The 144179-nt window shown below is 49.3% G+C and overlaps 1 protein-coding gene across 1 annotated transcript; it reads left to right on the plus strand.

Annotated features, from left to right (window-relative positions):
• Positions 1-15734: 15734 nt before the first annotated feature.
• FZR1 (fizzy and cell division cycle 20 related 1) lies at positions 15735-118712 on the plus strand. Its single transcript, XM_075352454.1, has 14 exons — positions 15735-15850; positions 24306-24468; positions 59004-59129; positions 59459-59522; positions 59727-59854; positions 61032-61114; positions 62046-62229; positions 104234-104299; positions 113823-113925; positions 114022-114206; positions 114897-115130; positions 115987-116091; positions 116777-116869; positions 117535-118712. Exons 2-14 carry the CDS (start codon positions 24400-24402, stop codon positions 117574-117576), a joined length of 1482 nt encoding a protein of 493 aa, XP_075208569.1. The 5' UTR covers positions 15735-15850; positions 24306-24399; the 3' UTR covers positions 117577-118712.
• The last annotated feature ends 25467 nt before the right edge of the window (positions 118713-144179 follow it).

Below are 144179 nucleotides of genomic sequence, written 5' to 3' on the forward strand. Positions count from 1 at the left end.
GTGCCAATTAGCACAATAGCGGCCAAAAAAGGGAGTCAAATCCCTATGCCCAGACTAGTCGTGGAGCCGAAGAGGGGTTAAGAGGTAATAGAAATGAAAAACCAGTTACTACCTGGAGGAGTGGAGGGAGGTGGCGGCAGGAGGACGATCCCAACAGCTGTTTCGCCTGAACGCTTTTACGAGGGAAGTGAGAAGTGAAGTGAGGCTGACCGCTATATAAAGGGACAGCACATGTGTTTTCAATCAGATGGGGACGGTGTCCAAGAATGCGCATGCGCCGGAAGTCGAGGCCAGCGGGCGGAGCGGGCCGAGACCGCCGGGGGTAGTGCGCATGCGTGGGAGAACGGACGTCTCCATGACTCCCGCGCATGCGCACAAGGCGGACACGGCCAAGCAACGCCACGCCAGCAGTCGGCAAACCGGCAGATGCGCGAGGACACCGGATGTAAATGAGACAGTGAGGAGAATATAGAACAATTGTGATGGCACATAGAATACATAAGTCAATAAGGCACATTGGGGGGTGAGTTTTATAACAACTGGATAGCACAGATACATTGGGACATGAGACACAGACAAATGTGCAAAATAATGAATACAAGTTTCCAATATATTTCGATCCAGGCATTCTGCACTATCCAAGTTGTCCACCAATAGGAGGAAGATGAAGAAGAAATAAGGAAGATACGAATCCACAGCGACCTAAAACCTATATGGAAAAAACCCAAACACAAAAATAATAGAAAAAAAGAAAAAATGAATAAAAACACAAACCAAATAGAGATTAAAAACAATATAAAAACAAAAAAATTGTGTTCATATGGAATTATGCCCCCTAGAAGTCCAGCGGCGTGGACTGATGCACAAAAAAGGGGTCCATGTCACAACATGTACCAATAAAGGGACGAAGGGGACCGTCAAGAGGAGGTCCAAATGCACCACACGGAAGTGTGGAGGTGAAAATAGCGTGATCTCTACAAAAATGGGGAGTAGCTGACTGTCTCGTTGAGACCATGGGGGACCAAAGTGTCGAGGGAGACAATCCACCTGGACTCCCGCTGCGCGAGAGTCTTGCGCAGATTGCCTCCCCGGACACCCGCGTGAATTATATCTATGCCACGTACACTCAAGGACCTCGCATCACAGCCGTGAAATTTACGGAAATGACTGTGCTATCCAGTTGTTATAAAACTCACCCCCCAATGTGCCTTATTGACTTATGTATTCTATGTGCCATCACAATTGTTCTATATTCTCCTCACTGTCTCATTTACATCCGGTGTCCTCGCGCATCTGCCGGTTTGCCGACTGCTGGCGTGGCGTTGCTTGGCCGTGTCCGCCTTGTGCGCATGCGCGGGAGTCATGGAGACGTCCGTTCTCCCGCGCATGCGCACTACCCCCGGCGGTCTCGGCCCGCTCCGCCCGCTGGCCTCGACTTCCGGCGCATGCGCATTCTTGGACACCGTCCCCATCTGATTGAAAACACATGTGCTGTCCCTTTATATAGCGATCAGCCTCACTTCACTTCTCACTTCCCTCGTAAAAGCGTTCAGGCGAAACAGCTGTTGGGATCGTCCTCCTGCCGCCACCTCCCTCCACTCCTCCAGGTAGTAACTGGTTTTTCATTTCTATTACCTCTTAACCCCTCTTCGGCTCCACGACTAGTCTGGGCATAGGGATTTGACTCCCTTTTTTGGCCGCTATTGTGCTAATTGGCACCTCTCGGCTTTACGACTACATTGTTCATTATATTTACCATTCCAGTCTCCTCTCTTTGCCCCACGACTAGTCTTCTCTATATTAGGGACTACCTCGGGTACTTTTTCTCTACTGCCCGCTTATACCTCCCCATACAGGGGTTGGGCTGCATTTTGCTTTTAATTAACTGCTCACACTTGTCCTCTCTATATTATTATCCTCTGTTCTGGGATTACATTTCGGCATCCCTGCCTTTCTCTCCACCTCTCTTTGGCTCCACGACTAGTCTGGGCATAGGGACCTGATTTCTTTCTTTTACTAGCCGCTATTGTGCTAACTGGCACCTCTCGGCTCCACGACTATATTTGCTTATTATATTTACCATCTTAGCCTCCTCTCTTTGCCCTACGACTACTCCGTTCTATACTATTTTCTTGCACTTCTTTTAATGACTCCTGTCTACCTGTTTTTTGTTACCAATTCCTGACTACATTTAGTTGTGGAGGGAAACCCTGATTATTTACCATCTTGGGGTTTAGGGGCCCTTTCTTGGACCTACATATTTTGGTGATACACCATTCTTAAACACCATTCTCAACATCCTCCTTGGGCCCTCCCCCTCCAGGGTTCTTTTACAGCGGCGGGTAGGACTATACAATTTTATGCTTTTTGTGTTCTACATATACTTGCATCCATTATCCCTAGGTGACTCCATTTCCCTTTTCTCAATTTTTTGTCTTATTTGACACTGTATAACCAACTTTTATGATAAGCTGATTTCTTATACCTTTGTATACTGGTGTGAATAAAATTTAATACTTTTTGCATTACGTTCTTTTGCCATTTCTCTTCTTTTCTCTTTGTTTATAATGTTTATTGAAGTAGGCACCCTCCCTGTGGGAACCTCGGTCCTGTTTCCCTCAGTGATTATTTAATTTAGCCATGCATTTGTTGTTCATAATTTGCTTCTTTTCTGTGTTTTTCACAGTTTTCTTTACGGCTAGTATGAATTTTCGGGCACGCGACCAGGCGTGGCTCACCCATTTGAATGAGGTCACAAAAGGATGTGGTAGTATAGCCCCCAATTCCAATACTACTGATGGGGGACCTCCTGAGGACCAGTCCTTGCGGGCCCTGATGCACAAATATAAGGATCTCTACAAAAAAAGAACACGTATATGGTGGAACCGGGCCTTCTTAACAAAATATTTGGAGAGCGGTTGGATACCTCGCGGCTTGCGAGTTCAGGTTTTTCCTTCCTTCCCTGCACCGGAGGGTGATTTTAAGACCACTTGGAAGGGTCATTTACATAGATGCTCCGTGAATCTCTTGGAACTGCTGTCTAAACAGAATACATCCACGCTTGACCACATGGAGAGTGAGCTTGAGACACTGGAGGCCTCTATCCAGAATCTATGTACTCCTGAGGTTTTAGCCAAATTTTATGATGAGGTGGGCCTTGATGCCCAGAAATGGGAGAAGGAGGTTTGCGATTTTAAATCAAAAAAATTTCAACGTGACGCTAATGACTACCATTCAAACAATGTATATAAGTGGAGTCATCGCTTTTCAAGAGGCAGGAGTTTATCCAGGCAGAGTCGTCCCTCTAGGTCTCGATCCACCTCGCTTTTTTCAAGTTCCTCAGCTGATGAAATACCTCCGGCTCCATCTGACAAGACACATCACTTGCCATATAATGGCGGCGTAACGACCCGTAGTCGAGTAAGGGAGCCACGAGTACCACAGAAATCGGTGACCGAGGCTAACACTTCCAAACATAAATTGCAGGTAATTAATTTATCTATACGTGTCTTCTCAGATGTTGAGCTCGAGGTATTATCTATGGGTCTTAACTTCTGCCCTACGAATTATTTTAATTTATTTTCAGCCTTGAAGGATACTAACTTGTTTGCCAGGAAAATCCTTTTTAAAAGGTTGTATTCCCGGAAACAATCACCCAGTGAGTTGGATCCGACCGAGAAGAATGCCCTACAGGATCTTCAAGACCTCTTGGATGAGCAGAATCCTAATACTGGTAGGTCTCCTGATTTTCTCAAACCCAGGTCTGTGAGGTTCCCCCCCTTGTCCCTCTGCCCGGCAATTGACATCTTCACTAGGCTTGTAACCGAAGATTTTAAACAACTTTCTACTGTACGCCGTTATGATAATCTTACTCACCATCAAAGATTGGCTATTAAACGGTTGCAGCTGTGTGATGATGTCGTTGTCAAGGCGGCGGACAAGGGGGGCAACATCGTAATCTGGCCTGTTGACAAATATGAGAAGGAGGCCCATCGACAACTCCGTGATAAGTCCACTTATGTACGTCTTTCATGTAGTCCACTGACTTCCTTCTCCCTGGAGCTTAGGAAAATACTTTCTAAGGCCCATGATCGGGGAACTATTGACGAGAGGATGTTTGAGGGCCTGCTCACTGGCTGTCCTCGCGTCCCCACTTTTTACCTTTTACCCAAAATCCACAAAGATGCCCTTAATCCCCCGGGACGCCCTATAGTGTCAGGCATAGGAGGGGTTTGTGAACCCATTTGTAAGTTTATTGATTTTTATTTAAAACCTTTGGTAGAGTGTCTCCCCTCCTATGTCAAAGACACTACGGACGTCCTGCGGCACCTTGATGGCATCTTTGTGGATGATAACATGCTTCTGGTCAGTGCCGACGTGGAGTCTCTCTACACCTGCATCGGACATAAGGACGGTCTGGAGGCTGCCCGCTTCTACCTCACAACCTCCGTTCTTGATGGCACCCTGGTGGATCTTTTACTCGAGTTGCTTGACTTTGCCCTGACCCACAATTTTTTTGTATTCAAGGATGTATTTTACCTGCAGCAGCGCGGCACTGCGATGGGTGCGGCCTGCGCGCCGGCCTACGCCAACCTCTTCCTGGGTTACTGGGAGAGGTTGGTGTTTGGTGACGGTTCTCCGCAGGCTAGCGCCCATGCGCAGTGCTGGCTGCGTTATATTGATGATATCTTTATTTTGTGGCAGGGCACCGTCGAGCAACTCGAGTCATTTATGTGTGGCCTCAATAGGAATTCCCTTAACATCAAATTAACCTATAGATATAGGCGGACAAACTTGGATTTTTTGGACATTGGAATTTCGGTGGATCCCCGGGGGGGCATTCAGACGGACGTTTTCCGTAAGGACACGTCCGTCAATGCCCTCCTATTGGCATCCTCAGGCCACACTCCTTCCACCATACGTGCCATCCCGACCGGACAGTTTCTGAGGATGAAGCGGGTTTGCTCCACAACTTCCAACTTTGAATCCCAGTCGTCCGATCTCCGATGCAGGTTTAGGGAGCGGGGGTACAGCAACAGATGTATAAAAAGAGGTTATCTTCGTGCCAAAAACACCCCGAGGGACCAGTTGCTTTGTTACCGACCACGTCGGCCGACCATGGACACCCATATCAGGTTCATTGGTACTTTTAACCATCAGTGGGACGCAATGAGGGGGATCCTCGACAGGCATTGGCCGGTCCTTCTTACGGACCCAATTTTGGCTGATGTCTTGCCGGCGAGACCCCTCATGACGGCCAGGAGGGCGAGGAACCTTGGAGATCTTCTCGTTAATAGTCACTACATCCCCCCCGCCTCAACCCATTTGGCTCCGGTGGCCCGATCCGTGGTTGCTATCCATGTGGCCATTGCGTGGCATGCCCTAATATCTTACGGACCTCCTCCTTTGTTTGTTCCAAGGGGAAGAGGACCTTCTCCATTGACCAACGTATCACGTGTGCTTCTACGCACGTGGTATATTATGCGACCTGTCCGTGCTCCCTGATTTACATCGGTCTCACTTCACGCGAGTTGCGCGTACGAGTCAGGGAGCACGTCAGGGACATAACTGCCGCTGCGTCCGTGGAGGATGCTTCTCTTCTTAAAACCCTTCCCCGTCATTTCCGTAAATTTCACGGCTGTGATGCGAGGTCCTTGAGTGTACGTGGCATAGATATAATTCACGCGGGTGTCCGGGGAGGCAATCTGCGCAAGACTCTCGTGCAGCGGGAGTCCAGGTGGATTGTCTCCCTCGACACTTTGGTCCCCCATGGTCTCAACGAGACAGTCAGCTACTCCCCATTTTTGTAGAGATCACGCTATTTTCACCTCCACACTTCCGTGTGGTGCATTTGGACCTCCTCTTGACGGTCCCCTTCGTCCCTTTATTGGTACATGTTGTGACATGGACCCCTTTTTTGTGCATCAGTCCACGCCGCTGGACTTCTAGGGGGCATAATTCCATATGAACACAATTTGTTTGTTTTTATATTGTTTTTAATCTCTATTTGGTTTGTGTTTTTATTCATTTTTTCTTTTTTTCTATTATTTTTGTGTTTGGGTTTTTTCCATATAGGTTTTAGGTCGCTGTGGATTCGTATCTTCCTTATTTCTTCTTCATCTTCCTCCTATTGGTGGACAACTTGGATAGTGCAGAATGCCTGGATCGAAATATATTGGAAACTTGTATTCATTATTTTGCACATTTGTCTGTGTCTCATGTCCCAATGTATCTGTGCTATCCAGTTGTTATAAAACTCACCCCCCAATGTGCCTTATTGACTTATGTATTCTATGTGCCATCACAATTGTTCTATATTCTCCTCACTGTCTCATTTACATCCGGTGTCCTCGCGCATCTGCCGGTTTGCCGACTGCTGGCGTGGCGTTGCTTGGCCGTGTCCGCCTTGTGCGCATGCGCGGGAGTCATGGAGACGTCCGTTCTCCCGCGCATGCGCACTACCCCCGGCGGTCTCGGCCCGCTCCGCCCGCTGGCCTCGACTTCCGGCGCATGCGCATTCTTGGACACCGTCCCCATCTGATTGAAAACACATGTGCTGTCCCTTTATATAGCGGTCAGCCTCACTTCACTTCTCACTTCCCTCGTAAAAGCGTTCAGGCGAAACAGCTGTTGGGATCGTCCTCCTGCCGCCACCTCCCTCCACTCCTCCAGGTAGTAACTGGTTTTTCATTTCTATTACCTCTTAACCCCTCTTCGGCTCCACGACTAGTCTGGGCATAGGGATTTGACTCCCTTTTTTGGCCGCTATTGTGCTAATTGGCACCTCTCGGCTTTACGACTACATTGTTCATTATATTTACCATTCCAGTCTCCTCTCTTTGCCCCACGACTAGTCTTCTCTATATTAGGGACTACCTCGGGTACTTTTTCTCTACTGCCCGCTTATACCTCCCCATACAGGGGTCGGGCTGCATTTTGCTTTTAATTAACTGCTCACACTTGTCCTCTCTATATTATTATCCTCTGTTCTGGGATTACATTTCGGCATCCCTGCCTTTCTCTCCACCTCTCTTTGGCTCCACGACTAGTCTGGGCATAGGGACCTGATTTCTTTCTTTTACTAGCCGCTATTGTGCTAACTGGCACCTCTCGGCTCCACGACTATATTTGCTTATTATATTTACCATCTTAGCCTCCTCTCTTTGCCCTACGACTACTCCGTTCTATACTATTTTCTTGCACTTCTTTTAATGACTCCTGTCTACCTGTTTTTTGTTACCAATTCCTGACTACATTTAGTTGTGGAGGGAAACCCTGATTATTTACCATCTTGGGGTTTAGGGGCCCTTTCTTGGACCTACATATTTTGGTGATACACCATTCTTAAACACCATTCTCAACATCCTCCTTGGGCCCTCCCCCTCCAGGGTTCTTTTACAGCGGCGGGTAGGACTATACAATTTTATGCTTTTTGTGTTCTACATATACTTGCATCCATTATCCCTAGGTGACTCCATTTCCTTTTTCTCAATTTTTTGTCTTATTTGACACTGTATAACCAACTTTTATGATAAGCTGATTTCTTATACCTTTGTATACTGGTGTGAATAAAATTTAATACTTTTTGCATTACGTTCTTGTGCCATTTCTCTTCTTTTCTCTTTGTTTATAATGTTTATTGAAGTAGGCACCCTCCCTGTGGGAACCTCGGTCCTGTTTCCCTCAGTGATTATTTAATTTAGCCATGCATTTGTTGTTCATTTTTTGTGCTACATCTAGAAGAAAGTGAAAAATGTCGGGCTAAAGAAACATTTTCGTGAAATAAATACATTTTTCAACATGACGACCTAATGTTATCAAATTCTGTGTAGTACCTGTGGGTTCAACATGCTCCCCATACCCCTGGATAATATCCACGAAGGGTGCAGTTCAGTTTCCAAAATGGGGTCACTTATGGCAGTTTTCTGCTGTTTAGGCATCTTACAGGCCCTGCAAATGCAACTTGGTGCCTGTAATCTATTTTAGCCAAATTTGTGTTGCAAAATTCAAATATTGCGCCTTCCGTTCCGGGTCCTCCCATTTGTCCAAACAGAGGTTTCTGACAACATGTGGGGTATCATTACTCAGAAGAAAGTGGGTAACAAACTGTGTGGTCCCTTTTCATTAGCTATTTCTGCATAAAGTTGAAAAACTTAGGGCAAAAGCAGTTTTAGAGAAAAAAAATTAAAAAAAAAATGTTTTTCATGCCACTTTTAGCAACCTAAAGGGTTAAAAAAAAACCTGACAGTTAACTTTCCCTCTGGTTTCCTCCTATTTTTTTTCTTATACTACTATAGATAGATATCTATTGACTTTAGAATGCTTACACAACTGATCACTCTTTCTAAGTCCCCTGCGCGGGGATTATAAATGTTAATATTTTGCATATGGTGCTTCTGTTACAAGTTATTCATAATAAAACCTTGTTCAAACTACAAAATTTCCTGACAGTAGTTTTGAAGTATTTGAGAGTTGCGGTGTTTAAAGGGGTTGTCCATTACTTTTACATTGATGGCGTATCCTAAAGGGTGCTCTACATGCTGCGACATCGCTAACGATATATCGTCGGGGTCACGGTGTTTGTGACGCACATCCGGCGTCGTTAGCGACATCGCAGAGTGTGACACGTATGAGCGACCTTAAACGATCGTAAAAGAGGCAAAAATAGTTGGTCTGTGACATGTCGTTCATTTACCAAAAATTGTCTGGTCAGTAGCAAGGTTGTTTGCCGTTCCTGCGGTGTCACACACCGCTATGTGTGACACCGCAGGATTGACGAACATCTCCTTACCTGCATCCACCGGAAAGGAGGAAGGAAGGAGGTGGGCAGCATGTCCGGCCACTCATCTCCGCCCCTCCTCTGCTATTGGGTGGCCGCTTAGTGACGCCGCAGTGACGTCGCTATGACGCCGAACGCACCTCCCTCTTGAAGGAGGTGCAAATATGGCAGGCAGGAGAGTAGTCAAAGAGCAGGCCGGGGTCAAAGCAGGAATCAATAATCAGAGCAGGGGGGAACAAGAGTCTAGCAGGAATACAATCTATATCTGGCAATGGCCAACAGACAGAAGAGGGAATAAAAAGGGTGTGATGTCTTCCCATTGGCTGAAGCTGAATTGTGGCAACCTCTGCTGGAAGACACATGCCACCTACACTCAGCCAGTGGTACTGCAGGCACCAGGAAAACCCAGCCTAGTGGATGAGCGGAGCCTGTGCCCACCAGAGCCACTGGCACGACTCCTCCCCCATCACCAGTACAGTCCACTGCGAGAATACGGCGGCGCATGGTGACTGAAGCAGAGGTCGCATGAGCGGGCTCTGGTGAGGATGTGACAGCTGCTCCGTCTTCTGATAGTGGCCGCAGTCGGGTACTGCACATTCACCTCCCATTCAGATTAATAGGAAGCGGATATGCAGTACTCGGCAACGGACAGTATCAGAAGATGGAGCAGCTCTGGAATTGAGCATTTCCGGCTGCCTGCTACCGCCGATTGATAGGCCATCAATGTAAAAGTAGGGGAAAACCTCTTTAAAATGGTATTACTTTTGGTGAGTTTCCAATATATATCCCTCAAAGTTCATTTAAATCTGAATAGGTCCCTAAAGAAACAGGTTTTGTAAATCTCTTGAAAAAAATGAAATATTGCTGCTAAATTTTTAACCCTTCTAACATCGTAACAAAATAAAATGATGTTTAAAAAATGATGCAGATATAAGTAGACATATGAGAAATGTTATTTATTAATTATTTTGTACAATATGACTAACTGGTTTAAGGTTACAAAATTGAAAATTGAGAATTTTTCAACATTTTCGCCAAAATTCCGATATTTTCACAAATAAAAGCAAAACAAATCGACCTACCGTAAATTTAAATTTACTACTAACAACAAAGTAAAATGTTTCATGAATAAAACAGTCTCAGAATCGCTGGAATCCGTGGAAACGTTCCAGAGTTATTACTGCATAAAGTGACACTGATTGGATTTTAAAAACTTGGTCTCGTCATTAGGGTCAAAACTGAAACGCGTTGTGCTGGTCATGTCATTCTTTGTGTCTGCATGATAAAATAAAGACGTGATTTTCTTGCCTGAAGAGCTGGACATCCTCATCTTTTGCGTGATTTTTTGAGCTTGCTATAATCTATCCACCCTGGTAGTTTATTTTCTATCTATTTGAAATCCCATGCAAGCTGTATGATTGATATCTGGATCTCCACTAGTGAGGTTTTTCTTTGTTAGCCTTGTAAATTGTCTATATGTTTCCACACACACACTGTTGTGGTGTTCATTTTATATCTTGAATAAAAAGCTCTTTAAAAAACTCCATTGTGTTTTTTCTACATTTTTTGGTCTAATATTTAGGAGTTTATCTTATAATGGTAAAAGATTGGGGGTGTTTTGTACTGTATTGGAGCATTGTTCCTGAAATATGTGTTATTACAATCCCCCTTTTTTCATGAAAACTGTTCAAATAATAAAAAATTAATGTATTGTGTACTATCACAACCCTAGAAGTGTAATACGGATGATAAACACGCCCCAAAAAAAAACCCTAAGTGCCAGAATTGCATTTTTTGGGTGGTCACTGCACGTCTGAAAAAATCCAAAACGCAATAAAAAGTAGTAAAAACATCTTACGTATCCCAAAATGGTATCAATACAAAATGTCAAGCTCTTAATGAATGGTAGAATTGTAGGTTGTTTGGGGGTGAGGGGTCGAGGTAATCAGGATTATCTTGCAAGGCTTCCGATAACCCAAACTCGTTCATCAGATAAAGTGATCTTTTGCTCAGGGAAAACAAGACTAGCACTACCTATAACTATGGCAGCCTATGTGCACTAGTATAGATCGGGCAGTGTGAATGGTTTACTTTGGCCTGCTGTTGTAAACAGGCTATTAATCGACTGTCGATCGGTAGAAGTTTAACAAGTGGGGGCCGTATCGTGCTGTTCGGTCTTTGTAAATTGACTCTTTAGCTGATCAAACTACCTTGGTCCACTGCAGCGTCTTCCACCACCAGCTCTAAACATTATGTCGTAAGAGCCACCATGTGTCATAAGTGGAGCGCGGCTTTGAAATACTTCCCTGAAAATCTTCATATCTAAAACGCACACCATGGCTCGTGGGTAGGACGTGTATGAGCTGTCACATTGGTTGGCCCATACTCATTAAATTTAAAGTGTAACCGCACTTTCAGGTGACTTTTTAACCTCTCCATGATCACTGAACAGGTCGCAAGGATCCCTACTTGTTTACTAAGAATGAGAAAGCACTACCATGCTCGGGTACTAATAACAAGCAGTTATGCTCGGACGGATGCAACTCGAGTACCCGAGTATAATGGAAGTCAATGGGGGACTCAAGCATTTTTCCGGAAGCTTTCCCTGAAAAATGCTCAAGTTCCCTATTGACTTCTATTATACTTGGTACACGAATTGAGCCCGTTCGAGAATCCAATTGCTCGTCGTTACAAGAACCGAGCATGGTAGTGCTCGCTCATCACTGCTCGTTATGAGTACCTGAGCATGGTAGGGCTCGCTCATCACTACTCATTACGAGTACCTGAGTATGGTAGTGCTTGTTCATCACTGCTCGTTACGAGTACCTGAGAATGGTAGTGCTCTCTCATCACTGCTCGTTACGAGTACCTGAGCATGGTAGTGCTCTCTCATGACTGCTCGTTACGAGTACTTGAGCATGGTAGGGCTCACTCATTACTTCGCGTTACGAGTTCCTGAGCATGGTAGTGCTCGTTCATCACTGCTCGTTACGAGTACCTGAGCATGGTAGGGCTCGCTCATCACTGCTTGTTACAAGTACCTGAGCATAGTAGGGCTCGCTCATTACTGCTTGTTACGAGTACCTGAGCATGGTATGGCTCGCTCATCACTGCTCGTTATGAGTACCTGAGCATGGTAGGGCTTGCTCATTACTGCTCATTACGAGTACCTGAGCATGGTAGGGCTCACTCATCACTGCTCATTACAAGTACCTGAGCATGGTAGGGCTCGCTCATTATTGCTCGTTACGAGTACCTGAGTATGGTAGTACTCGTTCATCACTGCTCGTTACGAGTACCTGAGCATGGTAGTGCTCGCTTATCACTGCTCTTTACAAGTACCTGAGCATGGTAGGGCTCGCTCGTTACTGCTCGTTACGAATTCTTCAGTATGGTAGTGCTCATTCATCACTGCTCGTTACGAGTACCTGAGCATGGTAGGGCTTGCTCATTACTGCTCGTTACGAGTACCTGAGCATGGTAGGGCTCGCTCATTACTGCTCGTTACAAGTACCTGAGCATGGTAGGGTTCCCTCATTACTGCTCGTTACGAGTTCCTCAGTATGGTAGTGCTCGTTCATCACTGCTCGTTACTAGTACTGAGCACCTGAGCATGGTAGGGCTTGCTCATTACTGCTCGTTACGAGTACCTGCGCATGGTTGTGCTCGCTCATCACTGCTCGTTACTAGTACTGAGCACCTGAGTATGGTAGGGCTCGCTCATCACTGCTCGTTACAAGTACCTGAGCATGGTAGTGCTCGCTTATCACTGCTCGTTACTAGTACTGAGCACCTGAGCATGGTAGTGCTCGATCATCACTGCTCGTAACAAGTACCAAGAATGGTAGTGCTCGCTCATAATTACTCGTTATGAGTACTGTGCATGGTAGTGCTCACTCATTACTAGTTGTTATGAGTACTAAGCACCAAAACACGCTTGCTTATCACTATTGTTTACCCTTTCACCACTCTACATAGATCTGGCCTTTCCTGGAGGGGCCCTACATTGTGACTGCTGACCAATGGAAAGAAGTGGGTGAAAGTGTGTATAAAGCAGTTAAGGACCAGAGAATTGTGTGTACATAGGGAGAGACCTGTGTGTCACTCACAGAGGGGCTGGGAACGGCTGGACTACTCTCGTTTCTGCCTATCGTCCCTGGCTGAATGTAAAAAGTATATTTTCTCTGAAATACGGGAACATTTCAGTGAAAAATCTACCTGGCTTCATTCATGCATCCATGTTGCTATTCATGCTACTCAAAGTTTAGGCAACATGAATTGCTGGCCAAATTTCCTTCACAGGGGTATTCTCAAGATAAGAGATAAGTACCTGATCCCCGGAGGGTCAGACCCAAGGAACCCCACCAATCTCGACAACTAGGTCCTGAAGAGCGTTGTGAGTACAGAGTGGTGATCGCTCCATTCATTATTATGAGAGTGCAGACCAGCCAAGCACAGCGCTCAGCAATCTCTGGCCTTGGACAGACGATTGTATGTTAGCTCATCCGAGAAAATCAGCCCCTTATGCGAAAGACACTCTGAGCAATCGAATGTACAATTTTTTCCACAGATCCATTGACTTGGTTGAGTGCGATCCAATTTACGGAGGCAACTGGGACACGTTGCGATTACTTCCTAGGATTGAGTCTGTGCAAGGAAAGAATCGGCGTTCTGCATGGCCTCATAGAATAAAAGGGGCTTTACACGCAGCGATATCACTAGCACCCGCCCCCGTCATGTCTGCGTCATGGGTACATCTCTGCCCGTGGTGCACAATATCGTTAGGAGCCGTCACACGGACTTACCTACCTAGCGACGTCGCTGTGGTCGGCAAACCACCTCCTTTCTAAGGGGGCGGTTCGTGCGGCGTCACAGCGGCATCACTAAGCGGCTGCCCAATAGAAGCGGAGGGGCGGAGATGAGCGGCTGTAACATCCCGCCCACCTCCTTCCTTCCTCATTGCCGGCGGCCGCAGGTAAGCTGTAGTTCGTCGTGCCTGAGCTCTCACACATAGCGATGTGTGCTGGCTCGGGAACAACAAACAACCTGCGTCCTCAACAATCAACATTTTTTTGAAAATGAACGATGTGTCAACGATGGACGATTTGGTATTTTCCATCGTTAACGGTCATTCGTGCGTGTCACACGCAACGACGTCGCTAACGATACCGGATGTGTGTCACGGAATCCGTGACCCCGGCGATATATCGTTAGATATGTCGTAGCGTGTAACGGGTCCTTATCACTGGTTTGAGTGCAATCATCTGGCCCTAAGAGTGAATGGCGCACGTCGGCCACCTCTCCATCCATGCCGGGCTCTTACGGACCTTGTTCTCGACCACCTCTCCATCCACGCCGGGCACTTACGGACCTTGTTCTTGGCCACCTCTCAATCCATGCCGGGCTCTTACGGACCTTGTTCTCGGCCACTTCTCCATCCATGCCGGGCTCTTACAGACCTTGTTCTCGGCCACTTCTCCATCCACGCCGGGCACTTATGGACCTTGTTCTCGGCCACCTCTCCATCCATGCTGGGCTCTTACGGACATTGTTCTTGGCCATTTCTCCATCCATGCCGGGCAATTACAGACCTTGTTCTCGGCCAGCTCTGCATCCACGCCAGGCTCTTACGGACCTCGTTCCTGGCCACCTCTCCATCCATGCCGGGCTCTTACGGACCTCGTTCTCGGCCACCTCTATATCCACGCCGGACTCTTACGGACCTCGTTCTCGGCCACCTCTCCATCCACACCAGGCTCTTACGGACTTCGTTCTCGGCCACCTCTCCATCCACGCCGTGCTCTTACGGACCTTGTTCTCGAGATCAGTGGTGGCCTACGATCGGACCCTCCGGGGACTTGGAAGTCTAAGCCTACAGAAGGATATTCGCCCACTTACAAGAAGGCTGCCTGATAAATCTGCCACATCTTAGGGTCTTTTCCATGTTTTATGCAGCCTCCTGGGTAGCTTTTATCACAAAAGCCTGTGTCCTCTGTAAACTTGGCACATGACTACAGTCTATGGCCCCCTTTACACGTCTGTGAAAATCACGCACGTTTTTCACGGACGTGTCAAAGGTGTGTATTGCCCTCCGTGTGCCGTGTTTATGGCACACATATGTCTTTGTGTGCTATCCGTGATAACACACGGACAACAGGAACTTTATGCACACCTGTCCAGGTCGTTGCTGTCTGCGGTGCTGATCTTCGGTCTCCTGCCCTGCCGACACCCCGCTGCTGCCGCTTCCGGCCCGCAGTGGAGTGAATATACAATAAGCATAATGAGCAGGGGTCGGAAGCAAGTGACAGCAGCGGCAGAGACAGCAGGGCTGGAGAAGGTGAGTATAGAAATTCTTTTTATTTCACAGGCACATGTATTTTCTCCGATGCGTGTCACACGGATCACATTCCTGCGGTCCGTGTGACACCCTTGATGACAGAGAAAAACAGACATGTCAATGTGTGGAGCACACGGTCACACGTACGCTCCACATAGACACACGGTCCATGGCAGAACACGCACATGAGCGCAGACCCATTGATTTTAATGGGTCTACGTGTGCCTGTGTCTCCGGCACGTGAGGAAACAGACCAAACACGTACCGGGGGCACGGACGTGTGAAGGGGGCTTATGTACGAGGCCCAAAGGGGCGAGCGTGGCTCAAATCTCGTTTGGCACAAACATATTAAATATGGTTAATCTAAAACGGCCAGCAAGTCTGGAGCACAACATGGGGAGCTATCTGGCGGCCATAGACTGTCACACCCCAGACCTCACTCCTCCATCGCACAGAACCGTCCACTCCCCACCCTCACTGTCCCCAAAGTAAGCGCCCGTGTATCTCCGGCTGTAATAGAAATGGCCGCACAGATACTTTATGCGCATGTCCGGTTTCCATGGAGACGCGTGTGCCAGCCTTTCCTGTATTGATTCGAAAACAGTGACGTTGACTGCGTTTCCCGACGTGCAATGCGGGAACCAAATCTGAAAGGGGGAGGGGAGAACGAGATACAGCAGCGCCGCCATATTGGCACCGTGAACTAAACGGAAAGCTGGGATACCGGGGATCAGGCAAGTGGGGGCGCGAGGCTGGGGGAGGGGGTGACCTCCCGGTGGGTACACCCGTATGGGGACGCTTAGCCGGTGTAAGTGGTGGATGTGCCGCCTCTCCAGGCTGGTAGAAAGCACAGTCTACACATTCCGATTGGCTGATAGTCCGGTAATAAGCGGACACTCCGCCATGATGTCCCCTGATAGCGTTACTGTCACCAGTTCCCGTGCGCGCTCGTACGATCAGATCGGATTGTACGCCATCTGATGTGATCGTTCACACTCGGTATCAGATGTGTTATATCGGTCCCATGTAAAGTACACGTCCTATCACCCTGCACCGTGTATAGTGATCACCGGGCAGAGCGCAGCTGCCAACACTCGGCTGGAAACCAGCATTCTCCTCTATAGACATCCTTATTACATGGCCCAGTCCAATGAGCTGTCACCCCTGGGGGTACTGCTGACCCTACACAGGCTGTCACCTCTGGGGGTACTGCTGACCCTACACAGGCTGTCACCTCTGGGGGTACTGCTGACCCTACACAGGCTGTCACCCCTGGGGGTACTGCTGACCCTACACAGGCTGTCACCTCTGGGGGTACTGCTGACCCTACACAGGCTGTCACCTCTGGGGGTACTGCTGACCCTACACAGGCTGTCACCTCTGGGGGTACTGCTGACCCTACACAGGCTGTCACCTCTGGGGGTACTGCTGACCCTACACAGGCTGTCACCTCTGGGGGTACTGCTGACCCCTACACAGGCTGTCACCCCTGGGGGTACTGCTGACCCTACACAGGCTGTCACCTCTGGGGGTACTGCTGACCCTACACAGGCTGTCACCCCTGGGGGTACTGCTGACCCTACACAGGCTGTCACCTCTGGGGGTACTGCTGACCCTACACAGGCTGTCACCTCTGGGGGTACTGCTGACCCTACACAGGCTGTCACCTCTGGGGGTACTGCTGACCCTACACAGGCTGTCACCTCTGGGGGTACTGCTGACCCTACACAGGCTGTCACCTCTGGGGGTACTGCTGACCCTACACAGGCTGTCACCTCTGGGGGTACTGCTGACCCTACACAGGCTGTCACCTCTGGGGGTACTGCTGACCCTACACAGGCTGTCACCTCTGGGGGTACTGCTGACCCTACACAGGCTGTCACCTCTGGGGGTACTGCTGACCCTACACAGGCTGTCACCCCTGGGGGTACTGCTGACCCTACACAGGCTGTCACCTCTGGGGGTACTGCTGACCCTACACAGGCTGTCACCCCTGGGGGTACTGCTGACCCTACACAGGCTGTCACCCCTGGGGGTACTGCTGACCCTACACAGGCTGTCACCCCTGGGGGTACTGCTGACCCTACACAGGCTGTCACCTCTGGGGGTACTGCTGACCCTACACAGGCTGTCACCTCTGGGGGTACTGCTGACCCTACACAGGCTGTCACCTCTGGGGGTACTGCTGACCCTACACAGGCTGTCACCTCTGGGGGTACTGCTGACCCTACACAGGCTGTCACCTCTGGGGGTACTGCTGACCCTACACAGGCTGTCACCTCTGGGGGTACTGCTGACCCTACACAGGCTGTCACCTCTGGGGGTACTGCTGACCCTACACAGGCTGTCACCTCTGGGGGTACTGCTGACCCTACACAGGCTGTCACCTCTGGGGTTACTGCTGACCCTACACAGGCTGTCACCTCTGGGGGTACTGCTGACCCTACACAGGCTGTCACCTCTGGGGGTACTGCTGACCCTACACAGGCTGTCACCTCTGGGGGTACTGCTGACCCTACACAGGCTGTCACCTCTGGGGGTACTGCTGACCCTACACAGGCTGTCACCTCTGGGGTTACTGCTGACCCTACACAGGCTGTCACCTCTGGGGGTACTGCTGACCTTACACAGGCTGTCACCTCTGGGGTTACTGCTGACCCTACACAGGCTGTCACCTCTGGGGTTACTGCTGACCCTACACAGGCTGTCACCTCTGGGGTTACTGCTGACCCTACACAGGCTGTCACCTCTGGGGGTACTGCTGACCCTACACAGGCTGTCACCTCTAGGGGTACTGCTGACCCTACACAGGCTGTCACCTCTGGGGGTACTGCTGACCCTACACAGGCTGTCACCTCTGGGGGTACTGCTGACCCTACACAGGCTGTCACCTCTGGGGGTACTGCTGACCCTACACAGGCTGTCACCTCTGGGGGTACTGCTGACCCTACACAGGCTGTCACCTCTGGGGGTACTGCTGACCCTACACAGGCTGTCACCTCTGGGGGTACTGCTGACCCTACACAGGCTGTCACCTCTGGGGGTACTGCTGACCCTACACAGGCTGTCACCTCTGGGGGTACTGCTGACCCTACACAGGCTGTCACCTCTGGGGGTACTGCTGACCCTACACAGGCTGTCACTTCTGGGGGTACTGCTGACCCTACACAGGCTGTCACCTCTGGGGGTACTGCTGACCCTACACAGGCTGTCACCTCTGGGGGTACTGCTGACCCTACACAGGCTGTCACCTCTGGGGGTACTGCTGACCCTACACAGGCTGTCACCTCTGGGGGTACTGCTGACCCTACACAGGCTGTCACCTCTGGGGGTACTGCTGACCCTACACAGGCTGTCACCTCTGGGGGTACTGCTGACCCTACACAGGCTGTCACCTCTGGGGCTACTGCTGACCCTACACAGGCTGTCACCTCTGGGGCTACTGCTGACCCTACACAGGCTGTCACCTCTGGGGCTACTGCTGACCCTACACAGGCTGTCACCTCTGGGGGTACTGCTGACCCTACACAGGCTGTCACCTCTAGGGGTACTGCTGACCCTACACAGGCTGTCACCTCTGGGGGTACTGCTGACCCTACACAGGCTGTCACCTCTGGGGCTACTGCTGACCCTACACAGGCTGTCACCTCTGGGGCTACTGCTGACCCTACACAGGCTGTCACCTCTGGGGGTACTGCTGACCCTACACAGGCTGTCACCTCTGGGGGTACTGCTGACCCTACACAGGCTGTCACCTCTGGGGGTACTGCTGACCCTACACAGGCTGTCACCTCTGGGGGTACTGCTGACCCTACACAGGCTGTCACTTCTGGGGGTACTGCTGACCCTACACAGGCTGTCACCTCTGGGGGTACTGCTGACCCTACACAGGCTGTCACCTCTGGGGGTACTGCTGACCCTACACAGGCTGTCACCTCTGGGGGTACTGCTGACCCTACACAGGCTGTCACCTCTGGGGGTACTGCTGACCCTACACAGGCTGTCACCTCTGGGGGTACTGCTGACCCTACACAGGCTGTCACCTCTGGGGCTACTGCTGACCCTACACAGGCTGTCACCTCTGGGGCTACTGCTGACCCTACACAGGCTGTCACCTCTGGGGCTACTGCTGACCCTACACAGGCTGTCACCTCTGGGGCTACTGCTGACCCTACACAGGCTGTCACCTCTGGGGCTACTGCTGACCCTACACAGGCTGTCACCTCTGGGGCTACTGCTGACCCTACACAGGCTGTCACCTCTGGGGCTACTGCTGACCCTACACAGGCTGTCACCTCTGGGGCTACTGCTGACCCTACACAGGCTGTCACCTCTGGGGCTACTGCTGACCCTACACAGGCTGTCACCTCTGGGGCTACTGCTGACCCTACACAGGCTGTCACCTCTGGGGCTACTGCTGACCCTACACAGGCTGTCACCTCTGGGGCTACTGCTGACCCTACACAGGCTGTCACCTCTGGGGGTACTGCTGACCCTACACAGGCTGTCACCTCTGGGGGTACTGCTGACCCTACACAGGCTGTCACCTCTGGGGGTACTGCTGACCCTACACAGGCTGTCACCTCTGGGGGTACTGCTGACCCTACACAGGCTGTCACCTCTGGGGGTACTGCTGACCCTACACAGGCTGTCACCTCTGGGGGTACTGCTGACCCTACACAGGCTGTCACCTCTGGGGCTACTGCTGACCCTACACAGGCTGTCACCTCTGGGGCTACTGCTGACCCTACACAGGCTGTCACCTCTGGGGCTACTGCTGACCCTACACAGGCTGTCACCTCTGGGGCTACTGCTGACCCTACACAGGCTGTCACCTCTGGGGCTACTGCTGACCCTACACAGGCTGTCACCTCTGGGGCTACTGCTGACCCTACACAGGCTGTCACCTCTGGGGCTACTGCTGACCCTACACAGGCTGTCACCTCTGGGGCTACTGCTGACCCTACACAGGCTGTCACCTCTGGGGCTACTGCTGACCCTACACAGGCTGTCACCTCTGGGGCTACTGCTGACCCTACACAGGCTGTCACCTCTGGGGTTACTGCTGACCCTACACAGGCTGTCACCTCTGGGGGCACTGCTGACCCTACACTGTACGGGGCTGTCGCCTCTGGGGGCTCTGCTGACCCTACACTGTACGGGGCTGTCGCCTCTGGGGGCTCTGCTGACCCTACACTGTACGGGGCTGTCGCCTCTGGGGGCACTGCTGACCCTACACTGTACGGGGCTGTCACAAGTTTGAGGTACTGCTAATCCTTCATTCTGCGGGACGGTCACCAATAAAATCTGTCATAACAGCGAGATACAAACTTTCCCCGTATTGGTTAAATGCTTTAAGAAGAATATAAATGACACACTGATAACGTCACCCCTCAGACGCCCCCTGGTCAGGCGCATATTGGGGCTCAGCGTGTTGGGCCTCTTGGATGGACGGGTGGTCATAGTGCGGACACTCCCTGTGATCCCATGCTGCACTGTGCTGTATTCTTGCCCACACATGATCTGTTATCGTTACCTGCCGTTAGTGTCGCTGCTGTATACTCTCTGCATCGTTGGATGGCCCGTTCTTTTCTTACCTTTTTCGTCAGTACTTTAATTTACATTTTTTTCCATAATGTTCAAGAAAAAATGGCTTTTTTCTAATATGGGGATTGTTGTGTCACTCTTATGACTTTGCACTTCAGGTGAAATGACATTGTTGGCGTGTGGTCACCAATACTTACATGTGGCTTCTTTAGATGGAGTTCTTTTGGATTGGTTTTTAATTGATATTTACTTCTATGGCGTACTGCTAACCCTACAGTCCATTATGTTACCTCTGCGGGGTACTGCTAACCCTACAGTCCATTATGTCACCTCTGCGGGGTACTGCTAACCCTACAGTTCATTATGTTACTTATGCGGGGTACTGCTAACCCTACAGTTCATTATGTCACCTCTGCGGGGTACTGCTAACCCTACAGTCCATTATGTCACCTCTGCGGGGTACTGCTAACCCTACAGTCCATTATGTCACCTCTGCGGGGTACTGCTAACCCTACAGTCCATTATGTTACCTCTGCGGGGTACTGCTAACCCTACAGTTCATTATGTTACCTATGCGGGGTACTGCTAACCCTACAGTTCATTATGTCACCTCTGCGGGGTACTGCTAACCCTACAGTCCATTATGTCACCTCTGCGGGGTACTGCTAACCCTACAGTCCATTATGTCACCTCTGCGGGGTACTGCTAACCCTACAGTCCATTATGTCACCTCTGCGGGGTACTGCTAACCCTACAGTCCATTATGTCACCTCTGCGGGGTACTGCTAACCCTACAGTCCATTATGTCACCTCTGCGGGGTACTGCTAACCCTACAGTCCATTATGTCACCTCTGCGGGGTACTGCTAACCCTACAGTCCATTATGTCACCTCTGCGGGGTACTGCTAACCCTACAGTCCATTATGTCACCTCTGCGGGGTACTGCTAACCCTACAGTCCATTATGTCACCTCTGCGGGGTACTGCTAACCCTACAGTCCATTATGTCACCTCTGCGGGGTACTGCTAACCCTACAGTCCATTATGTCACCTCTGCGGGGTACTGCTAACCCTACAGTCCATTATGTCACCTCTGCGGGGTACTGCTAACCCTACAGTCCATTATGTCACCTCTGCGGGGTACTGCTAACCCTACAGTCCATTATGTCACCTCTGCGGGGTACTGCTAACCCTACAGTCCATTATGTCACCTCTGCGGGGTACTGCTAACCCTACAGTCCATTATGTCACCTCTGCGGGGTACTGCTAACCCTACAGTCCATTATGCCACCTCTGCGGGGTACCGCTAACCCTACAGTCCATTATGTCACCTCTGCGGGGTACCGCTAACCCTACAGTCCATTATGTCACCTCTGCGGGGTACTGCTAACCCTACAGTTCATTATGTCACCTCTGCGGGGTACTGCTAACCCTACAGTTCATTATGTCACCTCTGCGGGGTACTGCTAACCCTACAGTTCATTATGTCACCTCTGCGGGGTACTGCTAACCCTACAGTTCATTATGTCACCTCTGCGGGGTACTGCTAACCCTACAGTTCATTATGTCACCTCTGCGGGGTACTGCTAACCCTACAGTTCATTATGTCACCTCTGCGGGGTACTGCTAACCCTACAGTTCATTATGTCACCTCTGCGGGGTACTGCTAACCCTACAGTTCATTATGTCACCTCTGCGGGGTACTTTTAACCCTACAGTTCATTATGTCACCTCTGCGGGGTACTGCTAACCCTACAGTTCATTATGTCACCTCTGCGGGGTACTGCTAACCCTACAGTTGGCCAGTCTGTCACCTCTGCGGGGTACTGCTAACCCTACAGTTGGCAAATCTGTCACCTCTGCGAGGTACTGCTAACCCTACAGTCCATTATGTCACCTCTGCGGGGTACTGCTAACCCTACAGTTGGCCAGTCTGTCACCTCTGTGGGGTACTGCTAACCCTACAGTCCATTATGTCACCTCTGCGGGGTACTGCTAACCCTACAGTTTGCCAGTCTGTCATTTATGTGGTGTACTAGTTCCCCACAGTCTGCTGGGCTATAACTTTTGTGGGGTCCTAAGTGGGAACACTCAAAGCCATTAAAGGGTATATCTGGGACTTTTTTTTTTTTTAAAGGGAATCTGTCACCAGGTTTTTGCTATCCCATCTGAGAGCAACATAATATAGAGACAGAGATCCTGATTCCAGCGATGTCACTTACTGAACTGTTTGCTGTCATTTTGCTAAAATCACTGTTTTCTCTGCTGCAGATCTAGCAGTTAGGGCTCTTGTCCACTTGCGTACCACTTCCGATATGCGAGAGCATCGGAAGCGATATGCTACTGACCCTCTGCTGCGAGCGTGAGCCGATGGTCATGCGACTGTGGTGCGATCTGATCACAGCCTCAGAGAAGAGGGAGGGAAAACTTTCTCCCATCTCCTCCGCTGTCTGTCTCGCTGTGCACCGCACTGCAATTGCATAACATGTGAGTGCAGTGCGATGTTTCACACGCTCCCATAGGCTTGCATGGGGGTGTGTGAGCCGAGACTCACTGCAAAACGCAGCATGCTGTGATTGCACCGAGAGCACGATTTGTTTCGAGAAATAAAAGGAAAGAGTACACTGCCTCATTGATTAACACTGGTGAGCGTGCAATCTGATGTTTTATCGTATCGCACTCGCACATAGAAATAGCAAGTGGAAAAGAGCCCTTATACAGAGCTCATGAATATGCTGGACTACCTGCAGCACACTAAGTAGTCCTCTAATGATAATCTACTGCTGAATAATCAGTGATTTTAACAAAAGTACACTAAGCAGCCCAGTAATGACACATTGCTGGAATAAGGATCTCTGCCCCTACATTATGCTGCTCTCAGATCAGGTGGCAAAAACCTGGTGACAGTCCCTTTAAGTGTGCCTAAGCACTAACAAGCAGGTACTATCTACTGTACCTACCTGCCTGTTGTGCCGAGCACCATTATTCTCCAGCACAGAGCAGTCACAGACCACTCCTGCCGGCGATTCTGCAGCTGCCACTGACATCGCAACAACAGGTGGCTTGTTACCTGCTCTGCTCTATAGCCAGGCGTCCCTGCCATTATCACGCTGATTGACAGCTGGCTCCCCCTCCCCCGTTAGAGGCGGCTGTCAATCTGCATGAATTCGATTGTCCTACCTTATCTGCAGAGCATAAAGAAGCCTCCGCTCTGTTGACAACGCTACTGTATCAGGAGTGGCCTGTGTTCGCATAAAACTCATCAAAAAAACGCTGCAAAAATGCAACAATTTTTTTTCTGACCTTCACAGAGGAAAATAAGTGACTTTTTTTGAAGCAGATTCCTAGTGATGTCCAATCCAAACCAGTGAAAAGTCAGCAATAGAAGGACCACCTTGTATGTTCACCCTATAACGCCAAGTTTGCTGACGTGCCATTCCAGTCGCCTGACCACTGCAGCCAATCACAGGCTCTGCAGTCATGTGACAGAAGACTGGTGATGTCCTAACTCCTCATCTGGTGAAGGCCACTTGAGCGTGTGCACTGACATGTTAACCCTTGTGTGGAGCCTAGCTCATAGTGAGATCAGACTTGTGATGCACATCTTTTCTATGGCTGTATACTAATGTTATTTGTGCTTTAGCTCTTTGCCTAGGCATTAGGTGGACACTACCCACCAGAGCTGCACCTCGTGGTCAACTCTTTTCCCAGTTCCGATTCTACACTTTGCTGCCATTATGGACCAAGATTATGAAAGGCGCCTTCTGCGGCAAATCAACCTCCAGAATGAGAACACTATGCCTTGCGTAAGTTGCATCATGTTTCAGCTTTCTACTATCACTCTTCCTGATTTCCATAGCACAGCTCCTGGGTATTTTCGTCAATCAGATAGACATTGAATGTTCGGCCACCGCTCCATACAAACTCGTTTTCTCGGTGGTCTTGAAGTAAGGAGCGGTGATTTAGGACCCCTCTTCTGATAGATGACGGGCCATTGTGATTCAGTAGATGATGAAAAATGGAAATTGTGAGAAAACCACTTCCCTTGAAGAAGCACTCCTATTATTTTATTTTTTGCTTAAACCTATGTAATTAGTTGTGAAAATGTTAATATACTCGCCGATCTCCGTCTTCTCTGGTTTCTGCACAAACACAGGGAGGCCATACAAACTCCTTACTCCATGTAAGGCAGTACAATGGTGTGATTTGTCCTGGGGACAATTGTATGGGTTACGGGAAAGGTTTTTTCATAAGAATTTCAGAACACTTGTTGGATCTGGGCTAACGTATGCACACTATTACACTCTTATGCTGGGTTCACACTAAGCGACGCAGCAGCGATCACGACGGGCAACCTGACCTTATCAGGATCGCTGCTGCGTCGTTACTTGGTCGCTGGTGAGCTGTAAAACAGACAGATCTCACCAGCGACAAGTGACCAGCCCCCAGCCAGCAGCGACGGGTGGAAGCGATGCTACGCTTGGTAACTAAGGTAAATATCGGGTAACCAAGGGCTTGGTTTCCCGATATTTACATTGGTTACCAGCGCACACCGCTTAGCGTTGGCTCCCTGCACGCCAGAGTACACATCGGGTTAATATGCAAACCCTTGCTTATTTACCCGCTGTGTACTCTGGCTTGCAGGGAGCCGGCACTGGCAGCGTGAGAGCGGCGGACGCTGGTAACGAAGGTAAATATCGGGTAACCAAGGAAAGGGCTTCCCTTGGTTACCCGATGTTTACCGTGGTTACAGCTTACCGCAGCTGCCAGACGCCGGCTCCCTGCTACCTTCAGTTCGTCGCTCTCTCGCTGTCACACACAGCAATGTGTGCTTCACAGCAGGAGAGCAGGTCCAAAAAAGGAAGCAGGACATTCAGCAATGACTGGCGACCTCACAGCAGGGGCCAGCTCGTTGCTGGATGTCACACACAGCGACGGGACGTCGCTGCTACGTTACAGAAAATGGTGACGTAGCAGCGACGTCGTTGTCGCTGTGTGTGACACCACCTTTAGGCCCCTTTTACATTGCATTTTGTTTTCCATTCACTAGTCCCATTGGGGTTTATGTCCGAACCCCCCACAAAACGGGATTCAGAAATATACACCTATGAGGCCATTTACTACAATGGTGCAGATGGAGTCACCGTGCGCTCTGTTGTTGTGACCATTTTCGGACATATATGCCTACTGCTGGCAGACACCTAGACACAGTCTACTACATCTGGGTGTCCGCCTAGAGTAGATGTATACGGCCGAAAATGAGACTCCGCCTGCATCACTATAGTCATTGGCCCCATTGGCGTTTACGCTCAAATCCTATTTTGCAGGGGTTCAGACATAATCCCTGACGGGACCACTGAATGGAGGACAAACCGCAGTGTTATAGGGGTCTCGTGGGTGATATGTGCCTCTGGACTGCAGCTGCAGGGACTGTCTTTACTGTATACATCCAAACTTTCTGGAAACATATTTTTTTCCTTGCCTTATTGGTATATGGGGTTCTCTACAGTTAGAAAAATCTAGGACAGTGTCTCACCTTACCACACCTTGAGTCGTTTTCTCCTGCATCCATAGCCCCCACAAACCCTCCTCCCGTTCAGATTCAGGCCAGGGTGGTTTTTTTACTAATGGTATATCAGCCCCTGGACTGAACATGGAGGCCATTTGCTGTCTGTGATTCTCACACACCCATACACTTGTATGGGAAATTTGGATCTGTGACTCAAATCGAAAAGGAACATATTTCTATTCCTGGTCTCCCAAAAAAAACCCCACAGGGACATATGAACAGCCCTATAGCAAATAATGGGTGCGTGCTCAATCCGTGCAAAAGCCACAGAACTCCTACTTGTTTCATAGATGTCTGAATGAGACCGTCGACAGATCTATAAGGGTATGTTCACACAGGTTTTTATGTAGATCTGAAGAGGATCTGCTTCGAGTCCTCTGCGAGTACACCTCCTGTGCATTTCAATGGGATATTTTAATGTCTGCTCATACAGTTAATTTATTCTACGTTTTTATGTCCTGATAAGGTTTTGAGAGCTTTTTCAAGGAAAAATTGAAGCCACATAAAAAGGACCCATCACCATCAGCCATAACTAGTGATGGGTGAGCGTGCTCGCCGCTATTCGTTACTCCATCAAGCATTGGGTTGCCCTGACTCGAGTACAGAGTATAATGGAAGTCAATGGGAAACTATCATTTTCAAACTCGCCATCACTAGCCAGAATACATAAGGGAGAAGCCATCTTGAGTCTTCTGTATCACATCCCCGTCATGTTTGTGTGCTCCAGGCTTGTATGCACTGCAGTCCACCATCTCCTATCAGAATCTGTTGCCAGGGTAACAGTCTTATTATTGCAGCACCTATGTACCTAATATCAGTCATTCAGACTTAAGGCCCCCTTACACGCGTCGATTTATTGTGCGATTGCATTTGCGATCAAACCCGCCCCCATCGTTTGTGCGTCACAGGCAATTTGTTGCCCGTGTCGCACAAAGTCGGTAACCCCCGTCACACGAACTTACCTCCCACACGCCCTCGCTGTGGGCGGCGAACATTCTCTTCCTGAAGGGTGAGGTGCGTTCGGCGTCACAGCGACGTCACACAGCGGCCGGCCAATAGAAGCGGAGGGGCGGACATGAGCGGGACATAACATCCCGCCCACCTCCTTCCTTCCTCATAGCCGGTGGGACGCAGGTACGGTGCTGTTCGTCGCTCCTGCGGTGTCACATGGAGCGATGTGTGCTGCCTCAGGAACGACGATCAACCTGCATCCAGGAATGTGACCGATATTTTAAAAATGAATGACGTGTCAACGAGCAACAATAAGGTAAGTATTTTTGCTTGATACCAGTCGCTCGTAGCTGTCACGCTACGATATGTCAAACGATGCCGGATGTGCGTCACCGAATCTGTGACCCCGACGACCTATCTCCCGATATATCGTAGCGTGTAACGGGGTTTTTAGATATACTGCATTCTATGATGTGTGAGGCCATGCTGCTTTGCCAGTGCATCTAAGCCCTTAGTGATGCTATGCTGTCTAGCTAGTGTGCACATTGGCCATGAGTGCTGCTGAGTCAGTGTATCTAAGGCTATGATAATTTGTGGTACTGGCCACTACATCTAATCCTATCGTGTGATACCTTTCCACTTAATACATACGGGTCTGATTTATCAGGACTGGCATTCAGTCTGTATGAGGGGTCCTCTGATGTGGATTCTCTCATGCTTCTGCGTCCATTTTTTTTTTTTTTTCGTTTTACTGTATAGGAAAAGCATGGTGGGCTGTAAATTGCTTATCAGTGGGAGACTATCCTTTTTTTCTGTCTTTTATAATAGGATTTTGAGCCAATGTACCCTGCATTGCATGTCTATAAAGCGTATATGTTAGAGAAAACAAGCGAGGTGTGAGCAGACTCTAATCCTATTATGTGTAGTGTGCTTAGTCAGATTATCTAGGCCTACGATGGCTGTAAACCGGTCAGGTGCATTGTCTTAAGGCCCAGTCACACACAACGACTTACCAGCGATCCTGAAAACGATGCGACCTGATAGGGATCGCAGGTAAGTCGCTGGGAGGTCGCAGGTGAGATATCACACAGTCAGATCTTACCAGCGATGCAGAAACAATACAGGTTGCAGTAGCGACCTGTATAACGATCTCAGCGGTCATTGGGACCCTGTCACACAGTGTCAAACACAGCGATGTGTCCTGTCCAGCAGGACATCGCCTTTGAAGAAAATGACCTGGACCATTCTGCAACGACTAAAGATCTCACAGCAGGGGCCTGATCGCTGGTAGATGTCACACATAACAAGATCGCTAACGGGATCGCTACTGCGTCACAGAAACCGTGACTCCGCTGTGATCTCGCTAGCGATCTCGTTATGTGTGACGGTACCTTAACACTAACCTGTCCCCTAGCTGCCTTCTCCAGGGGCTGCTATTGCAATGTGGCATGGCTATAACCACAAGATCAGTCAGCGAGGGGCTGTAATGGCGCACGTCATGCCTTACAAATTTGGTATGGATTTTTGTCTGCATCACAAATCCATGTAGGTTTTGGAGACTTAACCTTGCACCTTGTTACAACAAAGCAATGCTAAACCTGCCGCGGATTATAAAAAAATCAACAAAAGCCATTTTCTATATTGATTTTGCAAAAAAAATGTGCAGCATGTGGATGAGAGTAAGTTAAGACGACTCTATTTTGCTGGTATTGTAAAATAAAACCTGCACCAAATACACCACATTGGAACGATATATGTATGTTATAGGGACTGTCGGCACAGAGTGACTGCCCAAACCAAGCACAGGCACGCATGCATCATGGCAGGACCAAACATTTATGGGCACGCTCCCACCTTACCCTTTTCTGGTTCTTTGAAGTCAGAGCCATTAATCAATGAAGCGGCAGAGGTGGAGATAAAGGGAAGGTGCACTTAAAGGTTAGGCCCCGCCATGATGCACAGAGAGCCTGTGCTTGGTTTGAGCAGTCTGTGCTGACACTCTTATGTCACATTCACACATCTGACTATGGACCGTGATTCACAAATTACCAGTCAATCTCCCAACCCGTACTTGACAGCCTCCTATATAGTTATGAGCCCAAAGGCAAGGATCACACTAGCATTTACAGGTTCTTTTTACGGTTTGGCTATCAAAACGCATCTATTAATGGATGTAGTTAGCACCATATGGACCCATTCACTATAACTGGTACGTTTTTATTTTCCCATTCAAGAAGCTGTCATTTTAACAGGCAGAGATGGCAGCCGTTATGACGGAGCCTTTCACAGGGTGTATAAGTCCTACTAATAGTCTAAGATCGGTCTCTTCAGTGTGGCTTTTCTCATTGTATCACCAATATATCATGTTGGGGTCACACGCCTTTCCTGGTTCAGGATGGGGTGACATCCCAGTCCGCTGTACCGGAGCTAGGCTGTGCTTTCTCTGGATTAGTCCATTTTCTAATGGGTGCTCCACTACTGATTCTGGACGTTTTTCAGTTTCTTCTTCTTCCCTTACAATGATAGTTGATTTTACCTGCCATATATGTTCGTACCCTGCTTGTTCAGTCCTAAATGGCAGGCTGTGCATAATTAAAGACAACCCATCCTCACGATTTTACACGGTAAAGTAACGGCATGGCCATAATGACGCAGTTATATAGATTAAATAGATTCCTTTAGTGAAGAAATCTACATTCTAGCTCTTTCTTAATCCTCCTCTGAAGTTTGGGTGTAATAAGCTTTTCGGTGAATAGGGGCAGGACTGTGGGTAGGGATTATTCAGCTTCTGCCTGACCCCTCCACCTGCCTCTGTTGTCTGTATCTTCCTTCTATTATAATGTTCGTATCAGTGCCGTCCGAGCCATAGGGACGCTTATACAGATTGGTCTCCTGGTGGGCTGCTGGAGTCATTGAGCAGAGATCTAAATCCGTCCATTTTCCCAAATCTTGCCAGGAGGGGAAGATAGTTCTGCACAAGCGCTGCTCGCCACTAGGACACCACCGGTGCGGACTAATAGGGAGATTTTTATATTAGATTTCATTATGGCCAATTAGTGCTATCGAAAATCCGCCACAGAAGCCCAAAGTTCTGTAGGGCATAGGTGCCAGGTAGACACAGGTTTGTACATGCATTTAATTCCATGGCATAGAGTGTACATATATTCACCTGTTGGTTTCTGGGGACAGGACAAAACTAGATGGCTGCTGTAAAATCAACCTGGGTCCACTTTCTGGTACTTTTCAGCAGCTGAACTTGTGTGCGTACACTGAGCGATACCGGGTTGGTCTGTTGAGATCTGATGGTAGTGATCTTCTGTGCTGCTACGACCAATGTGAGAAATGGTGATAATGCTGAGGAGCATTTAAAGTCTGATCCAGCCTACTTAGAAAATGTGACCCTTAGTTATGGCATGGGCTGTTGTAATGCTCTGCACTTTTCATTGGAACAGGCTTCTAAAGAGCACACTATAGGATTGGCCAGATCTGGTTGGTCTTCACTCAAGCCCTTTTCAGTCCACACTCCCAAAACAGCATCTGTTGTCCTCGTTATTGAGATCCCATCCCCCAATTCCCTCCATTCCCAACTGTCTCCCTCCATCAACCCTTCCAGCTGCCAGGCTTCTTTATATTTGGAAACCACCCTCATTTGTTTTTTTTGGGTAGAAGTGAAGAACCTTACCCATAGCCTCTCAGTGTAGAGTTGTACATGCTGGCACCCTTAGAGGATCCCTGACCTACAGTGAGGAGGCGCTTGGTGACGATCCGAACCGTAAACTATTGGTAATTATTGTGGGCTCATGCTGTACTGGTCCTTGTGTGTTTGTAGCATTACATATTCATTGTTTCGGGCTATTTTTACAAAGCTTTTCTAGTACTAGTGCATCAATTGAATACTTTTATAGTTTTATGTCCTTTTTTGGGAGAGTCAGGAGGACCCAAGACACATGATGACACCAATGACAATCATTTCTCTTTGGGAACCCCCCAAAAGTCTCTGACAGGGCATGTCTTGAAGGAAAGCCTCAACTTTTTTTTTTTTTTTTTTTTTAGACATATGCCACAACCCAAGCTGTTTGGCATTGAGAACATAGTCATATGAAAAAGTTTGGGCACCCCTATTAATGTTAACCTTTTTTCTTTATACAAATTTGGGTTTTTGCAGCAGCTATTCAGTTTCATATATCTAATAACTGATGGACTGAGTAATATTTCTGGATTGAAATGAGGTTTATTGTACTAACAGAAAATGTGCAATCCGCATTTAAACAAAATTTGACCGGAGCAAAAGTATGGGCACCCTTATCAATTTCTTGATTTGAACACTCCTAACTACTTTTTACTGACTTACTAAAGCACTAAATTGGATTTGTAATCTCATTGCGCTTTGAACTTTATAGGCAGGTGTATCCAATCATGAGAAAAGGTATTTAAGGTGGCCACTTGCAAGTTGTTCTCCTATTTGAATCTCCTATGAAGAGTGGCATCATGGGCTCCGGGGGGGAATCAAAATCCACTGCTGTGCTTACACTCCCCGCCTGTGGAATCAAAATCCACTGCTGTGCCTACACTCCCCACCGGGGGGAATCAAAATCCACTGCTGTGCCTACACTCCCCACTGGGGGGAATCAAAATCCACTGCTGTGCCTACACTCCCCACCGGGGGGAATCAAAATCCACTGCTGTGCCTACACTCCCCACTGGGGGGAATCAAAATCCACTGCTGTGCCTACACTCCCCACCGGGGGGAATCAAAATCCACTGCTGTGCCTACACTCCCCACCAGGGGAATCAAAATCCACTGCATTTTACATTTTCGGCATTGTGCATGAGAGTTTTGGAAGTAACACTTTTTAAAATGCTCTTACTGTTGAAGATATCCTTAGCTTAAATGCACTAACTATACTGAAAGCATACAAATATAAAGGGGTATTCTAGCTTGCTTGCAAAAATGTCATCTGCTCACTTTATAAGCAATAACTGTTAGATCAGTGTGGATCCCATCACTGTGACCCCCACTGATTATTAGAGTAGAGGAAGATCCTATTCCAATATGTAGTAGGTATAATTAGAAATGTAGTATAGTTCTCCTGATATAGCCAGGTCTCTTACCTCATGTGCAGGGCATTACAGCTTGGGTATCCATGGTTGCATCCATGAGTAACTATCGCTATACAAGTGCATGTAATCATGATACCTAAGCTGCAATGCCCTGCACATGAGGTAAGAGATGTGCCTATATCAGGAGAACTATAATACATTTCTAATTGGAGGTATTTGCTAATATTATTACACCTACTACATATTGGGATAGGATATTGGCGATGGGAATACCCCTTTAACTAAAGTCCAGCCAAATCCAAACTTTTGACCATTGAAAGAACAGTGGCTCTGAAGAGCCCCGTGTGAGTGGAGTGGTGAGTGTGAGTGGAGTGGTGGGAGATCATGTGCACAGTCACTCCATTCACTCTTAATGGGAGTGCCGGGAATGGAATGGAGTGGCACTGTGCATGATCAACCTTTGCTCTATTCACACAGGGCTTTTCAGAGCCCTTGGTCTTGGGATCCCTGAAGGGCCCCAGCAATCAGAAAACTATCCCCCATACCATGGATAGTGGATATCTTTCAAACCTAAGGATGCCCTCTATTAAGATCCATTCTCCCCTGACTGCAGAAGAGTGGCCATAAGGCATTTGACAATCCCGCATTTACACTGCTGCTCCATTCATTCTGAGGGATTTATGTTTTGTCAGTGCCATAAATGATGTAGTGGAATCTACACTGATCTAACATTTATCAGCTAACTCAGGAGCAGATGAATTGTTGTATGGCACTTGCAATCTGTTTTGTCCCTGGATGAACTTGCCAGGCTTGTAGAAGAGGACCTACACCATGGAGTTACAGAGCTAGTGTGTTGGACAGGAGTACAATTGCTGATGACCGTCCAAGTCTTCCTGTATATACTCAGAACTATTCCTTTAGGCCAGGGCACATTAACATAAATCATCAGATGCGATATACTAAGGACACTCTGCTCAAACTCTGTTCCAGGTGTGATCCGAGTGTCACTACCGGATCTGATGCCCTCACATGCGAGAATAAGAACACGGGTGAAGGCACAATGGACAGATCTCTCCATCTTCTCCATTGTCTGTCTCTGCGCATATCGGACTGTACATATGTCATCCGAGTGCAGTGCGATGCTTCACACACGCCCGTAGACTTGTATGGGTGCGAGTGATCCAAAATACGTTGACAATCACAGCATGCAGCGATTTTTATTTTTAGTTTTTCATTCATGCCAATTCAGCATGAGAAAAAATAGCAGATCTGCTCTGCTTCATCGAATAACATTGCTCAGTGCAGTGTGAGATTTTCTGGCATTGCACTCCTCCGTATCATACTCGCCCTCGGCTAGCTACAAGTGCATTTCAATAAATTAGAATATCATCAAAAGTTTATTTCTTCAGCGCTCTATTGGGAGACCCAGACGATTGGGGTATAGCTACTGCCCTCTGGAGGCCACACAAAGCACTACATTAAAAGTGCAAGGCCCCTCCCCCTCTGGCTATACCCCCCCCCGTGGTATCACGGGTTCTCCAGTTTTAGCTTTGTGTGCGAAGGAGGTCAGACATTCCATGCATAGCTCCACAGATTTTAGTCAGCAGTAGCTGCTGACTATTTCGGATGGAAGAAAAGAGGACACATATAGTGTCCCCAGCATGCTCCCTTCTCACCCCTGGATGGTGTTGTAAGGTTGAGGTACCTATTGCTGGTACAGGGCTGGAGCCTGACATGCTGTTTTCCTTCCACATCCCCTGGTAGGGCTCTGTGGAAGTGGGATCCTGCCGGCCTCTCAGCTCTGACGCCGGGCTCCATCCACAGACCCATTAGAACCTGATGGAGACGGAGCAGGAGTACGATCAGGGACAGGCCCTGCATCATACAGGTACTCTGTGTCCCCGGCAGGCACAGACACACTCCGGGCTGGCTGGGTGTTGTAGTGCGCCGGGGACCGCAACGTTGGAGTTAGTGTCCCTACAGATTACTGGGGGATTTTTTGTGTATGGGAACGCAGCGCCGACCCCCTCTGGACCGGGCGGCGCTGCTGTGACTTGTGGTGCGCCGGGGATCCGCCGTCCGCGCTTTTACGGCGGCGGCGGTTATAAATTGAGTCCCCGGCTTTTTGGGCCTGGGACGCCGGCAGCTCCGATTCGTTCCCGCCCCCACCCTGTCATTCAGGGTAGGGGAGAGACGCTGTTCGCTAGCAGCGACGAGGGCTGGAGCCTGATTTACATGCTCCAGCCCTCACACTAGGCACAGAGGGAAGCAGGCTTCCCGCTCTTAGCCAGGAACGCCCAGGGCCCGCCCCCCTTCTCTCTCAGGACGCCGGCAGCCATTACATGCAGTCTGGCTGGAGGAAGGACGCAAGGCTCTGGGAGACCTGGACTAGGGGCTATCTGGCGACCACACACCCGCTTTTTAAGCGGGCGGTAAGCGATTTTTCTGTGCTGGTCCCTCTAGTGCCTCACGGTGTATCGGTGTACTGTGTAGGATATAGAGATATTGTATTTCTTGCACTGTGAGGTCGCTTCTGGCTGCATCTCCCAGATCCCTCTGTGGAAGCAACAACATGCCATCCTCAAAACGCAAGGCTGCCAAGGCTAGGGCTGTGTATACTGCGTGTGCTGCATGTGGGGCTAATCTACCAGCAGGCTCCGATGACCCCCATTGTGTGCAATGCTCCGACCCGGTGCTGCTTCGCCAGCCGGAGTCAGGAGAGGTAGTGACCCAGGCTGAGACGCTTGTAAGTTCTGCCCCGGTGACAGGGACAGACTTTGCAGTTTTTGCTGATAATATGTCTGTGTCTATGGCAAAAATCCTTGAAACCTTGCAATCTATGCATGGGGCTCAGTCTTTGGGCACGGCGAGGCCTCTGTCCTCAGGTCCCCCTCACTTGGAATTAATCCAGCCCACAGGGGGGTCCCCGGCTTCACAGGCCGAGGATTATGACTCAGATGATAGCCCCAGCCACCCTAAGCGAGCTCGCTGGGAAAGACCCTCGACGTCATCACACTGCTCAGGGTCTCAGCGCAATCAGTCTCCCTGTGATGTGTCTGATGAGAGTGATCAGGAATCCATTCCTGGAACCCCTCTCAACCTGGATACCCCTGATGGGGATGCCATGGTAAACGACCTTATCTCAGCCATCAATAGGCTGTTGGATATTTCTCCCCCAGCCCCTTCAGCAGAAGAGGCGGCTGCGGAGCAGGAGAAGTTTCGTTTCCTTTATCCCAAGCGTAAATTGAGTGCTTTGTTGGATCACGCTGACTTCAGAGAATCAATCCAGAAGCACGACGCTCACCCAGAAAGGCGTTTCTCTAAACGATCTAAAGATACGCGTTTCCCTTTCCCCCCTGAGGTGGTCAAGCGCTGGACACAGTGTCCAAAGGTAGACCCCCCGATTTCCAAACTCTCAGCTAGGTCCATAGTTGCAGTGGAGGATGGCGCTTCACTTAAAGATGCCAATGACAGACAGATGGACCTTTGGTTAAAATCTGTCTATGAAGCTATCGGCGCGTCGTTTGCTCCGGCATTCGCAGCCGTATGGGCACTCCAGGCTATTTCAGCTGGCTTAGCAAAAGTGGATGCTATCATACATCCAGCAGTGCCGCAAGTGGCGCACCTTACCACGCAGATGTCGGCGTTTGCGTCTTACGCTATCAATGCGGTCCTAGAATCTACCAGTCGCACCTCAATGGCGTCCGCCAATTCGGTAGTTTTGCGCAGAGCCTTGTGGTTAAAGGACTGGAAAGCAGATGCTGGTTCCAAAAAATGTTTAACCAGTTTGCCTTTATCTAGAGATAGACTGTTTGGCGAGCCATTGGCTGATATCATTAAGCAGTCCAAGGGTAAAGACTCCTCTTTACCACAACCCAGAACAACCAAACCTCAGCAGAAAAAGTGGCAGCAGAGGTTTCAGTCCTTTCGAGGTTCGGGCAAGACACCATTTACCTCGTCCAAAGGGACTCAGAGGACGCAAAGAAACTCAGATTCGTGGCGGGCTCACACGCGCCCCAAGAAAGCAAATGGAGGTACCGCTTCCAAAGCGGCTACCTCATGACTTCCAGCCCCCTCCCTCCGCATCGCCGGTCGGGGGCAGGCTCTCCCGCTTTTCCGGCATTTGGATGTCACAGGTCAAAGACCGGTGGGTGACGGACATTTTGTCTCGCGGGTACAGAATCGAGTTCAATTCTCGTCCTCCAGCTCGGTTCTTCAGAACCTCCCCACATCCAGACCGAGCAGATGCTCTGCTGCAGGCGGTGGACTCCCTAAGAGCGGAAGGAGTGGTGATCCCAGTCCCTCCTCAGGAACAAGGGCAAGGGTTTTACTCCAATCTCTTTGTGGTTCCAAAAAAGGACGGCTCGTTCCGTCCTGTTCTGGACCTAAAACGGCTCAACAAACATGTGCACGCCAGGAAGTTCCGGATGGAAACCCTGCGTTCTGTCATTGCCTCAATGTCCAGAGGAGACTTCCTTGCCTCAATAGACATCAAAGATGCTTATCTCCACGTGCCAATTGCTACAGAACATCAACGTTTTCTACGTTTTGTGATAGGAGACGACCATTTTCAGTTCGTAGCTCTGCCATTTGGTCTGGCAACAGCCCCACGGGTCTTCACCAAGGTCATGGCGGCGGTGGTAGCAGTCTTGCACTCTCAGGGACACTCGGTGATCCCTTACCTAGACGATTTATTGGTCAAAGCTCCCTCTCAAGAGGCATGCCAACTCAGCCTGAATGCTACGCTGGAGACCTTACAGTCTTTCGGATGGATCATCAACTTTCCAAAGTCGATCCTATCACCGACTCAATCACTAACGTATCTTGGCATGGAGTTTCATACTCTAGCAGCGATAGTGAAGCTTCCGCTGAACAAGCAGCGGTCACTACAGACAGGGGTGCAATCTCTTCTGCAGGGCCAGTTGCATCCCTTGCGGCGCCTCATGCATTTCCTAGGGAAGATGGTGGCAGCCATGGAAGCAGTTCCCTTTGCGCAGTTTCATCTGCGCCCACTTCAATGGGACATTCTCCGCCAATGGGACGGGAAGTCAACGTCCCTGGACAGGAAAGTCTCGCTTTCCCAGACGGCCAAGGACTCCCTACAATGGTGGCTCCTTCCCACCTCATTGTCTCAGGGAAGATCCTTCCTGCCCCCATCCTGGGCAGTAGTCACGACAGATGCGAGTCTGTCAGGGTGGGGAGCAGTATTTCTCCACCACAGGGCTCAGGGGACGTGGACTCCGCAGGAGTCCACCCTTCAGATCAATGTTCTGGAGATCAGAGCAGTGTATCTTGCTCTACTGGCCTTCCAACAGTGGCTGGAAGGAAAGCAGATCCGAATCCAATCGGACAACTCCACAGCGGTGGCATACATCAACCACCAAGGAGGGACGCGCAGTCGGCAAGCCTTCCAAGAAGTCCGGCGCATTCTAATGTGGGTGGAGGACAGAGCATCCACCATATCCGCGGTTCACATCCCAGGCGTAGAAAACTGGGAAGCAGACTTCCTCAGTCGCCAGGGCATGGACGCAGGGGAATGGTCCCTTCACCCGGACGTGTTTCAGGAAATCTGTCGCCGCTGGGGAGTGCCGGACGTCGACCTAATGGCATCCCGGCACAACAACAAGGTCCCGGCATTCATGGCGAGGTCGCGCGATCAAAGAGCTCTGGCGGCAGACGCCTTGGTTCAAGATTGGTCGCAGTTTCAGCTCCCATACGTGTTTCCGCCTCTGGCGCTCTTGCCCAGAGTGCTACGCAAGATCAGATCCGAGTGCAGCCGCATCATACTCGTCGCTCCAGACTGGCCGAGGAGGTCGTGGTATCCGGATCTGTGGCATCTCACGATCGGTCGACCGTGGTCACTGCCAGACCGACCAGACTTACTGTCCCAAGGGCCGTTTTTCCATCAGAATTCTGCGGCCTTGAACCTGACTGTGTGGCCATTGAGTCCTGGATCCTAGCTTCTGCAGGATTATCTCAAGGAGTCGTTGCCACAATGAGACAAGCTAGAAAGTCGAATTCGGCTAAGATCTACCACAGAACGTGGAAGATTTTCTTATCCTGGTGCTCTGCTCAGGGAGTGTCTCCCTGGCCATTTGCATTGCCCAAGTTTCTTTCCTTCCTGCAATCGGGGTTAGAAAAGGGCTTGTCGCTCAGCTCCCTTAAAGGGCAAGTTTCGGCACTATCCGTGTTTTTTCAGAAGCGTCTAGCACGTCTTTCTAAGGTGCGCACGTTCCTGCAGGGGGTCTGTCATATTGTGCCCCCGTACAAGCGGCCGTTAGATCCATGGGATCTGAACAGGGTACTAGTTGCTCTCCAGAAGCCGCCCTTCGAGCCTCTGAAGGAAGTTTCCTTTTCTCGGCTGTCACAGAAAGTGGCGTTTCTTGTTGCGATCACATCGCTTCGGCGAGTGTCTGAGCTGGCAGCTCTGTCATCCAAGGCTCCCTTCCTGGTGTTCCACCAGGACAAGGTAGTGCTGCGCCCTATTCCGGAGTTTCTCCCTAAGGTCGTATCCTCTTTTCATCTTAATCAGGATATATCCTTGCCTTCTTTTTGTCCTCATCCGGTTCACCGGTATGAAAAGGACTTACGTTTGCTAGATCTGGTGAGAGCACTCAGAATCTACATTTCCCGCACGGCGCCCATGCGCCGTGCCGATGCACTTTTTGTCCTTGTCGCTGGTCCGCGCAAGGGGTTGCAGGCTTCTAAAGCCACCCTGGCTCGATGGATCAAAGAACCAATTCTAGAGGCCTACCGTTCTGCGGGGCTTCCGGTTCCTTCAGGGCTAAAAGCCCACTCAACCAGAGCCGTGGGTGCGTCCTGGGCATTACGTCACCAGGCTTCGGCTCAACAGGTGTGCCAGGCAGCTACCTGGTCCAGTCTGCACACTTTCACCAAGCATTATCAGGTGCATACCTATGCTTCGGCGGATGCCAGCTTAGGTAGAAGAGTCCTGCAGGCGGCAGTGACACCCCCGTAGGGGAGGGCTGTTTTGCAGCTCTAACATGAGGTATTTCTTTACCCACCCAGGGACAGCTTTTGGACGTCCCAATCGTCTGGGTCTCCCAATAGAGCGCTGAAGAAGAAGGGAATTTTGTTACTTACCGTAAATTCCTTTTCTTCTAGCTCTTATTGGGAGACCCAGCACCCGCCCTGTTGTCCTTCGGGATGTTTTTTTGTTGTTTGCGGGTACACATGTTGTTCATGTTGAACGGTTTTTCAGTTCTCCGATGTTATTCGGAGTTAATTTGTTTAAACCAGTTATTGGCTTCCTCCTTCTTGCTTTGGCACTAAAACTGGAGAACCCGTGATACCACGGGGGGGGGTATAGCCAGAGGGGGAGGGGCCTTGCACTTTTAATGTAGTGCTTTGTGTGGCCTCCAGAGGGCAGTAGCTATACCCCAATCGTCTGGGTCTCCCAATAAGAGCTAGAAGAAAAGGAATTTACGGTAAGTAACAAAATTCCCTTCTTCAGTAATTCAAAAAGACAAACCCATATATTATATAGTCATTACACACAGAGGGATCTATTCCTTTATATTATAAAGAGTCATTACACACAGAGGGATGTATTCCTATATATTATAAAGAGTCATTACACACAGCGGGATCTATTCCTATATATTATAAAGAGTCATTACACACAGCGGGATCTATTCCTATATATTATAAAGAGTCATTACACACAGCGGGATCTATTCCTATATATTATAAAGAGTCATTACACACAGAGGGATCTATTCCTATATATTATATAGAGTCATAACAGAGTGCTTAATTTCAAGTGTCTATTTCTTTTAATGTTATGGCTTACAGCCAATGAAAATCCAAAAGTCATTGTCCCAGAAAATTAGAATATTATTTAAGACCAACTGAAAAAATGTTAAACTCAGAAATGATGGCTTACTGGAAAGTCTGTACAGTATATGCACTCAATACTGGGTCAGGGCTCCTTTTACATGAATTACTCCATCAATGCGGCGTGACATGGAGGCGATCAGCCTGTGGCACTGCTGAAGTGTTATGGAAGCCCAGGTTGCTTTAATTGCAGCCTTCAGCCTGTCTGCATTGTTGATTCTGGTGTCTCTCATCTTCCTCTTGACAATACCACATAGATTCTCTATGGGGTTTAGGTCAGCCGAGTTTGCTGGCCAATCAAGCACAGTGATACTGTGGTTATTAAACCTAGTATTGGTACTTTTGGCAGTGTGGACAGGGGCCAGGTCCTGCTGGAAAATGAAATTTCTTCGGCGCTCTATTGGGAGACCCAGACGATTGGGTGTATAGCACTGCCTCCGGAGGCCACACAAAGCAATTACACTTAAAAGTGTAAGGCCCCTCCCCTTCTGGCTATACACCCCCAGTGGGATCACTGGCTCACCAGTTTTCGGCTTTGTGCGAAGGAGGTCAGACATCCACGCATAGCTCCACTGTTTAGTCAGCAGTAGCTGCTGACTATATCGGATGGAAGAAAAGAGGGCCCATATGGGGCCCCCAGCATGCTCCCTTCTCACCCCACCGGTGGTTTGTAAGGTTGAGGTACCTATTGCTGGTACGGCGGCTGGAGCCCACATGCTGTTTTCCTTCCCCATCCCCCTGAGGGGCTCTGAGGAAGTGGGATCTTACCGGCCCCAAAGCCCTGAGGCCGGGCTCCATCCACAGACCCATTGAACCTGCTGGATGTGGAGCGGGAGTGCCGTTCAGGGACATGGCCCTGCACCATTCAGGTACTCTGTGTCCCCGTACACACAGGCACAGCACACTCCAGACTTGCTGGGTGTGCTAGTGCGCCGGGGACAGTAAAGGGTTACAGTCACTGCAGCCTAGCTGAGTGACTTAATTTATTGGGAACTACCGCGCCGGACGCTCCGTGAGCGGCGGCGCGGCTGGGACTTGTAGTGCGCCGGGGACTTAGCGCCGACCGCGCTTTTACGGCGGCGGCGCTCATAAATCCAGTCCCCGGCTTTTGCGGCCTAACTCAGCTTCGTTCCCGCCCCCACCCTGTCAATCAGGGTAGGGGAGAGACGCTGTACAATCAGCAGCGCCGAGGGCTGGAGCCTTATTTACATGCTCCAGCCCTCTCACTAGACACTGTGGGACGCCAGGTTTCCCGCTCTGACTCGGGGCACGCCCACGGCCCGCCCCTACTCACACGAGCTGGGGAAGGACGCCGGCAGCCATTCCTGCAGCCCGAGCTGGGAGAACGGACTCTGGGCAACCAACAGGAATGGGGCGACCACACACCCGCTTATAGGCGGGCGGTAAGCGGCACCTGGGGTGCTGACACTAAATACCGCAGTTTTGTCTATTTGTATTTAAGTACACTGCATAGGTCGCTATTTCGGGCTATATGCCCTCTTAGATGGCGACACATCAGCAGCAGGAAAGCATGGGTGCTACGGCACAGGCTTTCTATGCTGCTTGTATTGCACGTACTGAAGTGTTCAGGTGTATTTATGCTTGTATGCTATACACTGCACTGTACGGTCACTAGTCTTGGCTATATTCGCCATAGAATGGCTAGACTACAGCAGCAGAAAAGCAAGGGTGCTGAGGCACAGGTTTTTTTCTATGCTGCTTGTATTGCAGGTGTTGCAGTGTTCATTTGTACTTATGCTTGTATGCTATACATTGCACTGTATGGTCGCTATTCTGGGCTCTATTCCCCTAGATGGCTAGTCTACAGCAGCAGAAAAGCAGGCTTTCTATGCTGCTTGTATTGCATGTGCTGCAGTGTTCATTTGTACTTTATGCTTGTATGATATACATTGCACTGTACGGTCGCCATTCTTGGCTCTATAAGTCGGCAGCAGCATATAAGCAACACAGGCTTTCGATGCTGTTTTTGCTGCATGTGATACTGTTCCACGGCACTGCTCCCCATTGGGTGCAATGCTCCCCTGTAGCACTTGGTCAGCCGGGGTCTCTACTTGACGTGGCCAAAAGAACCACCTCTCAACCCTGTCCAAGGACAGGGACGGAGTTGCAATGGGATAGAGACTTGCAGTCCGGACAGGCCATGGGCAATCTGGATCATTGCTCCCTGGCCACCCTCACTTGGATTAAAAATCGGTGCTCCGGGGGGGTCCCAGGAGGCTCTCTGTATGATGAGGTAGACGTAGCTCATCAGGACTTTGATCCTGACACCGCTCTCACTCCGGATACACCGGATGGTGACGCCATAAGGAATGATCCTATAGCGTCCATCAATGGAATGTTGGATCTTTTCTCCCTCAGCTCCCCCAGCGGAGGAGTCAGCTTCACAGCAGGAGAAGTCCCATTTCAAACTCAAACGTATATTGAGTAGTGTTCTGACCACGCTGACTTCAGAGAAGCAGTCCAGAAACACCACGCTTACCAGATAAGCGTTTTCTCCAAACGTATTAAGGATACACGTTATCACTTTCCCCCTGACGTGGTCAGGCGTTGGACCCAGGGTCCAAAGGTGGATTCTCCAATCTCCAGGCTTGCGGCTAGAGCCACAGTTGCAGTGGAGATGGGACTTCACTTACAGATGCCATTGACAGACAGATGGACTCTGGTTGAAATCTGTCTGTGAGGCTATCGGCGTGTCGGTTGCTCCGGCATTCACAGCCGTATGGGCACCCTAAGCTTTTCAGCTGTTCTTGTGCAGCTGGTCTTGAGCACAAGTACATCTGTGCCGCAGGGGCGTCCGTAACCTCGCAATGTCTGCATTGCGACTTACCCTATTAATGCTGTCCTGGAAGGACAGCCGAGGTTTCGGTCCTTCCCAGGCTCGGGCAGGTCCCAATTGTCCTCGTCCAAAAGGGCTGAAAAGCCTCAGAGGGGCTCAGCTGCCGGCCGGGCTCAATCACGCCCAAGGAAGGCAGCCGGAGGAACCGCTACCAAGGCGGTCTCCTCATGACTCTCAGCTCTCTCATCTTTCCGCATCCGCGGTTGATGGCAGACTCGCTCGCCTTTGGCGACATTTAGCTGCCACAGGTCACAGACCGGTGGGTGAGGGACAGTGTGCCCACGTGCACAGGACAGAGTTCTGTTCTCGTCCTCCGACTCGATTCTTCAGAACGTCCCCACATCCCCACCGAGCAGATGCTCTTCTGCAGGCAGGAGTGGTAATCCCGGTTCCTCTTCAGGAACAAGACACGGTTTTCCTCCAATCTGGTTGTGGTGCCAAACAAGGATGGCTCTTTCCGTTCCGTTCTGGACCTAAAACTGCTCAACAAGCACGTGGAGGCCAGGCGGTTCCGGATGATACCCTCCGCTCCGTCATTGCCTCAATGTCTCAAGGAAATTTCCTAGCATCAATAGACATCTAAGATGCTTATCTCCACGTGCCGATTGCTACAGAGCACCAATGTTTTTCTACATTTCATGATAGGAAACGACCAGCTTCAGTTCGTAGCTCTGCCATTCGGGCTGGCGACAGCCCCACGGGTGTTCGCCAAGGTCATGACGGCAGTGGTAGCAGTCTTGCACTCACAGGGACACTCTGTGATCCCTTACTTGGACGATATACTTGTCAAGGCACCCTCTCAACAGGCATGCCAACTCAGCCTGAATGTTGCGCTGGAGACTCTCCAGACATTCGGGTGGATCATCAACTTCTCAAAGTCAAACCTGTCACGACCCAATCACTAACGTATCTTGGCATGGAGTTTCATACCCTCTCAGCGGTAGTGAAGCTTCCGCTGGACAAGCAGCGGTCACTACAGACTGGGGTGCAGACTCTCCTTAAAGGTCAGTCGCACTTCTTAAGACGCCTCATGCACTTCCTCGGGAAGATAGTGGCGGCAATGGAGGCGGTTCCGTTTGCGCAGTTTCATCTGCGTTCACTTCAATGGGACATTCTCCGCCAATGAGACGGGAAGTCAACATCCCTGTACAGGAAAGTATCCCTTTCACAGACGGCAAGGACTCTCTGCAATGGTGGCTTCTTCCCACCTCATTATCACAGGGAAGATCCTTCCTACCACCGTCTTGGGCGGTGGTCACGACAGACGCGAGTCTGTCAGGGTGGGGAGCGTTTTTCTCCACCACAGGGCTCAGGGTCCGTGGACTCAGCAGGAGTCCACCCTTCAGATCAATGTTCTGGTAATCAGAGCAGTGTATCTTGCCCTACTAGCCTTCCAGCAGTGGCTGGAAAGAAAGCAGATCCGAATTCAATCGGACAACTCCACAGCGGTGGCATACATCAACCACCAAGGAGGGACACGCAGTCGGCAAGCCTTCCAGGAAGTCCGGCGGATTCTGATGTGGGTGGATGCCACGGCCTCCACCATATCCGCAGTTCACATCCCCGGCGTAGAAAACTGGGAGGCAGACTTCCTCAGTCGCCAGGGCATGGACGCAGGGGAATGGTCCCTTCACCCGGACGTGTTTCAGGAAATCTGTCGCCGCTGGGGAAGGCCGGACGTCGACCTAATGGCGCCCCGGCACAACAACAAGGTCCCAACCTTCATGGCACGGTCTCGCGATCAAAGAGCGCTGGCGGCAGACGCCCTAGCGCAAGATTGGTCGCAGTTCCGGCTCCCTTATGTGTTTCCACCTCTGGCACCCTTGCCCAGAGTGCTACGCAAGATCAGATCCGATTGCAGCCGCGTCATACTCGTCGCCCCAGACTGGCCGAGGAGGGCGTGGTATCCGGATCTGTGGCAGCTCACGGTCGGCCAACCGTGGGCACTACCAGACCGACCAGACTTGCTGTCCCAAGGGCCGTTTTTTCCATCGGAATTCCGCGGCCCTGAACCTGACTGTGTGGCCATTGAGTCCTGGATCCTAGCGTCTTCAGGATTATTCCACGGGGTCGTTGCCACCATGAGACAGGCTAGGAAGCCCACGTCCGCTAAGAACCACAGAACGTGGAGGATATTCTTATCCTGGTGCTCTGCTCAGGGAGTGTCTCCCTGGCCATTTGCATTGCCTACCTTTCTTTCTTTCCTGCTATCTGGGTTAGAAAAAGGTTTGGCGCTCGGCTCCCTTAAAGGTCAGGTATCGGCGCTATTCGTCTTTTTTCAGAGGCGTTTGGCACGCCTTCCTATGGTGCGCACGTTCCTACAGGGGGTTTGCCATATCGTTCCCCCGTGCAAGCGGCCGTTAGATCCATGGGATCTGAACAGGGTACTATGCCCTCCAGAAGCCGCCCTTCGAGCCTCTGAGGGAGGTTTCACTTTCTAGACTATCCCAGAACGTGGCTTTTCTGGTAGCGATCACATCTCTTCGGAGAGTGTCTGAGCTGGCAGCGCTGTCATCCAAGACTCCCTTCCTGGTCTTCCACCAGGACAAGGTAGTGCTGCGCCCCATTCAGGAGTTTCTCCCGAAGGTGGTATCCTCTTTTCATCTTAATCAGGATATCTCTTTGCCTTCGTTTTGTCCTCATGCAGTTCATCGGTATGAGAAGGATTTACATTTGTTAGATCTGGTGAGAGCACTCAGAATCTACATTTCCCGCACGGCGCCCTGGCGCCGTTCGGATGCACTCTTTGTCCTTGTCGCTGGTAAGCGCAAAGGGTCGCAGGCTTCTAAGGCCACCCTGGCTCGATGGATCAAGGAACCAATTCTTGAAGCCTACCGTTCTGCTGGGCTTCCGGTTCCATCAGGGCTGAAGGCCCATTCTACCAGAGCCGTGGGTGCATCCTGGGCATTACGACACCAGGCTACGGCTCAACAGGTGTGCCAGGCAGCTACCTGGTCGAGTCTGCACACTTTCACCAAACATTATCAGGTGCATACCTATGCTTCGGCGGACGCCAGCCTAGGTAGAAGAGTCCTGCAGGCGGCAGTTGCCTCCCCGTAGGGGAGGGCTGTCTTGCAGCTCTAACATGAGGTATTTCTTTACCCACCCAGGGACAGCTTTTGGACGTCCCAATCGTCTGGGTCTCCCAATAGAGCGCCGAAGAAGAAGGGAATTTTGTTACTTACCGTAAATTCCTTTTCTTCTAGCTCTTATTGGGAGACCCAGCACCCGCCCTGTTGTCCTTCGGGATTTTTGGTTTGTTTGCGGGTACACATGTTGTTCATGTTGAACGGTTTTCAGTTCTCCGATGTTACTCGGAGTGAATTTGTTTAAACCAGTTATTGGCTTTCCTCCTTCTTGCTTTTGCACTAAAACTGGTGAGCCAGTGATCCCACTGGGGGTGTATAGCCAGAAGGGGAGGGGCCTTACACTTTTAAGTGTAATTGCTTTGTGTGGCCTCCGGAGGCAGTGCTATACACCCAATCGTCTGGGTCTCCCAATAAGAGCTAGAAGAAAAGGAATTTACGGTAAGTAACAAAATTCCCTTCTTCCATCTCCAAAAAAGCTTGTCGGCAGAAGGAAGCATGAAATGCTCTACAAATTTTCTGGTAGACGGCAGCGCTGACTTTGGTCTTGAAAAAAACAGTGGACCTACACCAGCAGATGACATGGCTCCCCAAACCATCCCTTATTGTGGAAACTTCACACTAGACCTCAAGCAGCTTGGATTGTGGCCTCTCCACTCTTCCTCCAGACTCTGGGACCGCGATTTCCAAAGGAAGTGCAAAATTTACTTTAATCTGAGAGCAACAGTCCAGTTCTTTTTCTCTTTGGACCAGGTAAGACACTTATGGAGGTCCTTTGGTCATGAGTGGCTAAGGCTACTTTCACACATCCGGTTTGAGCACTGCGGCTCAATCCGGCTGTGAAAACTATGCAACGGATGCGGCGAAAACACCGCATCCTTTGCATAAGTTTTTACATGCGGCCCGTCCGGTTTTTTCCGGTTGCGGCATGCTACTGAGCATGCGCAGTGGAAAAAACCGCATGCGGCGGCCGGATGCGTTTTTTTCCGCATAGCGCCGCATCCGGCCTCCATAGGTATGCATTGAAAAATGCGCCGCAGCGGCCGGATGCGGCGCGATGCAGTGTTTTTTTGCCGGAGCAAAAAACGTTGCAGGGAACGTTCGATCCGGCCGCGGCATCGGCTAAATCTGCCGCATGCGGCCAAAACCGGACCGAACGCAAGCCCCTGCGGCACAATACAGCACTAATGTAAGTCTATGCAAAAAAACCCGCAACCGGCGTTACAAAAGCCGGTTGCGGTTTTTCTGCAGAACGCCGTATTGTGCCGCAGAGCAAAAATCCGGATGTGTGATAGTAGCCTAAACACAAGGAATGAGACACTTGTAGCCCATGTCCTGGGTACATCTGAGTGGTGGCTCTTAGAAGCACTGACTTCAGCAGCAGTCCACTTCTTGTGAATCTTCCCCCAACTTTTTTATTTTTTAATTGCCTTTTCTTAACAATCCTATCAAGGCTGTGATTATCCCGGTTGCTTATGCACCTTTTTCTACCACACTTTTTCCATCCACTCATCTTTCCATTAATATGCTTGGATACAGTACTCTGTGAACAGCCAGCTTCTCTAGCAATGACCTTTCGGGGCTTACCCTCCTTGTGGAGTGTGTCAATGACTGACTTCTGGACATCTGTCAAGTCAGCAGTCTTCCCCATGATTGTGTAGTCTACTGAACCAAACTAAGGGACCATTTCTTTGTCGCTCCATTGGGAGACCCAGACAATTGGATGTATAGCTTCTGCCTCCGGAGGCCACACAAAGTATTACACTTTAAAAAGTGTAACCCCTCCCCTCTGCCTATACACCCTCCCGTGGATCACGGGCTCCTCAGTTTTATGCTTTGTGTGGAAGGAGGCACACATCCACTCATGCATTCTCAACTTAGTTATGTCGGTTGGAAGAAAAGTGGGGCCCCCGGCATGTTCCCTTTTCACCCCACTACGTCGGCGGTGTTGTTAAGGTTGAAGTACCCATTGCGGGTACGGAGGCTGGAGCCACATGCCGTCTCCTTCACCATCCCTTAAGCGGCTCTGGGAGAAGTGGGATCCTAAGCGGTCATCCATTTACTGGGACCGTGCTCCATCCGCAGCCCCTGTGGGAACCTGCCGGACCGGAGCCTCTTCAACCTCAGGGACCGGGCCCTGCAACTCAAAGGTACTCTGTGTCCCCATAGGGGACTGTGCAGGGAGCGCACCTTCTTCCCAGAAGCCGCGGCGGCTGCTGAATTCAGGAGGCTGGTGGACTTCCGCGCCGACCGTGCCTGCTTGTTGGGCGAGGTCTCAAATTTAGTCCCCGGCTTCATCGCGGCCTAGTCGCAAAACTCCCGCCCCCGGGCCTGCCTGTCCGGGGTGAGGGCGGGATTACCGACCTGACGTCGGATGTGAGGGCTGGAGCATCCTGCATGTTTCCTCCCCCCTCACTGATCACTGTGGGGACCCCAGATTCCCGCACTTTGCTGGCGCCGCCCACGGCTCCACTCCTTCCCTGAGAGCTCCGGCAGCCATTTTTTGGCATTCTGCCGGTGGAGGATTCTCAGTGAACAGCTCTACAGCTCCGGGGAATCCAAGGCAGGGAATCTGGAGGACACACTCCGCTCGTTAGCGGTCGGTAAGCCACACCGGTCACCCGGTGCTGGTCCCCCTAAGGTGCCGGATTAGATACGTATATATCTATATCTATCTGTTCGGTGGGCTGTATACCCTTTCCCATATATCCTCAGTGTTCACTCTCCTAGGAGACAACAGCATGTCGTCCACAAGGAGCAAAGCTGCTAAGGCACAGGGTTTTTTTGCGGCCTGTACCTCTTGTGGGGCTATGTTACCTGCGGGTTCCACCCCCCCTCACTGTGAGCAATGCTCGACCCCTGTTTCGCTTGCTCAGCCGGAGCCTCGGACACTGGTGGGCCCCTCGGCTCATGTAGACCCCCCTGCTCCCCCTGACCAGGCTGCAGGGACAGAGTTCACCTTTTTTGCTGAGAAACTCTGAGTCACTTTCTCAATCCATTGCACAGTCTATGGACAAATGGTCTTCTAAGCTGCTAGAGGCTTTGCAGTCCAGACCGGACCCTTCACAGGCCCCAGCCCCTGTTGGCTCGTCGCCTCCAGGCCCCTCTCGGTCCGCGCCTCAGCGCGCTCATAGGTTGGCCCCTCGGTCTCAGGCGGAAGACTCCTGCCCGGACCGTAGTCCTAGACCGGCTAAGCGGCCTCGCTGGGACTCTTCCCCGACTTCCTCTCGCTGCTCGGGTTCCCAGCTTGAGGACTCTCTGGAGGACGAGGCGGACGTCGCAGCTCAGCGCTCTGACCCTGACGTCGCCCTTAACCTTGATACACCTGAGGGGGACGCCTTAGTAAATGATCTTATCTCGTCCATCAACCAGGTGTTAGATCTCTCTCCCCCGCCTCCTCCTGTAGAGGAGTCGGCGTCTCAGCAGGAGAAACACCAGTTTCGGTTCCCCAAACGTACACGGAAGTCGTTAAGGGTTGGGCTCACCTGTCCCAAGGTGGATCCTCCAGTCTCAAGATTGGCGGCTTGATCCGTGGTGTCGGTTTCAGATGGCTCATCGCTAAAAGATGCCACTGACAGACAGATTGAGCTCCTGGTGAAGTCCATCTATGAGGCCACGGGCGCGTCTTTTGCCCCGGCCTTTGCAGCCGTGTGGGCACTCCAAGCTATCTCGGCTTGTCTGACTGAGATTAATGCTGTCACACGTAATTCTGCTCCGCAAGTTGCATCTTTGATCCTCTGCTAGCCGTACAGCTGTAGCATCCGCTAACTCTGTGGCAGTCCGCAGGGCCATGTGGCTGCGCGAATGGAAGACAGATTCGGCTTCCAAGAGGTTCTTAACCGGTTTGCCGTTTTCTGGCGACCGTTTGTTTGGCGAACGATTGGATGAGATTATTAAGGAATCCAAAGGAAAGGATTCCTCCTTACCCCAGGCCAAACCTAAGAGACCCCAACAGAGAAAGGTTCAATCGAGATTTCGGTCCTTTCGTCCCTCCGCCAAGTCCCAATCCTCTTCGTCCAACAGGCCGGAGAAAGGCCAGAGGAACTCCTATGCGTGGCGATCCAAGTCTCGCCCACAAAAGGCCGCAGGAGGCACTGCCTCCAAGACGGCTTCCTCATGACTCTCGGCCTCCCCTGACCGCATCCTCGGTCGTTGGCAGGCTCTCCCGCTTTGGCGACTCCTGGTGGCCACATGTTCAAGACCGATGGGTGAGAGACATTCTGTCTCATGGTTACAGGATAGAGTGCAATCAACTTCCCGAAATCCAAGTTGACACTGACCCAATCACTGACGTACCTTGGGATGGAGTTTCATACCCAGCAAGCGTTAGTCAAGCTTCCGAGAGACAAACAGCTTTCTCTGCAGGCAGGGGTGCAATCCCTTCTTCGGAGTCAGTCACACCCCTTAAGGCGCCTCATGCACTTCCTGGGGAAGATGGTGGCAGCTATAGAGGCAGTCCCGTTCGCGCAATTCCATCTTCGGCCACTCCAATGGGACATTCTCCGCAAATGGGACAGGAGCTCGGCTTCCCTCGACAGGAACGTCTCTCTTTCCCTTGCAACCAAGACGTCACTTCAGTGGTGGCTCCTTCCCAACTCTCTGTCGCAAGGAAAATCCTTCCTACCCCCAACCTGGGCTGTGGTCACCACGGACGCGAGCCTGTCAGGGTGGGGAGCGGTTTTTCTCCACCACAGGGCTCAGGGAACCTGGACTCCGATAGTCATCCCTTCAGATCAATATTCTGGAGATAAGGGCAGTGTATCTAGCCCTATTGGCTTTTCAGCGGTGGCTGGAGGGCAGGCAGATCCGTATCCAGTCGGACAAGCTTCTAGCAGCTTCTGATAGTCATTGTACATCTATATAAACCACCCAGCACAAGCGAGGTGCTGAGCGAGCGAGGTGCTGAACTGAAGGAAAGTGCTGAATTTAAGATAAGTGCATAGTTTCAACACAATTACATAGTTTAACACAAGAACATAGTTTGAATTTATCCTTATACGTTTCCCATTGGGTTTTTTTCGTTTTGTTTTTTTTTTTTCTTTGTTTTTCTACTTTACTGTTTATCCCCATTTGATAGGTGCTCCATGGACAATGCTACCAGGTGTGTATCTTGTCAGATGTATGTATGCCTTGAGCAGCCGTTCGAGGGTGACTATGTCTGCACTCGATGCCAGCATGTTGCGTATTTGGAAGCCAAGGTAACTGATCTAAATAAGCAGCTTGCAACACTAAGGGGCATTGCAAACCTGGAGAGGAGTTTAGAGCTCACTGAGCTTTCTCTGGCTGGGGCCAGTGATATGGAGGAGGGTGGAAGTGGGGAAGATCAGGACCCAGAGGTAGGTAGCTGGGTAACAGTTAGAAGAAGAGGTAGGGGGAAAAGTGTCAGGGAGCCTAGTCCTGACCTGGCACAACCTAGTAAATATGCCTGTTTGGCTGATATTAGGAATGAAGGGCCTGGACTAGGGTCACTACAGAAGGATGTTGCTCCTAGCAACCAGGAAAACAAATGCTGTAGGAGGGAGGGAAATAGGAGTGCAGCAAAGCCCAGACAGATGTTGGTGGTAGGGGACTCTATAATTAGGCGGACAGACAAGGTCATCTGTCGCCGAGACCGTGAATGCCGAACAGTGTGTTGTCTGCCGGGTGCTCGGGTTCGGCATATTGTGGATCGGATAGACAGATTGCTGGGTGGGGCTGGGGAAAACCCAGCGGTCATGGTGCACATTGGTACTAATGACAAAGTTAGAGGCAGGTGGAAGGTCCTTAAAAATGATTACAGGGAACTAGGAGAGAAGCTGAAGTCCAGGACCTCCAAGGTGGTGTTTTCAGAAATACTACCGGTGCCACGAGCGTCACTAGAAAGACAGCAGGAGCTTAGGGAGATAAATATGTGGCTTAGAAATTGGTGCAGGAAGGAAGGGTTCGGGTTCATGGAGAACTGGGCCGACTTCTCAGTCGGCTACAGGCTCTACGGTAGGGACGGGCTGCACCTCAATGGGGAAGGTGCAGCTGTGCTGGGGGAGAAAATGGTCAGACGGATGGAGGAGCTTTTAAACTAGGATCGGGGGGAGGGAGGGTAGTGGAGAAAATAAGGGGATAGATAGAGCAGATAGAGACAGGGAGACTGTAGGGGTCAATGAAGGATTAGGGGGGGATGGGACATACAAGGAACGTAGGGAGGCTAGGAGTAATAAAGGTGTTAATAGGATTAAATGTCTACTGGCAAATGCAGGAAGTCTTGCAAACAAAATGAATGAATTGGAGACTCTTATGTCAACCATGGATTATGATGTGGTGGGCATTACGGAAACCTGGCTGGATGAAAGCCATGACTGGGTGACAAACATACAGGGTTATAGTATATTTAGGAAGGACAGGAAAGGCCAAAAAGGTGGTGGGGTGTGTATATTTATTAAATCTAACCTAAAACCTGTGTTGTATGATGACATTGAGGGGAACAGCAACAATGTAGAGTCAGTATGGGTAAATGTACATGGGGAGGGGAATAATGGAAAAATGCTAATTGGAGTTTGCTATAAGCCTCCTAACATACCTGAACAAATAGAGGGTGAAATGCTGGAACAAATTGAAAAGGCAGCTAATAATAATAATCGGGTTCTTATTATGGGGGATTTCAACTATCCAGACATACAGTGGGACATAGAATCTTCTGGTTCTGCTAAAAGCTGTAAGTTCTTATCTACTATTCAAGACCATTTCCTCTCTCAGATGTTAGATGAACCGACCAGGGGAGATAATTTGCTAGATCTGGTCCTGTCAAATAGACCGGATACAATTTCAGATCTACAGGTTCGGGAGCACTTGGGCACCAGCGATCATAATATGGTAAGCTTCAAAGTAATATTCAATAGAACATTTCAAAGGGGGAATGCTAAAACCTGGAATTTTAGGAAAGCTGATTTCAACAAATTAAGGGAAGAGCTTAAATGTGTAGATTGGGACAAAGTCATGGTAACTGGGGATACCGAACATAAATGGGGTAAGTTTAAGGATATACTACTAGAGTCCTGTAAAAAACGTATACCCTCTGGTAATAAAATGTCCAGGAATAAAAAGAAACCACTATGGATAAATAAGACTGTACAAAGTATAATAAAACAAAAACAAAGGGCATTTAAAATCTTAAAGGCTCAGAATACAGAAATAGCATTGCAGGAGTATAAAGATATCAATAGGAAATGTAAAAAAGAAATAAAAAAAGCAAAATTAGCTACTGAAACAAAAATCGCCAATGACATTAAAATAAATCCCAAAATATTTTATAAATACATTAATGCCAAAAGGAAAACAAAGGATAGTATTGGCCCCTTAAAATATAATAACAAGTTAGTTATAGAGGACAAACAAAAGACTGAGATATTAAATAGGCATTTCTCATCTGTATTCACCAAGGAACTGACTGTACCAGGGATCATTCAACAAGTGAAAAATCAAAGTCCACCACCCGATATAATTAATTTAACACAAGATAAAGTACGCCTACGTCTGAGTAAATTAAACATAGACAAATCCCCAGGGCCAGATGGCATTCATCCACGAATATTGAGGGAATTGAGCTCCGTAATCGACAGACCGCTGTATCTCATCTTTTTAGACTCACTTGTAACAGGGTTGGTGCCTCAGGATTGGAGGATTGCTGATGTGGTACCGATATTTAAGAAAGGTAAGAGGGTAGATACAGGCAACTACCGTCCAGTAAGCCTGACATCAGTAGTATGCAAAGTTTTTGAGGGCATTTTAAGGGATGACATGCAAAAATATATTGCAGAAAATAATATAACTGACAAACAGCATGGATTCATGAAAGATAAGTCGTGTCTAACCAACCTGTTGGGGTTCTATGAGGGGGTAAGTATAAACCTGGATATTGGTAATGCAGCTGATGTGATTTATTTGGACTTTGCAAAGGCATTTGATACTGTACCACATAATAGCCTTATACTAAAGCTCCAGAAGCAAGGACTAGGGGACACAATATGCAACTGGGTAAGGAATTGGCTAAAAGATAGGAAACAAAGAGTAGTCATAAATGGTACATTCTCTAAATGGGCTATAGTCAGCAGTGGGGTGCCACAGGGATCTGTGCTTGGACCGATTCTTTTTACTCTCTTTATTAATGACCTTGTGGATGGGATTGATAGTAAAGTGTCAGTCTTTGCCGATGACACCAAACTATGTAGGATATTAAAAACTGACCTGGATAGTACAATATTACAAAAAGATCTGGATAAGATGTCAGAATGGGCAGATACTTGGCAAATGAGATTTAATGTTGATAAATGTAAAGTAATGCACCTAGGACGGAGTAATCCTATAGCTGCGTATACATTAAATGGAAGTAAACTCGGGACTACAGAACAGGAGAAGGACTTGGGTATTCTCATTACAAATAAGCTGAGCAGCAGCACTCAATGTCAAGCAGCAGCTGCTAAAGCAAACAAGATTTTAGGGTGTATAAAAAGAGAGACTAGATCCCGTGATCCCAACGTATTGTTACCCCTCTATAAATCACTTGTAAGGCCACATCTGGAATACGGGATCCAGTTTTGGGCTCCACATTTTAAAAAGGACATTCAGAAGTTAGAGTCAGTTCAAAGGCGGGCAACTAGACTATTACAAGGAATGGAAGGCCTCCCATATGATGACAGGTTGAAAAAGTTAGATATGTTTAGCTTAGAAAAAAGACGTCTCAGAGGAGATCTCATTTATATGTATAAATACATGTGTGGTCAATATAAAGGACTGGCACATGACTTATTCCTTCCAAAGACAGTACTAAGGACTAGGGGGCACTCACTGCGAGTGGAAGAAAAGCGATTCCGACACCTAAATAAGAAAGGGTTCTTTACAGTTAGAGCGGTCAGACTGTGGAATACACTACCACAAGAGGTAGTAATGGCAGATACTATAACAGCTTTTAAAAAAGGGCTGGATGATTTCCTCAGTACACAAAACATTGTTGGTTATAAATGACTTAGTGACTAAATGTAGAACTGGTGGAGGAAGGTTGAACTAGATGGACCTAGGTCTTTTTTCAACCTAAGTAACTATGTAACGCCACTGCCGTCGCATACATCAACCACCAAGGCGGCACTCGCAGTCGTCAAGCCTTCCAGGAAGGCCGACGGATTCTGCAGTGGGTGGAAGCCACAGCTTCCACCATCTCCGCAGTTCACATCCCGGGCGTAGAAAACTGGGAAGCAGATTTTCTCAGTCGTCAAGGCATGGACGCGGGGGAATGGTCTCTGCACCCAGACGTGTTTCGAGAGATCTGTCGCCGCTGGGGAACGCCGGACGTCGATCTCATGGCGTCACGGCACAACAACAAAGTCCCGGCATTCATGGCACGGTGTCAGGATCACAGAGCTCTGGCGGCGGACGCGTTAGTCCAGGATTGGTCGCAGTTTCGACTGACTTATGTGTTTCCTCCTCTGACGATGCTGCCCAGAGTACTACGCAAGATCAGGTCCGACTGCCGTCGCGCCATTCTCGTCGCTCCAGACTGGCCGAGGCGGTCGTGGTACCCGGATCTGTGGCATCTCACGGTGGGTCAACCGTGGGCGCTTCCAGACCGCCCAGACTTGCTGTCACTAGGCCCATTTTTCCATCTGAATTCTGTGGCCCTCAACCTGACTGTGTGGCCATTGAGTCCTGGCTCCTAGCTTTTTCAGGGTTATCTCAGGATGTCATTGCCACCATGAGACAGGCCAGGAAACCTACGTCCGCCAAGATCTATTATAGGTCTTGGCAAATCTTCCTATCCTGGTGCGCTAATAACGGTTTTACTCCATGGCCGTTTGCCTTACCCACTTTTCTTCATTCCTTCAATCCAGAATGGACAAGGGTTTGTCACTTGGCTCTCTCAAGGGAAAAAAAACAAAACAAAAAGCCAGCACCAAATGTGCACTACAGCACTAAACATTCCAAACTGTACTTATTATAAAAAAATTTTTTTGAGATTTTTGGCAAAAAATTGCAATTTCTTGAGCTGCTTCGCCACGTCACGGCAAATCTCATTTGAAGCAGTCCTACACTAAAATATTTTTATAAAATGTGCCATACGGCCTCACATATGAATAGTAGAACTGCTCTTAGCAGCACTCACCTGGTCTATTTCAATCCCGTACCCATGACTGAGTCATGGCTGTGGGCGGGACAGGTCCAAGCAAATGCTGCATGAAGTAAATAGCCTGTGGACAAAGCCTGATGACTTAATGTGAACAGTCACCAACCGCCAAAATCCAGACAGATGGAATACATCCCAAATTGGGGTGCATAGCAAGGTGGAGGTCAACCACCGACCAATTCAATGAAGAAAAAACAAAAAGCCAGCACCAAATGTGCACTACAGCACTAAACATTCCAAACTGTACTTATTATAAAAAAAAATTTGAGATTTTTGGCAAAAAATTGCAATTTCTTGAGCTGCTTCGCCACGACTGGCCGAGGCGGTCGTGGTACCCGGATCTGTGGCATCTCACGGTGGGTCAACCGTGGGCGCTTCCAGACCGCCCAGACTTGCTGTCACTAGGCCCATTTTTCCATCTGAATTCTGTGGCCCTCAACCTGACTGTGTGGCCATTGAGTCCTGGCTCCTAGCTTTTTCAGGGTTATCTCAGGATGTCATTGCCACCATGAGACAGGCCAGGAAACCTACGTCCGCCAAGATCTATTATAGGTCTTGGCAAATCTTCCTATCCTGGTGCGCTAATAACGGTTTTACTCCATGGCCGTTTGCCTTACCCACTTTTCTTCATTCCTTCAATCCAGAATGGACAAGGGTTTGTCACTTGGCTCTCTCAAGGGAAAAGTATCGGCGCTCTCCGTGTTTTTTCAAAAGCGCCTAGCCAGGCTTCCACAGGTCCGCACGTTCCTGCAGGGAGTTTGCCACATAGTCCCACCTTACAAGCGTCCGCTGGAACCCTGGGATCTTAACAGGGTGCTAACGGCTCTTCAGAAACCACCTTTCGAGCCGCTGCGGGATGTCTCTTTATCACGTCTTTCGCAGAAGGTGGTCTTCCTAGTGGCAGTTACATCACTCCGAAGAGTGTCTGAGCTAGCAGCGCTGTCATGCAAAGCCCCCTTCCTGGTGTTTCACCAGGATAAGGTGGTTCTGCGTCCGGTCCCGGAATTTCTCCCTAAGGTGGTATCCCCCTTTTCATCTCAATCAGGATATCTCCTTGCCTTCATTTTGCCCTAATCCAATTCACCAGTGTGAAAAGGATTTGCACTCTTTGGATCTTGTGAGAGCACTCCGGCTCTACGTGTCTCGCACGGGGCCCCTGCGTCGTTCAGATGCGCTCTTTGTCCTTGTCGCTGGCCAGCGTAAGGGCTCGCAGGCTTCCAAGTCAACCTTGGCTCGGTGGATCAAGGAACCGATTCTCGAAGCCTACCGTTCTTCTGGGCTTCCGCTTCCTTCAGGGCTGAAAGCCCATTCTACCAGAGCCGTGGGTGCGTCCTGGGCATTGCGGCACCGGGCTCGGCTCAGGTGTGTCAGGCAGCTGCGTGGTCTAGTCTGCACACTTTCACGAAACACTATCAAGTGCATGCCTATGCTTCGGCAGACGCCAGTCTAGGTAGGCGAGTCCTTCAGGCGGCGGTTGCCCACCTGTAAGAGGGGGCCGTTTTTTCGGCTCTTTTTATTGAGGTATTCTTTTACCCACCCCCCAATTGTCTGGGTCTCCCAATGGAGCGACAAAGAAGAAGGGAATTTTGTTTACTTACCGTAAATTCCTTTTCTTCTAGCTCCTATTGGGAGACCCAGCACCCGCCCCTGTACCCTTCGGGCTGGTTGTTTTTTTGTGTACACATGTTGAATTGTTCTTTTGGTTCATGGTTCAGTTCTCCGAACATCCTTCGGATTGAATTTACCCTAGACCAATTTATAAGTTTTCTCCTTCCTGCTTTTGCACCAAAACTGAGGAGCCCGTGATGCACGGGAGGGTGTATAGGCAGAGGGGAGGGGTTACACTTTTTAAAGTGTAATACTTTGTGTGGCCTCCGGAGGCAGAAGCTATACACCCAATAGTCTGGGTCTCCCAATAGGAGCTTGAAGAAAAGGAATTTACGGTAAGTAAACAAAATTCCCTTCTTTAAACGCATAGGAAGCCTTTGCAGGTGTTTTGTGGTAATTATTCTAATTTTTAAAGATGATGACTTTTGGGTTTTCATTAGCTGTAAGCCATAATTATCAACATTAACTGAAATAAACACTTGAAATAGATCACTGTTTGTAATGACTCTATATATGTGTTTCCCTTTTTGTATTGAATTATTGAAATTAGCTTTTTGATGATGATCTAATTTGAGATGCACTTGTATATGCATGTACAGAACACACATACTGTAGATGAGCATTGCTAAGTAAAATGACTAATATCTTGTGTGACCTAAAAAATGTCTTGTTCTGCTCCTTCTTCTTTGATTGCATCTTCATCACAAGATTTTCTATTGCACTTTTATTGACCATATCATGCCTAATAATGTTCTTGCCAACCGAAATTCTCAGATTTAATTTAGAAATTCCACCACAGGTCGTTAGGAAATATTAATAATTGTCTTCTAATGCTCCTTTTCACTACTGAACATGGTGGTTATTCTAAACCCACCGTCCTAATAGCACATATGGAGTTAAGGGAATCTGTCAGCAGGTTTTTGCTATGTAAGCTGAAGGCAGCATGCTGCAAGGGTTAAAGCACAAAATTCATTGATGCCTATCTTGCAAAGGTCCATCTGTTGTTTATTTGCTATGTTTAAGCACACGCAGCAGTCCGGCACGCCCCCTTGCGCCACTCTGACTCTAAGTTGCTGAATTCAAACAGCTTTATCCCCTGCTGCAGAGGCAACGTTACCTCTGCTAGCAGCCTGGCAGAGAGCACAGTTGGGAAACGGTCATTATTTTTTTCTAACCTTAAGCTCTTTTCATTCTTCCTGATGCAGGTAACCGAAATGAGAAGGACATTGACCCCATCCAATTCTCCTATGTCTTCTCCCAGTAAGCATGGAGATAGGTTTATTCCATCAAGAGCCGGAGCAAACTGGAGTATTAACTTTCACCGAATAAACGTGAGTGACCTATTAATGCCAGTGCCTGCAGTATGTATAATGATGTTGGGCCTTGTTCAGACCTGAATGTACAATTTGCAGTCCTGGATTTTACATTCAGTGCAGTGATCTTCGCTTTTGGAGAACTTTAGAAAAAATATGGCCGAAATCAGCGTTTACCATTTTAGTAGATTCCGAAAGCGGTTATGGTTGCCAAACACACACCTACATTTATGACATAATTTTGGAGTCCATAGTTTTTTCTAAATATTCATTGCTATAAAAAAAGTCACTAAGATCTATATGTACGTATAATCCTTAAAGCTAGGTATTTCCTATTCTTTTTATAGGAAAACGAAAAATCTCCCAGTCAAAACAGAAAAGCCAAAGATGCCACTTCTGATAGCGGGAAAGGTGAGACATGACAAATGTTCTTTATACTCTTGAGGGTATTCTCTGGAAAATATTGATATGTCTAAATTAACAGCAATTGAAAATGGACAATCCCTTTAATTACACTGTTTATGGATATGGGTTACAAAAAGTATATTTGTATAAAGTTTTATACATCTCGTGATGATTTTAGATTGATCACTTGTCCTTGCACTATCTTTATAGATGGATTGGCGTACTCTGCTTTGTTGAAGAACGAATTGTTGGGGGCCGGAATTGAAAAGGTTCAGGACCCTCAAACTGAAGACCGCCGCCTTCAACCATCCACACCTGAAAAAAAGAGTCTTTTCACGGTATCTCACCTCCATCCTCAATGTTTCCTATAATATTGCTTAAAGGGAACCTGTCGCCTATAAGCTGCGGCCTCCACCACTGGGCTCTTATATACAGCATTCTAACATGTTGTATATAAGAGCCCAGGCCGCTGTGTAGAATGTAAAAAACACTTCATAACACTCGCCTAAAAGGGTCGGTGCGGTGGATGTGGGTCAGATGGGCGTCTCCGTTCTCCGGTGTCAGCACCTCCTATTTCGGATATCTTTGTCCTCCATCTTCTGAAGCCGCGGTGCAAGAAGCGTCCGACGACATACACACTCGCCGGTATTTAGGTCCGGAGCAAGGGAGATCAAAGTATTGTAGTACGCCTGCGCGGGACCGGCGAGTGTGTGTGCCGTAGACACGTCATGCACCCAGGCTTCAGAAGGAGGATGAAGATGGCCGAAAGAGGAGGCGCCGGCACCGCAGGACAAAGACGCCCATTTGAGCCACATCCACCGTAGTGACCGGTTTAGGTGAGTACTATAAAGTGATTTTTACATTCTACACAGTGGCCTGGGATCTTATATGCGGCATGTTACAATTCTGTATATAAGAGCCCACTGGTTGTGGCCGCAGCTTATAGGGAAAAAAATTGCTGACTGGTTCCCTTTAAGGCATTCAGTGGTATCCTCTTATATGAACTAAGGTAGACATAGTGAAAAAAGGGCTTAGGGGGAGAGATATACGGTTAGTGGAGATAACTATGGAATTTTGATATCAATTACCGTATCTTTTAAGACACATCGGATTATAAGATTCACCCCAAATTTAGAGGAAGAAAATAGGAAAAAAACTATTTTAACCTTAAAAATGAGGGTCCGTTTTATAATCCTTGAGTCCATTCTATAATTCGGATATAGCTCTCTGAGAACTAAATCTGCGCATGTGCTGCCTCTGCCGCCATTTTCTTGAAGCCCATCGTATTCACTGCCCGGAGATAAATGGCGCCCGCATCACACCTTCGATATCCCCTCTCCGCTCCAGCGTCAGGTTTACAGCTTTGTCCCACTTATGCCGCCGTTTTATAGTCCAAACATATGGTTTATTTAACTATAATTGCCAACTCAGGGGGGAAAACTAAAAGGACAATGTAGCTATTAGGAGGTCTTGCATAAAGTTCTATTTTTTAATTTATTTATTTTTTCTTTTCAGTATTCCTTGAGCTCAAAGCGATCAAGCCCTGATGATGGAAATGAAGTATCTCCATATTCCTTATCACCAGTGAGTAACAAAAGGTAAGGCTATTAGTTGCCATTTTAAAACTTTAAAGCATCACCACCACTTCTTTTTTTTATAATTTCCCCCCGGAGTGGTGCTTTAAATCCAAGTTCCCTGACCCCTGTAGTATGCTCAGCTGCTGCTATCTTCATCAGTTTCCTGTAATTTGTGACCTGCCGGCAGCTCCAGTATTTCATGGTGCGAGTCGTAGGTCACAACTCAGTGAAACTCTATGAGCGCCTCATTCTGGCCTCGTTCTGGCTCTCATAGAGTTGCATTGAGTGCTTGTGATGTAACTTCTGGACAGTCAGAAATTACGGCTACAAGATGGCGCCTTGGGACCAGAGTGGCACCAAAAAGGATGAAAACACCAGAGGGTAAGAATAAGACGGGGCAGGGGACTAAAGGGTACTTTACACGCTGCGATATCGGTACCGATATCGCTAGCGAGCGTACCCGCCCCCGTCGGTTGTGCGACACGGGCAAATCGACGTCACAAGGCAGCCGTCCAAGAGAAGCGGAGGGGCGGAGATGAGCGGCCGGAACATCCCGCCCACCTCCTTCCTTCCGCATTGCCGGTGGAGGCAGGTAATGAGATGTTCGTCGTTCCTGCGGTGTCACACATAGCGATGTGTACTGCCACAGGAACGACTAACAACATCGTACCGGCAGCAGCAACGATATTAAGAAAATGAACGACGTGTCAACGAGCAACGATTTTTCACGTTTTTGCGCTTGTTGATCGTCGCTCATTGGTGTCATGCGCTGCAATGTCGCTAACGGCGCTGGATGTGCGTCACTAATGACGTGACCCCGACGATATATCGGTAGCAATGTCACAGCGTGTAAAACACCCTTAAAGCACCACTCTAACACCGGAAAAAAAAAAGTTATCTTGTTAGGTAAAAACTACATTTCTTTTATTTTTTTTTTCCTTTTACTCCACAGTCAGAAACTTTTGCGCTCTCCCCGAAAACCCACACGGAAGATTTCTAAAATTCCATTTAAGGTACTTGATGCCCCAGAACTGCAAGATGACTTCTACCTTAATCTGGTGGACTGGTCATCCCTGAACGTGTTAAGCGTAGGATTGGGGACCTGTGTATATCTATGGAGCGCATGTACCAGCCAGGTGAGGCAGAGGAGCCGTCTGTGTAATTATATGTGTTGTATAGAAGTATGTGCCTACATCTGCCCTTGGAAGGGTTTTGGGCCACTTGTATGTTTTACATTTGGCATATTGAAGAATCAGTACTTCACCTTCATGCAATTTTTCATCTATATGAAATATTCTGTAAACCATGTATAAAAATCAATGTCTTAAAAAAAAATCCGACCCAAGCAAAGCCTGAGAAGTACACCCTCCAATTGTGACAAATGGCACATATCCTCGAAAATGGTGTGTATGGAGGATTACAAAGAACCAAAAAGCAAATCTGTCGGTACTGTGCCCTGTAGTGTGCCCCTAGAATATTATGCGTGCATTCTGATCCGAGCAGAGTGATGTATAGGTTTGTTGGAAAAGAATTAGTATCATTTGTATTTTACTTCTAGAAATCCCTGGGTTTTGTGTCCACATGAGTCCAGTGGGCGGTCCTGCTCAGTGATTGACAGTTGTCTGTGTGCACAGTCATACAGGAAAGATTGGGTAGGCCACTACCTTTTTTCTTTATTGATGACTTATCCTTTGGTTAGGCCATCGATATCTGATCAGGGGGTGCTACACTTGGCACCGCCACCAATCTTGTTTGGAAGTTTTTGGATGCTGCCAGAACACAAGCTCCGTTATTTATATTGTGGCTGCGGCTTAGTATTCCAGGTCTACCCTATATGTTTCATTTTAAATATTATTATTATTATTATTATTATTATTATTATTTATTATTCTCCTTCCTGTAGAAATTATTTTAATACACCAGAGATGTTTTGCTTTGGGGATGGGGTAGCAATAGCGATTTGGATTGTCAGTGGCTGCCTTTCTTTTGTGCTCTCACATATAAAGTCATGAAAAAATGCTGATCCCAAAAGACTTAACATTTAAGTCTATTTCATTTTTGAGGATTTCCCTTGTAACTGGGTCGGGCATATAACCCCAGTTACAGGGTGAGCTCTACCTCCGGCTTTAACTTCAAAGCTGATATGGGTCTGCTAAGATAATTCTTATACTGTATACAGAGCCAGCTGCACAATCCAATGCAGCTGTTTGCTTTTCAAAGCATTCTAAAACGTCATTGCAAAGTCATGTGTGCACCGCCTCAACGTTTAAAATTAAAGGGCAGTCAGGAAGCGGTTAAAAAGCATTAAGAGCAGCTCAGTGGTTAGCACTGCAGTCTTGTAGCGCTGGAGTCTTGGGTTCAAATCCCACCAAGGACAACTTCTGCAAGGCGTTTGTATGTCCTCCCCATCTTTGCGTGGCTTTCCTCCTCGTTCTCCAGTTTCCTCCCACACTTAGAAAATCATAATGATAGGGAATTAAGATTGTGAGCCCCGATGGGGACAGTGTTTCTGATTTATGTACAGTGCTGTGGAATTAATGGCGCTATATAAGTGAGTAAATATTTTTAATATTCTGCCTCTTACAGGGAACCTGTCCCCCCTATGCCCCCCAACCCAGCAGCATTTACATGTGTATGCCAAAATTCTCTGCCTAACCAGCCCTGTTTAATGCGATTTACTAAAATCGAGGGCATAAGGGACCTGACAGATTCCCTTTAATGAACAGCTAGGACTGGCATAAAAATTGACAGAAGTTGCAAAATTTTTGAGCAACCATTGATTCCTCCATCGCTTCATTGGGGACACAGGAAACCATGGGTGTATGCTGCTGATACTAGGATTCTGACACTATGCAAAAAAGTTCTCCTCAGTAAGGGCACACCCACCAACCATTCTGTTTCCCAGGCTTACAGACTGGTGTGTGCCTCTATGCTTCCAAGATGACGCCTCTGCTATCGGAAATTACCTCCAAGGAATCTGCGGCTGCTTCTGTTACGCGGACTTGCCATCCTATTCACCAGGAGGATCTTAGTCTTCCTTACCCAGATCACACAAGATTCAAGGATCTTCTCTTCAGCAAGTGGCGAAAGTCTACTAGAGCAAACTTCTCCTTCGGGGGAGATTTGAACAGTCCTTCTCTCTCCTCTTATCCTTGTGTTTTGAGCGATTTTTCACTTCTCCCAAGCGATTTCCTTAGTATAATAGATCCCTCCCCAGCCACTTAATCTTCCCCTGGGGGCACTGTTCTTCTGTATTTATTCGCAAGACTCCTTCCTTAAATGTTAGAAGTTTGTGATGATGACCTCCAGTCTCCTCAGTTGGAGACCTTTATTCCAGTCTACACTATTGAGGGTTGCTGATAAGATCAGTGAGACATCCCTCCCTTCTTCATCTGGAACTCAGAGCCATTTCATTGCCTATCCTTTTTTGGTAGGATCTTCTGTCAAGCCGCGCTCCACATCTAATCAGCATTGCCACGACACTCATTAGTCGCTAAGGTGGAATGCTATCTGGTTTGGTCACAGCTGAGTCTTCTGATCATTGTCTGAACAGGATGTGCCAGTCTTGCAGCAATTCACATTCCCGAAGCACGATCCAGCCTGACAACTTCTTTACCTCCGAAGGAACTTTGACAGGAGACTTAGTCACCTGTTCAGACTGTTCTCTTTCATATTCGTTACGATGCAGCACCCTTAACATCTGTATGATGGCTTCCAGTACTATACGATCCCTCAGTTTGTGTCCAGGTTCTGCGGCACGCTGCAGTTGTGTCCAATGCCGTGCTGGTTTCCTGAGTTGTCCATTTGCCACTTCCCTCCATCATTCTCTGGTTCCAGAAAGATCAGTGGATTTGGGTCTCCAAAGGAAGTCTACCACCCCATGGAGGTTGTCTACCTTCTTGCAGACAACTCATGGAAACTACCATATCTATTGCACTGTCCCCCCCCCCTTTTTTTTTTTTCTCCAGAACTACCGGTTTCTCCGATAAGCTCATTGTTCATTATCAAAGAAGGGAAACACTCCTCCTTTTGTACCTATCCTTGGTCATGTCGTTCCCTCCCTACCATTGTGTCGTTGAACGTTGAGTCAGTTCTCTTTAAGTCTATTCTCTGCCTTTTAAGCCTTTCAAAGGAACCTATATGGAGTGAAAGCTGCACACCAAATTCAGAGAAATATGCACAAGCATACCTGCTTTATAATACAGAAGGCATGAAAAATACAATTAGCCATATGAAAAATTGAAAATGTGACATTGCATGACTGCTGAGGATTATTTGAAAAAGAGATATTTAGCTAATGTATTGAAGTCAAATAATCCTCAGCAGTTATGCAATGTTACATTTTCATTTTTTTCAGTTTTTCATTCCTTATGTATTATAAAGCAGGTATGCTTGTCCATATTTCTCTGAATTTGGTGTGCAGCTTTCACTTCATATAGAGTGTGTATTTTTTGGCTAGAACACTGTTCACACTTACAATGGTGTTCCAGCAGACTTTTTCAAAGGCACCTAGCACACCATTCACAAATCAGATTTTCCCGTGAGGTGGGCCCACTTAGTTAATCTATATCAGCCTCCAGTTATCCTCTGGGACCTTGACTGGGGTTTACCGCTTTATAGCCTCCTCCTTTGGAATGCATCCTGTTATTTTTTTGCCTTGTTCTCAAAAAGGTTTTTCTGGCAACGATCCCTTCCAGTGGTGTAACTAGAGCCCCGATGCAAAGTTCAGACCTGGGCCACCCTCCACGTCCACCGACACTTGGGGTACGGGATTATAACGCTGACACTTGACTCTTACCCTCAGCACCCAAGTTTCCAATGATCTGAAGTCACTCTATCAGCACCCAGATTTCCTATGTTCTGATATCCATCTTGTCCTCGGCACCAACTTCCCCATGCTCTGCTATACATCTTTCCCTCAGTGCCCAGCTTTCCCATATCAGAGCATGGAAAAGCTAGGTGCTGAGAGAAGATGTATAGCAGAGCATGGGAAAGCTAGGTGCTGAGAGAAGATGTATAGCAGAGCATGGGAAAGCTGGGTGCTGAGAAAAGATGTATAGCAGAGCATGGGAAAGCTGGGTGCTGAGAGAAGATGTATAGCAGAGCATGGGAAAGCTGGGTGCTGAGAGAAAGCGCCTTTTTCCCTCAGCACAAAACCTTCTCATCCCATGCTTGTACCTTTTGTCCCCCCCTCGTATATAGTTCTCCAAATACTATAATGGCCCCCACATAGCCTTCCATATAGTATAAAGGGTCCCACATAACCCTTCATATATTAGAATGCACCCACATATTCCTCCATGTATTATGCATTTCCATAGTCCTCCATGTATAAAATAGCCCTCCAATTATTATAATGCAACTCCCATAGTCCTCCATGTATCATAATTCACCCTATAGTTCTCCATATTTAATAATGCACCCCATAGTATTCCATATATTCATATATTATACTGCACCACGTAGTCCTCCATGTTTTATAATGCACCCCCATAGTCCATGTATAAGGTAGCCTCCATAGTCCTCCATATATTATAATGCAGCTCCATAAACTTACATATTGTATTATGCAGGCCCATACACCATGTATAATGCGCACCCCTATAGTCCATGTATAAGGTGTCCTTCATGTTTTATGCAGCACCCCCAGGCCTCCATGTATAATGCAGCCCCCCCAGGCCTCTGGCCACCGTGTACTCACTGACTTAAAAAAGAAAAAAAGTACTCCCCTCTCCTCGTTCCACCGTTGATCTGTCATTACCTCTCTCCTCGTTCTACCGTTGCTCTGTCCTCACCTCTCTCCTCCGTTCCCCCGCAGCTCCAGTCAGCGTCCTCCCATCCTGCACTCTGCATGCCTCAGCACAGCAGTCACACAGGAGTGACGTCACCACGCAGGCACAGGGGGAGAATGATGGTGCATGCGCCGCTCAAATCTTTATCATTGCCATGTGCGATGACTGGGCAGGGAAGCCCTGTGTCAGTGGTGGCGGCACTGGGTCATATAGCGGCCACGTGGTCTGCGACAGAACAGCGCAGCTCCTCTTTCACCGAAAGGAGTTGGCTGCTAATCTGCAGGGTGTCCGCCGGGCCCCTAACCTGCCAGGGCCGGTCGCAATGGTGACTTCTGCGACCGCGGTTGTTACTCCCCTGATCCCTTCATGGTCATGGCTCTTAAAAACATCCCTATCTTGTCGTTCGTTTTTCCTGACAATCACCTAAATAGGGTGATCCTGCGTCCGGTTTGCCATAAGATAGCATTCTCTCGCTCTGTTCCTCTCCTTCTCATCCTATGACTAAAATATTTTGCACCTGGACAGAGTGCGTCTGAGCGCCTCTATCTGTCTAGAACAACCGAATTAAATGCTCAAATTCCTTGTTTGTGTCCTTGAGCGTTTTTATAATGGTCTTCCGGTTTAGATTCATGTTACCATTCTGGATGCCTGTTAGACAAGGGACAAGGCGTCCTCACTGTCGTTCCAGCTCTCATCACCTGTGTTAAGGACTTCCTACACCATTCATCTTTAGGTCTATTCGGCAGCTCTCTAGGCTGCTTCCTTGTTATCTGCACTTACCTTTTTCCAGGTTCTACTGAGTACACATCTTTCTTATCCTTCCCTGAGTGGTTCAGACCCAGGCAGAAAGGTTTTAGGTTCTCGGAGCATTCATTGGGGGCTACAGCACCCAACATTCTTAGATATCGTGTTGGGCCAGGTTTTTTTTGTTATTCACGTTGCTTCTCCTACTGCTTTCACACTAACTGACTAGCTCGGCCCCAGTTGGTGGGTGTAATCTACTGATGAGGAGCTGTTTTTTCATAGGGTCAGCAAACACCTATGGTTTTCTGTGCCCCCCCCCAATGTAGACTCTGAAAGATTTTACAGTTAGTACCTAAAATCCTCTCTTTGGGCCATGACGTCTACATCCTTGGCATAGAAATTAATATGTTCCTCTGCTGTTCTGCTTTGAAAATTGTAAGCAGTTTTACAACTGGGTGTTATTGCTCCTTTTATCAAAGAGGTGTGTTTTTACACTGCCTGACGCTACATTGAAAATATTTTCAGGACCCTCCAACACGCACCTGAATTGAGTACCTACAGAAAAACTGTGTTCTGGAGACCAGAATTGAATAAAAATATATTTTCTTTTTCGCTCCTAATTGGGAGACCCAGACAGTGGGTGTATAGCTACTGCCTCTGGAGGCCGCACAAAGAACTACACTTAAAAGTGTAAGGCCCCTCCCCTTCTGGCTATACACCCTCCCGTAGGAGTACTTCCTCAGTTTTAGCTTTGTGCGCAAGGAGGTCAGACACGCACGCATAGCTCCATTGTTTTTAGTCAGCAGCAGCTGCTGACTATGTCGGATGGAAGAAAAGAGGGTCTATACAGACTCCCAGCATGCTCCCTTCTCACCCCACTTATGTCGGAGGTGTTTGTAAGGTTGAGGTACCCATTGCGGGTACGGCGGCAGGAGCCCACATGCTGATTCCTTCCCCATCCCTTTTTACAGGGCTCTGGGTGAAGTGGGATTTACCGGTCTCCAGGCACTGAGACCGTGCTCCATCTACAGCCCCTGGAGAAGATGCTGGATGGAGCGGAGTACATCAGGGACATGGCCCTGCTTCCTTAAGGTACTCTGTGTCCCCGTGCATTTGGCGCTCACACCGCAGCATGCTGGGTGTTGTAGTGCGCCGGGGGACATCAGCGCTGCGGCGCCTGTGCCATGGCCTCATTCAGCTTAGCTGAAGCAGGCACACTTATGGGAATCGGCCGCGCCGGCCGCTGGGACTGCGGCACGGCTGGCACTTGTAGTGCGCCGGGGACTTCAGCGCGGCCTGCGCTTTTACGGCGGCCGCGCTGATCACTACAGTCCCCGGCTTTTGCGGCCTGCTTCCGTTCGTTCCCGCCCCCAGACCTGCCAGTCAGGAGAGGGGCGGGACGCTGCCCACGTCTAGGACTCGGTCGCGCCGGCCGCTGGAACAGCGGCGCGGCTGGCACTTGTAGTGCGCCGGGGACTTCAGCGCGGCCCGCGCTTTTACGGCGGCCGCGCTGATAACTCGAGTCCCCGGCTTTTGCGGCCTGCTTTCGTTCGTTCCCGCCCCCAGACCTGCCAGTCAGGAGAGGGGCGGGACGCTGGCCAGTGCATCAGCGCTGAGGGCTGGAGTCGTTTTTACATACTCCAGCCCTCACAGTCAGCACAGAGGGGACACTGTTCCCGCACTTTTGTTTGGGAACTCCCACGGACCGCCCCTCTCCACATTAGCCGGCAGCCATTCTTGCTGACACGCTGAGCTGCAGAGGGGAGCCGGGGAGACCCAGACAAGGCATTCTGCAGCCTCTTACCCGCTGTTCAGCGGGCGGTAAGCAGCCCTCAGGGCTCACCCCCTCTTGTGCTCGTAGTATTCTTAGTATTTTGTTGCTACAAATACTTGGTATTACATAGCGCTGGTCGCCCTTTGGCTATAGACTCTCTCACATGCAGAGAGCCAGCAGCATGTCGCCCGTAAAACGCAAGGGTGCCAAGGCACAGACATTGTATGCTTCCTGCACCGCATGTGGGACTTTTCTACCGGCAGGCTCCACGGACCCCCATTGTGTGCAGTGCTCGGCCCCTGCGGCGCTTGCACAGTCGGGACCTCTGCTGGACGTGTCCCAGGGTGTACCACCTGTGAATGCTGTCCAGGTGACAGGAACTGAGTTTGCAGCTTTTGCTGACAGAATGTCTCTCACTATGTCACAAATTCTTGACACATTGCGAGCTAGGCCTGTACTTCAGACCACGGACACTGTGCATGTATTGCCCCCTGGTCCCCCTCAGCTCCTAGCTCCGGGACGGGCATCTACACCTCAGGGTGAAGACTCTGACTCGGACGATGGCCCCGGGCAGCCTAAGCGGGCTCGTTATGACGGGCCTTCACATTCATCTCAATGGTCTGGATCCCAGCGGGATGAATCTATGGGTGATGAGGCGGACGTAACTGATCAGGATTCTGATCCTGGGACCGCTCTCAATCTAGATACACCAGATGGTGACGCCATAGTTAATGATCTTATATTTAACATCAATAAGATGTTGAATATTTCCCCACCAGCTCCTCCTGTAGAGGAGTCAGCTTCGCAGCACGAGAGAATCCATTTCAGATACCCTAAGCGTACATTAAGCACTTTTCTGGACCACGCTGACTTCAGAGACGCAATCCAGAAACCCCACGCTTATCCTGAAAGGCGTTTTCCTAAACGACTTAAAGATACACGCTACCCTTTTCCCTCTGAAGTGGTCAAGGGTTGGACCCAGTGTCCAAAAGTGGATCCTCCAATTTCCAGGCTTGCAGCTAGATCCTTGGTTGCTGTTGAAGATGGAGCGGCACTTAAAGATGCCACTGACAGGCAGATGGAGCTCTGGCTGAAATCCATCTATGAAGCGATTGGAGCGTCATTAGCGCCTTCTTTTGCGGCCGTATGGGCACTCCAAGCTATCACGGCCGGGCTTGCGCGAGTCGACTCAGTCACACGTGCATTTGCCCCGCAGGTAGCGCCATTGACCTCGCAAATGGCGGCATTCGCGTCGTACGCGATTAATGCTGTTCTGGACGCTACAAGCCGCACGGCAGTGGCGTCAGCCAACTCAGTTGTTTTGCGTAGGGCTCTGTGGTTGAGACATTGGAAAGCAGATTCTCATTCCAAGAAGTGCTTAACCAATTTGCCTTTTTCTCGTGACCGATTGTTTGGAGAGCGTTTGGATGAAATCATCAAACACTCCAAGGGTAAGGACTCTTCCTTGCCACAACACAGACAAAACAAGCCCCAACAGAGGAGGGGTCAGTCTGGTTATCGGTCCTTTCGAGGACAGGGCAGGTCCCAATTCGCCTCGTCAAAAAAGACTCAAAAGGACCAGAGACGTTCAAATTCTTGGAGGTCTCAGTCACGCCCAAAAAGACCAGCCGGAGGAACCGTTGCCAAAACGACGTCCTCCTGACTTGCGGTCTCCGATGTCCACACCCGCGGTCGGTGGGAGGCTGTCCCACTTTGGCGACATTTGGCTAGCAAGCGTCAAGGACCGTTGGGTGAGAGATATTCTATCTCACGGGTACAGGATAGAGTTCAGTTCTCGTCCGCCAACTCGTTTCTTCCGAACTTCTCCACCACCAGACCGAGCCGATGCTCTGTTGCAGGCGGTGGCCGCTCTAAAGGCGGAAGGAGTGGTGACCTCCGTCCCTCTTCAGGAACAGGGTCACGGTTTTTACTCCAATCTGTTTGTGGTCCCAAAAAAGGACGGATCGTATCGTCCCGTCCTGGATCTGAAGTTGCTCAACAGACACGTAAAAGTCAGGAGGTTCCGGATGGAATCCCTACGCTCCGTCATAGCCTCAATGTCTCAGGGAGATTTTCTAGCATCAATAGACATCAAAGATGCGTATCTCCACGTGCCGATTGCACCAGAGCATCAGCGTTTCCTACGTTTCGTCATACACGACGAGCACCTACAGTTCGTAGCGTTACCCTTCGGTCTGGCAACAGCCCCCCGGGTCTTCACCAAAGTCATGGCAGCAGTAGTAGCTGTTCTGCACTCGCAGGGTCACTCGGTCATCCCGTATCTAGACGACCTGCTTATAAAGGCATCCTCTCAAGAAGCATGCCAACACAGTCTGAAGGTGGCGCTAGACACCCTCCAGACTTTCGGGTGGATTATCAACTTTCCAAAGTCTCATCTAACCCCGACCCAATCTCTGACTTATCTTGGCATGGAGTTTCATACTCTATCAGCGATAGTGAGGCTTCCACTGGACAAGCAGTGCTCGCTACGGACTGGAGTGCAATCTCTCCTTCAGAGCCAGTCGCACTCACTGAGGCGCCTCATGCATTTCCTAGGAAAGATGGTAGCAGCAATGGAGGCAGTCCCGTTCGCGCAGTTTCATCTGCGCCCTCTCCAATGGGACATTCTGCGCCAATGGGATGGGAAATCGACGTCCCTCGACAGGACTGTCTCCCTCTCTCAGACTGCCAAGGACTCTCTACGTTGGTGGCTTCTCCCCAACTCATTGTCACAGGGAAAGTCGTTCCTTCCCCCGTCCTGGGCAGTGGTCACGACAGATGCGAGCCTATCTGGGTGGGGAGCGGTGTTTCTCCACCACAGGGCTCAGGGGACGTGGACTCAGGAAGAGTCCACCTTGCAGATCAATGTTCTGGAAATCAGAGCAATCTATCTTGCCCTGCGAGCCTTCCAACAATGGCTGGAAGGCAAGCAGATTCGGATTCAGTCGGACAATTCCACGGCGGTGGCGTACATCAACCACCAAGGGGGAACACGCAGTCGCCAAGCTTTTCAAGAAGTCCAGCGGATTTTGACGTGGGTGGAAAGCAGAGCGTCCACCATATCTGCAGTTCACATCCCAGGCGTGGAAAACTGGGAAGCGGACTTTCTCAGTCGCCAGGGCATGGACGCAGGAGAATGGTCCCTTCACCCGGACGTGTTTCAACAGATCTGTTACCGCTGGGGGTCGCCGGACGTCGATCTGATGGCGTCACGGCACAACAACAAGGTCCCAGTTTTCATGGCACGGTCTCACGATCACCGAGCGCTGGCGGCAGACGCCTTGGTTCAGGATTGGTCGCAGTTCCGACTCCCCTATGTGTTCCCACCTCTAGCATTGTTACCCAGAGTTCTCCGGAAAATCAAGTCCGACTGCCAGCGAGCCATACTCGTCGCTCCAAATTGGCCAAGAAGGTCGTGGTACCCGGATCTGTGGCATCTCACGGTAGGCCAACCGTGGGCACTACCAGACCGTCCAGATCTGCTGTCTCAAGGGCCGTTTTTCCATCTGAATTCTGCGGCCCTGAACCTGACTGTGTGGCCATTGAGTCCTGGATCCTAGCGGCCTCAGGTTTGTCTCAGGGAGTTGTTGCCACAATGAGACAGGCTAGAAAACCATCCTCAGCTAAGATCTATCACAGGACGTGGAAGATATTCTTAGCGTGGTGCTTGGCTCAAGGGTTTTCTCCCTGGCCATTTGCATTGCCAATTTTTCTTTCCTTCCTGCAGTCTGGGTTGGAAAAAGGTTTGTCCCTTAGCTCGCTTAAGGGTCAAGTCTCCGCGTTATCCGTATTCTTTCAGAAACGCTTGGCACAGCTTTCTAAAGTACGCACGTTTCTCCAAGGAGTTTGTCATATCGTTCCTCCTTACAGACGGCCATTGGAACCCTGGGATCTGAACAAGGTTCTCCTTGCTCTTCAAAAGCCGCCTTTCGAGCCCTTGAAAGAGGTTCCCCTCTCTCGGCTTTCACAAAAGGTAGTTTTTCTTGTAGCGGTCACATCTCTTCGAAGAGTGTCCGAGCTGGCGGCGTTATCTTGCAAATCTCCCTTCCTGGTGTTTCACCAAGACAAGGTAGTACTGCGTCCAATTCCAGAGTTTTCTCCCAAGGTGGTTTCTTCCTTTCATCTCAATCAGGATATCATTTTGCCATCTTTGTGTCCGCATCCAGTTCACCAATTTGAAAAGGGTTTACATCTGTTGGACCTGGTGAGAGCACTCAGGATTTACATTTCTCGCACGGCGCCTCTACGCCGTTCGGATGCGCTCTTTGTCCTAGTCGCTGGTCAGCATAAGGGATCGCAAGCTTCCAAATCCACCCTGGCGCGGTGGATCAAGGAACCAATTCTTCACGCATACCGTTCTGCTGGGCTTCAGATTCCATCTGGACTGAAGGCCCATTCTACCAGAGCCGTTGGTGCGTCCTGGGCGTTGAGGCATCAGGCTACGGCTCAGCAAGTGTGCCAGGCGGCTACTTGGTCGAGTCTGCACACATTTACCAAACACTATCAAGTGCATACCTACGCTTCGGCAGACGCCAGCCTAGGTAGACGGGTCCTTCAGGCGGCGGTGGCCCACCTGTAGGAAGAGGCTGTATGACAGCCCGTTCATGTGGTATCTTTTTACCCACCCAGGGACTGCTTTTGGACGTCCCACTGTCTGGGTCTCCCAATTAGGAGCGAAAAAGAAGAAGGGAATTTTGTTTACTTACCGTAAATTCCTTTTCTTCTAGCTCCAATTGGGAGACCCAGCACCCGCCCTATCTGTTTTTAGGGTTTCGTTTTTTCGGGTGCACATGTTGTTCACGTTGTTTCTTAAGTTCTCCGATCTAGTTATCGGATTGAATTTGGTTTTGAAACTGTTATTGGCTTTCCTCCTTCTTGCTTTGGTACTAAAACTGAGGAAGTACTCCTACGGGAGGGTGTATAGCCAGAAGGGGAGGGGCCTTACACTTTTAAGTGTAGTTCTTTGTGCGGCCTCCAGAGGCAGTAGCTATACACCCACTGTCTGGGTCTCCCAATTGGAGCTAGAAGAAAAGGAATTTACGGTAAGTAAACAAAATTCCCTTCTTCTTTGTCGCTCCATTGGGAGACCCAGACAATTGGGTGTATAGCTATGCCTCCGGAGGCCACACAAAGTATTACACTAAAAGTGTAAAGCCCCTCCCCTTCTGCCTATACACCCCCCCGTGCTCACGGGCTCCTCAGTTTTTATGCTTTGTGCGAAGGAGGCTGACATCCACGCATAGCTCCACATCTTAGTCAGCAGCAGCTGCTGACTAGGTCGGATGGAAGAAAAGAGGGCCCATAACAGGGCCCCCAGCATGCTCCCTTCTCACCCCACTTTGTCGGCGGTGTTGTTAAGGTTGAGGTACCCATTGCGGGTACACAGGCAGGAGCCACATGCTGTTTTCCTTCCCCATCCCTTAATGGGCTCTGGGTGAAGTGGGATCCGGATCGGTCTCCAGGCACTGGGACCGTGCTCCCTCCGCAGCCCCTGGGAATCTGCTGGATAGGAGCCGGGTATCGTCAGGGACAAGGCCCTGCTACTGTGAGGTACTCTGTGTCCCCGTGGGGACAGCGCATGGAGCGCTGGTGCCACACACATTGCAGCACTGCTGGGTGTGTTAGTGCGCCGGGGACTATCGCGCATGGAGCGCTTGTGCCATACACTTTCCAGCACTGCTGGGTGTGTTAGTGCGCCGGGCATGGAGCGCTTGTGCCAGACACTTTCCAGCACTGCTGGGTGTGTTAGTGCGCCGGACATGGAGCGCTTGTGCCAGACACTTTCCAGCACTGCTGGAGGTGTTAGTGCGCCGGGGGACTACCGCGCGGCCGCGCTTATTGCCGGCCGCGCTTATAACTTTAGTCCCCGGCTTCTGCGGCCTAGTGTCGTTTATTCCCGCCCACAGGCCTGCCAGTCAGGGGAAGGGCGGGACGCTGCACAGATCGTCAGCGCCGAGGGCTGGAGCATACATTTGTATCCTCCTCCCTCCTCACTCAGTACACTGGGGCACTAGATTCCCGCACTTTTCTTGGGCACGCCCACGGTCCCCTCCTCCCCACAGAACGCCGGCAGCCATTCCTGTCAGCGATTCAGACGCTGGAGAGGAGAGACAACACAGGGAGACCCAGGCAGGGAATCTGGTGATCACACAACCGCTCTCAGCGGTCGGTAAGCAGCACCTGTGGTGCTGGCCCCACTGAGTACCGAAGTGTGTATATATATATATATATATATATATATATATATATATATATATATATATATATATATATATATAGGCTTATAGGCTATACATTTGCACTGTACGGTCGCTCTGTTGATTTTTGGCTATATACCCTCCTGGTTGTTCTCAGAGGAGACAACATGTCATCCGCAAAAAGCAAGGGTGCCAAAGCACAGGCGTACTTTGCAACCTGTACCTATTGTACAGCTGTACTACCGGCAGGTTCCACTGACCCTCATTGTGTGCAATGCTCGGCCCCTGTGGAACTTACTCAGCCGGAGCCTCTGCTACAGGTGGCCCAGGTGGAACCACCTGCTACCACTGTCCAGGTGACAGGGACGGAGTTTGCAGCCTTTGCTGACAAACTGTCTGAGAGTATGGATAAATGGTCTGCTAAAATACTGGAAGCATTGCAGTCCAGACCGGTGATTCAGGCCCCGGGCACTGTCCAATCCTTGACCCCTGGTCCCCCTCATTTGGAACAGCAAAATGCCCCTGGGGTAACCCATAGGTCACAGGGTGAGGTCTCTGACACGGACCGCAGTCCCAGGCCGCCCAAGCGGGGTCGCTGGGAAATTCCCTCCACTTCATCACACTGTTCAGGGTCCCAGCAGGGGGACTCTCTGGAGGATGAAGCGGAGGTATCAGATCAGGATTCTGATCCTGAAGCCGCTCTCAACCTAGATACACCTTAAGGTGACGCAGTAGTGAATGACCTTATAGCAACCATCAATCAGGTGTTGGATATTTCGACCGCTTGTTTGGTGAGCGATTGGATGAAATCATTAAACAATCCAAGGGAAAGGATTCATCCTTACCCCAGTCCAAACCAAACAGACCTCAACCACGGAAGGTACAATCGAGGTTTCGGTCCTTTCGGACCGCGGGCAGGTCTCAATTTTCCTCGTCCAAAAGGCCTCAGAAAGGTCAGAGGAACTCCGATGCATGGCGGTCTAAGTCACGTCCTAAAAAGACCGCCGGAGGAACCGCTCCCAAAGCGGCCTCCTCATGACTTTCGGCCTCCTCAAACCGCATCCTCGGTCGGTGGCAGGCTCTCCCGCTTTTGCGACACCTGGCTGCCACAAGTAAAAGACCGATGGGTGAGAGACATTCTATCTCACGGTTACAGGATAGAGTTCAGCTCTCGTCCTCCGATACGTTTCTTCAGAACATCTCCGCCCCCCGACAGAGCCGAGGCTCTTATGCAGGCGGTGGGCACCCTGAAGGCGGAAGGAGTGGTGATCCCTGTTCCTCTTCAGCAACGGGGTCACGGTTTTTACTCCAACTTGTTCGTGGTGCCAAAAAAGGACGGATCCTTCCGTCCCGTTCTGGACCTAAAACTGCTCAACAAGCATGTGAAAACCAGGCGGTTCCGGATGGAATCGCTCCGCTCCGTCATCGCCTCAATGTCCCAAGGAGATTTCCTGGCATCAATAGACATCAAAGATGCTTATCTCCACGTACCGATTGCACCAGAGCATCAGCGCTTCCTGCGCTTCGCCATAGGGGACGAACACCTTCAGTTCGTGGCACTGCCTTTTGGCCTGGCGACAGCCCCACGGGTCTTCACCAAGGTCATGGCAACAGTGGTGGCAATCCTACACTCTCAGGGGCACTCGGTGATCCCTTACTTAGACGATGTCCTTGTCAAGGCACCCTCTCAAGGGGCATGCCAACACAGCCTGAACATTGCTCTGGAAACTCTCCAGAGTTTCGGGTGGATCATCAATTTTCCAAAGTCAAATCTGACACCGGCCCAATCACTGACATATCTTGGCATGGAGTTTCATACTCTCTCAGCGATAGTGAAGCTTCCGCTGAACAAACAGCGTTCACTACAGACAGGGGTGCAATCTCTCCTTCATGGTCAGTCACACCCCCTGAGGCGCCTCATGCACTTCCTAGGGAAGATGGTGGCAGCAATGGAGGCAGTTCCTTTTGCGCAGTTTCATCTGCGCCCACTTCAATGGGACATTCTCCGCAAATGGGACAGGAAGTCGACGTCCCTCGACAGGAACGTCTCCCTTTCTCGGGCAGCCAAAGCTTCCCTTCAGTGGTGGCTCATCCCCACTTCTCTGTCGAAGGGGAAATCCTTCCTGCCCCCATCCTGGGCGGTGGTCACGACGGACGCGAGCCTGTCAGGGTGGGGAGCGGTCTTTCTCCACCACAGGGCTCAGGGGACTTGGACTCAGACAGAGTCCTCCCTTCAGATCAATGTTCTAGAGATAAGGGCAGTGTATCTTGTCCTAAAGGCGTTCCAGCCGTGGCTGCAAGGCAAGCAGATCCGAATTCAGTCGGACAACTCCACAGCGGTGGCATACATCAACCACCAAGGCGGGACACGCAGTCGGCAAGCCTTCCAGGAAGTTCGGCGGATTCTGCTGTGGGTGGAAGCCACAGCCTCCACCATATCCGCAGTTCACATCCCGGGCGTAGAAAAATGGGAAGCAGACTTTCTCAGTCGCCAGGGCATGGACGCAGGGGAATGGTCCCTTCACCCGGACGTGTTTCAGGAGATCTGTTGCCGCTGGAGAATGCCGGACGTCGACCTAATGGCGTCCCGGCACAACAACAAGGTCCCGACATTCATGGCACGGTCTCAAGATCACAGAGCTCTGGCGGCAGACGCCTTAGTTCAGGATTGGTCGCAGTTTCAACTCCCTTATGTGTTCCCTCCTCTGGCACTGTTGCCCAGAGTGTTACGCAAGATCAGGGCCGACTGCCGCCGCGCCATCCTCGTCGCTCCAGACTGGCCGAGGAGGTCGTGGTACCCGGATCTGTGGCATCTCACGGTCGGCCAACCGTGGGCACTACCAGACCGACCAGACTTGCTGTCTCAAGGGCCGTTTTTCCATCTGAATTCTGCGGCCCTCAACCTGACGGTGTGGCCATTGAGTCCTGGATCCTAGCGTCTTCAGGATTATCTCAAGAGGTCATTGCCACTATGAGACAGGCTAGGAAACCAACGTCAGCCAAGATCTACCACAGGACGTGGAGGATATTCTTATCTTGGTGCTCTGATCAGGGTTTTTCTCCCTGGCCATTTGCCTTGCCCACTTTTCTGTCCTTCCTTCAATCCGGATTGGAAAAGGGTTTGTCGCTCGGCTCCCTTAAGGGACAAGTCTCTGCGCTCTCTGTCTTTTTTCAGAAGCGCCTAGCCAGACTTCCACAGGTACGCACGTTCCTGCAGGGGGTTTGTCACGTCGTCCCTCCTTACAAGCGTCTAAAGAACCCTGGGATCTGAACAGGGTGCTGATGGTTCTTCAGAAACCACCGTTCGAGCCAATGAGGGATATCTCTCTCTCACGCCTTTCGCAGAAGGTGGTTTTCCTAGTAGCAGTCACTTCACTTCGGAGAGTGTCTGAGCTAGCAGCGCTGTCATGCAAAGCCCCCTTCCTGGTGTGTCACCAGGACAAGGTGGTTCTGCGTCCGGTTCCGGACTTTCTCCCTAAGGTGGTATCCTGATTGAGATGAAAGGGGGATATCTCCTTACCCTCTTTTTGTCCTCATCCAGTTCACCAATGTGAAAAGGATTTGCACTTGTTAGATCTGGTGAGAGCACTCAGATTCTACATTTCTCGTACGGCGCCTCTGCGCCGCTCGGATGCACTCTTTGTCCTTGTCGCTGGCCAGCGTAAAGGGACACAAGCTTCCAAATCAACCCTGGCTCGGTGGATCAAGGAACCAATTCTCGAGGCTTATCGTTCCTCGGGGCTTCCGGTTCCCTCAGGGCTGAAGGCCCATTCTACCAGGGCCGTGGGAGCGTCCTGGGCTTTGCGGCACCAGGCTACGGCTCAGCAGGTGTGTCAGGCGGCTACCTGGTCGAGCCTGCACACTTTCACGAAACACTATCAGGTGCATACCTATGCTTCGGCAGATGCCAGCCTAGGTAGGCGAGTCCTTCAGGCGGCGGTTGCCCACCTGTAGGACGGAGCCGGTTGCGGCTCTATTATGAGATATTATTTACCCATCCAGGGACTGCTTTTGGACGTCCCAATTGTCTGGGTCTCCCAATGGAGTGACAAAGAAGAAGGGAATTTTGTTTACTTACCGTAAATTCCTTTTCTTCTAGCTCCAATTGGGAGACCCAGCACCCGCCCCTGTTTTTTGTGTACACATGTTGTTCATGTTGAATGGTTTCAGTTCTCCGATATTCCTTCGGATTGAATTTACTTTAAACCAATTTATAACTTTTCCTCCTTCTTGCTTTTGCACCAAAACTGAGGAGCCCGTGAGCACGGGGGGTGTATAGGCAGAAGGGGAGGGGCTTTACACTTTTAGTGTAATACTTTGTGTGGCCTCCGGAGGCATAGCTATACACCCAATTGTCTGGGTCTCCCAATTGGAGCTAGAAGAAAAGGAATTTACGGTAAGTAAACAAAATTCCCTTCTTTATTAAATAATTTAAACACAAAAATAAAAGAAGAATACTATTGCAAATGGCCACAAGGTGGCACTGCTACCTAGATGCAGGACAAATTCAATTAGAACGTAGTATAGTATATAGATCACCAGGGCCGCCATCAGGGCATTACAACCATGACTGGTGTACCGGGCCTGGTGAAGAGGGGGGGTGGCGCCGGGGTAATTGCATAACTTTATTAAGCCCCGGCCACCCCCTCTTCACAGAGCCCACAGACGGCACTGTACCTTTAAATCTTCCTGTCTGGCTGCGCAGATGTGGCTTCTCTCATAGACATGGTTCATGGCTTCTCTTCTCGACATTGAGCTCCTGGCTAGTCAGAGGCTGGAGGACGGATGTGTGGTGGTGACAACTCGTGATAGGGATCCGGGTCTGCTATTCTGTGCACTGTGGTGGGCTGGATGGAGGACTAATAGGGTCTGTACCTCAATATGTTTTATTAGGGGCGAGGGGCTGTGTATATTATAAGAAGCTGGGGGGGTTTGAGCTGTGTATATTATATAGGCCTGGGGGTTTATTGCAATGTTAATTATGAGGGGCTGAGGTCTGCTGCACTTAACCCTACTAGGAGAGGTGCTGCACTCTCTACTGTTAAGGCATAGTACCTTGTGTACTGTGTGCTGTATACTGGGGACATATTGCCCTATGTACTGCATTGTATACTGGGGACATATTTTGCCCTGTGTATTGTGTGTTTGCGCTGTATACTGGGGACATATTGCCCTGTGTACTGTGTGTCTGCGCTCTATACTGGGGGACATGTTGCCCTGTGTGCTGCGCTCTATACTGGGGACATGTTGCCCTGTGTGCTGCGTTGTATACTGGGGACATGTTGCCCTGTGTGCTGCGTTGTATACTGGGGACATGTTGCCCTTTGTGCTGCGTTGTATACTGGGGACATGTTGCCCTGTGTGCTGCGCTGTATACTGGGGACATGTTGCCCTGTGTGCTGCGCTGTATACTGGGGACATATTGCCCTGTGTACTGTGTCTTGCGCTGTATACTGGGGACATGTTGCCCTGTGTGCTGCGCTGTATACTGGGGATATGTTGTCCTGTGCACTGTGTGCTGCGCTGTATACTGGGGACATGTTGCCCTGTGTGCTGCGCTGTATACTGGGGACATGTTGCCATGTGTGCTGTGTGCTGCGCTGTATACTGGAGACATATTGCCCTGTGTACTGTGTGCTGCGCTGTATACTGGGGACATGTTGTCCTGTGTGCTCCGCTGTATGCTGGAGACATGTTGTCCTGTGTGCTGCGCTGTATACTGGGGACATGTTGCCCTGTGTACTGTGTCTTGCGCTGTATACTGGGGACATGTTGCCCTGTGTGTTGCGCTGTATACTGGGGACATGTTGCCCTGTGTACTGTGTCTTGCGCTGTATACTGGGGACATGTTGCCCTGTGTGCTGCGTTGTATACTGGGGACATGTTGCCCTGTGTACTGTGTGTTGCGCTGTATATATTGGGGTGCTGGTGGGTGTTACGCTCCGTTTTGACTGTGTTTATTTTTATCACCCATTCGTGTGTATGTACATTAGTAAAACTGTGTGCTATCAGTGTGCCATCTGTGGATTTTCAGTATGAATATATAGAAAATGAAATTACAAAGTTTCTCCTATACTTTGCAATGTTAAACACGTGCAGCACACGGACTGCACTCTGCTGCCATCCATGTGCTGTTTGTGTTTTTTCACGGATCCATAGACTGGTATCAGTCTTTGTCATTAGTTCTGCCGGAAAAACACGGACTTGTGGGCAGCACCATAGGTCAAAATGGGTACTTGCGGTATCTCTGTAGTAAGCTCGGGTCTGCTCATTTATCTCTGTAGTAAGCTCAGTTCTGATCTTGTATCTCTGTAGTAAGCTCAGTTCTGTTCCATTATCTCTGTAGTAAGCTCGGTTCTGATCTCGTATCTCTGTAGTAAGCTTGGATCTGATCTTGTATCTCTGTAGTAAGCTCGGTTGTGATCTCGTATCTCTAGTAAGCTCAGTTTTGATCTCGTGTCTCTGTAGTAATCTCGGTTCTGATTTCGTATCTCTGTAGTAAGCTCGGTTCTGATCTCGTATCTCTGTAGTAAGCTTGGATCTGATCTTGTATCTCTGTAGTAAGCTCGGTTGTGATCTCGTATCTCTAGTAAGCTCAGTTTTGATCTCGTGTCTCTGTAGTAATCTCGGTTCTGATTTCGTATCTGTAGTAGTCTCTTCTGAGCTCGTATCTCTGTAGTAAGCTCAGTACAGAGGAGCAGTGTGTTGGGGGTTATAATATAGAGGAGCAGTGTGTGTGAGGATATTATACACAGGGGTTGTGTGGGGGGGATAATATACAGAAAGGCAGTGTGTTGGGGGTATTATATATGCAGCAGTGTGGGAAAGATTATGGAGAAGGGCGGTGTAGAAGGGTATATTATGAAGAGGAGCAGTGTAGGGGTGTATTTAATTTTCTGAGGGAAATACTTCATTTTCTGGAACAAGTTCAAGGGTGCTAATAATTTTGACTGTGTGTGTATATGTATACATATATGCACACACACATTTTTCCAAGAGTGGCGGTGAGGCTGTGGAAGGTTTGCAGGGTGGAGGCGGAGCTGGGGTGGAGTATCAAGGGGGCCTCAAAATGTTGCCATTATGGGGCCCTGAAATTCCTAGTGGTGGCCCTGTGGATCACTGATTGTACAACTGCTGTATTGTCGCAATACCAGAGACCATAGCGACCTGTGACAAGGAGCAATGCCACGACACCTGGCACGGCACAGGTAGTTATGATTTCATTGATTATGATCTATTTCTACACCGTATGAAGTACTTTGCTGCTATTGAAGGTTGAACTAGATGGACCTAGGTTTTTTTTCAACTTAAGTAACAATGTAACATGCACTGATTCACTTCATTAACTTGCTATGTGATTAAAGTATATATATTGTAGTATTACTATCCCTATTGGTCTTTTATCTTCTGCACTAGGCACTTTATTTATAATTGTTTTTCCTATAGGGTCAGCTATTTTGTGTATCCACATGTAAACTTTCTTCGGCGCTCCATTGGGAGACCCAGACGATTGGGTGTATAGCTACTGCCTCCGGAGGCCACACAAAGCATTACACTAAAAAGTGTAAGGCCCCTCCCCTTCTGGCTATACACCCCCCGTGGGATCACGGGCTGCTCAGTTTTCAAGCTTTGTGCGAAGGAGGTCAGACATCCACGCATAGCTCCACTGTTTAGTCAGCAGTAGCTGCTGACTATATCGGATGGAAGAAAAGAGGGCCCATATTAAGGGCCCCCAGCATGCTCCCTTCTCACCCCACTTTTGTTGGCGGTGTTTGTTAAGGTTGAGGTACCCATTGCGGGTACGGAGGCTGGAGCCCACATGCTGTTTTCCTTCTCCATCCCCCTGAGGGCTCTGGTGAAGTGGGATCTTACCGGCCTCCAGACTCTGAGGCCGGGCTCCGTCCACAGACCCGGAGATCCTGCTGGATACGGAGCTGGGTACCGTCAGGGACAAGGCCCTGCAACATTCAGGTACTCTGTGTCCCCGTACAGACAGGCACAGACACACTCCAGCGTTGCTGGGTGTTCTAGTGCGCCGGGGACAGTAGCGCTGCGCGCCTGGGTTTTACTCACTGCAGCTTAGCTGAGTGAGTTTATGTGTGGGGAACTGCAGCGTCGGCCCCCCTGCGGCGCGGCTGAGACTTGTGGTGCGCCGGGGACTTCGCGCTGACCGTGCTTTTACGACGGCAGCGCTGATAAATCTAGTCCCCGGCTTCTGCGGCCTAGTTACGTTCGTTCCCGCCCCCAGCCCTGTCAGTCAGGGAAGGGGAGAGACGCTGTACAATAGTCAGCGCCGAGGGCTGGAGTCTTATTTACATACTCCAGCCCTCTCACTGGGCACAGTGGGACGCCAGTTTCCCGCTCGTTGTCTGCACACGCCCACGGCCCGCCCCTCTTCACAGGACGCCGGCAGCCATTCCTGCACGCAGTCTGAGCTGGAGAACGGACATAGCCCTGGGAGACCCAGACAGGGGATTCTGGCGACCACACACCCGCTATTAAGCGGGCGGTAAGCAGCACCTAAGTGCTGACCCCACTAGTGCCGCAGTGTTGTTTTTTGTGTACTTTTGTTTGTATATATATATATTATATTGCACTGTACGGTCGCTTCTTGGCTTATACCCCTATATTGCTCTGAGGAGACAACAGCATGTCATCCGCAAAAAGCAAGGGTGCCAAGGCACGGGCTTCATATGCTGCCTGTACCGCATGTGGGGCTGATCTACCGGCAGGTTCCACTGACCCCCATTGTGTGCAATGTTCGGTCCCTGTGCCACTTCGTCAGCCGGAGTCTATGCTAGTAGTGGCCCAGGCAGAGACGCCTGTGAACCCTGTCCCGGTGACGGGGACAGAGTTTGCAGTTTTTGCTGATAAGATGTCTGTGACTATGACAAAAATTCTAGAAGCCTTGCAGTCCAGGCCGGTCACTCAGACCATGGGCACTGCTGATTCAATGTTCCCCGGTCCCCCTCAGTTGGAACTAATCCGTGCTCCAAGGGGGTCCCAGGCATCACAGGCTGAAGGCTCTGACTCGGACGACAGTCCCAGGCAGCCTAAGCGAGCTCGCTGGGAGAGACACTCGGCGTCATCACGCTGGTCAGGGTCTCAGCGAGAGGATTCTCTGTATGATGAGACAGAACTAGGTGATCAGGAGTCTAATCCTGAGACCGCTCTAAACCTGGATACCCCTGATGGTGACGCCATGGTGAATGATCTTATAGCGGCCATCAATAGACTGCTGGATATTTCTCCTCCAGCGGAGGAGGCAGCAGCACAGCAGGAGAAGTTCCATTTTAGGTATCCCAAACGTAAATTGAGCTCTTTTCTGGACCACGCGGACTTCAGAGAAGCAGTCCAGAAACACCATGCTTATCCAGATAAGCGTTTCTCCAAACGTCTTAAGGATACACGTTATCCCTTTCCCCCTGACGTGGTCAAACGCTGGACCCAGTGTCCAAAGGTGGACCCCCCAATCTCCAGGCTTGCGGCTAGATCCATAGTTGCAGTGGAAGATGGGGCTTCACTTAAAGATGCCAATGACAGACAGATGGACCTTTGGTTGAAATCTGTCTATGAAGCTATCGGCGCGTCGTTTGCTCCAGCATTCGCAGCCGTGTGGGCACTCCAAGCTATTTCAGCTGGTCTGGCGCGGGTGGACTCGATCATACGTCCATCAGTGCCGCAAGTGACGTCCTTGACCTCACAAATGTCTGCGTTTGCGACTTACGCTATCAATGCGGTCTTGGATTCTACCAGCCGTACGTCAATGGCGTCCGCCAACTCGGTGGTTTTACGCAGAGCCTTATGGTTAAAGGAATGGAAAGCAGATTCTGCTTCCAAAAAATGCTTAACCAGTTTGCCATTATCTCAAGACAGGTTGTTTGGTGAGCAATTGGCGGAAATCATTAAACAGTCCAAGGGTAAGGACTCTTCCTTACCCCAGCCCAGATCAAGCAAACCTCAGCAGTGGAAGGGACAGTCGAGGTTTCGGTCCTTTCGAGGTTCGGGCAGGACCCAATTCTCCTCGTCCAAAAGGACTCAGAAGGAGCAGAGGAGCTCAGATTCCTGGCGGACTCACGCACGTCCAAAGAAAGCAGCCGGAGGAACCACTTCCAAGCCGGCTGCCTCATGACTTTCGGCCTCCTCTCTCCGCATCCTCGGTCGGTGGCAGGCTCTCCCGCTTTTGCGGCATTTGGCTGCCACAGGTCAAAGACCGGTGGGTAGCAGACATTTTGTCTCACGGGTACCGGATAGAGTTCAGTTCTCGTCCTCCGCCTCGGTTCTTCAGAACTTCCCCACATCCCGACCGCGCCCATGCTCTTCTGCAAGCGGTGTGCTCTCTAAGGGCAGAGGGAGTGGTGATCCCTGTTCCTCTTCAGGAAAGAGGTCAGGGTTTTTACTCCAATCTATTTGTGGTGCCAAAAAAGGACGGCTCTTTCCGTCCTGTTCTGGACCTAAAACTGCTCAACAAGCATGTGAAAACCAGGCGGTTCCGGATGGAATCCCTCCGCTCCGTCATTGCCTCGATGTCTCAAGGAGATTTCCTAGCATCAATAGACATCAAAGATGCTTATCTCCACGTGCCGATTGCTCCAGAGCACCAGCGTTTTCTACGCTTCGTTATAGGAGACGAACACCTTCAGTTCGTAGCCCTGCCATTTGGTCTGGCGACAGCCCCACGGGTTTTCACCAAGGTCATGGCAGCAGTGGTAGCAGTCTTGCACTCTCAGGGACACTCGGTGATCCCTTACTTGGACGATCTACTTGTCAAGGCACCCTCTCAAGAGGCATGCCAACACAGTCTGAACGTTGCGCTGGAGACTCTCCAGACTTTCGGGTGGATCATCAACTTTTCAAAGTCAAATCTGTCACCGACCCAATCACTAACATATCTTGGCATGGAGTTTCATACTCTCTCAGCGACAGTGAAGCTTCCGATGGACAAGCAGCGTTCACTACAGACAGGGGTACACTCTCTCCTTCAAGGCCAGTCGCACCCCTTAAGACGCCTCATGCACTTCCTGGGGAAGATGGTGGCAGCAATGGAGGCAGTCCCGTTTGCGCAGTTTCATCTGCGCCCACTTCAATGGGACATTCTCCGCCAATGGGACGGGAAGTCGACGTCTTTGGACAGGAAAGTCTCCCTTTCCCAGACGGCCAAGGACTCTCTTCAATGGTGGCTTCTTCCCACCTCATTATCACAAGGAAGGTCCTTCCTACCCCCATCCTGGGCGGTGGTCACGACAGACGCGAGTCTGTCAGGGTGGGGAGCAGTTTTTCTCCACCACAGGGCTCAGGGTACGTGGACTCAGCAGGAGTCCACCCTTCAGATCAATGTTCTGGAAATCAGGGCAGTGTATCTTGCCCTACTAGCCTTTCAGCACTGGCTGGAAGGAAAGCAGATCCGAATTCAGTCGGACAACTCCACAGCGGTGGCATACATCAACCACCAAGGCGGGACACGCAGTCGGCAAGCCTTCCAGGAAGTCCGGCGGATTCTGATGTGGGTGGAAGCCACGGCCTCCACCATATCCGCAGTTCACATCCCCGGCGTAGAAAACTGGGAAGCGGACTTCCTCAGTCGCCAGGGTATGGACGCAGGGGAATGGTCCCTTCACCCGGACGTGTTTCAGGAAATCTGTCGCCGCTGGGGAAGGCCGGACGTCGACCTAATGGCGTCCCGGCACAACAACAAGGTCCCAATTTTCATGGCACGGTCTCGCGATCACAGAGCTCTGGCGGCAGACGCCTTAGTACAAGATTGGTCGCAGTTCCAACTGCCCTATGTGTTTCCCCCTCTGGCACTCTTGCCCAGAGTGCTACGCAAGATCAGGTCCGATTGCCGCCGCGTCCTGCTCGTCGCCCCAGACTGGCCGAGAAGGTCGTGGTATCCGGATCTGTGGCATCTCACGGTCGGCCGACCGTGGGCGCTACCAGACCGGCCAGACTTACTGTCACAAGGGCCGTTTTTCCATCTGAATTCTGCGGCCCTGAACCTGACTGTGTGGCCATTGAGTCCTGGATACTAGCATCTTCAGGATTATCTCAAGGGGTCGTGGCCACCATGAGACAGGCTAGGAAGCCCACGTCTGCTAAGATCTACCACAGAACGTGGAAGATTTTCTTATCCTGGTGCTCGGCACAGGGAGTGTCCCCCTGGCCATTTGCATTGCCTACTTTTCTTTCTTTCCTGCAATCTGGTTTGGAAAAAGGCTTATCGCTCGGCTCCCTTAAAGGGCAAGTCTCAGCGCTATCGGTATTTTTTCAAAAGCGTCTAGCACGACTTCCTCAGGTACGCACGTTCCTGCAGGGGGTTTGTCACATCGTCCCTCCGTACAAACGGCCGTTAGATCCATGGGATCTGAACAGGGTACTAGTTACTCTCCAGAAGCCGCCCTTCGAGCCTCTGAAGGAGGTTTCACTTTCTCGGCTCTCACAGAAAGTGGCTTTTCTGGTAGCGGTCACGTCTCTTCGGAGGGTATCCGAGCTGGCAGCGCTGTCATCCAAAGCTCCCTTCCTGGTTTTTCACCAGGACAAGGTAGTGCTGCGCCCGATTCAGGAGTTTCTCCCTAAGGTGGTATCCTCTTTTCATCTCAATCAGGATATCTCCTTACCTTCCTTTTATCCTCATTCAGTTCATCGGTATGAAAAGGATTTGCATTTGTTGGATCTGGTGAGAGCACTCAGAATCTACATTTCCCGCACGGCGCCCCTGCGCCGCTCGGATGCACTCTTTGTCCTTGTCGCTGGTAAGCGCAAAGGATCGCAGGCTTCCAAATCCACCCTGGCTCGATGGATCAAGGAACCGATTCTTGAAGCCTATCGTTCTGCTGGGCTTCCGGTTCCATCAGGGCTGAAGGCCCATTCTACCAGAGCCGTGGGTGCGTCCTAGGCATTACGACACCAGGCTACGGCTCAACAGGTGTGCCAGGCAGCTACCTGGTCGAGTCTGCACACTTTCACCAAACATTATCAGGTGCATACCTACGCTTCGGCGGACGCCAGCCTAGGTAGAAGAGTCCTGCAGGCGGCGGTTGCCTCCTCGTAGGAGAGAGCTGTTTTGCAGCTCTAACTTGAGGTATTACTTTACCCACCCAGGGACTGCTTTTGGACGTCCCAATCGTCTGGGTCTCCCAATGGAGCGCCGAAGAAGAAGGGAATTTTGTTACTTACCGTAAATTCCTTTTCTTCTAGCTCCAATTGGGAGACCCAGCACCCGCCCTGTTTCCTTCGGGATTTTTGGTTTTTTCGGGTACACATGTTGTTCATGTTGAACGGTTTTCAGTTCTCCGATGTTACTTCGGATTGAATTTGTTTAAACCAGTTATTGGCTTTCCTCCTTCTTGCTTTAGCACTAAAACTGAGCAGCCCGTGATCCCACGGGGGGTGTATAGCCAGAAGGGGAGGGGCCTTACACTTTTTAGTGTAATGCTTTGTGTGGCCTCCGGAGGCAGTAGCTATACACCCAATCGTCTGGGTCTCCCAATTGGAGCTAGAAGAAAAGGAATTTACGGTAAGTAACAAAATTCCCTTCTTTGCACTATGTGCAATCATTATTATCATTGTGTAGACTGCATCTCTGGTATTGTGACAATACAGCAGTTGTACAAGACGTGATCTATGTACTACTTTCTAATTGAATTTGTTCTGTATCTAGGTAGCAGAGCCACCTTGTGCCACTTGCGATAGTGTTTTCTTTTTCGCTCCTAATTGGGAGACCCAGACAATTGGGTGTATAGCTACTGCCTCCGGAGGCCGCACAAAGCACTACACTTAAAAGTGTAAGGCCCCTCCCCTTCTGGCTATACACCCCCCCGTGGGAGCACGGGTCCCTCAGTTTTTGCTTTGTGCGAAGGAGGTCAGACACGCACGCATAGCTCCACTGTTTAGTCAGCAGCAGCTGCTGACTATGTCGGATGGAAGAAAAGAGGGCCCATACAGGGCCCCCAGCATGCTCCCTTCTCACCCCACTTTCTGTCGGTGGTGCTTGTTAAGGTTGAGGTACCCATTGCGGGTACGGAGGCTGGAGCCCACATGCTGATTCCTTCCCCATCCCCATTAGGGCTCTGGGCGAAGTGGGATTTTACCGGTCTCCAGGCACTGAGACCGTGCTCCATCCTCAGCCCCTGGAGAAGCCGCTGGATATGGAGCTGAGTATCGTCAGGGACATGGCCCTGCTCCGTCAAGGTACTCTGTGTCCCCGTGCATACGCGCGCACACCGCAGCATTGCTGGGTGTGTTAGTGCGCCGGGGGACAACAGCGCTGCTGCGCTTGTGCCATTTCCTCACTTCAGCTTAGCTGAGTGGGTAGACTCAGGGGGAACGGTCGCGCCGGCCGCTGGGACTGCGACGCGGCTGGGACTTGTGGTGCGCCGGGGACTTCCGCGCTCACCGTGCATATATCACGGCCGCGCTTATTACTACAGTCCCCGGCTTTTGCGGCCTAGTTCGTTCGTTCCCGCCTCCGCACCTGCCAGTCAGGAGGAGGGCGGGACGCTGTACAGAGCATCAGCGCTGAGGGCTGGAGTCTTTTTTACATACTCCAGCCCTCACACCAGGCACAGTAGGACGCAGTTTCCCGCACTTTTGTTTGTGGCACGCCCACGGTCCGCCCCTCTTCACAGAACGCCGGCAGCCATTCCTGCCTGCACGCTGAGCTGCAGAGGGGAGACTGGGAGACCCAGACACGGGATTCTACGGCCTCATACCCGCTGTTCAGCGGGCGGTAAGCAGCCCTCAAGGGCTCACCCCCACTTGTGCCGTTTGTATACTGAGTATTTTGTGTTTGCAAATACTTTGTACTGTACGGTCGCTGGTGATTCTCGGCTATATACCCTCCTAGATTACAAGGAGGCAACAGCATGTCGTCCGCAAAACGCAAGGGTGCCAAGGCACAGACATTATATGCTGCCTGTACCGCATGTGGGGCTGCTCTACCGGCAGGTTCCACTGACCCCCATTGTGTGCAGTGCTCGGCCCCTGTGCAACTTACACAGCCGGGGCCTCTGCTGGACGTGACCCAGGGTGTACCACCTGTGAATGCTGTCCAGGTGACAGGAACGGAGTTTGCAGCTTTTGCTGACAGATTGTCTATGACCATGTCAAAGATTCTTGAAACATTGCAGTCTAGACCAGTAACTCAGACCATGGACACTGTTGCATCATTGCTCCCTGGTCCCCCTCAGCTGGAACACTTCCAAGCTCCGGGGGTGTCACATGCACCCCAGGGTGACGATTCTGACTCGGACGACAGTCCCAGACAACCTAAGCGGGCTCGTTATGAGGGGCCCTCAACTTCGTCTCACTGGTCAGGATCCCAGCGGGACGAATCTATGGGTGATGAGGCGGATGTAACTGATCAGGATCTGATCCTGGGACCGCTCTCAATCTGGATACACCGGATGGTGACGCCATAGTGAATGATCTTATAGCGTCCATCAATAAGATGTTAGATATTTCTCCGCCAGCTCCTCCTGCGGAGGAGTCAGCTTCACAGCATGAGAAATTCCATTTCAGATATCCCAAGCGTAAATTAAGCACTTTTCTGGACCACTCTGACTTTAGAGATGCAATCCAGAAACACCACGCTTATCCTGAGAAGCGGTTTTCTAAACGGCTTAAAGATGCACGCTATCCTTTTCCCCCTGACGTGGTCAAGGGTTGGACCCAGTGTCCCAAGGTGGACCTTCCAATCTCCAGGCTTGCAGCTAGATCTTTAGTTGCAGTAGAAGATGGAGCGGCACTTAAAGATGCCACTGACAGGCAGATGGAGCTCTGGCTGAAATCCATCTATGAAGCTATTGGAGCGTCGTTGGCGCCAGCTTTCGCAGCCGTATGGGCACTCCAAGCTATTTCAGCTGGGCTTATACAAGTCGACTCGGTCACACGTACATCTGCTCCGCAGGTGGCACCATTGACCTCTCAAATGTCTGCATTCGCGTCTTACGCGATTAATGCTGTCCTAGACTCTACGAGCCGTACGGCGGTGGCGTCAGCCAACTCCGTGGATTTGCGCAGAGCCCTGTGGTTGAGAGAATGGAAGGCAGATTCTGCTTCCAAGAAGTGCTTAACCAGTTTGCCTTTTTCTCGTGACCGATTGTTTGGGGAGCGTTTGGATGAAATCATTAAACACTCCAAGGGTAAGGACTCATCCTTACCTCAACACAGACAAAACAAGCCCCAACAAAGGAGGGGTCAGTCTGGTTTTCGGTCCTTTCGAGGCTCAGGCAGGTCCCAATTCTCCTCGTCCAAAAGGACTCAAAAGGATCAGAGAGGCTCAGATTCTTGGCGGACTCAGTCACGCCCAAAAAAGACAGCAGGAAGAACCGTTACCAAGACGGCTTCCTCATGACTTTCAGCCTCCTCTCTCCGCATCCTCGGTCGGTGGCAGGCTCTCCCGCTTTGGCGAAATTTGGCTGTCACAGGTCAAAGACCGTTGGGTGAGGGACATTCTGTCTCACGGGTACAGGATAGAGTTCAGCTCTCGTCCTCCAACTCGTTTCTTCAGAACTTCCCCACCGCCCGACCGAGCCGATGCTCTGCTGCAGGCAGTGGCCGCTCTAAAGGCGGAAGGAGTGGTGACTTCCGTTCCTCTTCAGGAACAAGGTCACGGTTTTTACTCCAATCTGTTTGTGGTGCCAAAGAAGGACGGGTCCTTTCGGCCCGTCCTGGATCTAAAGTTGCTCAACAAACACGTAAAAACCAGGAGGTTCCGGATGGAATCTCTACGCTCCGTCATAGCCTCAATGTCTCAAGGAGATTTCCTAGCATCAATAGACATCAAAGATGCTTATCTCCACGTGCCGATTGCGCCAGAGCATCAGCGTTTTCTACGCTTCGTTATAGAAAGCGAACACCTGCAGTTCGTAGCGTTACCTTTCGGGCTGGCAACAGCCCCTCGGGTCTTCACCAAGGTCATGGCAGCAGTAGTAGCTGTCCTGCACTCGCAGGGTCACTCCGTGATCCCGTATTTGGACGATCTACTTATAAAGGCACCCTCTCAAGAGGCATGCCAACACAGTCTGAACGTGGCACTGAAGACTCTCCAGAGTTTCGGGTGGATTATCAACTTTTCAAAGTCAAATCTAACCCCGACCCAATCACTAACATATCTTGGCATGGAGTTTCATACTCTCTCAGCGATAGTGAAGCTTCCACTGGACAAGCAGTGCTCTCTGCAGACAGGGGTGCAATCTCTCCTGCAGAACCAGTCCCACTCCTTGAGGCGCCTCATGCATTTCCTAGGGAAGATGGTGGCAGCAATGGAAGCAGTCCCTTTCGCGCAGTTTCATCTGCGCCCTCTACAATGGGACATTCTCCGCCAATGGGACGGGAAGTCGACGTCCCTCGACAGGGATGTCTCCCTCTCTCAGGCAGCCAAGGACTCTCTCCGATGGTGGCTTCTTCCCACCTCATTGTCAAAAGGAAAGTCGTTCCTACCCCCATCCTGGGCGGTGGTCACGACAGATGCGAGCCTATCAGGGTGGGGAGCAGTGTTTCTTCACCACAGGGCTCAGGGTACGTGAGAGAGTCCACCCTTCAGATCAATGTTCTGGAAATCAGAGCAGTCTATCTTGCTCTGCGAGCCTTCCAACAGTGGCTGGAAGGCAAGCAGATCCGGATTCAGTCGGACAATTCCACAACGGTGGCGTACATCAACCACCAAGGGGGAACACGCAGTCGGCAAGCCTTTCAAGAAGTCCGGCGGATTCTGACGTGGGTGGAAAACACAGCATCCACCATATCCGCAGTTCACATCCCAGGCGTGGAAAACTGGGAAGCAGACTTTCTCAGTCGCCAGGGCATGGACGCAGGGGAATGGTCCCTTCACCCGGACGTGTTCCAGGAGATCTGTCGCCGCTGGGGGATGCCGGACGTCGACCTGATGGCGTCACGGCACAACAACAAGGTCCCGGTTTTCATGGCACGGTCTCACGATCACCGAGCTCTGGCGGCAGACGCCTTAGTTCAGGATTGGTCGCAGTTCCGACTACCTTATGTGTTCCCACCTCTGGCATTGTTGCCCAGAGTGCTCCGCAAAATCAGGTCCGACTGCCGTCGCGCCATTCTCGTCGCTCCAGACTGGCCAAGGAGGTCGTGGTACCCGGATCTGTGGCATCTCACGGTAGGCCAACCGTGGGCGCTACCAGGCCGTCCAGACTTGCTGTCTCAAGGGCCGTTTTTCCATCTGAATTCTGCGGCCCTGAACCTGACTGTGTGGCCATTGAGTCCTGGATCCTAGGGACCTCAGGTTTATCTCATGATGTTGTTGCCACCATGAGACAGGCTAGGAAACCATCCTCCGCCAAGATCTACCACAGAACGTGGAAGATATTCTTATCTTGGTGCTCTGCTCAGGGAGTTTCTCCCTGGCCATTTGCATTGCCTATTTTTCTTTCCTTCCTGCAGTCTGGGTTGGAAAAAGGTTTGTCGCTTAGCTCCCTTAAAGGACAAGTCTCTGCGCTATCCGTATTCTTTCAGAAGCGCCTGGCGCGACTTCCTAAGGTACGCACGTTCCTGCAAGGGGTTTGTCATATCGTTCCCCCTTACAAGCGGCCATTGGAACCCTGGGATCTGAACAAGGTTCTAATTGCTCTCCAGAAGCCGCCTTTCGAGCCTATGAAGGAGATTTCCTTTTCTCGGCTTTCACAGAAAGTGGCTTTTCTGGTGGCGGTCACGTCTCTTCGGAGAGTGTCAGAGCTGGCGGCGTTATCTTGCAAATCTCCCTTCCTGGTGTTTCACCAAGACAAGGTAGTACTGCGTCCAATTCCAGAGTTTCTTCCAAAGGTGGTATCTTCCTTTCATCTCAATCAGGATATCACTTTACCATCTTTGTGTCCGCATCCAGTTCACCAATTTGAAAAGGGTTTGCATCTGTTGGACCTGGTGAGAGCACTCAGGATCTACATTTCCCGCACGGCGCCTCTGCGCCGTTCGGATGCACTCTTTATCCTGGTCGCTGGTCAGCATAAAGGGTCGCAAGCTTCCAAATCCACCCTTGCGCGGTGGATCAAGGAACCAATTCTTCACGCCTACCGTTCTGCTGGGCTTCCGATTCCTTCTGGACTGAAGGCCCATTCTACCAGAGCCGTGGGTGCGTCCTGGGCATTACGGCATCAGGCTACGGCTCAGCAGGTGTGCCAGGCGGCTACCTGGTCGAGTCTGCACACTTTTACCAAGCATTATCAGGTGCATACCTACGCTTCGGCGGATGCCAGCCTAGGTAGACAAGTCCTGCAGGCGGCGGTGGCCCACCTGTAAGAAAGGGCTGCCTGACAGCCCGATCACGAGGTATTCTTTTACCCACCCAGGGACTGCTTTTGGACGTCCCAATTGTCTGGGTCTCCCAATTAGGAGCGAAAAAGAAGAAGGGAATTTTGTTTACTTACCGTAAATTCCTTTTTCTTCTAGCTCCAATTGGGAGACCCAGCACCCGCCCTGTTTTTTCTTAGGGTATTTGTTTTTCGGGTGCACATGTTGTTCATGTTGATAAGTTACGTTCTCCGATATTGTTTATCGGATTGAATTTGTTTTTGAAACAGTTATTGGCTTTCCTCCTTCTTGCTTTTGCACTAAAACTGAGGGACCCGTGCTCCCACGGGGGGGTGTATAGCCAGAAGGGGAGGGGCCTTACACTTTTAAGTGTAGTGCTTTGTGCGGCCTCCGGAGGCAGTAGCTATACACCCAATTGTCTGGGTCTCCCAATTGGAGCTAGAAGAAAAGGAATTTACGGTAAGTAAACAAAATTCCCTTCTTTCTTTCTTGTTGTTTTTAATGAATATATATATATATATATATATATATATATATATATATATATATTCAATTCTGGTCTCCAGAGCACAGTTTTTTTTCTGTAGGTACTCGTTATATAGTGCTTTACCAAACGGATTTTTGTCCAGATCTATTCTCCCTAAATTTATTCTTATATTCACTTATCCAATATTGATTTGGAGTTTGTTTACATAGTGTACTTATACAGTGCCTTGCAAAAGTATTCGGCCTCCTTGATTTTTTTTTCAACCTTTCCCCACATTTCAGGCTTCAAACATAAAGATAAAAATGTTAATCTTATGGTGAAGAATCAACAACAAGTGGGACACAATTGTGAAGTTGAACGAAATGTATTGCTTATTTTAAACTTTTATTAAAAATAATAAACTGAACATTGGGGCGTGCAATATTATTCAGCACCTTTAAGTTTGTAGTTTGTAGTGCCACCTTTTGCTGCGATTACAGCTGCAAGTCGCTTGGGGTATGTCTAGTTTTGCACATCGAGAGACTGAAATTCTTGACCATTTTTCCTTTGCAAAAAGCTCAAGCTCAGTGAGGGTGGATGGAGAGCGTTTGTGAACAGCAGTTTTCAGCTCTTTCCACAGATTCTCGATTGGATTCAGGTCTGGACTTTGACTTGGCCATTCTAACACCTGGATACGTTTATTTGTGAACCTATCTGTTATAGATTTTGCTTTATGTTCGGGATCATTGTCTTGTTGAAAGACAAATCTCCATCCTAGTCTCAGGTCTTTTGCAGACTCCAACAGGTTTTCTTCAAGAATGGTCCTGTATTTGGCTCCATCCATCTTCCCATCAATTTTAACAATTTTCCTTGACCCTGCGGAAGAAAAGCAGGCCCAAACCATGATGCTGCCACCACCATGTTTGACAGTGGGGATGGTATGTTCAGGGTGATGAGCTGTGTTGCTTTTACGCCAACCATATCGTTTGGCATTGTGACCAAAAAGTTTGATTTTTGGTTTCATCTGACCAGAGCACCTCCTTCTATGTTTGTGGCTTGTGGCAAACTTTAAACAACACTTTTTGTGGATATCTTCTTACCACTCTTCTATAAAGGCCAGATTTGTGCAGTGTACGACTGATTGTTGTCCTATGGACAGACTCTCCCACCTCAGCTGTAGATCTCTGCAGTTCATCCAGAGTGATCATGGGCCTCTTGGCTGCATCTCTGATCAGTCTTCTCCTTGTTTGAGATGAAATTTTTGAGGGACGGCCGGGTCTTGGCAGATTTGCAGTGGTATAATACTCCTTCCATTTCAATATGATCGCTTGCACAGTGCTTCTTGGGATGTTTAAAGTTGCGGAAATCTTTTTGTAAGCAAATCCGACTTAACACCTCTCCACAACAGTATCACGGACCTGCCTGGTGTGTTCCTTGGTCTTCATGATGCTCTCTGCGCTTTAAACAGAACACTGAGACTATCACAGAGCAGGTGCATTTACACAGAGACTTGATTGCACACAGGTGGATTATATTTATCATCCTGAGTCATTTAGGACAACACTGGATCATTCAGAGATCCTCAATGAACTTCTAGAGTGAGTTTGCTGCACTGAAAGTAAAGGGGCCGAATTTTTTATTTACCTTGGTTACGAGCATCCGCAGCTGCTAGGAGCCGGGCTGCCTGCACACGTAACCAACGTAAACATCGGGTAACTAAGAGAAGCGCTTTGCTTGGTTACCCGATATTTATCTTGGTTACGAGAGTCTGCAGCTCTCAGGCGGGGGAGAGAGAGAGGAGAGGGAGAGGGGAGAGAGACAGAGGGAGGAGGGGGGGGAAAGAGGGACTGATCACCTGAGGCTGGTTTCTGTGCATGCTCAGTAGAGCCAGCAGGATCCTGTCTATCAGCAAGCCAGCGTTCACATGCGTTTGCATGCAGTATAGTCAGGATCCAGCAATTTGTAGTATTTGGACGCAGCTCAAAAACGCTACAAGTAGCGTTTTTGAAAAATGTTAAAACACTGCAAGTCGCTGGATCCTGACTATAACGCACGCAAACGCAGGTGAACGCATGTTGATGCGAGTCCATTGCAAATGCATTGAAATGAAAACGCATTTGCACTGGATCCGTTTTCTTTATCGTTCCTATGGGAGACCCAGACATTGGGTGTATAGCTTCTGCCTCCGGAGGACACACAAAGTACTACACTAAAAAGTGTAGCTCCTCCCTCTGAGCATATACACCCCCTGGTTAACCGGATCTAGCCAGTTCATTGCTTTGTGTTCAGGAGGCACACATGCATTCTCATCTGATTTTTTCTTTTTTGGAAAGTTTTTGAAGAAAAGCGGGTCCAAGCCTGGACTCCCGGCATGTCCCTTCTCACCCCACTGTGTCGGCGGTGCTGTTAAGGTTGATTTACAAGGCTGGAGCCTTACATGCCGCGCTCCTTCACCATCCCTCGGGCTCTGGCTTGAAGTGGGAGCCAGCACGGTTCTCCATGCCTTGCAGGAGACCTGTCTCCATCCGCAGCCCTTCAGGATCCTGCTGGACGGAGCACTCATCCCCAGGGACTTGGAAACCCTGCGTCTCAGCAAGCTAAGTACCTGAGACGTTTATTTTCGGGGGGTCCCGGTACTTTATTATGGTGGGAGAGTGTGCTGTGTAACTTTTGTGACATTTCCGGCCGGTTCTCTGGCTGTCGCCTGAGAACCGCGCCGATGGTGCCTGCGCGCCGGCCGCATCGCCTAAATTTAGGCCCCGGCTTCGCCGGAGGCCTACTTTCGATTTCACTGCCCTCGCATGTCAATCATGCAGAGGGACAGTGCGGCTCCGCCCAGCAGCCATTCGGTACAGGGGAGGGACACTCCTCTCTGAGTACATGTCCCCTCCCCTGTAAATCTCCTTGGCCCTCCAGATCCCGCTCTCAGAGCAGGTCCCGCCCCCTCTCCTCGCTCCGACGCCATTTTCTCAGCGTTCTTCTCTGCATCAGCGCTGGCTGCAGCATTCCTGCTGAGCTGCTTGGGGTTCCGGGCTGTGGGATCTGGAGGGCACACAAACGGTCTGGTAAGCCACAACCTCCGGTTGTGGACTTTCTTATATACTCTCTGGGGGTCATTCTGGCTCAGAGCCCCCACTTCAGCAGCATGTCTCACACGAGGAGCAAGGCTGCAAGGCTGTACTCAATATGCACTGCATGTAAGCTCGTACTGCCTGAACCGAGCACCTATCCACATTGTGATGCCTGCTCTAACATGGTGGTGCCTCAGCCTGGAATCTCATCCCCAGTGGTCCCTCCGGCTGCTCCGGCTCCGGTGGCTGAACCCCCGGCTTGGGTAGAATCCTTCTCTAAGTCTATCTCCCAGTCTTTTGCCGACTCCATGGGACAGCTGTCCCGGACTCTGCTGAGCATGCATCAGCCCCCTTCACAGGGCGCCTCTGCTGCTACGGCTCGCTCAGCAGAGCTCACAGAGGACTCTTCATCTGGTCCCAGACCCCGTCCTCCTAAAAGAAGACACAGGGTCCCCTCTCCTTCCTCGTCCCGCGGCTCTGATTCACGAGCTGACTCGCAGGACGAGGAGGATGCCTTTACTGGGGGCTCGGACGCTACCTCCATGTGCCCCATTGATCTGTCCGAAAGTGACTCAGATGTTAGTGATTTGATTGCGTCCATTAATTCTGTACTGGACCTCAATCCGCCAGTATCAGAGGAACAACCCTCCCTGGCAGAAAAGCACCAGTTTACCTCACCTAAGAGGACAAAGAGTGTGTTCTTTAACCACTCCAGTTTTCAGGCCGCTGTGACCAAGCCCAGGGCCTGCCCTGACAAACGCTTCCCTAAGCGTGGTTCTGATGACCGTTTTCCCTTTCCACCTGAGGTGGTCAAGGAGTGGGCTCATTCACCAAAGGTAGACCCCCCCGGTGTCTAGACTCTCAGCCCGGACCGTTGTATCAGTGGCTGATGGCACCTCTCTTAAGGATTCCACTGACCGCCAGGTCGACCTTCTGGCCAAATCTGTATATGAGGCGGCTGGGGCCTCGTTCTCCCCATCTTTTGCAGCAGTGTGGGCTCTCAAGGCCATCTCTGCTTCTCTAGAGGAGATGCATTCCCTCACCAGGGAATCTATGCCCGAAATGGTTGCCTTAACTTCGCAAGCTTCAGCTTTTTCATCCTATGCCATGTCTGCCATGCTGGAGGCGTCTCACCGCACTGCGGTGGCTTCGGCTAATTCCCTCGCTATCCGCAGGATCTTGTGGCTTTGAGAGTGGAAGGCAGCTGCTTCTTCAAAGAAGTACCTTGCTGGCCTCCCTTTTGCTGGATCCAAGCTATTCGGTGAACAACTGGATGAAATTATTAAGGAAGCTACTGGCGGGAAGAGTACTTCCATGCCACAAACTAAAACCAGGAAACCTGCCCAGGGTAGGAACCAGTCGAGGTTTCGTTCCTTTCGTTCCTACAACTGGTCATCCTCTGAGCCCTCGGCCGCGTCCACTAACTCAGCCAAGGACCAAAAACCCAACTGGCGCACAAAGGCGCGTCCACAAAAGACCGCAGGAGCCGCTGCCACTAAGGCAGCCTCCTCTTGACTATCTGGCCGCTCCAGCAAAGTCCTTGGTCGGTGGCAGGCTCTCCCACTTTGGCGACGTGTGGTTTCAACACGTCTCCCATCAGTGGGTGCGGGATATCATCTCCCACGGCTACAGGATAGAATTCTCTTCCAGCCCGCTAAACAGATTTCTTCTGTCAACTCCCCCCTGCTCCAAGGCCGCCGCCTTCTCTCAGGCCGTGGCATCCTTGCAGGCCAACGGAGTAATTGTACCGGTTCCCTCCCAGGAACGGTTCAGAGGTTTCTACTCAAATCTCTTCCTAGTCCCCAAAAAGGACTGTTCCTTCCGGCCCATCCTGGATCTCAAGCTTCTCAACAAGCATGTTCAGGTGCGGCATTTTCGCATGGAGTCTCTGCGATCAGTCATTGCCTCAATGACCCAAGGAGATTTCCTGGCATCCATCGACATCAGAGATGCCTATCTGCATGTGCCAATTGCAGTTTCACACCAGCGTTGGCTACGTTTTGCAATCTGAGAGGAACATTTCCAATTCGTGGCTCTCCCTTTCGGGTTAGCCACGGCCCCTCAAGTATTCACCAAGGTCATGGCAGCAGTGGTTGCGGTTCTGCACCTCCAGGGGGTGGCAGTGATTCCTTACCTGGACGACCTTCTAGTCAAGGCTTCGTCCAGCGCAGACTGTCAGCGGAGTGTCTCGCTCACTCTCGCCATTCTATCCCAATTCGGGTGGCTTGTCAATCTGCTCAAATCCACTCTGACTCCGACCCAGAGGCTCACGTACCTAGGGATGCAGTTCGAGACTCTGCCGGCACTTGTGAAGCTGCCCTTAGTCAAACAGCAGTCCCTCCATCTGGCGGTGCGCTCTCTGCTGAGACCCCGCCGTCATTCCATCAGGCACCTGATGCAGGTGCTGGGTCTGATGGTGGCGTCAATGGAGGCGGTTCCCTTTGCTCAGTTCCATCTGCGTCCTCTGCAGCTGGACATTCTCCGCTGTTGGGACAAGCGGACTTCCTCCTTGCACAGGCTAGTGGCTCTATCGCCACAGACCAGGGGCTCCCTTCAGTGGTGGCTTCGGACCCTCTCTCTGTCTCAGGGACGCTCCTTCCTGGCTCCGTCCTGGGTGATCCTCACCACGGATGCCAGTCTATCCGGCTGGGGAGCGGTATGTCTCCACCACCGAGCACAGGGCACTTGGACTCCGTCCGAGTCAGCCCTCTCGATCAATGTGCTGGAAACCAGAGCTGTGCTTCTGGCTCTCTTAGCCTTTCACCACCTTTTGGCGGGCAAGCACATCCGAGTCCAGTCAGACAACGCGACAGCGGTTGCCTACATCAATCACCAAGGCGGGACACGCAGCCGCCTGGCAATGTTGGAGGTTCAACGCATCCTTCATTGGACGGAGGACTCCAAGTCCACCATATCCGCAGTCCACATCCCAGGCGTGGAAAACTGGGAAGCAGATTATCTCAGCCGTCAAACCGTGGACAGTGGCGAGTGGTCCCTGCATCTGGCAGTGTTTCAATCGATCTGCCGCAAGTGGGGCACTCCGGAAGTGGATCTAATGGCATCCCGGCAGAACAACAAGGTTCCGGTTTACGTGGCTCGCTTTCACGATCCCCAGGCCTTTGCAGCGGTTGCTCTGGTTCAAGATTGGTCCCAGTTTCGTCTGTCCTACGTGTTTCCCCCCTCTAGGTCTCTTGCCCAGAGTTCTGCGCAAGATCAGAATGGAGGGCCATCAGGTCATCCTCATTGCACCGGACTGGCCCAGGCGAGCTTGGTACCCAGACCTGCTCCATCTGTCCGTAGAGGTGCCGTGGCATCTTCCGGACCGTCCAGACCTTCTCTCACAAGGTCCGTTTTTCCGCCAGAATTCTGCGGCTCTCAGATTGACGGCGTGGCTCTTGAGTCCTGGATCTTGACGACTTCTGGTATCCCTCCTGAAGTAATCTCCACTATGACTCGGGCTCGGAAGTCTTCCTCGGCAAAAATCTATCACAGGACTAGGAGAATTTTCCTGTCCTGGTGTCGCTCTTCCGGCCATGCTCCTTGGCCTTTTTCCTTGCCGACCCTTCTGTCCTTCCTACAGTCCGGTCTGCAGCTAGGACTATCCCTCAATTCCCTCAAGGGACAAGTCTCTGCTCTGTCAGTGCTGTTCCAGCGGCGTATCGCCCGGCTGGCTCAGGTGCGCACCTTCATGCAGGGCGCGTCTCACATCATTCCGCCTTACCGGCGGCCCTTGGATCCCTGGGACCTCAATCTGGTCCTTACGGCCTTGCAGAAACCCCCCTTTGAGCCTCTTAGGGAGGTTTCTTTGTCTCGTCTTTCACAGAAGGTGGTCTTTCTAGTGGCCATAACTTCCCTCAGGAGAGTCTCTGATTTGGCTGCGCTCTCTTCGGAGTCACCTTTTTAGGTTTTTCATCAAGACAAGGTGGTTCTCCGTCCGACTCCGGATTTTCTCCCTAAGGTGGTTTCTCCTTTCCACCTTAACCAGGACATTTCCCTGCCTTCCTTTTGTCCGGCTCCTGTTCATCGCTTTGAAAAAGCGTTGCATACTCTGGATCTGGTGCGGGCGCTCCGGATCTATGTGTCTCGCACCGCTGTTCTTAGGCGGTGCACTTCTCTTTTTGTGCTAACCACAGGTCGGCGTAAGGGCCTCTCGGCTTCTAAGCCGACCTTAGCTCGCTGGATTAGGTCGGCCATTTCCGATGCCTACCAGTGTATCAGGTGCCTCCCCCGCCGGGGATCAAGGCACACTCGACCAGAGCTGTCTGTGCCTCTTGGGCTTTCAGGCACCAGGCTACGGCTCAGCAGGTCTGTCAGGCCGCCACTTGGACTAGCCTGCATACCTTTTCGAAGCACTACCAAGTGCATGCTCATGCTTCGGCAGATGCGAGCTTGGGCAGACGCATCCTTCAGGCGGCTGTCGCCCATTTGTGAAGTTAGGCTCTGCCTACTTCTCAGTTTCTGTTTATTCCCACCCATGGACTGATTTGAGACGTTCCAATGTCTGGGTCTCCCATAGGAACGATAAAGAAAAAGAGAATTTTGTTTACTTACCGTAAATTCTTTTTCTTATAGTTCCGTATTGGGAGACCCAGCACCCTCCCTGTTGCCTGTTGGCAGTTCTTGTTCCGCGTGTTATCACCGGCTGTTGTTGTAGACAGAGGCTCTGGTTGTTCCGATTCTTGCTCTGTCTTTACTTGTGGGTGGCTATCCTCCTTCAGCTTTTGCACTAAACTGTCTAGATCTGGTTAACCAGGGGGTGTATATGCTCAGACGGAGGAGCTACACTTTTTAGTGTAGTACTTTGTGTGTCCTCCGGAGGCAGAAGCTATACACCCAATGTCTGGGTCTCCCAATACGGAACTATAAGAAAAAGAATTTACGGTAAGTAAACAAAATTCTCTTTTTTGCGTTAAAAAAAAACGTTCAGGACCCATGTTAAAAAAAAGTAGTGTGAAAGCAGCCTAATATTGCACACCCCACTTTTCAGTTTATTCTTTTTTGCAAAAGTTTAAAATAAGCAATAAAGTTAAATTAAATTTTTTATCTTTGAAGCCTGAAATGTGGGAGAAAATTCAAGGGGGCCAAATACTTTCGCAAGGCACTGTAATAACACACCTAAATTGTTAAAGGGAACCTGTCATAACTTTTTTGGCATGTAGGCTGCGGCCACCACCACCGGGCTCTTATATACAGCTTTCTACCATGCTGTATATAAGATCCCAGGCCGGGGGTATAACATAAAAAACACTTTATAATACTTACCTAACGGCCGCTGCGGTGGGCCTTATGGGCATCTCCATTGTCCGGTGCTGGCGCCTCCTCTTTCGCCCATCTTCGTCCTCTCTTTCTGAAGCCTGGGTGCATGATGCGGCTGCGTCATACACACTCGATGGTCCTGCGCATGCGCACTACAATACTTTGATCTGCCCTGCTCAGGGCAGATCAAAGTGCGCCTGCTCAGGACCCGTGTCGGACCCATCATGCACCGCGGCTAGAGAAGAAGGCGCACAAAGAATGGCCAAAAGAGGAGACGCCCATAATGCCCACAGCGCGACCGTTAGGTAAGTATTATAAAGTGTTTTTTATGTTATACCCCCCGGCCTGGGCTTATATACAGCATGTTAGAATGCTGTATATAAGAGCCCACTGGTGGTGGCCACAGCTTATAGGCCAAAAAAGTGGAGACAGGTTCCATTTAAGACAGTACAGAATTCTAAGAAAAGATCTGCTTTATACTTCACGCCTTACATATAGTGTAAAGTAACATATGTTCTGAACTACAATCATTTTATAATTGTAAATGTATTTTTTTTTTTATTGTTAGGTGACAAGGCTCTGCGACTTATCTGTAGAAGGTGATTCAGTGACCTCAGTGGGTTGGTCTGAAAGAGTGAGTATAATCAACCCCTTAACAACTGCAGGCAGTAAAATTACGTCCTAAACCCCCTAGGAGTAATCCCTGCCGGCTGCAAGCAAGTAGCCGGTGGAGATCCCTGCACATCTCAGCTGATTTGAACAGCTGACATGTGTGCCTCAGAGGCCCAGGTAGATCCATGATCCACCCAGGCCTGTTAACCCTTTAGATCGCACTGTCAAAATGTGGCAGGGCGATTTTAAGTGCTAGTGCGGTTAAAATACACTTACCTTATTTTCTTCGGCGCTCCATTGGGAGACCCAGACGATTGGGTGTATAGCTACTGCCTCCGGAGGCCACACAAAGCATTACACTAAAAAGTGTAAGGCCCCTCCCCTTCTGGCTATACACCCCCCGTGGGATCACGGGCTGCTCAGTTTTCAAGCTTTGTGCGAAGGAGGTCAGACATCCACGCATAGCTCCACTGTTTTTAGTCAGCAGCAGCTGCTGACTATGTCGGTTGGAAGAAAAGTGGGCCCATATGGGGCCCCCAGCATGCTCCCTTCTCACCCCACTCTTTGTCGGCGGTGTTGTTAAGGTTGAGGTACCCATTGCGGGTACGGAGGCTGGAGCCCACTTGCTGCTTTCCTTCCCCATCCCCCTGAGGGCTCTGAGGGAAGTGGGATCTTACCGGTCTCCAGGCACTGAGACCGGGCTCCATCCACAGACCCGGAGAACCTGCTGGATATGGAGCTGGGTATCCTCAGGGACAGGGCCCTGCAACGTTAAGGTACTCTGTGTCCCCGTACACATCGCGCACACACACACCAGCATTGCTGGGAGTGTTAGTGCGCCGGGGACAACAGCGCGGAGCGCTTGTGCTATTATTCACTGCAGCTTTGCTGAGTGAATTTATGTATTGGGAACTGCCGCGCCGGCCGCTGCTGGGTGTTTTTACACTGTGGCGCGGCTGGGACTTGTGGTGCGCCGGGGACTTCCGCGCTGGCCGTGCACATAGGATGGCCGCGCTTATTACTCGAGTCCCCGGCTTTGCGGCCTAGTTTTCGTTTCGTTCCCGCCCCCAGCCCTGCCAGTCAGGGGAGGGGCGGGACGCTGTACAGAAAGTCAGCGCCGAGAGCTGGAGTCTGCTTTGCATTCTCCAGCCCCCTCACTGAACACAGTGGGACGCCAGTTTCCCGCTCTTGGCTGGGGCACGCCCACGGCCCGCCCCTCTGCACAGGACGCCGGCAGCCATTACGGTTTGCAGTCTGGGCTGGAGAACGGAGACAAGTTCTGGGCAACCAGTCACAGGATTCTGGCGACCTCACACCCGCCTTTGTGCGGGCGGTAAGCAGTGCTGACCCCACTAATGCCGAAGGGTTCATTTGTACTGTATGTTGGTATGCTATACACTGCACTGTACGGTCGCTATTCTGGGCTATATACTCTCCTAGATGGCTAGACTACAGCAGCAAAAAGCAAGGGTGCTATGGCACAGGCTTTCTATGCTGCTTGTATTGCATGTGCTGAAGTGTTCATGTGTACTTTATGCTTGTATGCTATACATGGCACTGTACGGTCGCTATTCCTGGCTATATACTATCCTAGATGGCTAGACAACAGCAGCAAAGAAGCAAGGGTGCCAAGGCACAGGCTTTCTATGCTGCTTGTATTGCATGTGCTGAAGTGTTCATTTGTACTTTATGCTTGTATGCTATACACTGCACTGTACGGTCGCTATTCTTGGCAACAGCAGCAAAAAAGCAAGAGGCAGCAAAAAAGCAAGAGTGCCAAGGCACAGGCTTTCTATGCTGCTTGTACTGCATGTGATATTGTTCCACCGGCAGGTTCCACTGACCCCCATTGTGTGCAATGCTCCCCTGTGGCACTTGCTCAGCCGGGGTCTCTGCTAGAGGTGGCCAAAGGAACCACCTGTGAACCCTGTCCAGGGACAGGGACGGAGTTGCAGTTTCGGCTGATAGATTGTCTGTGACTGTGACTAACATCTTAGAGACTTTGCAGTCCAGACAGACCATGGGCAAGGTTGATTCAATGCTCCCTGGCCACCCTCATTTGGAACACATCAGTGCTCCGGGGGGGTCCCATGCATCCCAGGGTGAAGGCTCTGACACGGACGACAGTCCCAGACAGCCTAAGCGAGCTCGCTGGGAGCGGCACTCGGCTTCATCACTGGTCAGGGTTCCAGCAGGAGGACTCTCCGTATGATGAGACAGACGTGGCTGATCAGGACTCTGATCCTGAGACCGCTCTCAATCCGGATACACCGGATGGTGACGCCATAGTGAATGATCTTATAGCGTCCATCAATGGAATGTTGGATATTTCTCCCTCAGCTCCTCCAGTGGAGGAGTCGGCTTCACAGCAGGAGAAATTTCCTTTTTCAGTATCTCAAGCGTAAATTGAGTACTTTTCTGGCCACTCTGACTTCAGAGAAGCAGTTCAGAAACACCATGCTTATCCAGATAAGCGTTTTCTCCAAACGTATTAAGGATACACGTTATCCCTTTACACCTGACGTGGTCAAGAGCGGGACCCAGTGTCCAAAGGTGGATCCTCCAATCTCCAGGCTTGCGACTAGATCCATAGTTGCAGTGGACGATGGGGCTTCCCTTCAAGATGCCACTGACACAGATGGAGCTCTGGTTGAAATCCATCTATGAAGCTATCGGCGCGTCATTTGCTTCAGCATTCGCAGCCGTATGGGCACGCCAAGCTTTTTCAGCTGGTCTTGCGCAGATGGACACTGTCACACGTACATCTGTGCTGCAGGTGGCGTTCTTCATCTCGCATATGTCTGCATTGCGACTTACGCTATTCATGCTGTCCTGGACTCTACGAGCCGTACACCGGGGGCGTAAACCAATTCCGTGGTTTTGCGCAGAGCCTTGGAGTTAAGGGAATGGAAGGCAGATTCTGTTTCCAAAAAAGGGCTTAACCAATTTGCCATTATCTGGTAACAGACTGTTGGGTGACCGATTGCATGAAATCAAACAGTCCAAGGGTAAGGATTCGTCCTTACTCCAGCCCAGATCAAACAGTCGAGGTTTCGGTCCTTTCCAGGCTCGGGCAGGTCCCAATTTCCTAGGCAAAAATGACTCAAAAGGCTCAGAGGGGCTCAGATTCCTGGCGGGCTCACTCACGCCCAAAGACGGCAGTCGGAGGCGTTTTTCCTCATGACTTTCAGCCTCTCTCTATCTCCGCATCCGCGGTCGAGGGCAGACTCTCCCGCTTGGCGGCATTTAGCTGCCACAGGTCAAAGACCGGTGGGTGAGAGACATTTGTCTCACGTGTACAGGATAGAGTTTTTGTTCTCGTCCTATGGCTCGATTTCTTCAAAAACCTCCCGACCGAGCCGCTGCTCTTCTGCAGGCAGAAGGAGTGGTAATCCCTGTTCCACTTCAGGCAATCACAATGCTTATCTCCATGTGTCGATTGCGCCAGAGCACCAGCGTTGCTACGATTCGTTATAGAAGACGAGCATCTTCAGTTCGTAGCCCTGCCCTTAGGTCTGGCGACAGCCCCACGGGTTTTCACCAAGGGCATGGCAGCAGTGGTAGCAGTCCTGCACTCTCAGGGTCACTCTGTGATCCCTTACTTGGACGATCTACTTGTCAAGGCACCACTCTCAAGGGGCATGCCAACGCGGCCTGAACATTGCGCTGGAGACGCTCCAGAGTTTCGGGTGGATCATCAACTTTTCAAAGTTAAATCTGACACCGACTCAATCACTGACATATCTTGACATAGAGTTTTCATACTCTTTCAGAGATAGTGAAGCTTCCGCTGGACAAACAGCGTTCGCTACAGACAGAGGTGCAGTCTCTCCTTCAAGGCCAGTCACACCCTTAAGACGCCTCATGCCCTTCCTAGCGAAGATGGTAGCAGCAATGGAGGCAGTCCCTTTCGCGCAGTTTCATCTGCGTCCAATTCAATGGGACATTCTCCGCCAAGGGGATGGGAAGTCGACGTCCCTAGACAAGAACGTCACCCTTTCTCAGACACCTCATTGTCAAAAGGAAGGTCCTTCCTACCCCCACCCTGGGCGGTGGTCACGACAGACGCGAGTCTGTCAGGGTGGGGAACAGTCTTTCTCCACCACAGGACTCTGGAAATCTAAGCAGTGTATCTTGCCCTGCAAGCATTCCAGCAGTGGCTGGAATGAAAACAGATCCGAGTTCAGTCGGACAACCCCACAGCGGTGGCATACATCAACCACCAAGGCGGAACACGCAGTCGGCAAGCCTCCCAGGAAGTCCGGCGGATCTTGATGTGGGTGGAAGACAGAGCATCCACCATATCCCCAGTTCACATCCCGGGCGTAGAAAACTGGGAAGCAGTCTTCCTCGGTCGCCAGGGTATGGACGCAGGGGAATGGTCTCTGCACCCGGACGTGTTGCAGAAAATCTGTGGCCACCGGGGGAGGCCGGACGTCGACCTAAGGGCGTCTCGGCACAACGGCGTGGTCTTACGATCAACGAGCTCTGGCGGCAGGCGCCTTAGTTCAGGATTGGTCGCAGTTCCAGCTACCCTATGTGTTTACCCCTCTGGCACTGTTGCCCAGAGTGCTACGCAAGATCAGATCCGATTGCCGCCGCACCATCCTCGTCGCCCCAGACTGGCAGAGGTGGTCGTGGTTCCCGGATCTGTGGCATCTCACGGTCGGCCGGCCGTGGGCACCACCAGACCGGCAAAACTTACTGTCCCAAGGGCCGTTTTTCTTTTTTCCATCTCAAGGCTACGGCCCTGAACCTGACTGGGTGGACATTGAGTCCTGGCTTCTAGCGTCTTCAGAATTATCTCAAGACGTCATTACACCCATGAGACGGGCGAGGAAGCCGACGTCTGCCAAGATCTACCACAGGACGTGGAAGATATTCTTATCTTAGGGCTCTGCTCAGGGAGTGTCTCCCTGGCCATTTGCATTGCCTACTTTTCTTTCCTTCCTGCAATCTGGTTGGAAAACAGGTTTGTCGCTCGGCTCCCTTATAGGACAAATCCCAGCGCTGTCTGTATTCTTTCAGAAGCGCCTAGCACAACTTCCTCAGGTACGCACGTTCCTGCAGGAGGTTTGTCACATTGTCCCTCCGTACTGAGGCCGTTAGACCCATGGGATCTGAACAGGGTACTACTGGCTCTCTAGAAGCCGCCCTTCGAGCCTCTGAGGGATGTTTTCACTTTCACAGAAAGTGGCCTTTCTGGTAGCGGTCACGTCTCTTCGGAGAATGTCTGAGCTAGCAGCGCTGTCATCCAAAGCTCCCGTCCTGGTGTTCACCAAGGCAAGGGAGGGCTGCGCCCGATTCCGGAGGTTCTCCCTAAGGTGGTATCCCCCTTTCATCACAATCAGGATATCTCCTTACCGTCCCTTTGTCCTTATCCATTTCATCGATATGAAATGGATTTGCATTGTTGGATCTGGTGAGAGCACTCAGAATCTACATTTCCCGCACGGCGCCCCTGCGCCGCTCGGATGCACTCTTTGTACTGGTCGCTGGTCAGCGTAAAAGGTCGCAGGCTTCCAAATCCACCCTGGCTAGATGGATCAAGGAACCATTTCTTGAAGCCTACCGTTCTGCTAGGCTTCCGGTTCCATCAGGGCTGAAGGCCCATGCTACCAGAGCCGTGGGTACGCCCTGGGCATTACGGCACCAGACTACGGCTCAGCAGGTGTGCCAGGCGGCTACCTGGTCGAGTCTGCACACCTTCACCATGCATTAGCTGGTGCATACCTACGCTTAGGCGGATGCCAGCCTAAGTAGAAGAGTCCTGCAGGCGGCGGTTGCCTCCATGTAGGGGAGGACTGTTTTACAGTCAAAACTTGAGGTATTAATTTACCCACCCAGGGACTGCTTTTGGACGTCCCAATCGTCTGGGTCTCCCAATGGAGCGCCGAAGAAGAAGGGAATTTTGTTACTTACCGTAAATTCCTTTTCTTCTAGCTCCAATTGGGAGACCCAGCACCCGCCCCTGTTTCCTTCGGGATTTTTGGTTGTTCGGGTACACATGTTGTTCATGTTGAATGGTTTCAGTTCTCCGATGTTCCTTCGGATTGAATTTGTTTAACCAGTTATTGGCTTTCCTCCTTCTTGCTTTTGCACTAAAACTGAGCAGCCCGTGATCCCACGGGGGGTGTATAGCCAGAAGGGGAGGGGCCTTACACTTTTTAGTGTAATGCTTTGTGTGGCCTCCGGAGGCAGTAGCTATACACCCAATCGTCTGGGTCTCCCAATTGGAGCTAGAAGAAAAGGAATTTACGGTAAGTAACAAAATTCCCTTCTTTCGGGCTATAAGACGTACCGGACCATAAGTCACACCCTGGTTTTAGAGGAGGAAAACAAAATTTTTAAGCAAAAAATGTGGTCATGACACACTGTTATGGGACGAGGATCTGCTACTGACACTGTATGGAGGTAATGTTAAAAACAAAAAAAAAAAAACTGCATGCAGTTCACCCAATTTTGATAACCAGCCAAGATAAAGTCTCACAGCTGGGGGCTGGTATTCTCAGGCTGGGGAGACTCACGTTATTGGGAGCCCCCCAAGCCTAAAAATATCAGCCAGCAGCCGCCCAGAATTGCCACATCCATTAGATGCAAAAGTCCTGGGACTTTTCCCAGCTCATCCCGATTGCCCTGATGCGGTGGCAATCTGGGTAATAAGCAGTTAGTGGCAGCAATGGGCTGCTGCCATTAAGTCCTAGCTTCGTGATGAGACGCCCCCTCATCATGAAGTTGTAAGTGAAGTAAATAAACATACAAAAAAGACAAAAAACACTCTTTCACTACTTTATTAACCTCTAAAACACCCAGGTCCGATGTTATCCACACGATGTCCCACGACGCATTCAGCTCTGCTACATCTGACAATCACGGAGAGTAGCCATAGAACACGACCGCTCTCTGTGAGGGTCAGGCCGCAAGTGAAGTGAGCCGCCGGCATCAGCGGTGACAACTGTCGCCGCACATCACCTGACTGAAGTCACCGCGGATCTCGTGGTCACTTCAGCCGCTGCCGGATTTGCTGTAACAGGTGGAGGACTCCCGCTGTATACTGACCTCTCCTCACTCCACGCAGCATCGCTCGCTTCATGTCTGTGCTAGCTGACCTGTGTGGAGTCGTGTGTACAGCGATGACGTCATCTCTGTCCTCGCCACTCTACACAGATCAGCTGGCATACAGACAGGAGGACATCGCGATTCTGCAGGGACCGGTGAGTATATCGCACTTATTCACTGCCCCACGCGCTGATGATGATGCTCAAGGATGCAGTGAATATAGCCACACATGATCACTCCCGGCTGTAGTTGCCTGGGGTGCTCACGCAGGCTGGCTCTTTACTATGCGCGCATCCCCCGCCCATCATCCCGCCCACCTGTCAGCGCTGGCTTCAGGGCTGAGAGATGAAGGGCGGGCATATCAAATGAGGGCCCACGTGGTCAAGGCTGCTACAGCCTGCTCCTGCCTCTGATGACCCTCTCCACCACCACCGCACCCGCCTTAACCCACTCCACCACCACCGCACCGCAGCCATTGGACTATAAGACGCATCCCGCACTTTCCCTAAAAATTTTTGGGGAAAAAAGTGCGTCTTATAGTCCGAAAAATACGGTACCCGCTGCCACCGGAAGTCACGTGATGTGATCACATGGAACTGATGGTTGCCATGGTAGCACAGGGTCATGTGATGACACCTGTAGCTCACGTGACTCACTTCCTGTAATGGGCAGCCGAGTGCTGCTTATTAAGAGACAAGCATTTCTGCTGATCTCAGTTGTGTAGCTGTGATCAACAGTAATGAATGAGCAATCAGTCTGCTGATACTTAAAGTCCCCTAAGGGGACTACTAAAATAAAAAAAAAAATTGAAAGAAAAATAAAAAGGTTAGGGCTCTCTGACGAAGGTGTGCAAAAAAAAACCAACCAGAAAATCGTCCAGGGATGAAGGGGTTAAGTCATGGTTATGATGTGGGTTTTTTTAGAACTCTTGAGAAAATAATTATAATTTGGTAGTTATATGCAAAGTATTTCCCCATGCTACTGATACTTTATATTCAATTTGTAATTTTCAATCTGGCTGGGATAATACAGCTAGTGCCTGATATTTGCTCCCCATGGATCGGACCAACTTTGGAAGTCATTAGTGATAATAATAATGAGCGAATACTAAATATTCGGGTTCGGATTTTTATCGAGTACAGAGTATTCCAGTATTCACCACAAATAACAAACCTAATGCAAGTCAATGGGGAACTCAAGCATTTTACTTGAAGATTTCCTAGAAAAATTCTCAGGTTCCCATTGACTTGAGTTAGATAGTACTAGGTATTCTGTACAAATGTATCCAAATATTTTGTATCCGCTCATCAGTAGAAGTCATCTGTAGAACACAGGACAACTTTCCAATAGATAGGTGATTGCTTGGACCTCCAGCAATCCAGAGAATGTAACAGTGAAGGCCTTCTTCTGAATGTAGCCGTGGTCGGGCATGTGCATCTCCTCTCGATTAACTCTGTCGGGATGCTGAAGATGTTTCCGGTAGTCCTTGATGGAGCCGGGACACTTCAGAGTTCCATTCTCGAGATCGGTAGGGGATAACGTATTACCTTGGTACAACCCTTTTAACCCCTGGGCAAGAATTACTGAACATGTATGGCACTCATCTTGCGTGGATGTTTGAACCAGGCTTGGGAGATGAGCCGCCAACAACTTTCCCAACCGATAAAGGCTCTAATTCAGCCATCGTCTACCTCTTTGCCCACTACTTTTATATGCATCCGCCAATCTTTGATGACGACAGTTACAGCACAGGTGTGGCTTTCCATGAGCCCTTCGGCCCTCTAAAACGCAGTAGTTTGGTTACCATGAAAGCGGGGGTCTGCTGAAGGCCCCTATACTTGTTGTGATGGTCATCTTATGAAAACCAGTCTATGGCTGGAGTTCATAGGAGACTGTGATTTTTACTATATATACTATAGGCAATAAGACAATCACATTATTTAACTCTCCTAAGACGACTAAAAAAGTAAAGTTTTTGGAATTTTTTATTTCTTAGAAACTCCTTCTCCCACCTATTTAAAATTTAAGATATTGAAAAAAAATAACACATTTGGTATCGTTGAGTCCTTAGAAGTCCATCTATCAAAAAATTAACTGAAGCAGTAAAAATCTTTTTAAAGAGGGGAAAAAAAATCAAAATGGCAGAATTATGGTTTTGCAGTTGTGGCAAGTACGCAAAAAGAACAACAATGAGAAGCGATCAAAATGGCAGATGTACCCCAAAAGGGTATCAATAAAATAACCATATCAGGTCATCACACACAAAAAACAAAACTTCACATGGCTCCATCAATCCCAAAAATAAAAACGTTACTTGTATTGGAAAGCGGTGACACAAGGAAAAAAAAAAAAAAGTTGCAAGTTTGATATCACCATAATCAAACTGACCTGACATCTTGTTATTTTTACCGATCAATGAATGCCATATAAACAGAACCCCAAAAATGACAGAATTAATGGTATTTATGTCTTTTTTTTATTTTCAGGGAAATCTTGTTGCTGTAGGGACTCATAAAGGTTTTGTACAGATATGGGATGCATCTGCAGGGAAAAAGCTGTCCACACTCGAGGGGCATACAGCTAGAGTTGGTAAGCCTCCAGTATTAGTACTAACCATTGTTTTCTACCCCATCATTGTAATCTGAGCATTGTTTTCTAGCATTGCTGTCTGTCTACCACCTATAGGTGCCTTGGCTTGGAATGCAGATCAGCTGTCCTCAGGCAGTAGAGATCGCATGATCCTACAGAGAGATATCCGCACTCCACCCGTACAGTCTGAAAGGAGGTTACAAGGTCACCGGCAAGAAGTGTGTGGCCTCAAGTGGTCCACCGACCACCAGCTGCTTGCGTCAGGAGGGAATGACAACAAGGTATCACTTATATACAGAATATATGTATGTGTGTGTATATGTATGAATACATTTTATATATCTAATATATAAAGCTGAGTGTATGTATGTCCGCTAAATGAATCTTCACCGTCGCATTTCCAATCACGAAATTTTGCACAGACACCTCATGTGACTCAGGGAACAAAACAGACTATGTTTTGACGGGAAAACTTAACCCCGCCCTTTTACAGTTACTCTGCAAAAAACCTGCCTCCATTAAAATCAATGCAGCTGGAAGACACAGGTTATTAATAGCAGCTCTGATTGGTTGCTATAGGAACGAAAGACATTCATAGTATAAGAAGCTTATGTGTGAAGTAATATGATATCGGTGGGGAGACAGAAAGAGAGAGACAGAGGCAGACAGACACCAACGGAAAGAGAGAGAGACAGACAGACCGGGGAAAAGGGACAAACCTAGCAGAGAGACAGTTACTATCCCGGGCAACGTCTGGTACTACAGCTAGTGTGTGTGTGTGTGTGTGTGTGTGTGTGTGTGTGTGTGTGTATGTATATATGTATATGTATATGTATATATGTATATGTGTATATGTATATGTGTATATGTATATATATATATATATATATATATATATATATATATATATATGTATGTGTTTGTCCCCCTTTTACCATATTGCTCGATTAACTCTTTTGCTCTTCTTTCAGCTCTTAGTATGGAATCACTCAAGTTTGACCCCTGTCCAGCAATATACAGAGCATTTGGCTGCAGTGAAGGCAATCGCCTGGTCACCTCACCAACATGGTCTACTAGCTTCTGGCGGGGGCACAGCTGATCGTTGCATTAGGTTCTGGAACACACTCACTGGCCAACCACTGCAGTGTATTGACACTGGTTCACAGGTTTGCAACCTGGCCTGGTCCAAACATGCTAATGAACTGGTAAGTAGTTTCTTTTGCCACGTTTACCTCTTGTGGTCTTCCCCCACCTCCTTGTAGATTGCAGGTCCCTCACTCCATGATTATTAATTGAGCCTGTCAGGTCAGATAACACTATTAACCTGCAGGTGCAGGGATAGTCTGCAGGTTAATATCATTATTAAGGTGCTGGGCTTCTACACGGAAGGTGCAGCACCTGGGAGAAAATTAACTTTGTTCCTCCCAGGAGCCACCTGCTTTGTTATCCAGGCATGCTGGTGCGGCTATAGTCACCCATCACATCACTGTGGGTAACGGCTGTAAGAACGCTCCAGAACTTCGACTGACCGCAGGTTAGGTAGGTAAAGAGCTCCTGGCACAAGCAGGCTCTATGCTTTACAGCCTGCTCATTCCGTGCTGAACCTACCCGGATCTCTAGAACAGACCAGCCTCTATCCCCTTGCTCTTCTCTCATCTTGCAGAAGCAAAACTGCCTATGCTAACAGCCTGGGGGAACTGTCAGTTTGGATCTGTGCCGTAGGCATGCCACTGATCCAAACTGTCAATATTCAGGAACACATCGCACCCGGCAAAACAGGAAGCCAGGAGCGGTTCTGTCCGGAAGCTGCATCTTGACACAACCCTTTTACTTTTCATGTGACAGCAACGTGTTAATGACCAAATAACAGCGCATCCATTGAGCAATATACTTTATTACTGTGGATCATTTGCAGCCGACGTCTGTATGTTGTGTGATAAGTGACCTAGATGCTATAAATCAGTTCACCCCATTGTATTTTGAAATAGACACAGGTTGGAGAATGTTTTCCATAAAATCCAGGCATTCTTACACCCTAAGCTATCTTCTCCTCCCTCACAGGTGAGCACACATGGCTATTCTCAGAATCAGATCCTAGTGTGGAAGTATCCATCTCTTACACAGGTGGCAAAATTAACTGGACACTCTTATAGAGTTCTCTACCTTGTAAGTATTTTTATATTCTAAGGCTACCTAGAAAAATTAACAGGGGGAGAGCAAATGTGCGACCCTGCGTCATAGTACATGGATAACCTTGGTATATGGGGCATGCAACACTATGGTAACTTGCATTTGCTAGTTTAGAGTACTTTAGTAGGATACAAAAAACACTATCTGCAGATGTGTGTGTGCAGAGCAGGCTGTCAATCAACATGCCAGGGAGTGCTCACTGTATAGTGCGCGATAACTGTTATAGGCCTCTGTGCCGCTCTGATGACTGGAAGTGAGTGGCTGCAAGGAGAATAGAACTTCATTTTCTCCCTGTAGCCACTGTTACACTGTCAATCTTTTTTTTTTTTTTCTCTTTCGTTTTTTCCTCCCGTTATTCCAAGAGCCATAACTTTTTAGTTTTTCCTTTGATATACCAGTGTGAGGGCTGTTTTTTTGAAGGATTTCATCACATGTTGTAAGGGAAAGCTGAAATTGTACAAAAAAAAAATGCAAATCTAGAATTTTGGTCGGGAAATGATCACTATCAGATTACAGATGTCTGCATATTATCCATTTAATTGCAATAACCTTTAGTACCTTTTTAAGGGGCTGTCACTCATTTTAATGTTGTATTGCGGAGCTGCTTTTAACTTAGGGGGGGACTAGATTACATTGTGACATCTATTTTTCTGCTTAACAGGCCATGTCTCCAGATGGAGAAGCTATTGTTACAGGTGCTGGTGACGAAACCTTGAGATTTTGGAATGTTTTTAGTAAAACGCGATCTACAAAGGTGAGGCAAATGTGACTTTGAGTTCTTAAAGAAAATCTTAAGGGTGCTTTACACGCTGCGACATCACTAGCGATTGCTAGCGCGATAGCTCCCGTCGTTCGTGCAACATTTGGTGCTCGCTGCCTTAGCGAACATTATCGCTACGGCAGCGTCACACAAACATATCTTGTCAGCGACGTCGCTGTGACCGCCGAACAATCCCTCCCTCAAGGGGGAGGTGCGTTCGGCGTCATAGCGACGTCACTAAGCGGCCGGCCAATAAAGCGGAGGGGTGGAGATGAGCGGGACGAAACATCTCGCCCACCTCCATCCTTCCGCATTGCCGGTGGACGCAGGTAAGGAGATGTTTGTCGCTCCCGCGGTGTCACACATAGCGATGTGTGATGCCGCAGGAACGACGAACAACATCGTACCTGTGGCAGCAGCGATATTAAGGAAAGGAGCGACGTGTCAACGATCACCGTTTTTGAACGATTTTGCGATCGTTGATCGTCGCTCCTTAGTGTTACATGCTGCAACGTCGCTACTGGCGCCGGATGTGCGTCACTAACGACGTGACCCCGACGATATATCATTAGCGATGTCGCAGCGTGTAAAGTACCCTTTAGTGTTTGTATTCTTATGATCTGACAATTACATGGAGTGAACTGTTCTTTCTCTTCTAGGAATCAGTCTCCGTTCTCAACCTCTTCACTAGGATACGATAATCTGTCCATCGATGATTGGCAGTTTTCCTCTTCTTTCTTCACGAAGCTCGGAAACGATGGCTTTCCAATGCAGCAGAGAGACTAATGTTCTGTGTACAGTTCAGGGATTCGTCAGCGGCCTATACAGGCATGGGAAGCATTAAACACTGTTCCATCTCATTCATTTTTCCATCATTTACGTTGGAGGAAGGAGGAGACACATATTTTTTGTACATTGGGTAGTGGGTATAAGAACCCTACTGACCATGCTCTATAGATATGTATTTAAGTGCTTGTATATAAATGCTTCTGTATATCCTATTGCTTGGGATGGACCCCCCGAAGAATAAGTGGCAGCTTGAAAGCTACCATGAAAACACCTATTTTTGACTATTTGGGACCATGTTCTGTTTTCTAGAGGCACAGAGAATCCCCTCCTATAAAATGTCTTGTTTGCATGCAAAGGATATCATATACTATATCTAGAACCCACTCATTACAACTCTACTTGCAGCTTTTCACGTAATTTTTTATTTGTGAAAATATTATATAATATGTATGTATAATATTATATATTATATAATATTTTTAATTATATAATATATATGTGCTCACTCTAAGGTGGGAGGGCGTATATAAAGGGGGCTTATTTTATGGACGTGTGGATGATTGATTGATAGTCTTATTGTAGCAAAATATCTGTTTAGTTTTGTGCAGTTTCTTTTGTTATAGGTGATGTACTGTATTTTTAATGTTAATTTAAAATAACCCTTTTTCAGGATCAGTCAGACATATTGCCTGATCTTGTTCCCTAACATTGTATATATTTTTTTGCGTTGTTTTGCACAGTGGAGGAATTTAGAGGAAGAAGAAAGCCTTTATGCTAAAAGAAAGCACTTATATTCGGAATATGGAACCATTTGGTAGAATAACGTTTAACAGTGAAGGGGTTGGTGTAAGAACATTATTGATGCCATTTGCTATATGCTAAAATTGGAGTCCTCCATTATTCTTTTCCTCCCCAGACATGGGGCATGTAAATTTCATTATTCTTTGTTTTTAAAGAAAAAAAAAAAGAAAAGCCACTTGATGTTTAACTGTGAAGGATGTGTTTATTTGTAACTGTCAATTGTAAGAGTCAAATGTTCTACCCAAGATGTCGTGGTCTCATTGGTACTAAATCTACTTTTGGTAAGGGCCTCATCCACACAGGTAGTGATTATCAGCGTACTTTTCGGCGTCATCACTTCTACAGGGAAAGTACATGGGTTTAGTGTAATATTGCCGCTACAGACCACACAGATAAAACTACATCATGAAACTGAGGAAAGTGACAAACCTCTATGTTTGGTCATCCTAATGCTGGACTTGGGGTGCAGCATGTTTTTACATTTATGCAATAGGGTTCCTTTCTTTGTCGCTCTATTGGGAGACCCAGACAATTGGGTGTATAGGCTATGCCTCCGGAGGCCGCACAAAGTATTACACTCAAAAGTGTTAAGCCCCTCCCCTTCTGCCTATACACCCCCCGTGCTCCCACGGGCTCCTCAGTTTTTTGCTTTGTGCGAAGGAGGGTTCGGCCTGGCAACAGCCCCACGGGTTTTTACCAAGGTTATGGCTACTGTAGTAGCGGTCCTCCACTCTCAGGGTCACTCGGTGATCCCGTACTTGGATACTGATCAAGGCACCCTCTCAAGAGGCATGCCAACGCAGCCTCGACGCTTCCCTGGAGACTCTCCAGGGTGTCGGGTGGATCATCAATTTTACCTCTCAGCGATAGTGAAGCTTCCGCTGATCAAGCAGTAGTCACTACAGAAAGGGGTACAATCTCTCCTTCAAGGCCAGTCACACCCCTTGAGGCGCCTCATGCACTTCCTGGGGAAGATGGTGGCAGCAATGGAGGCAGTCCCTTTCGCGCAGTTTCACCTGCGTCCCCTTCAATGGGACATCCTACGCAAATGGGACAGGAAGCCGACGTCCCTCGACAGGACCGTCTCCCTCTCTCAGGCGACCAAAGCTTCCCTTCGATGGTGGCTTCTTCCCACTTCATTATCGAAGGGGATATCCTTCCTACCCCCATCCTGGGAAGTAGTCACGACAGACGCGAGTCTGTCAGGGTGGGGAGCGGTTTTTCTCCACCACAGGGCTCAGGGTACGTGGACCCAGCAAGAGTCCTCGCTTCAGATCAACGTTCTGGACATACGGGCAGTGTATCTTGCCCAGAAAGCGTTCCAGCAGTGGCTGGAGGGCAAGCAGATCCGAATTCAGTCGGACAATTCCACAGCGGTGGCATACTTCAACCACCAAGGCGACACACGCAGCCGGCAAGCCTTCCAGGAAGTCCGGCGGATTTTGATGTGGGTGGAAGCCACGGCATCCACCATATCCGCAGTTCACAACCCAGGCGTGGAAAACTGGGAAGCAGATTATTTCAGTTGCCAGGGCATGGGCGCAGGGGAATGGTCCCTTCACCCGGACGTGTTTCAGGAGATCTGTTGCTGCTGGGGGGTGCCGGACGTCGACCTCATGGCGTCCCGGCACAACAACAAGGTACCAATGTTCATGGCACGGTCTCAAGATCCCAGAGCTCTGGCGGCAGACGCCTTAGTTCAGGATTGGTCACAGTTTCAGCTCCCTTATGTGTTCCCTCCGCTGGCACTGTTGCCCAGAGTGTTACGCAAGATCAGGACCGACTGCCGCCGCGCCATCCTCGTCGCTCCAGACTGGCCAAGGTGGTCGTGGTACCCGGATCTGTGGCATCTCACGGTCGGCCGACCGTGGACACTACCAGACCAAACAGACTTGCTATCTCGAGGGCCGTTTTTTCCATCTGAATTCTGCGGCCCTCAACCTGACTGTGTGGCCATTGAGTCCTGGACCCTAGCGTCTTCAGGGTTATCTCAAGACGTCTTTGCCACTATGAGACAGGCTAGGAAACCAACGTCCGCCAAGATCTACCACAGGACGTGGAAAATTTTCCTGTCGTGGTGCTCTGCTCAGGGTTTTTTCTCCCTGGCCTTTTGCCTTGCCCACTTTTCTGTCCTTCTTTCAATCTGGACTGGAAAAGGGTTTGTCGCTCGGCTCCCTTAAGGGACAAGTCTCAGCGCTCTCTGTGTTTTTCCAGAAGCGCCTAGCCAGGCTTCCACAGGTACGCACGTTCCTGCAGGTGGTTTGTCACATCGTTCCACCTTACAAGCGGCCGTTAGAACCCTGGGATCTAAACAGGGTTCTGATGGTTCTTCAGAAACCACCATTCGAGCCAATGAGAGATATTTCCCTCTCACAACTTTCGCAGAAAGTGGTTTTTTTCTAGTAGCAGTCACTTCTCTTCGGAGAGTGTCTGAGCTAGCAGCATTGTCGTGCAAAGCCCCTTTCCTGGTGTTCCACCAGGACAAGGTGGTTCTACGTCCGGTTCCGGATTTTCTCCCTAAGGTGGTATCCTCCTTTCATCTCAATCAGGATATCTCCTTACCTTCTTTTTATCCTCATCCAGTTCACCAATGTGAAAAGGATTTGCACTTGTTAGATTTGGTGAGAGCACTCAGACTCTACATTTCTCGTACGGCGCCCCTGCGCCGCTCGGATGCACTCTTTGTCCTTGTCGCTGGCCAGCGTAAAGGGTCACAGGTTTCCAAATCAACCCTGGCTCGGTGGATCAAGGAGCCAATTATCGAAGCTTACCGTTCGGCTGGGCTTCCGGTTCCATCAGGGCTGAGGGCCCATTCTACCAGAGCCGTGGGCGCGTCCTGGGCTTTGCGGCACCAGGCTACGGCTCAGCAGGTGTGTCAGGCGGCTACCTGGTCGAGCCTGCACACTTTCACGAAACACTATCAGGTGCATACCTATGCTTCGGCGGATGCCAGCCTAGGTAGACGAGTCCTTCAGGCGGCGGTTGCCCACCTGTAGGAAGAGGCCGTTTTACGGCTCTCTTACGAGGTATTATTTTACCCACCCAGGGACTGCTTTTGGACGTCCCAATTGTCTGGGTCTCCCAATAGAGCGACAAAGAAGAAGGGAATTTTGTTTACTTACCGTAAATTCCTTTTCTTCTAGCTCTAATTGGGAGACCCAGCACTCGCCCCTGTTTTTTTGTGTACACATGTTGTTCATGTTGAATGGTTTCAGTTCTCCGATATTCCTTCGGATTGAAGTTACTTTAAACCAGTTTATAATTCTTTTTCCTCCTTCTTGCTTTTGCACCAAAACTGAGGAGCCCGTGGGAGCACGGGGGGTGTATAGGCAGAAGGGGAGGGGCTTAACACTTTTGAGTGTAATACTTTGTGCGGCCTCCGGAGGCATAGCCTATACACCCAATTGTCTGGGTCTCCCAATTAGAGCTAGAAGAAAAGGAATTTACGGTAAGTAAACAAAATTCCCTTCTTTACTAATAAGTGACAAAACATATAATGACATTGTATAAAAAAATTAATCAGTCTTCCATTTCGACCATAAACAGGAGCTGCATTTAACTCTAAGGCTATGTGCGCACTAGAAAAGTGATTTTTCTCAAGAAAATTTCTTGAGAAACTTCTGGGAGTTGAAAATTTCCGCACCTGCGAAAAAATCCGCGGGAAAAACGCATGCGGATTTACCGCAGGTTGGTCCCTGCGGTTTTGCAATAAATAATATAGATAATCGATAGATAATGGATAGAGGGAAAGATGGATAGATGGATAGATAGATAGATGAGAAAGACCTATATAATGTCCCACCTCCCTGCATTTTCTAAGCTGGCACCCTTTAGTGACTTTCATGTAGCACTAAAGGGTGCTTAGCCTTGTATTTAGCCATAAAATAAATAAATAATTTAAAAAAAAAAAAAAAGCGACGTGAGGTCCCCCCATCTTTTGCAGCCAGCTAGGGTAAAGCAGATGGCTGCAGCCTGCAAACCACAGCTGGCAGCTTCACCTTGGCTGGTAATCCAAAACAGAGGGCACCCCACGCTGTTATTTTACATTAAATAAATAATTTAAAGCAAAAAACCTGGGGTCCCCCTCAAAATTGCATCACCAGCCGAGGTAAAGCGGACAGCTGTGGTCTGGTATTCTCAGACTAGGGAGGTCCACTGTTATTGGACACTCCCCAGCCTAAAAATAGCAGGCCGCACCCGCCCCAGAAGTGGCGCATCCATTAGACGTGCCAATCCTGGCGCTTCGCCCCAATTCATCCCGTTGCCCAGGTGCGTTGGCAAACGAGGTAATATATGGGGTTGATGCCAGATGTGTAATGTCACCTGGCATCAAGCCCTGGGGTTGGTGAGGTCAGGCGTCTTATCAGATACCCGACATCACCAACCCAGTCAGTAAGAAATAAAAAATAGACAACAAAAAAAGTTTTATTTGAAAAAACACTCCCCAAAACATTCCCTCTTACCAATTTATTGAAAAGAACACGTCCGGTGTAATCCAATAAGGGGGTGGGGGGCCACGGCGATCCATATCATAGTCGCTGTCCCAGTCAATGAAGAACAGAATGTTCCCCATTGGCTGGGAGAGCAATGCAGTGACCTGAGCTAACATCAATAGCCCAGGTCACTGCATGGGATGCCGAGCGCTGCTGCCAGGAGGATAGATGAGATCATTACCTGCTGTGATCATCTGTACTGCTGACGTCAGCGCTGTCACTGACTTCTATGCCCGCCGCGTTGTCAGAAGTATCGCGAGAGCCCGTGACGTCACCGCTAGTGACAGTCTCGGGCCGCTCGCGAGACGGGCATAGACAGCAGTGACTGCGGTAACGTCAGGAGGCAGGAGATCGTCACAGCAGGTAATGATCTCACCTCCTGACAGCAGCTATAGTCATCCCCGCGGCTGCCAGCACTGCAGGGTGTCAGTGTCTGCCTGCGCTGCCGCGTGACAGGCTGCTGATACTGCGGGCAGACACTGACACCCTGCAGTGCAGTGTCAGTGTCTGCCTGTGTCAGTGTCTGCCTGCGCTGCAGCGTGACAAGGTGCTGATACTGCGGGCAGACACTGACACGCTGCAGTGCAGGCAGCCGCGAGGCTGGAGCGGGACACAGACTGCACGGGCACCCGCCGGACGTCACACGGAAGCGCTTCTGTGCGGCGTCCAGGGAGTGTGACGTGTGTGTTTACTCTGCTCCGCTTCCTCTTCCTGGCATAATGACATCGCTTCCTGCAAAACCGCAGGCAGCGATGAGCATTACCGCAGATAAATCGCGGCTATACCGGGGGTATACCGCACATCATTTGCTACCTGCGGTATACCCCCGGAATTTCGCGATTACATTACAGTGAATGGAGTGAAATTCCGGGGGTATTCCGCAGGTACCTGCGGAAAATAATTGACATGCTCATTTTCTCAAGAAATTTTCTCAAGAAATTCTTCTCAAGGAAATTTCTTGAGAAAAATCTGCAGCGTGCGTACAGCTATTTTTTTTTCACATAGGATTTGCTGGGAAATGTCTGCACAAAGATTGCAGACATTTCTCAAGAAATTTCCGCGGCAAATCCGCGGGTAAATCCGCGGGTAAAACGCACTAGTGCGCACAGGGCCTAATTCTCCTTTTTAACTTTAAAGAGGTTGTCCAGTAACATAACTAATTTTTTTTTCTTCTTCAGAAATCTTGCTATTATGTCCTTCTGAAAACATCCGTTATCTTATTTTTGCAATATTACCTTTTAGTTCTTATCTTATGCTCTAGCAGCACATCTTCATAGCTGGATACAGCTCTGATGGGGTTAATCAATGACTTCCTGTGTTCTAGTACTAAAAGTTCCATCATGCATTGCAGTGGCCTGTAAGCCAGAACCTATCGCACCCACTCAAAACTCCACCCAAACCCCTCCTTCCTGTATCTTCAGCCCGCTGCATCTTAGGCGCCACTCACTTGTTCATTGCAAATAGGCACATGTTGCATGGTCCATTGCATGGTCAGTTTTATACATCCGTGTGTATATGTGACATCCATTTGACATGTACCGAAAAAAAACGCATGACACTGAAATGAATATTTTTTTTGTGGATAGCTAGATAGATGAAGCTAGATAGTAGATACATAACTACATCGCTTGTACAGCTATTTAGCCAAATCAATAATTACATGAAAAAAATGACTTGGGCTCTCTCCTATTTTTGATAACCAGCACATGTAAAGCAGATAGATGCAGGCCACATCCCTCAGCTTTTCAGCTTTACCTTGTATGAGATGGCGACCACCAGTGTTGTAAATGGTCGCTATGTGTCGCACTGGAGAAGGTCCCCTGCGAAATGAACCTGAAAATGTTACTATGGGACCTGTAGTTCCACCAGTCTTGGTATTGTATTTAAGGATCGGGTTCCCTTTTAAGAATAGTCAGTGTACTGGACAGGTCTGGACAATCACATACCCCACCCATGGGTGTGTTTGACATGTGGCTAACAGGCCACGTGCTTTTTTTTAATGGACACTGTGTTTTTAGGCACATGGCTGAGAGACAGACAGGGGGCTGCAGAGTGTCTCTAAAGCAGCCTGTGTGAGGTACTCTAGACCGTTAGAGTCTGAGAGTGTGCTGGAAGTCTCAGTCTGTGTGAAGACTGGAGAGAGACTTTTGGAAATCAGTCCAGGTGAGGACTGGGGAAAATACTGCAGCCTGGCTGGAGAGTGCTGGGGCTGCAGGAAGGAACCACAGCGAGTGGTGCTCACTGGCTGGGTCCAGTGTGTGCAGGCGCCACACCTCCAATAGAGACTATTGGACTAGAAGTCCACAGTATGTGGATGTGCTATGTTTTGTCTTAATGGTAACTTGTCACCACTTTTTTCCCCTTTAAGTTGCGGCCAGCACCAGCAGGCTCTTATATATAGCATTTCACATGCTGTATATAAGAGCCCAGACCGCACTGTTGAACATAAACACTTTATAATACTCAACTAACAGTTGCGCTGCAGTGGATGTGGGTCAGATGGGCGTCTCCGTCCTCCGGTGCCGGCACCTCCTCTTTCGGCCATCTTTGTCCTCCATCTTCTGAAGCCGCGGTGTATAATGCGTCTGACATCATACACTCGCCGGTGCAGATCAAAGTATTGTAGTGGACATGTGCAGGACCGGTGAGTGTGTACGACGTAGATACGTTGTACAGCGGCTTCACAAGATGGAGGACGAAGATGGCCAAAAGTGGAGGTGCCGGCACCGGAGGACAACGACGCCCATTTGAGCCACATCGACCACAGCGACCGTTTAGGTGAGTATTATAAAGTGTTTTTTATGTTTTACACAGCGGCCTGGGCTCTTATATACAGCATGTTAGAATGCCCACTAATGCTGGCCGCAGCTTATAGCGGGAAAAAAAAAGTGATGACAGGTTCCCATTAAGCCAGGAGAGGTTTTTTTGTGTTTACTTTAAGGGGCAGTTTATGCTTTGATTTTAAAGAAACTGCTGGATTTAAAAAGAGACTGTGATACTTGTGTTGCCTAAGCCACCTCACATCGCTGCAAGCGAGTGAATCCCCCAGATTGCACACCACAATCTCACACTTGGCTTTTTATGAAAAGTAATGGACCCTACGGTATTTTTTTTTTTTTTTTTTTTTTTTTTTTTTAATAATGAAAAACGATGGGTTTTTTTCGCCCTATTTTTGAGAACTGTCCAAAGTAAAGCAGACAGCTGGGAGCTGGTATTATCAGGGTGGGAATGCTCATTGTTATTTGGTCTCTCCAAGCTTAAAAATTGCTGCCCGTAGCTGCCCCAGAAGTGGCGTATCCATTAGATGCGTCAACTCTCTGGCGCTTTGCCCAGCTCTTACCAATTGCCCTGTTGCATTGTCAGCTGTGAATTGACAGTTTGCATCAAGCCCAGTGGTTAGTAATGGAAAGGTCTGTCGGACATCCCCAATACTATCCCAGTAAGTGTAAAGAAATGAAAAAAAAAATGTATTTTAAAAAGCGCACACACACCCCCCCCCCCTCTCTGTTCTGGCCCTCGTTCACCAATTAAAAGAAAAAAAAATAGCCATGAAGATCTTACTTAGTCCAACGAATCCGAAAGTAGTCCACAAAAGCGAACTTGAAAGACACACAAAAAGAGAGAATTTAAAGAAAGACAGGACACAGTCCCTCATTAACCAATTTATTTAAAAAAGAATGACCATGCAGCTCTGACGTAGTCCTCATGGAGGTCCCACGACATTTCCCAACTCTGTCGCACTGCATATGGAGCCACCGTCACAGAACGAAGCCCCATATGCTGTAGCAGCAGCTACTGCCAGGTTTTACGCTGCGCTTTGCGAGAGCCAGCACCAGTGACGAGCGGTGACTGTAAGATTACCGCAGTTCACAGCGGCTGGGTCATATAGATGGTAGTGTGAGTGCCGGCTGCTATGAACTGTGGTAACCTTGTGACGTCACTGCTTGCCACTGCCGTTGGGTCACATAGAAGGTAGCACGAGAGATGGTAGCAGTGATGAGTAGTGATGTCATAAGGTTACCGTAGTTCACAGCCACCGCCTTTCATTCTACCTTCATGTGATCGGCACTGAGCGAGCAGAGATAGTGACAAAATTGAAAAACTAAGGTATTGGAAAAGTCACCTCATTTATTGATGTGCAAAAGATAGAAAGTAGAGGATAGCCTCTTTAAATTTATAATATTGGGAAGAACAAATTAGCATTGTCAGGCCATCTACGAAAATAGTTTGACATTGCTTGCCTTCTCTTCTCTTAATGCAGGAAAGCACACACAAAATACTCTCCTTACATCTGACATTGCTCATCTCTGCTATCAATTCACTGTAGGGAGAGAGCACAAATCACTCTCTCCTCGGTTCTGACATTGGTTGTTTCCCCTGCTATCACGTCACTGCAGGAGAGAACACAAAAATCACTCCCTTTGCTTCTGACATTGCTCATCTCCTCTGATTTCTGTGCTCTCTATTGTACTGGAGTGATAGTACTCTCTTCTCTCTTTTGACATTGTTGTGCTATCACTTCACTTCAGGAGAGCGCACAAAAATCACTCTCACTTTGCTTCCGATCTTGCTCATCTCCTCTATCACTCCAATGACACTGTTCTGTAAATGGATTATCTTAAGGTAGTGATAGCACTGGGCTATCCAGCATTGTCAATCAATATGAGTAGCTGTAAACAAGTAGGTGTAACAATGCAACGTGCACATTCATTTGCATATTACAATAAAGTTGTTTTTGGGGCAACAAAGGAATAGAAAAAACAAAAAGAACATGGAGATGGATCAACAATAGATTGTGGTTTGTGTGAAGCGTACTTTTTAGGTTGACAGAATTCCTTTTAAAGACAAGGTTCACACAACCATAATTTTTTGGATCGAGTGCTATCGGGGGAAAAAAAAACACAAAAACGAACAATCCTTAGACTAATGTTATTCAATGAGGTAGTACAAATGAGCAATGACTATTTTTTTTTTTTTTCCCTCCCTCGCTCTCTCTCTACATACTGAATTTGCACAAGAAGAAAATTGCAGCAATCAGTATTCTGCCCATTTAAAGTCTGAGCCCTAAGCCACACGGCGAGAAAATTGTGCTGCCAGCGTGAGCCGAGTGTCATGCGAGGATTGCAGTAGTCCCCATGTGGCCCCAGCCTAAGAGTGCGCATATCTAACCAGTGTCACTTTTTATGGTTGCAATTATTCCAGTTAGTGCTTCTCCATATCCACGTGATTCTAAAGCTGTCTTTTCGTGACATGTTGCCCTTCATGTTAGTGGTAACTTTAGGTCAATAAAATGTGCGTCTGATTATGAAAATATTGGAAATTTGCGGAAAATTTGCGATTTTTAACATTTGAAATGTTTATGCACTTTTAACAGTCATACCACACAAAATAGTGACCGTAATATATAACTTTTCCCATATATCTAGTTTACATCCGCATCATTTTTGAAACTCCTTTTTATTTTGTTGAGATGTTAGAAAGGTTAAAAGTTTAGTAGTAATTTTATATTTTTTTCCAACAAAATTTACCACTTAAGCTCCAGAGCCGATTTCCACATTCCTGAACAGGCCAAATTTTACAATTCTGACCAGTTTTACTTTGTGGCAATTTTTTTCTCTGACGCCTCATTGGGGGACACCGGATCATGGGTGTTATGCTGCCTATCCATAGGATACACTAAGATGCAAAAGCATAGCTCCTCTGCAGTATACACCCCCTGGCCGGGCCAGGCCAGGCCACCTCAGTTTTAGCTTAGTGTCTGTAGGAGGCACTTCCTTTCAAGGTTTGTTATTTTTTGAGGGCGACGGTTTCCTTTTGGGACTGATCTCCCACTACAATCAACGAGCGGGAACGTGGAGTGTTGTCTCCACGTACCCCCCTCCTGCGACGCTGGATCCTGGGCTGGACGACGGGTTCCACAGACACCGATTTTCCAAAGCCCAGGGTAGAGGGGCACAGTTTCTGTCCCAATCCATGGAAAAACTGTCACAGAACCTGGTGCTGGCTATGCAATGTCGTCCTCCACACCCTTCTGGGTCCCTGGACGGAACGCAGCCTGAGGATACCCCTATAGAGGATCCTTCTGAGGTAATCCGGGCACATGCTTCTCCGGTTGCAGGGATCAGGAAAAGAGCACACAGCCGGGTGTCTCCAGCGGGCTCTCCCTCGGGAGCACACAGGGCCATCGGCTGATTCTGGTGAGATGCTTGCTTCACCTGTAGCTCTGCTGAGCATTGCTCCCCCTCCTGGCATACTCCTATTAGGAACATACAGAATTCTAAGGGCACTAAGAGTGCTAAGGCCCACATAGTCTATTATTCAGCCTGCACTGCCTGCCACGCTGAGCTACCATGTAAACACACCTCTTCTCTCTGTGAGTTATGTGCCCCTATAGCCCCCCAAGAACCCCCTGTCACCACTGCCGCAACTGTCAGCCCAGAGCCTAGGGCTCCCAGCCCACCGGAATGGGCAGGCGGAGGGCTCAGAGACTGTTTATTTGTTCTAGCAGAAAAGCCGGCTGATAACCACCAGTGACAAGCTGTGTGCTGACTGGAGGGAGAGGGAGGAAAACTAGCAGAAGCTCCCTTCCCGCCGTTTTTACTACCCACAGCAGGGGGTGGCACACTGACTTCATCTTCGCGCTCTTTTAGCACTAAGCCCTGCCCCCCCCCACCAGGAAAGCGTGCGAAGATCTCCATAGAGCTTAATCCTTACTGAGGACACATGTGCACGTATGGAGATTCAGAATGGAGTCCCTAAGGTCCATTATTGCATCCATAGACATCAAGGAGACGCGTGCCTGCACATACCCATCGCCCCAGATCACCAAAAGTTCCTCCGCTTTGCAATTCAGGATTCCCACTTTCAATTCGTAGCTCTACCCTTCGGCCTTGCCACCGCACCAAGGGTCTTCACCAACGTCATGGCGGCCGCCATGAGCGTCCTTCACGCCAGGGGAGTAGTCGTTCTCATATATCTCTAGCCAATGGGTTGTTTGATCAAACATCAAAGGGAAATTAGCAATTATGAGGTACCGAATTCTCCAATTAAAATTTAACCTTTATTATTAAATTCATTAAAAGGTCCTCAACCAATAAAACCAGACAAACAATACATATAAAGTTTGGCCACTCCAAACAAGGAGACACGTGTAGGCCAATAATTCAGCTATTACCGCTATAGTGACTGAAAATTATCTCACCAGATGACTAGATGCTTATCAACATCAAGGTCCAAAAAATAATTGGATTAATCTCACCAATTTATTCAAATTCTGATTGGTTCAGACCATCTCATGGCAAAACCTTATAAGTAAAGGATATACCTCCCGACGCGTTTCATTCTGAAAGAACTCTTCAGGGGAGCTTAAGAATCCATTCCGGGTCTCCTAAAATCAAGAGCCCGTTATATCCAATAGGCATGCTGAAAAACATACAAAATTGCATACAGAACAGCAATAAGCGTCAGTATGTCAGCTACTTTACATAATCACATATAGAAAAACTCACCAGTGGACCCAGACTCATCACAGAGTCATATACACGGTGAATCCAAATCAGGTCCCATATAACATGGACCCAGCACCTGATCATGCTGAAACAAACATAATGATGGAAGTGAGTGCCAGCATGTCTGGAGGGTTCTTTATAACGCATGTCTGCAGAAAGTTAACTCACCATGTGGCAGGAGCGGTCGTGCTTCTTGCTCTGTCAAAAGAGCCACCGCTGACTGCCAGACTTTTAAATGCTCCCACACTGTAGGAGCGTCTGACGCTATTTCCGCCTACCCGGTCACATGATCGCAGCCGGGTATCAGCGTCATGATGGTAAGCTGCAGAATTGTATCCGCCCAGCCGGTCACATGACCACGGCCGGGTGATTCGCATCATAATGTTTACATCGTTACTGGGGTGACGGACACTCTGTAGGAGCGTCTGATGCTATTTCCGCCTAACTGGTCACATGATCGCGGCCGGGTGTCAGCGTTATGATGGTAAGCTGCAATACCATACAGAATTGTATCCGCCCAGCCGGTCATATGACCACGGCCGGGTGATTCACGTCATAATGTTTACATGGTTACTAGGGTGACGGACACCGTCCTCACTCCCATGCACCACGTGACACTATATCATACTGCCGGGACGGATACATCCAATATCACAAACACAACACAGAACGCAACAGCGTTCTTTGCTATCGCTGCAAACAACATCATAAAATAATCCTCCTTCAGGTGACTATTAGCCTGCAAAAAGTATTGTTTGTGCCAAATTACAAACTTATAAAATATAACCTGTGTATGGAACACTATTACCCCTCAAGAGAGTGGGTTTAACCAATAGTTTCACAGGTTATTAGGTGACTGCATACTGTATATCCACAGATAATAGCCATATCACCACAACCACTTAAGACACACTTGTGGAGAGCAATAGCCCCACATAAGAAGCATGTCACCCATATGTTATGGCAGTTTAATATCAATTCAAAACAACAATATCAATCTCAAGGGGTCAGTTTACAAAGAACTCAAAAGTATAAATCACTCATTAACAGTAGCTACTGATAAGGTGTCAAGGGCACTGAAATGTCACCCCTCCAGGCATCGACCATATCAAATCCCCCTGCAGAATGGAACCCACGAGGGAGGATAAGAGAGAAAGAGTAGTAGTAATGAGGTGAGTAGTCGTTCTCCCTTACTTGGACGACCTCCTTCCGCGACTGCTCAACCAGCGTACAGATCACTGTGGACACCCTATCCCGCTTAGGGTGGCTAGTGAATCTGGACAAATCATCCACGATCCCATCACGATCCATCACCTTCCTGGGCATGTCCCTGGACACCCGTCAGGGCTTGATCCTTCTCCCTCAGGGCAAGGCGATCGCTCTTCAACGAGCGGTACGCTGCCTTCTACGTCCTCCGTCTCGCTCCATTTGATTCAGCATGAAAGTGCTCGGCAGGATGGTGGCAGCTATGGAAGCAGTACCCTTTGCTCAACTGCACCTCCGCCCACTGCAGCTAGCCCTTCTAGCGGCCTGGGACAAGAGCCCCTTCTCCCTGGACACACATCTTCACCTGACGCCTTCAGTCAGGTACGCACGCCGCTGGTGGCTTCGGTCCTCATACCTATCGAAGGGGAGATCTTTTCTCCCAGTGAACTGGCTGGTCCTGACAACGGATGCCAGCCTCCTAGGCTGGGGAGCAGTGTACCGGCACCACACTGCTCAAGGACGTTGGACGCCCCAGGAGTCTTTCCTACCCATAAACATCCTGGAACTCCGCGCGATCTTCCTCGCGCTCAGAGCGTTCTGCCCTCTGCTAGCGGGTCGTCAGATTCGACAGCTGTAGCCTATATCAATCGGCAGGGGGGCACCCGCAGCAAAGCGGCTTATCTTGAGGCCCACAAGATCCTCAGCTGGGCCGAATCGTCGGCATCAGTGATATCAGCGGTACACATACCGGGGGTAGAGAACTGGGCAGCAGACTTTCTAAGTCGCCAAGGCCTGGCCTACGGAGAATGGTCTCTCCACCCAGATGTGTTTCTACACATCTGCACTTGCTGGGGCACACCAGACATGGACCTAATGGCCTCAAGGTTGAATGCATAGGTACCCGCGTTCATAGCCAGGTCACGCGACCCGCAGTCCATCGGCGTGGATGCTCTAGTCTGCTCCTGGCACCAATTCTGCCTGCCTTACATATTTTCACCTCTACCCCTGCTGCCGCGGGTAATCAGGAAGATCAAGGCAGAGGGAGTCCCAGTGATACTGATAGCACCGGACTGGCCCAGGCGCGCCTGGTACGCCGAATTAGTACAAATGCTCACAGATGCACCGTGGCGCCTTGCAGACATCCCAGACTTGCTGACCCAAGGGCCCATTTCCCATCAGAACTCCAGAGCCCTGAATCTGACGGCATGGCAATTGAGATTGGTATTAACAAGAGCGGGATTCTCCCCCGCGGTTATTTCCACCATGATCAGCGCCCGAAAGCCTGCTTCATCCCGCATTTACCACCGTACGTGGAAAATCTTCCTTTTATGGTGCAGGGAAACTAACGTGCAGCCTATGCCTCTGGCCATCCCCAGAATTCTCGACTTTCTACAGTCTGGCTTGCAAGCGGGGTTGGCTCTCAGTTCCCTTAAAGGGCAGGTTTCAGCGCTCTCAATCTTCTACCAATGCCGCCTGGCTCAAAAACCGCAAGTCAAGACCTTCCTCCAGGGCGTTTCCCATCTAGTTCCCCCGTACAAACGGCCACTGGAACCATGGAACCTCAACCTCGTTCTGGACGGTCTCCAGAGGTCTCCCTTTTGAACCCCTCAAGGAATCCTCCCTTGCTCTTCTGTCCTGGAAGGTAACATTCCTGGTGGCAATTACGTCCATCAGACGGATTTCGGAGCTAGCAGCACTCTCTTGCCGCGAGCCTTTTCTGATCTTTCACCAGAACAAGGTGGTTCTGCGCTCCCTTCCGGATTTCCTTCCAAAGGTTCTTACCCCGTTTCATTTGAACGAGGACATTGTTCTGCCTTCCTTTTGTCCACACACGGTTCATAGGGTGGAAAGGTCTCTGCATTCGTTAGACCTCGTCAGAGCTCTCAGATATTACATATCCAGGACAGCCCCCTTTAGGAAAACGGACTCTTTGTTCGTCATTCCTGAGGGGCCTAAGAAGGGATAGGCAGCTTCAAAGGCAACTCTGGCTCGCTGGATTCGCTCTGCGATCCAGGAAGTCTACCGCTTGCAACTCAAGCCCATTCCTAGTGGGCTGCGGGCTCATTCCACGCGAGCAGTTGGCGCTTAGTGGGCAATTCGGCATCAGGCTTCAGTGGAACAGGTGTGTAAGGCTGCGACCTGGTCTAGCCTACATACGTTTTCAAAGCATTACAGGGTCCATACCCAGGTTTCAACTGAGGGAAATCTGGGTAGGAAAATTCTGCAAACGGCAGTAGAGCACCTCAGTATGCGCTCCAGGCTGTCTGGGACTGGTTCCTAGTCCTTGGGTTGTGTTGTCTTCTTTTATGTTTCCCACCCATGGACTGCTTTAGGACGTCCGATGGTCCTGTGTCCCCCAATGAGGCGTCAGAGAAAAACGGATTTTTGTGTACTCACCGTAAAATTGTTTTCTCTTAGCCCTAATTGGGGGACACAGCACCCACCCTGTTGCCCTGTTGGGCCTTGGTTCTCTCAGTGCCTTATTTGGTTATGACTCTTCTTTTCTCATGTTCCTCTGTTGAGAAGTTTTTTTACTGTTTTTTTCTCCTACTGCTTGTGTACTAAAACTGAAGTTGCCTGGCCCGGCCAGGGGGTGTATACTGCAGAGGAGGAGCTATGCTTTTTCATCTACTTAGTGTCCTCCTTTGGATAGGCAGCATAACACCCATGGTCCTGTGTCCCCCAATGATAGCTAAGAGAAAACGATTTTACGGTGAGTACACAAAAATCCATTTTTTTTTATTAATAATTCTTTATCTCGACAACAATAGCAAAACATACAACGTTGGGTTGCCTTTAAGAAAATTAATACTTACCATTCAAAAATCACAGGAAAGAAAGTTTGTTACACAATGGGTTGTCAACAATTTTACTAGGATGTGGAAAAACCCTGTCCCACAGGGAAGAGAAGATGCCAAGCTAGAAGGAGGAGACTAGAGATAGGCAGAGGAGAACTAAGTGAGTAAAGGTACCGTCACACTTAGCGACGCTCCATCGATCCCACCAGCGATCTGACCTGGCAGGGATCGCTGGAGCGTAGCTGCATGGTCGCTGGTGAGCTGTCAATCAGGCAGATATCCACAGAGACCAGCCATCAGTGACCCAAGTAACGACGCTGTGCTTGGTAACCATAGTACACATCAGGTTACTAAGCAAAGCACTTTGCTTATAGTTACCCGATGTGTACCTTGGCTACGTGTGCAGGGAGCCGGCTTCTAGAAGCTGCGGACGCTGGTAACTTAGGTAAATATCGGGTAAACAAGCAAAGCGCTTTGCTTGGTTACCCGATATGTACCTTGGTTACTAGCGTCTACAGAAGCTGGCTCCCTGCTCCCTGCACATTCAGATTGTTGCTCTCTCGCTGTCAAACACAGCAATGTGTGCTTCACAGCGGGAGAGCAATGACCAAAAAATAATCCAGGACATTGAGCAACGACCGGAGACCTCACAGCAAGGGCCAGGTCGTTGCTGGATGTCACACACAGCGACATCCCTAGCATGATCGCTGTTGCGTCACAAAAACCATGACTCAGCAGCGATGTCGCTTAGTGAGACGTGGCCTTGAGAAGAGGGAGGGAGGGAGTAAGGAAGGAAGATAGAGAAGAGGGAGGAAGGATTAGAAAGAAAAAAAATGGGGGGGGGCGTGCCAGGTGAAGGCATATACAGAGAGGAAGCAGAGGGGAGCGTCTAAGGCCGGTTTCACACATCCGGCTTTTTGCCGGATCCGGCGCTCTCCCGTACAGTTAATACAGTACAATGACAGCGCAACAAGCGCCGGTCACATGCTGTCATGTGACCGGCGCATGTGACCCAGAAGTTACAGCGCTGTCATTGTACTGTATTATCTGTACGGGAGAGCGCTGGATCCGGCAAAACGGCAAAAAGCCGGATGTGTGAAACCGGCCTAAGCCCCTAAAGCTGGGTTCACACTAAACGACAGCGACAACGACGTCGCTGTTACGTCACCATTTTCGGTGACGTAACAGCGACCTTGTAAGTCGCTGTTATGATCGCTGCTTAGCTGTCAAACACAGCAGAAGCAGCGATCATAAGGTCGCTGTGCTACATGTTCAGAGAGCAGGGAGCCGCGCTTAGCGCTGGCTCCTTGCTCTCCTGCAGCACACATCGGGTTAATTAACCCGATGTGTGCTGCAGCTACATGTCACAGTTCAGAGAGCAGGGAGCCGCGCTTAGCGCTGGCTCCTTGCTCTCCTGCAGCACACATCGGGTTAATTAACCCGATGTGTGCTGCAGCTACATGTCACAGTGCAGAGAGCAGGGAGCCGCGCGCACTGCTTAGCGCTGGCTCCTTGCTCTCCTTGCTACAGTATACATCGGGTTAATTACCCGATGCATACTGCAGCCACATGTCACAGTGCAGGAGCCGGCACTGGCAGCAAGAGCGGAGGCTGGTAACCAGCGTAAACATCGGGTAACCAGGGAAAGGTCTTCCCTTGGTTACCCGATGTTTACGCTGGTTACAGCTTACCGCAGCTGCCAGTGCCGGCTCCTGCTCGCTTCATTTCGTCGCTCTCTCGCTGTCACACACAGCGATGTGTGTGTCACAGCGGGAGAGTGACGACCAAAAAATGAAGCTGGACATTCAGCAACGACCGGCGACCTCACAGCAGGGGCCAGGTCGTTGCTGGATGTCACACACAGCGACAGCGACGGGACGTCGCTGCAACGTCACAGAAAATGGTGACGTAGCAGCGACGTCGTTGTCGTTGTCGCTGTGTGTGACACCAGCTTTAGAGTCTACGAGCAGATGCCATCCCTATCTTATCTCAGTGCCTCCTTGTATTCAAGTGTTTGCTGAAAGTCAAGGCCGAAACTTGTCATGGATCGAAGAAGTCCAGTCCTCCAGGTGCATAATGTCATTGACTCTTGAGAGCCACCGATGGACAGGTAATACTCCTTTAATATAGAGGGACACATGAACGGGCTGCCATAATAAAAAATCTTGAGAGATTGCTTGTACACAGACAACGCAATCTCACTGTGCTGCAGTAGGAATAATACTGGATCCATTTCTCCTGTAAAAGCCTTTAATGTGCAAGTAATTTGACTTAATATAGTCCAGAAGGGCTGCAACACGCTACAGTCCCAAAAGATATAAAGGAGCCAGCACGATCTGAGAGTGGCATGCGTCATATAAAAAGTGTAAATTCACGGATTTATTCCAACTGTACTATAATACAAATGAGACTTTTAGCAAATAATTGATCAATATTTGCGCTACCGCTGCCACGTCATGGCAAATCTCAATAGGGGGGGTCCTACTCTATATTATGTATTTCATGTGGCATGCGGCCTCCTAGATAAATTAAAAGCAGAACCATAATGAAGCACACATACCTGTAACGTTTATATAACCGCTTCCATGTCGCAAAAAAGAGGCAACCGCGGATAAAAGTCAGCGCAGGTCCCATGTGCAGCAGACGCCACACACATCAGGACAATGTCAGAACTAACCTACACAGTGCCAAACCAGCAATTATAAATAAAGGTGGACCAGACCCAAGTATGGTGCTTAATTAGCAATGCCTGTGGAAAAGGGTGAGGCGGCTGAATGTGAACAGCCACCAACAGAAGGAATATATTGCAAACCAAGGTCAGGCGTGCATCGCATGGTGGTGGTCAGCCACCAAACTAATGTAGCATAACTACAACCAAACAGAGAAAGCAGAGGCAGCACAATCTGAAAGTGGCATGAATCATATAAAAAGTGCAAATTCACAGATTTATTCCAACTGTACTATAATACAAATGAGATTTTTAGCAAATAATTGATCCATTTTTTGAGCCACCCCTGCCATGTCACAGCAAATTTCAATGGGGGGGGGGGGGATCCTACTCTATATTATGTATTTCATGTGTCATGCGGCCTCCTAGATAAATTAAAAGCAGAACCATATTGGAGCACACATACCTGTAACCTATATATAACCGCTTCCATGTTACAAAAAGAAGCAACTGCGGATAAAAGGCAGCCCAGGTCCCAGCCTGTGCAGCAGGCGCCACACACGCCAGGACAAGTAATTTGACTTACTATAGTCCAGAAGCGCTGCAACACGCTACAGTCCCAAAAGAGATGCAGGAAAGTGCCCTCTGCACCGCCAACACACCGGGTTTACTGCAGGGCAGGAAACATTGAGTGTAGTCGAGAGGGGACTCTGTACCAGCGTGCGACAAGGAGCTTGTAATTCGCCTCTCGCAATCTTGAGCTAATAGACGATTTATGAGCCAGACTAAAAATTCTGCATCGTTGCTCTGCAGAAAAGTTTATGCCTAGGTCACTTTCCCATTGCAGGATGAATGATGGGGGTAGCTGGTCTGGGGGTGAGACCAGCAACGCGCACGACATTGAAAGTGGGTGTTGCATGGACCCCGGCCCTAAATAACATGTGTTTTCAAAAAGGGTCCTGTCCAACAGGAACTGTGTCCTGGGGCGAGAGTGTTTTGAAAATGTTTCAGCTGAGCACTCTTCCAGCTCCCCAATGGAATTGGATCTGAAGCATTATTCAAGTCAGCGAGTGAAGGCCAGTCCGTTTCTCCACTCCAACCAGTCACTCTGTCAGAGCCCTCCCTGCTCCATATCTTAAAAACGGTCAGAATAGCCCGGGCTAAAACCTGGGTGGCTAATTATCGGTGTAAGGTTACACGGGGGGGGGGGGGGGAAATCACTACCCTGCACAGTAATGGATCCAGACAAATTTTCAGCGTGGGCCCGATCGTTGGGTGCGTTTTCAAAGTGCTAGGGGCGACCGAGGCAGCCCAAGGGAGGGTGCACAATGGTGAGTATGAAAAGCTCTGTTCTATCTGGGCCCATGCCGTATTGCATTTGTTTCTACACCAGGCAACGATCTGAGCAAAATGACACACATCGTGGTACAACTTAAGAATCGGTAGGTCAATGCCTCCCTCTGCTTTAGGTCTACATAGAACAGAGTGTTTTATCCTGGATCCCTTACTACCCCAAACAAACTTCGTCTGAATTGCATTGATTGTTTTAAAGAAAGCTGATGGGATTGCGATGGGAAGTGCCTGCAATAAATATAAGATTCTCGGGAGAATATTCATTTTGAAAATTTGACATCCTCCCAACCAAGTGAAGGGAGATATGGACCACCTCTCACAATCCGCCCAAATAACCTTTATCCCAATGATTCTGAGATTGTTTTTTTATGACACGTTGGGCTGGTACTTACATGTTAGTGGTACATTTTGGTCAGTATGATTTGCATTTATTTATGAAAAAGTAAAAAAAACCTGACAATTTTAAAATTTTGCCTTTTTTTAACTTTTAATTTTTATGCTCCTAAACCAAATAGTTATCTCACACAAAATCATTCATAAATAATATTTGCCAAATGTCTACTTTACATCAGCTTCATTTTTTAAACAATTTTTTTTTTTGGAAGTTAGAAGGGTTAAATTTATAAAAACCAATTTTTTTAGGGACCCCGCACGTTAAAGTTACTTTGAGGGGCTTATGTCACAGAAAATACCCAAAATGACACTATTATAAAAACTGCACCCTTCAAGGAGCTCAAAAACACATTCAAGAAGTTTAACCTTGTAGTTGCTTCAGAGGAATTAAAGCAATGTGGAAGGTAAAAAATGAAAATGTAACTTTTTCCAACAAAAATGTTTAGCTCCAAATTTTGCATTTTCACAATGGTAACAGGAGAAAATTGACCATACAATTTGTTGCAAAATTTCTCCTGAATACACAGATACCCTACATGTGGTGGAAAACTACTGTTTGGGCACATGGCAGGATTCAGAAGGGTGGAGCAAAACAGCAGAAACCCCACAGGTAACCCCCTGGAAACTACACCTCTTGTGGAATTCATTTAGGAATGTATTAAGCATTTTAACCCTCAGGCTATCCACAGAATTGTATAATGTTAGATTGAGTAAATGTAAAATTATGTTTTCCTATAAAACTGCTTTGGCCCCAAGTTTTTAATTTTCAAAAGGAAAACGGATGGTACAATTTGTGGTTAAAAATTACTTTTGAGGTACAGTGAAAAGCTCAGAAGGGAAGGAGTACCATATTGGAGTTTACATTTTGCTTAACTGGTTTGTGGGGGCCATGACACATTGGCAGAGCCCCCGAGGTGCCAGAACAGCTGAGCTCCCCATAAGTCATGCCATTTTTACAAATTACACCTCTCAATAAATGTATCTAGGGTTACAATGAGCAAATTAACACCAAAAGGTGCTTTAGATAAATTTATACCATTGGGTAATTATGAGGAAAAAAAATCACTAAAATGTTTTTGTTTTAGCACTAGGTTTTTGATTTTTAAAAAGGGTAAATGGACACCAGTGCCACATATTTAGTGAGAAACTACTATTGGGGCACAGGGCAAAGCTCAGAAGGGAAGGAGCGCCCATATTATAGCACACATTTTGCTGTTATGGTTTTTGGGTGCCATGTCACGTTGGAAAGCCCATTAATTGCCAAAACAGCAGAACCATCCCACAAATGACCTCAATTTACAAACGATACCATTCAATGAATTCATCTAGGGGTGCAGTCAATACAGTAACATCACAGGTGTTTATTGGAATTTTATGCCATTGAGCAGGAAAGAAAACATAATTACCTTTTTACTACTAAAATTTTGTTTTAGCCCCAGATTTTGCATTTTTCACAAGAGGGAGCAGGTAAAAAAGGATGTGACTTTATAGTAATGTTTAGCCACATAGCAGGGTTCGGGAGGTAAGGAGCACTATATGACTTTTGGAGCACAGACTATCCTAGAATAGTTTGCAAGCTCCATTTGCAAACACCCTAAGTGCCAGAAGAGAAGAAATCCCCCTCAAGTGACCACATTTTGGAAATAACACCCCTCTGGGAATTCATCTACGAGTGTTGTGACTATTTTGTCTCATTTGATGATTTCCTGAAACAAGCAGGGGATGTTGCAGAATGAAAATTCCAAATATGATATTGTAGTGCCTATACATTGTAGTCAGGGCCACCATCAGGGCATTACCACTGTGCCTGGTGTAGGGGGCCCAGTGAAGAGAGGGGGCCCGGCCAAGCCCGGGGTAAATACTTATCTTTATTAAGCCCCCGGCAGGACGGACCCCTCCTCTTCACCAGGCCCCAGTCACAGCAGCAGCAGAGGAGCCCGGCGGCGTCGCTTCACTTCCTTACATGACTAATTTGCATGCGACGGGGCGGAGCGTGCAAATTATCCATGTGGTGGAGTGGAGGTAGAGTCATTGGAGCAGAGCAGGGCGCCAGGGCGTCATCGCTGGGCCTTGCAGCAGCGTGGTGAGGTCATCACTCTGCAACCTCATTACACTCCTGCAAGTAACAGTGGCAGAGGTGGCGAGGACGCGGCAGCCAGCGGGACACGTAAGCGCTGGGAGCTGAAGACACTCGACGGGGAGGGTGAGGTGGCCAGCCCGCTCATCTCAGCCTGGGGGGGGGGGGGGGTGAGATGGCCCACCAACTCATCTCAACGCTGGGGAGGGGTCACTGATCCCAGCCAGGTACCCCTGCCTTGCCTCAGCTAGATGTGCAGGAGGGCGCTGAATTGCATCACGGGCAGGTGAGTATAATGTGAATCATGTGTTATGTGCTGTCTGTATGTGTTATGTATAAGATATGTGTGTTCTGTATAGTGTGCAATATGTAGCTGTCTGTCTATGTATACTTTCTGTGTATACTGTCTGTCTATGTATACTATCTGTATACTGTCTGTGTAGGTATACTATCTGTCTATGTATACTATCTGTGTATACTGTCTGTCTGTCTATATATACTATCTGTCTGTATATACTGTCTGTCTTAAAAAACTGTGTGTCTGTGTATACTATCTGTATGTATATACAGTTTGTCTGTGTATTCAGTCTGTTTGTCTGTGTATTCTGTCTGTGTATTCAGTCTGACTGTGTATTCAGTCTGCCTGTGTATACAGTCTGTCTGTCTGTGTATACTATCTGTCTGCATATACTGTTTGTCTGTGTATACAGTCTGTTTGTGTAATTTTCTGAGGGAAACAACTTCAGGGGTGCTAACACTTTTGGCCACGAATGTAATATATATATATATATATATATATATATATATGTATGTGTGTGTATATATATATATATATATATATATATATATATATGTTATGTTATACTGTATATACATACATACATGTTTTTGCAAGAGTGGCAGTGAGACTGTAGGACGTATGAGTGGTGGAGGCGGAGCCGGGGGTGGAGCCTGGGCGGAGTCCCAAGGGGGCCCGAAAATTTTGCCAGTATGGGGCCCTGAAATTCCTAGTGGTGGCCCTGATTGTAGTGCACATACATTGTAATGCCCTTACCTTGTGTCCAGCTTGTGCTACTGAAGACACACACCCAGTAATTAGCTGGACTATCTGGGCTACGTTAACATCAGCCCTGGAGGAGAGCAATATCTCGCAGTGGCAGCTAATCCCAGGCCGTGCACCACGGGTGGCTCTGCAAAGCATCCCCCATTCCCATCCAACACTGCTCCTGGAAGAGGAAAAGGCGCAGGAATGGTCTGCAGTGGAGGAGGCTGAGACCCCGGTCACCGCTGTAACTGGTGACACGCTACTTTAATGTGCCTTTGCATCCAGCAGCAACGGAAAATAGCAGCAAGAAAAACAAAAAATGTCCGTGTAGTTTATTCTTCCACAATGATACTATATCTAAACCTAAATGCAAGTGCAAACTGCTGTAACCTGTATGTGCCACTAGAGTGTAGTAAGTGTAGTAAAGTGCTTGTGCAATCAGTACATATATACTACAGCAAAACAAGTTCAAATAAAATTGATGCTACATATGATTAATTATAATGGATATTAATACTTGAATGCTGCATGTGTTTTAATCAAATGCTGTTGCTTAAGTGCCCTTAAGCAACAGCCTTTGTTGAAACACATGCAGCTTGTAAAAGCCTTATATATATAATACTGTGAACTTACCTTGTGACTTTCTTTGTGCTGACACAGGCCCTTTACTGGTATCCGTATAGCAGCATTCATGCACTTTATGTTTTATACCCAACACAGAAAATGATAGTGTAGTGATATACAGTTAGGTCCAGAAATATTTGGACAGTGACACAATTTTCGCGAGTTGGGCTCTGCATGCCACCACATTGGATTTGAAATGAAACCTCTACAACAGAATTCAAGTGCAGATTGTAACGTTTAATTTGAAGGTTTGAACAAAAATATCTGATAGAAATTGTAGGAATTGTACACATTTCTTTACAAACACTCCACATTTTAGGAGGTCAAAAGTAATTGGACAAATAAACCAAACCCAAACAAAATATTTTTATTTTCAATATTTTGTTGCGAATCCTTTGGAGGCAATCACTGCCTTAAGTCTGGAACCCATGGACATCACCAAACGCTGGGTTTCCTCCTTCTTAATGCTTTGCCAGGCCTTTACAGCCGCAGCCTTCAGGTCTTGCTTGTTTGTGGGTCTTTCCGTCTTAAGTCTGGATTTGAGCAAGTGAAATGCATGCTCAATTGGGTTAAGATCTGGTGATTGACTTGGCCATTGCAGAATGTTCCACTTTTTTGCACTCATGAACTTCTGGGTAGCTTTGGCTGTATGCTTGGGGTGATTGTCCATCTGTACTATGAAGCGCCGTCCGATCAACTTTGCGGCATTTGGTTGAATCTGGGCTGAAAGTATATCCCGGTACACTTCAGAATTCATCCGGCTACTCTTGTCTGCTGTTATGTCATCAATAAACACAAGTGACCCAGTGCCATTGAAAGCCATGCATGCCCATGCCATCACGTTGCCTCCACCATGTTTTACAGAGGATGTGGTGTGCCTTGGATCATGTGCCGTTCCCTTTCTTCTCCAAACTTTTTTCTTCCCATCATTCTGGTACAGGTTGATCTTGGTCTCATCTGTCCATAGAATACTTTTCCAGAACTGAGCTGGCTTCATGAGGTGTTTTTCAGCAAATTTAACTCTGGCCTGTCTATTTTTGGAATTGATGAATGGTTTGCATCTAGATGTGAACCCTTTGTATTTACTTTCATGGAGTCTTCTCTTTACTGTTGACTTAGAGACAGATACACCTACTTCACTTCGAGTGTTCTGGACTTCAGTTGATGTTGTGAATGGGTTCTTCTTCACCAAAGAAAGTATGCGGTGATCATCCACCACTGTTGTCATCCGTGGACGCCCAGGCCTTTTTGAGTTCCCAAGCTCACCAGTCAATTCCTTTTTTCTCAGAATGTACCCGACTGTTGATTTTGCTACTCCAAGCATGTCTGCTATCTCTCTGATGGATTTTTTCTTTTTTTTCAGCCTCAGGATGTTCTGCTTCACCTCAATTGAGAGTTCCTTAGACCGCATGTTGTCTGGTCACAGCAACAGCTTCCAAATGCAAAACCACACACCTGTAATCAACCCCAGACCTTTTAACTACTTCATTGATTACAGGTTAACGAGGGAGATGCCTTCAGAGTTAATTGCAGCCCTTAGAGTCCCTTG

This window comes from Anomaloglossus baeobatrachus, chromosome 1 (genome assembly GCF_048569485.1).
Source record: "Anomaloglossus baeobatrachus isolate aAnoBae1 chromosome 1, aAnoBae1.hap1, whole genome shotgun sequence".
In the NCBI taxonomy this organism is placed as follows: domain Eukaryota; kingdom Metazoa; phylum Chordata; class Amphibia; order Anura; family Aromobatidae; genus Anomaloglossus; species Anomaloglossus baeobatrachus.

What these genes read in the sequence shown, in the direction of transcription:
- FZR1 (XM_075352454.1), top strand. Translation starts at nt 24,400, where the DNA reads ATGGACCAAGATTATGAAAGGCGCCTTCTGCGGCAAATCAACCTCCAG. An exon ending in GGAGCGCATGTACCAGCCAG is followed by an intron (nt 62,230 to 104,233) that starts GTGAGGCAGAGG and finishes TTTTATTGTTAG; the next exon opens with GTGACAAGGCTCTGCGACTT. An exon ending in CTTATAGAGTTCTCTACCTT is followed by an intron (nt 116,092 to 116,776) that starts GTAAGTATTTTT and finishes TCTGCTTAACAG; the next exon opens with GCCATGTCTCCAGATGGAGA.